Genomic DNA, 144179 nt, shown 5'->3' with positions numbered 1-144179 from the left:
ATGCTTAAAGGGTTCTTTGCATGGTAAAATGGTTCTTCAGATGGATGAAGAATGTGCCGCAGATGGTTCTATATTTAGAAACTTTTTGAAAATGGTTCTATATAGCACCAAAAAGGGTTCTTCTGTAACAAGCTTGACATCGTAACAATAGAAGAACATTTTTGGGTGTTATATAGAACCCATTTCAAAAGGTTCTATATAGAATCATCTCCATCTGATGCAAAGAAAACTTAGTCATGCAAAGGGTTCTTTTAGTGTTTATGGTTCTATATAGAACCATTTTCTTTATTAAAGAACCCTTGAAGAACCACCTTTATGTGTTTTTTCTTTTCAAAAAAGGTTCTATATAGAACCGTATACAACACATTGTCTATCAATCTGAAGAATCCTTTTACCATGCAAAGAATCCTTTAATCATGCAAATGATTCTTTGGGTGTTCATAATTCTATATAGAACCTTTTTCTTTACTAAAGAACCCTTGAAGAACCATCATTTGAAGTGAATAGGGCAAGTCAAGACCATGAAGTTGTCATATATTCGTATCTTCTCTGTGAAGTGTAGGAGAGAGAGGTTAAATTGGTTCTATAGCTGTGTGGGTTTGGGTGGTGATGATACTTGTAGGTTCGTTTGCTCCCACGATTCACTTTCATAGTGATCTCTCATCAGAGCACTTTCACTGCTCAAAGATGGAAATTTTCCATAATAATAGAACGAAATAGGCCAACACAACTTTAAACAGTACTGCGCCAAAGTCAGAGACCACCTTTCATTTATTTAATTTCCAAAACAATCAAAACAGACTTTAAACCCTTAAAATCTCAGGCTTATTACACACTAAGGCTTATTATTCAGTAACTACAGGAACTTTGATGCAAACTGGCTGAGCTATTCTTAGATTACAGAAGTGTGTAGTAAAACATCGGGCCAGCTGGCTGGCTCGGGCCATATGAGAGGTTAAAGTTATTCTCTTTCAAAGTCAGAAAAAAGTGGAGAAGAAAATTACGCACAAGCTTCAACAACTAAATATGATATTAAGTGACTGAGTGAGTCACTCTTCCCTTTATTCCAGCTTCCATTCCTTTCAGGAGACTCACTTTCAGTTCCTCAAAGAATCTGCAGACACACCTCCAAAGTTCAGTCTTAGAAGCTGGTTGATGATTTTCTGAAGTAATCAAACACATTCAGTGGTGTTGAGGTCTGGACTCTGGGGTGGTCAGTCCATCGTTCAGCTTCTTTGTTTGATGTGTCCGTCTCCTTTTCTCAGTGAGGTTCTTCTTGATCAGCTACACATCCTTTCAGACCCACAGCGCTGAGTCGTCTTCTCACAGTGGAAGGATGGACAGAAACACCTGTGGATGTTTTCAGATCTGAAGCAGCTTGATTTTCTCCTCTCTCTCAGAGATGAAAGCTTTAAGTGCTGTTTATCTGATGGGGGCAGTTTTGGGGTCGACCAGCTCTTCCAGGTGGTTGTTAGGAGCCACATTTTCTCTGTAGCTTTTTATCACTTTTTTGAACTCCAGTTTTGGAAACCCTTGGCCCATCTTCCTGAAATCTGCTGTATTTAAGGAGTTTACTGTAGAGTTTCCACTGTAAATCGTTGTCAGTTTTTGACAGTGAAGGTTAACCGAGACACTCAAGGGAAAAACAGAAACTGTTCAGACTGGCCAGTACAGACTCCCTCTCTTTTAAAGTTGATAGTAAAGATGGCAGCGGTAGATTAGTAAGACTCCAGCTTCATTGGGCTGCGAGACAGTGAGTGTGTTTACATGCACTCAAAAATCCGATCATAATCAGATTTCTGCAGTTATCTGATTATTCAAATGGTCATGTAAACAGCACACTCTGATTTCTTAGATCAGAGTAAGGTCTAGAAATCTGATAAAGAGGCTGGATTTGAGCTCAGTAATCAGATTTCTCAGTGCATGTGCACTCTTACTCTGATTTCTTTCGGATTCCTCAGTCTGAGCATGTGTGAAAACAGACGGCGTTACCGGAAATAAGCGAGCAGCGTCGCCACGAGACGCAGCAAAACACTTTTGTAGCAACACTGAAACCAAATACATGCTTGACGAAATAAAGGATTTATATGTTTTTTAAAAAGAAAACCGCGGCATGAAGTTTGAGTTTTACGTTACGTTTACGTCGCGTCTTCTTCTGTGAGTTTATTGGCTGGTTGTAAAGCAGAAATCTGATTACTGTCCGACTCCTGTAGACCCAGAGTTTCTCATTATCTGATTACTCAAGTGCATGTAAACATGTTGATCAGATTACTGACAAAATCTGATTTTCTGCAGTTATCAGATTATTAAGTGCATGTAAACACACTCAATGTCTAAAAACACGCCACCAAGCCTGCCTGACCTGTGGAAAATGTTCTGGATTTGCCTCGTCAGTCTCCTGCTTCAAATCCCATCACGCCGGCATTCCAGCCTCTGAAAAGGAGACGAAAGTGAGGAGCCCTTCCGTGCAGGAACCACGAATGGTTCCTGAAATGGGCAAAACAAGACAGTTGGGAAGATGGTGACAGCACACAGAAGCTTCAGCGCTAACTTTTCTTGCACTGAGCTAATTCATCCCGAGCCTTGTGCTAACCCAACGACGAAGAAAGATAAATTGGACTGTCCATAATAAGTTTCCATTCTGGCTTTCTGTTAATCCAAGCTGCTCGAGGGTACAACAAGAAATGTGGAATTAATTTCGGAGGCCACTCTACCTGCCCAGCACCGTCGTGTGTCGGAGTAAAAATAAAAATTCTAAGGACGTCGTTAGCTCGGCTCCAATTACAGGCTGTCTCGCTGGAGTTTTTTTAAACCCGCAGCCCACAGAGTCAAATCAAATGGTGAAGAAGCGAAGAGTCTCATAAAGGACAGAACAGGGGGTCACGGGGTGCCGAGATATCTGTCTCAGAGAGAGCTGAAATTGGCTTTTCAGCGGTTACAACCGCCTTAACTGATCATTAAGTCCTGTCCACCGTGACCTTCGGTCTGGTGGGAGGGTCATTATTCGAGAGGCCGAGCTGACGTAAAGCCGTGGTCCGAGCGATGATGCATTTTGGCCTTTCAGCAGAAATACGACGTAAAGGATTTATTTATAAAGCACATTTAAAGCAATATAGGTTGACCAAAGTGCCCTGCAGAACCAGCATACGTTGTGTTTTGGATGCTGTTGTGCTGGTCAGCAGCAATGGAAGTTATTAGGCTGTTCAACTGAATCCTGAAATGAGCTGGCAACCAAAAAAGTGAAGCCAAGGCTGGTGGAATATAATCTGGGTGGTACAATAATGAATGTTTAAAACCAACGGATATTGACTGACAGTAATCAATGCTTGAATGATTTTCTCCAGTTTAAGCAACATGTTGTGTTTTTTTATTTGTTTATCAAATCTGATATCTGAATCAAAATTGATGCCAGATTTCATATCCTAACACATGAGGATAATTGACCAAGATCATTGGATACGAGGTGGAAGGCTAAATAAATTAAAATAAAATGATTTCTGACGTGGTCTTGTTTAATTGGAGGCCATCCATCATTAGGTTTCATGGGCAGATATCAGTGTAAGTCATCCATATAACATTAAATGCTAACATCATGCTTCCAAATTGTTTGCCTAAGCCAATACATTGAGAACAGAATGGGCCCTAACAAAGAACCCTGGGGAACACCATAAGTTATGGGAGCAGAGGAGGAAAAAAAGTAACCGCTATTCACTGAGAATGTCCTGTGCTTAAGGTATAAACCAAAAACAAGCCCCTCAGGCTCTTCTACCAAAATATTAGACTGCCTTGGTGTTTCCTGTGAAGGTCTTAAGGCTGTATACTAAAAATGACACAAACCATTGGCTGTTTAAAAAAGAAAAGTGAGCTTATTTCTCCATATCCTTTGGGTTACTAAGTATTCCCCAATCACTGTAAGCTGACTCATGTCTAACGTTCAGTCTGATCACTTTGGTTACTGCACAGTTGGATCAGGAGCCGTATAAAAGTAAAGCTATTCACAGAAAGTACCCATCTTCAGCTGTAACACCCACAGGAGCCCGTTTACCAGGACTTATCAGCTGGATGCTGGCATCACCGCAGGATTAAATCCTTGACACGGTCTGAGTTAATCCAATCAACAACAAATCCAGCTGAGAAAAAATGGCAGTGAGTGATCAGTTCAGTGGGAAACCGCTCTTCTGATTAGCTGACGGAGCTCCACACTTCGCGCTGGAGGTTCATGCGGGTTCAGATTTCTTTTTTATGATTGACATTTTTTATTGATTTATATCTTAGATTAATACAAAACCACATATATTTGTATTTTGCAACAACATGACACCCTGTACCCTCCCCCTTCCCACCCCAACTGTGTCGGTACTACATTTATGACCTGACTTAATCCAGTGCAGTACAAGGCTCTGTATCATTAAAAGAATAATACTAAAAATAAATAAATATATAAAATAAATGAGCAAGCACCAGTACACTCCAGTACATATTTCAACATATAGATAACCACAGATACACAAATATAAATAAATAAAATATAAATAAAAAATAAAAATGACAACAACAACAAAGGGGGTCACACCACGGCACTCATCTTTAAGAATTCTCTACAAATCTTAAATATTTGTCCCATTTACGTCTGTACACTTCTAAACGCCCGAACAATTTACATGATAGTTTTTCATATGCAGCCGCTTTGCCCACCTCAGCAACCCATCCTTGAAATGATGGAGGACCCACTTCCTTCCACCAATGGAGGTTCAGATTTCTAAGACCAGACTGTGTTTCCTGAAAGCATCATTGAGCAACCACAGTGGTAACCATGGAGAGAGAGTGTTCAAAATGACAGTCTCTCTATCATTTAACTATGGTAGCTGTTTAACGATGATTTTGAGGAAGGCGCCCCAGACTGGCAAAAACTGTCAGAAACCCGAGGCCTGAAGTGAAGCCTGTTTCAAATCAGGCCACATCTACAGGAAGTGGACAAAATAACAAAAACACCACATGAAGTACTCATAGTAATTGGCCATTTTATTAGAAACACCTACCTCATTGGTCCACTTCGTCATCAGTGGTGATCTGTGACTTCAGTTTAGACCATGAGTGCCAATTACCTCTACAGTGCCGCTCATTTCGAAGGTGGGGCGACGTAATCATTTGTGTTTCTCAGGGATTTTAATCCCGTCCGAACTTTCCATGTCAGTCATTTTTATGGATTGCACGTTCCCACACCAGGAAAGATTCTGCCGCCTTTTACCTACACTCTTAAAAAGGTTCTTTGAGTGTTCTTCAGTAAAAAAAATGGTTCTATATAGAACCATGAACACTCAAAGAACCCTTTGCATGATTAAAGTGCTTTTGGGCTTTTCAAATTGATGGAGAATCTGTTGTAGACGGTTCGATATAGCACCAAAAAGGGTTCTTCTACTGTTACGATGTCAAGCTTGTAACAAAAGAAGAACCCTTTTTGGTGCTATATAGAACCCTTTTCAAAAAGGTTCTATATAGAACCATCTTAAGCACATTATCCCTCAATCTGAAGAAAGATTTCACCATGCAAAGAACCTTTGAATCATGCAAAGGGTTCTTTCTATATAGAACCATTTTCTTTACTAAAGAACCCTTGAAGAACCATCTTTTTTAAGTGTGAACTACTGGAGAACACCAGCTTGCTACATTTTACTACAGATTTACTTTAGCTTGTTCTGGAAGGGGCGGCCAGTTTAGCAGCTTATCTACTAAGAGCGTCCATGCAGATGGACACAGCCGCAACTTAGTATTTATCATATGACCAGAGCAACATGACCATGTGTCATATTAGCACTAGACAATGTATCTAATAGTTCTCGTTATAAGATTGTTGTAAGAATATTATCAGATTATTTAACCTATTTTAAGTCTTTTACTTGTTTCACATCATGTGTTATGTAGTATAATTATATAGTGTAATTATATAGTGTAATTATGTAGTACAGTTGTTTCACTTGTTGGAAGATTCATTTCACCTGTTTCAAGAAATAAAGGTGATAATTGTGCAATAGAGGGAGACGAATTCACGAGTTACAATGACTTAAAACAATGAAAAAAATCTAGAAATAGGTTGAATATTCAATCAATTAATCAATCAACCTTTATTTAACCTCAGAGAACATTAAGGGTGACCCTCAGTCACAATGTTGCTGAGTTGATACAGGAAAAGGGATTGATAACGTGTAAGAACATAAAAAAAGTAAATTTAATAATGACTCAAATTAGGCAAGAATAAAAAACATTAATTATAATAGTAGAAAATATAAAACAATAATTAAAGTGTAACTAAAGTGTAAAAGTTAATAAAATCGAAAAAAGGAGAATAAGATCAAACAAGGAAACTAAAATGAATTAAAATGACTGAAATAGTAATAAAATAATCATTTTTAAAACAAGAATAAGAAGATGAATAATAAGAAATAAACAATTAAATAAATGGGAAAATATAAAATAAATAAAATAAGAAAATAAAATAAATACAATAATTTCATATAAAATTATCTTATAATATTGTTCTAACAATCTCATTGTGAGAAATATTAGATATGTTGGCTGGATTTAAGGTAATTTCACTCACTAAGGTATCATTTTTTGCAGTGTTTTCTGATGCTGGTTCAAATTTGACAAAATTTTCATTTATTTTTGTGAGATTTTGACTTAGGAAGTTGAAAAAATTTATTTTGCAGCAAGAAAGTAGGAGGTCATTTCAAAATAAGTTCAAATAGCAGAAAAATAAGATTTTAGTTTAGTACATAGTGAAAGTCACTTTTTATCCCCAAAATGAGGTTTGCAGCTCAGAACATTGGTAAATCTGCCCCACAGTGTCAAATCTCTAGCATGTCTATCCTCAGTCGACTCCCTCTCGAGGAAGCTCCTCTCAGAGGTGCCTGTTCCTCCTCGGCCTCCTGAATAATAACTCCCGGAAGCGAAAGGCCACTGTGTCACAGCGAGACCCGGCTGATTGATCAGCGCAGGCTTAACCGGACGTGCCTTGGCCTAATGTTGATGCTAGACGCACTCGAAAGCGGTCGCTCAGCGTGAGGGGCTTTATCGACTGGCACCTTTGGGCTTGAGAGGTCGCCCGAGAGAAGGTGCGATCTTCCTGAAGGCTGCGTGTGCAGCTGAGCGGACCACCGTATCCATTTCACTATTGATCACCGGGATTCTCGTCCACTTAATGAGGCCGGCGCCCTCTCATCCTAGCCAGAGGAGTTCAAAGAGGAAACCGTCAATCACCGCCGGGCAGAGAGGTGGAACAGAAGCAAACGGAGAAAAACAAATCTCAGACAGGCCTTAACAGATCACTCCAACATCTTTCAGACCAACCTGCATCTGCCACATCTGTGCCACACAACAGAGAACCAGCCGTTCAGTACAAGCTCTTCATCTTCAGGACATGTTTGTGAGCAGATTAGATATAAGAGAAGCCGTTCGCATCAGTCAAAGGAAAAGAAATGAGTTCAAAAATGGGCCTCCTAACAACCACCTGGAAGAGCTGGTCGACACCAAAACTGCCCCCATCAGATAAACAGCACTTAAAGCTTTCATCTCTGAGAGAGAGGAGAAAATCAAGCTGATCAGATCTGAAAACATCCACAGGTGTTTCTGTCCATCCTTCCACTGTGAGAAGACGACTCAGCGCTGTGGGTCTGAAAGGATGTGTAGCTGATCAAGAAGAACCTCACTGAGAAAAGGAGACGGACACATCAAACAAAGAAGCTGAACGATGGACTGACCACCCCAGAGTCCAGACCTCAACACCACTGAATGTGTTTGATTACTTCAGAAAATGATCAACCAGCTTCTAAGACTGAACTTTGGAGGTGTGTCTGCAGATTCTTTGAGGAGCTGAAAGTGAGTCTCCTGAAAGGAATGGAAGCTGGAATGAAGGGAAAGTGCGACTCACTCAGTCACTTAATATCATATTTAGTTGTTGAAGCTTGTGTATAATTTTTTCAACATTATTTTTCTACATTTGAACACGGCGGCTGTGGTTAAAAATCACGTAGAATAAAATCTGTTTACATCATACATACATCATCTAAACCGCTTATCCTTCTGGGTCGCAGTGGGGTGCTGGAGCCTATCCCAGCTATCATTGGGCGGAAGGCAGGATACACCCTGGACAGGTCGCCAGTCCATCGCAGGGCAGACAGACAGACATACACATTCACACCTAGGGGCAATTCAGCATTTCCAATTGGCCTGACTGCTTGTCTTTGGACTGTGGGAGGAAACCGGAGTACCTGGAGGAAACCCACGCAGACACGGGGAGAACAGGCAAACTCCACACAGAAATGACCCTGGTCGACCGGCTGGGAATCGAACCCAGGCCCTTCTTGCTGTGAGGCAACAACGCTACCCACTGCGCCACCGTGCCGCCCCTGTTTACATCAACTTACCTTAAAATATTTTTTGGCTTCTTCTGTAAAGTTAGCGTTTTGGAGAGTCTTGACTTTTTGGGCAGTGGTGATAAGTTTTCTGCTTTATTCCAGATGCTGAAAAATGAAGAACTTATACTTAATTGCTTGTTTTGACTGGAAATGTAAAAAATGAAGGATCGTCTCTGACTTTTACGCAGTGAACTCGAAACTCCAGCTGTTCCACTCTTACACAGAGTGTGTTTACATGCACTTAATAATCCAGTAACTGCAGAAAATCAGATTTTGTCAGTAATCCGATCAACACGTTTACATGCACTTGAGTAATCAGATAATGGGGAAACTCCGGGTCTACAGGAGTCAGACAGTAACATATAAAAATGACATATAAAATCATGTGACTCATGTAGGTTTTGGATAGTAAAGAAATCACTGCAAAGAAGATGCTGGATGACTGTGTTTACATCTCAACCACTCATTTCTACCAAAATGTATATGAAATTTGAAGATTTGGTGTAATTCCCCTACAAAATACAGGTCAAACTGGAGAATCTGACCTGTTCATAGAGCCAATTTCTCAGTTTCAGTGTTTAATCAAGAGAATCAAGTGATTGCAGAGCTGTGACAAGGCAGGATTTACTGCCTTGGTCTTTTTGTGGATAACCTGCTTCACCAGTCAGAGATTGTTCTGCTTGGTTCCACTCTGAAGTGAAGACATCATTGCAGAACATCTGGGACCTGTCCAGATTAATTATTCCCAAAGGTATCGCTGTGGTTTGAGCTAATACGATCTAATATATAATAACTTCTACATCTTATTTCCTGCAATCATCGCTCTAATCTAGTAACATCTCAGTTATTTTAAAAAGCGCCTTTCGGCTCTTTGGAAGGCGCTGAAATGATTTTATCAGACGTTCTAAAGCTGTGTAGGTTGATGCTTCGTGCGTTCAGCAGTTTTAAGTCTAAATGCATGAGTGCCTTTACTTTTTGCACACGGGAAATGATATCACCCCCCTGGGACGCTGCACCATTGACTAATTGTAATTGTCCTATAGCCCAAGTGACTCGCTACAATGTCCAGTCAATAGCAACTGGTCAGCAAATGACCCTGCTTGCTTCTCCAATATTTTTCCCATTATTCACCCTTTTATTAACGTGAACTATTGGTTTTGTGCTTTGGACGGGTGTGTTTGCCCTTCCATCAAAAAGTCATAGCATAAATACGTCAACAGGTCAAACTAATACTGTATAAAAATTACGAAAGGCTGGTGATGGAACTCGTAAACAGATCCTAAAGTTCCTCATGAGTACTCCGACACGGCTCGGCATTTAAATAGAACAGATCACTTGATGGACACGTCTACTGAGACAACTCTGCCCTCAAGAAAAGTGGATCTGATGCATAGACTGACCAACCAGTCTCCAATTCCTCCTCGTCCAGACCTTCAGCAAATCCAGAGAGGAGCATTTCGTCACTTCTATTGGTCCATTCGTCAGCTGGTGTTGTCAGGTTGTGTAAATCCATAAAATCTTTCAACAATAACGAATTTTGCTGCATCTGAGATACAAAGTTGTCTTACAAGAGCGGCAAAATGCTCCTCACTGGGTCTGCAGAAGGTCTGGACAGGGTGGAAATGGACACTTTTCAGGGTGGAAATGGAGAAATGGAGACCTTCTGCAGATACAGCAGACAACTTTGAATCTCAGAGGTGGCAACTTTAGCTCAATTTTGGAGCATTTCCATTATCAGTTTGTGTATCAGTCTCAAATTGTGTAAAAATGGTTTTGGTAACACTTCATTTTGAGTGGTTCTTTGTAGATGATTAATAAACTCTTATCAGTAAAACATCAACAACATATCAGTGAAGTAGCAGTAGTGAAGCATCTGAACACACTGGAGTAAATATCTTGTAGATGTTCTGTTGATACATTACTTACATTAAGTAGATGTTGTTAATATGTGACTTCATTATGCAAAACCCAAACTTACCTACCTTACCCAACACCTAACCCTCACCCTGGCCCTAATCCTAACCCTCACCCTGGCCCTAATCCTAACCTTAACCTCAACCCAAAACCTAATCCTAACCCTCACCCTGGCCCTAATCCTAATCTTAACCTCAACCTCAACCTCCACCCAAAACCTAATCCTAACCCTCACCCTGGCCCTAATCCTAACCTTAACCTCAACCCAAAACCTAATCCTAACCCTCACCCTGGCCCTAATCCTAACCTTAACCTCAACCTCAACCTCCACCCAAAACCTAATCCTAACCCTCACCCTGGCCCTAATCCTAACCTTAACCTCAACCCAAAACCTAATCCTAACCCTCACCCTGGCCCTAATCCTAACCTCAACCTCAACCCAAACTTAATTCATTCTCCCAAATATAAGCTTTTTTTGTGTCTTCAATCAAACGGTCACTCCAGATGAAGTCCATTACACTGGACAATGAAAATGATGATAGTGGAGGCTAATTAGTGACGCGGTGGGCCTTGCTTGTGACAATTTGATGAAATGTGCAAAGAATATCGGCGCACATTCTGTTCCAGGATTACTAACCACTCTCTTACGCCTCTGTGCCAAACAAGCTGTTCAGGGTCAGCTGTTGTTTTTGGCTTCGATCGTGCGGCGGCTATCAGCAGGCCGCCTGCGCGGGGGTCCGGAGCCAAACGTAGGCCAGTCTCTCCTCCAGCTGTGCCTCGGTCACGCCGGAGCTGCTGTCAGGTTTAATGCGGGCTCCTGATGAGCCATCAGTCCGTTCGCCTCGGCCACGTTCACGTAGCCTGTCGACACACAGGCTGGGGGGCCAGGAGGGGGCATGTTGTCACATACATTAATGAGACATGGCAAGACCGGATTGATCAGAGTATTTTTTCCTCATTTGAGAGCTTCACACTTGCGAGACTCAGTCATCCACCATCGTTCACACTAATGGCTCGCAGGGCCGGCGTGTCGTGGGGGGATATTGGAAAGCGCCGCAGATTGCACGCCTGTCAGCTGAGTTTTTCCAAGCCAGACTGAGCGAGGAGGAGGCTTTCCCTGTGGGCCGCGCCGGAGGGTGATGCAACTGATCGTTACATGCATTACAGCCTGTCAGACGACGAGGGAAAGCACCTCCCTGGTACCTTCCAGCTGAGGGTTTCGGAGGTAGGACCTCCACAGCTGGTCTTGGAAGGGAACTGTTATCTCAGCAGAGCTGGGAAAGAACAGCAGCGCTAAGCAAATCAGTGGTGAAAAGAAGCTTTTGGTATAATTGATTAGAAGGCCAAGCCCGGACGCGTTCACATAGACAGCTATGACAGCCGCCTTTTAGGCCTATAAGGCTTAAAACGCTATTTTTACACCCTATAAATAAGCAATGCGATCAGGCCTATAGTGCCTTCTGCAGCAACTGAAGCATGGGCTAAAAATGAAAAAGCAAATATATATATATATTTTTTTAGAAGACACATAAAATAATATGATCAATTATTAAGCAAAGTACACTGCAGCATGACCGCATGCAGAGCTTCCTCCGATTTTTCAAAATTCTTGCATAATTCAGTGGTTGAAAGTAAACAGAGTGATTCAGAGGGGTTAGTCGTGAAACGGTTTATTGTACTGACTCACTGTGCGGTGGAGGTGATAGGAACCAGGGGTCACCATATATATATATGTATATTGGTGTTGTCGGAACAAAACCTCATATCTCCAAAATGGTAACTTTACAGGAGAAGCAAAAAACATACTATACTTTTAATGTAAGTCAATGGAACCAGTAATTTTGGGCGATTACTTTTGGTCCATTCATCATGACATGTACACACGATGTAAAAGACAACAGGTATTTTCAAACTCAAAAATGACAAAAATGGAGATACATGGTTTTGTTCCAACAGCAGTGATGCTGACGATGGTAAAATAGTGGTAAATCTGAAAACTGCTTTCCAATGTCCTGCATGTATGTTTCAAACCAAAACAGTCTCAAAACTATCATTGATCAATGTCTCAGACATTCAGGCAGTTCATAACCGTTTCATAACTATAACCATTACATTCATAATCATTTCATGTGATAACTTTCTGTGAGTGAGCTTTTAGGGGTGGACGTCTGGTTTAGTGGGAAAATCAGTAGGAATTCCCCTTAGCTCACCCTCAAAATGCTAACATGGCTAAAAAAGAATAAAAGAAAAAAATGATACCAAAAACCTTTACTGTACTGTTAACTTCTGCTAGCATCCCTATGGGATTTGGGATTAGGGCTGAGCTGATGGCAACATGAAAGTCTTTTGGCTGTATAGACTAAAAACGGACACTTGAAGCTTTAAAAGATATTACACACGTTTTACTTGAAGCTTGTAACAACCATTAATATATATCTGAGCTTGTATGTTTCAGTTCTACAGTGACTCTTTCAGTTAAGAGTTCTGACATAGAGCTGCTGCCACAGATTTACATTCCTAACAACTAACCCAAACCTGGTTAGACTACGACGCGTATTCAAAGCCAGTTTTATATCTAGAACTTCCAGAATGACATTTTTCTCATGAAATTGGTCCTGTTGTAAATCAGAACATGATTGGTTGACTCCTCTGGCGCTTCATAGTTTGGTAGTTATTCTAATGTGTAAGGTCTTCGGTCCAGCTCCTGAAGTCCTGGCCAATGGGAGAGCAGCTTGGCTGTATCTACCTAGATACCACAGAGAAAACAGTCTTGAATGGGCAATTTAAATTGGATAATAGTTTTGAGAATTTAACTCATATGTTTCCAAAAAAACAGTAGCCACGTTTACATGCAGCCTAATAATTTGTTTATAAACCGACTAATAGCTAAATCAGAATAGAATACGTCCATGTAAACACCTCAGTCGGAATAGTCTAGTCCGATTGAAGCCATTGGGAATACAATTTCTATCCGACTGATCGAGGTGGGTAATCCTGTAAATAATCCGTTAAATAGAAGAATAATATCCGTGTAAACACCTGTATCTGATTACATTCCCTATCTGAAAGTTTAAGTCCGTTCTGATCATGTTCGTCGCGTCATAGTTAAAGTTTATACCGTTCAACATGGTGGAGCAGAAACTGGTCTGCAGAGGAGACGAAGTTTATGCTCTGATCTTTAAAAGACGGCGGTGGGACGGACGTCCAGCTTATGTGTCTCAGAACACGACGTCTTCCTCTCGGCCTTCTTTAATAAGGACATGTGAAGGACGTTTTCCTGAGTCTGACATCATTTTAAAGCAATTAAAAACACAAGCACTGCTCACTGCTGCTCATCTCACTCTGACTGGACTCACGTGATGCTGGTTGTCATGGTAACGTCTACACTAAGTGGTTCTCTACACATGCGTGTAATTGTGGATCTGATTACTTGTAGTGAGCATGTAAACGGAGATTTTCATCAGACTGTTGAGTAGAGTGAGAATAAACACCTCAGTCTGAATCTTTAATCTGAATGTGTTCAGTCGGATTGGAGAAAATCTTTGCATGTAAACACAGACAGTGAAATAACAGTATCAATACAATACTTACGGAGTCTAAACACAACAAGCATGATGGTTATATTAAATACAAATTAACTGAAAATTACAGACGTGTTTTTACTTCACAGAATCATTAGATCTTCTCTGAACACTTAATAGGCCCTGAGGGTTCCTCACTGAACACCCCCGACTTTACATATCTGTTAACTGTAAAGTGGTTTATGAGCAGCATGCTGTAACAACAAAAGCATGCTAATGCGCTGTGCATGTGGTCTGTCTGCTTTAAATTTATGTTTGTTATAAACCTCAGCCAGGCATCCGAATCCTCTCGGGGCTGATAGATAGGACTGATGTGCTGTCAGTTTTCCAGCCGAGGCCGATGGCGCTCGCCCCACAGGGTCTGCGATGACATTAGCTGAGGAAGCTCCTGCCACAAAAGCCTGTCAGTTACTGTCGTCCCGCGCTGAGGCTAACGCACGCCGAACAAAGAACGGCCAGCTTTATACAACCTGACACATGATTGATCCTCCACTCACTGCGCTGTGTTCGGAAGATAAGTGCACACATCGCTAATACCATCGCTGCTCAGGAGAGAGAATTAATACAGCGGCAGACCTGAAGAGCGCAGAGCAGTGGGGTTTCGATGGTCAGGTGTTTTTAATGCTCCATCACAGGAAACATCAGGTAGCAAAGGAGCCTCATTACAGAAAGAACATCTGTTTAACCTGGTTTGGTCAAAGTGCTTTATATTTGACTGAGTGCAGAGGTCACTGAGGGCACATTGAGAACGACCTTTATTAGGTACATTTCTCCATCACCAAATTATTAATCACTGGAAAAAGTTCTGGGATTAATGTTTTCAACGATATAAAGCCAATCTAGTTCCAGATAAACGTATAAAATGCTTGTAATCTGCTCATCCTGAAGAACTTCACAGGTTTCAGATGATCAGTAGAACACTGAATGAAAACGAAGTAGTGTGAACTGAGCTGTAGTGATTGTGGAAGCTGTAAAATATGAATAATGCAATGTAAAGTTCTCATGAAACAATATTCTGAATTCATCATATTTCAAAAATGATCAAATCTCAAGTCAGACAGTATATTGTTTATCATTTTATTCACGTATTGTTCTTCTTGAAATAGTGAGTGAATTTTGGTGAACTGTTTGTAAAATCCACAATGTATAAGTTGTTATTATATATAAAATAACAAAAAACTGATAAACTGAAACTTTATATTGTACCAAAATTTCATGGTGTATGGAGCAAAAGAAACGGCACAAAATTACTTTAAAAAAATTCTGGTTCCATTGATTTACATTAAAAGTAAAGTATGTTTTTTCCTTCTCCTGTAAAGTTACCATTTTGGACATACGAGTGAGAAAAACATGAAATCACTACTTATTAACATTAACATTATTTGTGTTTATTCTAATATTAGTCTTTCTCTGAGCAAATAAACAATCACTGCTCAGATAAACAGCTTATTAACAATTGAATCTAGTTTTGCCAAGATACTCTGTACTGGATCTATAATGGAAGTCACTGTAGAAACAGTCTAGATCATATTCTGATGACATAAATTGTTAAATCGATCAATATTTGTCACCTGGTTTGGCCAAGACACATCATATTAGACAAATCAATATGAATGCAGTGTTACTGAATGCCTTTTTCCCTTGTTTGTTTCTCTTTTGTCATAATTATTCACCCAAAGTGCACAGCTGCTTTTTTGTGTAAAAAACAGTATTACACCGAGAGCTACGAATTAAAAGTGTTTGATTTGCCTCCGCAGACGAGTTTTATCACTCTCCTGGCTCTAATTTATTCGGCGTTCATTTTGTGTTTATACGTGAATAATATCTCAGTCAATTAAGGCTGTCACAGTTCAGGCCTGCAATTACATTGCGATACCTGCTGCGACTTTTTGTTTGTTATTGCAGCAATAATAATTTTAATTGCGACGTCGCCGCTCTAGATAGTGGTTATTGGGGGGGTGGAGGGGGTGCCTTTATTTCTCTTCCTCACTTTAACGATCCATTATCTTCATTGCTCCTCATTGTGTTGAGTGTAAATCACAGTAATGAGTGGAAACTCTCCCACAGTCAGCATAATGAGAAAATTATGACTGGAGCAAAGAGACACAGACAAAAAAACAAAAGAGAGAAAAATGGAATCCGAGCTCACTTACCTAGGCCGAGAGGGTCCGGGTGGGATTTAAATTATTAAAAAAAGTGTGAACATGCATTAGAAATGGGCATATATCGATTGCAAATGGGGGAATATGGAATAAAACATGAAAATATGTGAAGAAACTCAGCGACGTTGATCAATATTAATCATCATTCCCGATGTTCGTTCAATATGCTGAACGTTGAGTCCGTATTCTAATGGTTTCTATATGTAACCCGTTACGCAAGAACATGTATGGGAATAATGAAGAATTTATGCGCTCTGATGTTTTCATATTTAATCCAGAATTGAGGAAAGTGAGCTGGGATGTTGAAGAACATCATGACATCTGGAACACCAGCAGAACTGGAACTTCAGTGCGTTTCTCTGCAGTTAGAGCCACGAAGAACTTGGTGGAGCATGCTTAGAGTACAGCTACCTAACCTTGCATACAGATATAAGTATATGTATACAGATATTTAATTTCCACTCAATATGGCCATTTCAGTTTATTACAGCTTCCATTCTCTTCAGGAGACTCACTTTCAGTTCCTCAAAGAATCTGCAGACACACCTCCAAAGTTCAGTCTTAGAAGCTGGTCGATCATTTTCTGAAGTAATCAAACACATTCAGTGGTGTTGAGGTCTGGACTCTGGGGTGGTCAGTCCATTGTCCAGCTTCTTTGTTTGATGTGTCCGTCTCCTTTTCTCAGTGAGGTTCTTCTCGACAGCTACACATCCTTTCAGACCCACAGCGCTGAGTCGTCTTCTCACAGTGGAAGGATGGACAGAAACACCTGTGGATGTTTTCAGATCTGAAGCAGCTTGATTTTCTCCTCTCTCTCAGAGATGAGAGCTGTAAAGGTGCAGTGTGTAAGACTTAGTGGCAGCTAGTGATGAGGCTGCAGATTGTTTTCTGCTGTCGTCTGTCCCGATTTCGTTTTGCTTATTCATGTTTTCTCTTCTTTGACGGTGAGGATTCACTCTCTCTCGCCTTTTCTTCTGTTAAATAATAAGTCTGATCCTCCATTTGTCAATTTGGGTCCTCAAACTTCTCACAACACATAATGGTCAGCAGCACCGGCAACAACCACTGATCCTTCTTCTTTGTACATCTTCCAACAGGAGCTACAGCACCACCAAATTCAAGCTGCCACTTCAACATAAAAACACAAAAGGCGCCCTCTAGAGCCAGTGTTTGGTTTGTCCGCTCTGGGCTACTGTAGAAACATGTCGGCACAAGCAAGGTGCAAAATACAGGGGGTCCTGTGGGGTCCATGAACTTCTTGGACCCCTTAAATGCCTCAAAAACATTCTGGAGGGGGGTCTCTTAAAAAAAAAACATATTATGATGTTATGCTGTCATTGTTTATCTGCTTCACCCACAATCAGCTTCTGTCTTCAGTGTTCCTAACTAACTGGAGCTGCAGCACTGCTCTGCCTCAGGGTGGCGCTGTAGCAGACTGGTTCACCCAGTTGGTCCTTCATAGCTTAGCAACTGAAACGTGAGATACCTCTGAAAAACTTTGCAATGTGCTGCCTCACATTTCTAAATATGAAAACTTCTCCGTTTCCCAAGAGATTAGTGGAAAGAGTGAACAATTTTCAGAAGAAGAATTGTTAAACTAAACATTTTGTTGCTATTGAAGTCAGCATCAGCACCACTTTGGAGAGTGTGCAGCCAGCTGGATTAGCGGCCAACAAGGAACCCCCGAATACCAGTATCACACAGTGGGTGCAACATGGCAGCCCCCTGTCAGAAGAAGAGCCACTACCTATGTAGATATGAAGGGCTCATGCACTCTCAGAAATAAAGGTGCTAGACTGTCACTGGGTCAGTTCCCCTCTTGTCACTGGGCTGGAACCCTCAGTGGTACATCTCAGTACCTTCAGTCAGGGAACATAACTGAACCATAATCCACTGAAATGATATGTTCTAAGCTGTACTGACTCCACACACCCCGTCTCGTCTCCAGGCTTTTATTTTACTGTTCTGTTTAAAACATTCGGTTATGAAAAGGAACAAATACGAACTTTTCACCTGGAAACACTGATTTAAGGTTCACAATCAGACCTTAAAACCACTGTTGGAGCTTTGAGGGAACATTTACACTGTTTGTACCTTGATGGATGAAAAATGTACCTGAACAGAACCTTTATTTCCAACAGTGTACTAAGCTAACGAAATACAAAGATTCATAGGTGCAGATGATTATACATTAATGGAAACATGGATTTTTATATAATATTACATTTCTCCTATTAGAACCACCTAAATCATACACACTGCACCTTTAAGCATTGTTTGTTGTCTGATGGGGGCAGTTTTGGTATCGACCAGGTCTTCCAGGTGGTTGTTAGGAGCCTCATTTTCTCTGTAGCTTTTAATCAGTATTTGAACTCCAGCTTTGGAAACTCCACTCTTTTTCCTTATGTAAGTGGATTATATTATATCTAATATCCTCGGAGATATCGTCTGATAAATCAGTCACTTGTACTTAATGGCTGTTTTAACTGGAAATTAAGCAAATGAAGTGCCTCTGATTTTAAATACAGTTTTTAAACGGTGAGTGTCTTTGATGGATCTCTTGATTAAAGTCAATTTAAATTTCCAGTTATTTCCATGAAGTGTCATATTCAAGCAAAACACAGCCTCCTTGAACTTGTGCTAAGCTCCACCCTCTGTCAAACAGCTGTACTCCAGGGGGCGCTCTCTTCCCCACTGTGTCTGGTAGGGTTTTAATTTGTTTTTCCGGTCAAATACTGGTATTTACAGGCTAACAGAAACACTGGCGTGTGTTTGCGGCTGTATATGTGAGTGTGTGTTTATAATCCCCTTCCTCCTCTCTGGGGTCCTTCAGATTTGTTTCATTTCCTCTCCCTCTCGTTGCCGTGGCAACCCGCGGCTCCTTCCAGCCCGAACACTCACACACTCACTCCTGGATTACTCCACACCACACACTCCTGATTTACTGTGAGTGTGAGTATTCCTTTGTGTCGGATGGTCAGTGGGTCTCTGACCCCTGAGGCCTCCGCTCACCGCGTTTACAATAAATAATTAACATGACACAAGCTCCCTGCAGTCTGGAACAGATTTAGTGCTTCACTTCAGATCAGACTGAACGGAACCTGCACAGAACCGAACAGCTTTCCAGGCTCGTCTGCGTACAAATCGAACACTAATGCTGCGTTCACAGGGTGGGAGCAGACGGACAACGGCAAACCGGACATTCTATTGCTTTCAGTGGAACTGCGACGGAAACTTCCGCCACTGCCACCAGTAAGGGTCTCCGGAACGTTCCGTCAAGAGTTCAATTTTCCCAAATTTGCTGTCGAATGTTTCATTTTTTTGGGAGCCAAGCATGCCAAACATCTTGTTGTTAAACTGTCAATATTATAAATATTATAAATGAAAGGGTACAGAGCGCCCCCTGCCTTTGTCCTCCTTAAATAAACAGTCTACGCTGATAAACGATCCTCTGATTATCATCCATTTTCACTCGTAACGCTGTAACCATGGCAATGTTTGCATGGCTTCTAGCTGCCATCAGTCACGAACTGCTATAAGGCGCATAATGATGCAGCATAACGGGGTCAACTTTTGTTGACAAAGCCAACTTACTGTCCTTCATTTTATTATTCTGTGCGGTTTTGGTAACGTTTTCACAGGTTGCAGTTTTTTCGAGCTATGAAACTTTGCACATTCGTAGATCAGCGGGATCAGCCTTCGTTTAAACACATTTTTCTCCCAAAGAAAATGGATGGAAATTTCAATATTAACTGCCATAAATGATGTTACAAAGAACATCTCTCACACTCCCCTCATAGACATTACATACAGACTCACATACATACTAACACACATACATGCATATTAGCAACCACCTGGGATACCTTAGCAATGGCTAAGCAACACCTTAGCAACCACTTGGGACACCATATCATTGGCCTAGCAACACCTTAGCAACCACCTGGGATACCTTAGCAATGGCCAAGCAACACCTTAGCAACCACTTGGGATACCATACCATTGGCCTAGCATCACCTTAGTAACCATCTGAGATGTCTTAGCAACCACCTGGGATGCCATAGCATTGGGCTAGTGACACCATAGTAACCACCTGGGATACAATAGCAGTGGCCTAGTAAAACCATAGCAACCACCTGTGATGCAATAGCAACAGCCTATCAACACCTCAGCAACCACCTAGGATACCACGGCAATGGCCTAGCAACACCTTGGCAACCATCTGGGATATCTTAGCAACCACCCGGGATACCATAGCAGTGGCCTAGTAACACCATACCAACCACCTGGGATACAATAGCAGTGGCCTAGTAACACCATACCAACCACCTGGGATACAATAGCAGTGGCCTTGTAAAACCTTAGCAACCACCTGTGATGCAATAGCAACAGCCTATCAACACCTCAGCAACCACCTAGGATACCACGGCAATGGCCTAGCAACACCTTGGCAACCATCTGGGATATCTTAGCAACCACCCGGGATACCATAGCAGTGGCCTAGTAACACCATACCAACCACCTGGGATACAATAGCAGTGGCCTAGTAACACCATAGAAACCACCTGGATACCATACAACTGGCCTAGCAACACTTCAGCAACCACCTGGGATAATATAGAGAAGGCCTAGCAATACCTTATCAACTACCTGCAACTACACAGAAACTGCCACATTTGCCAAACTAGCAACATTTTAGCAATCACCTGGGATTCCTTAGCAATGTCCAAGCAACACCTTAGCAACCACTTAGGATACTATACCATTGGCCAAGCAACACCTTAGCAACCACCTGCAACAGCACAGAAACTGCCTAGCAACATTTTAGCAATCACCTGGGATACCTTAACAATGGCCAAGCAACACCTTAGCAACTACTTGAGATACTATACCATTGGCCTAGCAACACCTTAGCAACCACCTGGGATACCTTAACAACGGCCAAGCACCACCTTAGCAACTACTTGAGATACTATACCATTGGCCTAGCAACATTTTAGCAATCACCTGGGATACCTTAACAATGGCCAAGCAACACCTTAGCAACCATCTGGGATACCTTAGCAACAGCCTAGAAACACCATAGCAACCACCTGGGATAAACCAGTTATAAAGGGCTCATAATCCTGTTTTCTTGTATTTTATTTTTCCCCCTTGAGGTTGACTTGTAACATTTATATGGTTTTACATATAAAAAAACTGAGCTGAAAATGTGTTTTTGTGAAATCACAAAACTTAAAATTCAGTTTAGTTTCTATATATGAACAGTACAGAATGGGGGGTGAACAGTATGGTTTGAAATTTTAAGAATGTTTACACACATCAAACTCTCTTATCGTAAAAACGATGAGGAGCATCAGCTTTTCATATTTCTTTAACAACTGAACATGATTTGAAGCAGTTTAAGCCTGCAGTTAGCTACATGCTAATTGGTGGGTTATAAGCTTCCAGCATTTGTTAGCAGAGTTTAGCCTCCAGTCCTAAAACTAAAGAAGCGAACACCAAACATGTCTTCACTGATCAGCTACTTTTGGGAGAGGGATGAATGTGACTTTTTGCCAAATTATCGCTTTAAATGTGAAATTCCAAGAAACGCCTCAACGTCAAAGGAGTCAAAGACGCGCGCCATTGAGCCATCAGCTGTCTCTGGCTGTGCGTTCCATGCACTGGACTCCACAATCATCAAAATCATCATCCACGATCCATTTTTAGCAGCCGCCAGGCTGTAAACACTGTTTCCATGGCGACGTTGCCGAGGGCCTCGTCGATAAGCGGATTGGAGAGCCAGCGCCTCGGCTGCTGATGGCCGGATCCTTCAGAGATCCTTTAGAGTGTCTGGGAATGAGAGGTGCCATTAAAACGTGGAACTATGTCCACTCTGAAAGAGGTGCAGGGTTTCATTCTCCTGTAAACTGAACTACAATCAGTCAACAGCGACCCTGCGGTAAGAAACTGACCAATGACAAGTGGGTACAGGGGGGCTGATAAACTGTGCAGATGGACCACAGTCTGTAACTGTACACCTGTACAGTGGACCTATAAGGTAGGTGTTTCTAATAAAGTGGCCATTGAGCAGAAGCACAATGTAGGTGTTTCCAATAAAGTAGCCAGTGAGTAGAAGAATAAAGCAGGTGTTTCTAATAAAGTGGCCAGGAAGTGGAAGAGTAAAGTAGGTGTTTCTAATAAAGTGGCCAGGAAGTGGAAGAGTAAAGTAGGTGTTTCTAATAAAGTGGCCAGGAAGTGGAAGTGTAAAGTAGGTGCCTTTAATAAAGTGGCCAGTGAGCGGAAGCACAATGTAGGTGTTTCCTATGTGTTTCCAATAAAGTGGCCAGTGAACGGAAGCACAAGGTAGGTGTATCCTAGGTGTTTCCAATAAAGTGGCCAGTGAGCGGAAGCACAAGGTAGGTGTTTCCTTGGTGTTTCCAATAAAGTGACCAGTGAGTGGAAGCACAAAGTAGGTGTTTCCTATGTGTTTCCTATAAGGTGGCCAGTGAACGGAAGCACAAGGTAGGTGTTTCCTTGGTGTTTCCAATAAAGTGACCAGTGCTGGTTTAAAATGGTCATAACAAACAAAATTAGTTCTTGCTCTTTACACATCAGAATAAATGCAAATGCAGTGACAGCCTTTAGAAACCATGTTATTAAAGGAGAAAAGCAGATTAAAGAGCAGAAATAGCACAGACCTTTAAAGGGTTAGAGAGCGCAGCAGAGCTGAGGATGAAGTAAAACAGAGAGATTCACTGTGGAAGAGAAACAAACACCGTTTAGAACGTTTGGCTGATAATATAAACAACAACAAACAAACACACACAATCATAATGCACACTGTTTGTTGACCTAGTATGTGTGTAATTACCAAAACCAAAGTTCAAAGAGAAGCATGACGGAGAGAGAGAGAGAGAGAGAGAGAGAGGGAGAGAGAGGGAGAGAGAGAGAGGGAGAGAGAGAGAAAGAGAGAGAGAGAGAGGGGGAGAGAGAGAGAGAGCACAATGGACGCTCCTGGGATTATTTTTGCTAAGAAATTTTCCATATAAAAGAATATTCTTCCTCCTTCTCTTCTTTTCCATCCTTACAGTGCTCTGCCTCTGTTCCTCCACCTCCTGTGTTCTTCTTACTTTTATCTCCTCTGCTTTGTGATTGGCAGGTCCTATATGACCTACATATATATATGTGAGACTACGTTTGTCTTTTTATTTTCAAACTGGTGTAACGTGATGAAGGCTGTTTTGCAGTGCTGAATACTGTAGTACAGTGCTGAATACTGTATTACAGTGCTGAATGATGAATCTTGTTTTGCAGTTGTGACTGCTGCCTTGCACTGCTGAATCCTGAATACTGTACTGCAGTGCTGAATGTTCTATTGCAGTGCAGAATGCTCTATTGTAATGCTGAAGGCTGAGTACTGTATTGTGGCACTGAATGTCAAATGCTGTACTGCAGTGCTGAATGCTTTTTTGCTGTATTGAATGCCGTATTGTATTGCTAGATGCTGAATATTGCATCAGAGTGCTGAACGCTGAACACTGTATTGTGGTGCTGAATGCTTATTTGCAGTACTGAATGCTGAATGCTGTATGGTAATGCTGAAGGCTGAATATTATATTGCAGTGTTGAATGCTGAACACTGTTTTGCAGTGCTGATGCTGTCTTGCAGTGCTGAATGCTGAACACTATTGCAGTGCTGAATGCTGTTTTGCAGTGCTGAATGCTGAACACTATTGCAGTGCTGAATGCAGCCTTGCAGTGCTGAATGCTGCCTTGCAGTGCTGAACGCTGAACACTGTATTGCAGTGCTGAATGCTGCCTTGCAGTGCTGAATGCTGTCTTGCTGTGCTGAATGCTGTATTGCAGTGCTGAACGCTGAACACTGTATTGCAGTGCTGAATGCTGTCTTGCAGTGCTGAATGCTGAACACTGTATTGCAGTGCTGAATGCTGTCTTGCAGTGCTGAATTCTTAATTTCAGGGTTATTATAGCCTAATGAACACCATACTGACATCTGCCGAAGATTCCCAGTAACCTGCACAGGGGAAAATGAGCGCATTATCTATGAGACTGATGGAGAGAAGGAAACTGTGTTAATCAGCATGTGTGGTCGAACAAAATCAAGGTCTTTTATGTTAAAGACATTCATTTTCATTCAGTCAGTAGACTTGAATGAATCCTGTACTAATGGAACGTTTGTGTTATATTCCCATATTTTACATTCTTGTTAGAATATAAATTTTTCATTAGAGAAATTTCGATCATTTAACAGTAGTGCTTGTGGGTTTCTTTACACTTTCAGAGGCTATTTTTGTTTATTTTATCCACAACGGATGGTCTTGATCATTTCTTCTGTTGTGTTTTCAGACAAAGCCGCTGCTGAGAGCGTTTATGCAGGGTGTCAGATGCATGTCAGCTCTGAGGTTTAGTCTAATGCTTCAGGCTTGGCTTTATTCCAGAGATTGTCCACTGGGTATTCAGACACTGACCCGAGGCTAAATGTGCTTATTTGAGCTCATTTGAGACAGAAAGCACAGAGCACTACAGAGAAACACTGTAAGAACTAGAATATGGATGATATCAGCACATTAGAGTGAGTAGAAGTCCAGACATCTGAGAGTTTCCACTGTCTCCAAGTGGAGATGTCTCATTTTTCTGCTTTCATTGAAGATCCTGTCTGTGGGACGTTGTCCCGTCATGTGTTTGATCAATTATTGTTTCCTTATTTTGTTCATTACACATTCCTACGCAGCCTGGACCTAATTAGGACAGCGCACTGACCACATTCTGGCCCTAGATGGCAGCAGATCTTCATGCAATTGTTTTTAATGCAATGACTCACTTTCGCCTGGTGTAAGAATAACACAATGGTCTAAGTTTCTTAAAATGCCACTCAGTTTGATGTTTCCTTTAAAGTTGATAAGATTTATTGTCTTGAAACACTGAAATCTGACGCAGTGTTCATTTGTTTTTGGATCATCTCATATATGAAACTGTTGTGTGTCCATATCTAAGTAGGCCACCTGCATTTTGCAGCTGACATGAAATGAGATGCGTTGGAGTAATAAAGCTCCTTTATGAAGCTGCATTGAACACCTTTCAGATGATGTGAAGCGATGGAGATCCAGTGAACAACTTTGGGATGGAGTGAAGTGGTGAAGCTCCACAGACATGAGCTGAAATGACGAAGATCCATTGGCATTAGTTGGAGTGATGAAGCTCCATTGGGATGAGTTGCAGTGATGAAGCTCCACTGGGAAAAGCTGAAGTGATGAAGCTCCTTTGGGATGAGTTGGAGTGATGAAGCTCTATTGGGAGGAGATGGAGAGATGAAGCTCCACTGGGATGAGTTGGAGTGATAAAGCTCCATTGGGATGAGTTGGAGTGATGAAGCTCCATTGGGAGGAGATGGAGAGATGAAGCTCCACTGGGATGAGTTGGAGTGATGAAGCTCTATTGGGAGGAGATGGAGAGATGAAGCTCCACTGGCATGAGTTAGAGTGATGAAGCTCCACTGGGATGAGTTGGAGTGATGATGTTCCACTGGGATGAGCTGGAGTGATGAAGCTCCATTGGGATAAGCTGAAGTGATGAAGCTCCTTTGGGATGTGTTGGAGTGATGAAGCTCTATTGGGATGGAGTTGGAGTGATGAAGCTCCATTGGGATGAGTTGGAGTGATGAAGCTCTATTGGGATGAAGTTGGAGTGATGAAGCTCCATTGGGATGAGTTGGAGTGATGAAGCTCCATTGGGATGAGTTGGAGTGATGAAGTTCCACTGGGATGGAGTTGGAGTGATGAAGATCCATTGACCTGAGCTGAAGAGATGAAGTTCCATTGGGATGAGTCAGAGTGATAAAACTACTTTGGGATGAGTTACAGTGATAAAGCTCCTTTTAGATGAGCTACAGTGATAAAGCTCCTTTTAGATGAGTTGGAGTGATGAAGCTCCATTGGGATGAATTAGAGTGATGAAGCTCCATTGGGATGAATTAGAGTGATGAAGCTCCTTTGGGATGGAGTTGGAGTGATGAAGCATCACTGGCATGCCTTGTAGTGGTGAAGCTCCTCTGGGTTGAGTAGGAGTGAAGACGTTTTTTAGCTCACAGTAGGTTTGTGTTCTAAACCAGATTGAAAAGTTCGGGTGACTGTTGACTTCTAGTGTTTCATAGCAAAATTATCCTGGTGGCACCAGCGCTAAACTAAGGAGGCAAAACCCCAAACATTCCTTGGCTGATCATCTGCCTCTGGAGTAAGTTGAAAATTGTGTACATTTTAATACCATTTTAAAGCCAAGATTGTTAAATTCTATATGCATTAAATGCTATGAGGGATCTCCTGTTGAAGTTTTGCCGAAGAAGCCAGTGTATCAGACCTGCAGACTGGACTCAGTTTGTCCAAGTTTGGGCTAAAATCCTTTCAACTTTGCAGCAGTGATATATATAATGAGTGCTGACTGCAGTGCCCACCTCATGTTGCCCCCTGACGACACCAGTGTTCAAGAAATATCTACAGATATTACTTCCTTCCAAACTCCCTCCAAATGAGAGGCCACTCTGAGTGCATTCTGTCCCTGGGCACTTCTCCTGACCCTTTATGAGTCCGTCTGCCTTGGTCATTATTGGAAAGTCAAGCACAATGTGTTATTTCTTTCTATCTTTCTTTCTTTTTCCTCGCTGTGCTCTCTCTCTCTCTCTCTCTCTCTCTCTCTCTTTCTCTCACTCTCTCTCTCTCTCTCTCTCTCTCTCTCTCTCTCTCTCTCTTTCTCTCACTCTCTCTCTTGCTCGCTCTCTCTCTCTCTCTCTCTCTTTCTCTCACTCTCTCTCTCTCTCTCTTTCTCTCACTCTCTCTCTCTCTCTCTCTCTCACTCTCTCTCTCTCTCTCTCTCTCTCTCTCTCTTTCTCTCACTCTCTCTCTCACTCTCTCTCTCTTTCTCTCACTCTCTCTCTTGCTCTCTCTCTCTCTCTCTCTCTCTCTCTCTCTCTCTCTTTCTCTCACTCTCTCTCTCTCTCTCTCTCTTTCTCTCACTCTCTCTCTCTCTCTCTCTCTCTCTCTCTCTCTCTCTCTCTCTCGCTAGCTCTCTTCTGTAGAATCTATTATTAAGAACTATGCCCCAAAAATGTGTGGAATTTTATTTTGCTCCCCTCGCCTCCCTCAAACACACACAGAGCTTCACAGTTGCGCCATCATTTCATGTGGTAACATATCTCCACTCTTTAAAGCGATAGTTCAAATTCCTCCATGTTTTAGTTAGCTGCACTGCTAACGTAGCTAATGGTAGCTTATAACCCACTTATAAGCCTTGTGCCTTATTACTAAGTCATCACACACTCACCTCACACTGTGTGGAGGTGTTTAGTATCTCTAATATTCTTCATTATGTGGTTTCTGTCACTGTATTACTCACTGTTATCTATCAACCTGGACTAAAGTACATTAGCATCACTAATGGCATCCATTTTTACAGTTAACATAGTTTGCATTGGTACAAATTCCCACAGACACACTCCAAAATGTTGTAGGGAGTGTTCCCAGAAAGTGGACGCTGCTATAATGAATTACGTAGTTAACTAGAAAAGTGCATTTACTGAAAAAAATGCAGTGATTGTGCAGCTTAAGAAATTCCCTGGTATTGTTCCAGGTAGTTGCTAGGGTGTCAGTAAGAGGTTGCTGCAGTATTCCAGGTGGCTGCTAGGGTGTTAGTAAGAGTTTGCTGTTGTATTCCAGGTGGAAAGAGAAAAACATTCTCCTCTACCTGGTGGTGATGGACTTTCATAAATGACAGAAATGTTAAGATTTTTTTTCTTTTTGCAAAACAAGACTGTACACACAACAACAACTTTTCATCAAATTCAAATCATAATAGTCTTCTCTTCTAGAAATCTCTTCTACAACCCCATTTCCAAAAAAAGACGCTGTGCAAAATGTAAATAAAAACAAAATGTAATGATATACAAATTACTTAAACCCTATATTTCATTGTAAATAGTACAAAGACAACATATCAAATGTTGAAACTGAGAAATGTTATTGTTGTTTTTTTAATATATGCCTATTTTGAATTTGATGGCAACGACATGTTCCAAAAAAGTTGGGACGGGGGCAACAAAAGGCTGGTAAAGTTGTGTCATGCTAAAAAGAAACACCTGGTGGTTGATTGGCAACAGGTCAGTAACATGATTGGGTATAAAAAAGCATCTCAGAGAGGCGGAGTCTTTCAGAAGTAAAGGTGAGGAGGGGTTCACCACTCTGTGAAAGACTGCACGATCAAATAGTGCAACAATTCAAGAATAATGCTTCTCAACGTAAAACAGCAAAGAACTTGGGGATTTCTTCATCTATGGTACATAATAACATTAAAAGATTCACAGAATCAAGAGGTATTTTTGTACGCAAGGGACAAGGCCAAAGAACAATATTGGCTGGCTGTGATCTTTGGGCCCTCAGGCAGCACTGCATTAAAAACGGACATGATTCTGTAGTGGAAATCACTGCATGGGCTCAGAAACACTTCTGAAAACCACTGTCTGTGAAAACAGTTCGTCACTACATCCACAAATGCAAGTTAAAACTCCAAAATGCAAAGAAGAAACCAAATATAAACAAGATCCAGAAACGCTGCCACCTTCTCTGGGCCCGAGCTCATTTAAAATGGACTGAGGGGCAAAGTGGAAAAGTGTCCTGTGGTCTGACGAATCAACATTTGAAATTCTTTTTGGAAATCATGGACACTGTGTCCTCCGGGCTAAAGACCACTCAGCTTGTTATCAGTGCACAGTTCAAAAGCCAGTATTCATGATGGTGTAGGGGGGCATTAGTGCACATGGCATGGGTGACGTGCACATCTATGAAGGCACCATTAATGCTGAACGATATATACTTTTGGCAACATATGCTGCCATCCAGACGACGTCTTTTACAGGGAAGGCCTTGATTATTTCAGCAAGACAGTGTAAAACCACATTCTGCAGCATTGCTCTGTATTAAAAGAGTCTGGGTGCTAAATTGACCTGCCTGCAGTCCAGACCTGTCACCACTGATAACATTTGGCTCTTTATGAAATAAAAAATACGACAAAGGAGACCCTGAACTGTTGAGCAGCTGAAATCCTGTATCAAACAAGAACAGGGAAACATTTCACTTTCTAAAATCTACAGCAGTGTCTCCTCAGTTCCCAAACGCTTACAGAGTGTTGTTAAAAGGAGAGCTGATGAAACTCAGTGGTAAACAGGCCCCCGTCTCAACTTTTTTGAAACTTTTTTGGCATCAAATTCAAAATGGGCAGATATTTTTCAAAAAACAATAAAATTTCTTAGTTTCAACATTTGATATGTTGTCTTTGTACTATTTTCATTTAAAAATATGGTTGACGTGATCTGTATATTATTGCATTCTATTTTTATTTACATTCTACACAGTGTCCCAACTTTTTTGGAAATGGGGTTGTACTTACAAATGTGGTATAGATAGAAAGTTAAGGATCTGCACTTACAATTACAGCCTGTTTTTGTTATGGCTGGACTGCGAGGGCTGCAACCTTGAATTTGTTCTGTGAACAGTTTATCTGTAAACAGAAACATTTTACAGCAGTTTATTGACCGTCCACTGATAGCGTTCTTTCTTATGGGGTTGATATGTTACCTCTGCTGCTCTGGGCTGAAGGAAGAAAGACGTGTTTGTGTCTGTCTGTGTTTCATTCACCCCCCCAACCCCTCACCCCACCCCCCTCCAGGAAATGGCAATAACAGATGGTTTTGTCATAAAGCTGCCCGAACTTCATAAAGAAACACTGTAACCTTCGCTGAAGTGGGTCAAAGCTCCAGCGTTTTCTGTCCTGGTGGATCTTTGAGCAATTACCGAAAGCTTCAGACGGAGAAGATTTATGTTTATAAATGCTTTGAACGCCTCCTTTGTTTTCTCAATCAGATGTGGTGCTGTTACTATGGAAAAAGCAGCATCAGAGAGGCAGACAAACTACTGCCAACCAGATAAACCCAAAGAACTGTGATAAACAGAACCGAGCGGACTCTGATAAAAGTCATTTCTTTGTAATATTACTGTGAATGGGAAGCAGCTCAGATCTAATTATAGATGACAGGTTGGCTTGGTGTTCCACACTTAACCCCTTAACAGCCGATGCCCTTTGCCCATAAGTACCAATATTCCACATTTCTTATGTTTCATTTGTTCCCTGAGGTTCACTTACAGCATTATGTTGCTTTATGTACCAAAAACAATCATAAATCATGACCATTTTCCAGCCACTCTTAAACTGATTTTGTTACTGTACCTTTAAAGGGGAATTCCACCCACTTCTGCATAGTTCAATCACTGAGGATGTAATCAGAGATATTCAGAGTGGTTTGGTGTGAAATGGTTCAGATGTCTTTACAGTGGTGGTGATAGGAACCAGGGGTCGCCATGACTACAACACAAATATAGACATTTTATTTACTATCCAGAACCATCAGTGAACCTACACGAGTCTTCTGAGTCTATATGGAACGTTGGAAAAAGGTATCAATCTCTTCAAATGTTCGGTTCCTATCACCACTGTGAAGTATTCTTGGTAAATTTCTTCAAGGGTTTGCTAAGATTAAGAGACCGTTATTAGTCCCACAACAGGGAAATTTCACCCCCACGTTTAACCCATCCGTGCAGTGAAACACCACACACACTAGGGGGCAGTGAGCACACTTGCCCTGAGAGGTGGGCAGCCTCATCCACAGCGCCCGGGGAGCAGTTGGGGGTTAGGTGCCTTGCTCAGTTACGTACTGTCGGCTCAGGGGATCAAACCAGCGACTTTCCGGTCACAGGGCTGGTTCCTTAACCTCCAGCTCACGACTGCCCCCAAAGCGCTGCATTGGCCAGGAATCGGACCCGGGTCTCCCACGTGGCAGGCGAGAATTCTACCACTGAACCACCAATGCAAGGACAAACAGATGCTTCGTGCACCAGCCGGGAATCAAACCCAGGTCACAGGAATGGGAATCTTGTAAGTTGACAATAACCGTGTTCTCTTCATAACGTTGTTGAAAGATCACAAACATTCATGGTTTTATCTGCTGTAATTTTGAGGTGATCAATAATTTACTATCAGACCACAAAAGGTAACGATAAAGAAAACTGTTCTATATAGAACCATAAACACTCATAGAACCCTTTGCACGATTAAAGTGTTCTTTGCATGGAGAATTTGCTGTATATGGTTCTATATAGAACCTTTTTGAAAAGGGTTCTATACAGCACCAAAAAGGGTCCTGCTATTGTTACACTCTTGTTATAGTATCAAAAAACGGGTTCTTTGGCTTGTAACAATAGGTTCTATATAGAACCATGTACAATGATGCAAAAAACGATTTAATCATGCAAAGGGTTCTTTGCGTGTTCATGGTTCTGTATAGAACCACTTTCTTTATTTTTACCATTTTTGGTCTTTGATCTGATTGTAGCAAATTATTGATCACCTCAAAAGTACAGCAGATAAAATCCTTATATATAGAACCTTTTTCTTTACTAAAGAACCCTTGAAGAACCGTCTATTTTAAGAGTGTACGCTTGATGTCAAGCTTGTAACAACAGAAGAACCCTTTTCGGTGCTATAGAGAGCTTTTCAAAAAGGTTCTATTTCATGTAGTAACTTTCTGTGAGGGAGCTTTTAGAGACGGACGTCTGGTTCCTATCACCACCACTGTGAACAGGTCTGACTCATTTCAAACCAAACCACTCTGAACGACTCTTGTTTACATCTTAACCATTTAATTGTGCAAAGATTTTGAAAAATTGGTGGAGTTCCCCTTTAATTCAGAACATTTGTTCCATTATTCTGTGATTCCATTGACATATGGAGGTAGGAGGTATTGGAGATTATCTGATTCATCAGAATGCTCATGTCTCCAGGCTCCATGAGGACACAGGAACCACAGATCATAGTTTTTGCTGTATAATGCAGCAGTTTGGATTCTATATGGAAAAATGATGAATTTAAGCACCAACTGCCAAGTTTTATTTCCTGGCCTTTCTGGGCGCCTAATTCAGTCAGTATAAAACACACTTAATAAACCTAATAAGAACTTGTTTTGCACATGATCATCTGGGTTTTGCACCTGGCCCATCAAACCAGACTGATAAGAAAGAGAGAAGTGTTTGTGAATAGATTCATTTTCACTGTGTTTATTGAATGCAGTGCTTCTGCTCAGCCTGTTATACAGTGAACCGGTTGAATGCGCGGATTTCTTCTCCCTGAAGGAGGTCGGATTCTGTTCCACCCAGCTGGGTCATTTCATGCTGCCATTTGGCGTCTTCTGAAAGGGATGGCGATGAGGGGAACGTGCTCGTTGGTCCACGGCGCATGGAGCCGTACAGCTGAATGTGGCCACAGTGTACAAGGAACAGAAGTAGTTTAGAAATGTTTTAGATGGTTCTACATAGAACCTTTTTGAAAAGGGTTGTATATAGCACCCAAAAGGGTTCTGCTGTTGTTACAGGCTTGACTTCGTAACAATAGCAGAACCCTTTGTGGTGCTACATAGAACCATATACAGCATATTCTTTATCAATGTGAAGAATCCTTTTATGATGCAAAGAACCGTTTAATCATGCAAAGGGTTCTTTGAGTGTTCATGGCTCTATATAGAACTACTTTCTGTACTAAAGAACCCTTGAAGAACCATACTTTTTGAGAGTGTAGGGAGTAGGGAACCATTTGAGCTACAGCTGATGATTATTGCAGTAAAAGTATCTTTCCAAAAAGCAGCTTGAGTACAAATACAAAAGGAGGAGCCAAAAAAACCTAAATAATAATAATAATAATAATAATAATAATAATTGAATAAAAAGGATAAATAAAACAATAAGCAGTGAACAGGGACCCCACCGCAACCCAGAAGGATAAGCGGTTTAGATGATGTATGTATCACATGAAAAAAATCAAAAGAAATTTTTAAAATAGGCTGAATCACAAATGTTATTAATTAGGCATATTATACTCTATTCAGGTGCAGGATCCACTCATTTAAGGCCTACCTAGTGCACTATGTAGGCAGTAAGGAGCCATTTGAGCTTCAGCCGATGATTATTGCAGTAAAAGTATGTTTCCAAAAAACAACTCAAGTGGAAATACAAAAGTAGCAGCTAAGGAACAGTTTTGAAATGATAATGTGGTGTCGGCAGAGAATAAGACACAGGAAACACTGAGCTCCAAAGGCCAATGCTCTTTTATTGAACAGGCAGTGAGAAAGACCTGCCGCCCAGCGCTGTTTAAGAGGACGGGTCACTTCCAGCCACACACTTCACCTGACGGCAGGCACTAACTCTGCATCAACTGCCCCACAGCCCAGCACGGAATAGCACAAACAACATCTGCACTCCATTAGGCTAACAACAACAACTTATTCCCAATAAAAGTCTCTCCTACAGCGCGTGCGGCGCCTCACGAGAGCCACTCAGCATGGCCACACCTCCTGCTCCCCCACTGCAGTGCGAGCCAGTTGCAAGGCGTAATAATAATAGTAAGTTTATTTATATAGCACCTTTCATACATACCCAAAAATGATGGTTCTTCAAGGGTTCTTTAGTCAATTTTGCATCATCAAGCATTCTTCAGATTGATGAAGAATGTGCTGTAGATGGTCCTATATAGAACCTTTTTGAAAAGGTTGACATTTTAACAATAGCAGAACCCTTTTTGGTGCTGTACAGAACCCTTTTCAAAAATGTGCTATACAGGACCATCTACAGCGCATTGTCCATCAGTCTGAAGAACCCTGACACCATGCAAAGAATCCTTTAATCATGCAAAGGGTTCTCTAAGTGTTCATGGTTCAACATAGAACTATTTTCTTTTAATAAAGAACCCTTGAAGAACCATCATTTTTAAGAGTGTATAATCAAATAAAACAGTAAAATAGTGTAAATAAAACAATAAGCAGTGAACAACAACATAAAATCAAAAGAAAGTATCCATCTAGTAAAAGTAAACAGAATTCAAATAGAAAGAAAATAAAATTAATAACAATAATTATTAAGTAACTCGCAGAACTGCAGTGGAGGTTCTTCCAGCATCCTTTAGAACAGCAAGTGATGTTTATGGGATTTCTATTGTGTCACAGAATAGCAAAGCAGTTATTAAGTGCTTATGATTAAAATGTAATCAAAGAGTAGAAAGTGGATTCTTTCCTCATTAATACGCTTGAATAGAAATAAAAGTACTATAATTTTATTTTTAATTTCTTTTATTATCGATCATCTATCCTGCACAAACATGGGAAACCACCAGACTGAACAACAAAACAGAATATGTAGAAGATAGAATATGAAATAAAAAATATGAAATGAAAATATGTCATACTGTATATACAAAATAAAAAATAAATGAAAAATAAAGTAAAATAGTTTGTGAAGATCCTCTTTGAGCTTATTTTTATAAAATAAATAAATATATTTTTGTCCCAAACTCAACATAATTTGGAAACACTGGAAAATCAATCAAAATGCTGCTTAAAATACACAAAGCTGAGTAAATGGCAGTTGTGGACTCATCTAGCCAATTAGAGCCGAGAGGCGGGCCGCTCTTAGCCAATCGTAGTCCAAGGGGCGTGGCTTACCGTAGTGCAGCGTTCGCTCCGTGTTCCCACGCGCCACATCCGCGCGCAGCTGAGCCCGCAGAGACTGAGGAGCTGAAATCTGGGAGAGCAGAGCGATGGGTATGTACCTAGAACCGGGGAACCGGGGAACTGGGGGAACCTTACAGATCTAAAGGCCAGGCGCCTCTATGTTTCATATGCACTGAGCTTTTCTCCCTCGCCTGACCAGCTGGAGCAGGAAGGCGATTAGGGATCAAACTAAAAGGATTGAAGGGGAGAATTTATCACCCTGAGCTTCTTCAGCCTCCACAGGAGGAGAAACAGCCTCCCTCAGCTCCTCCAGTGAGGCTGAAGATCCTGCTCGACAGCTTCCGATTCGAATTTTCCGTTCCACCTTAAATGGTTGAATTGGGCGGCACTTCTGCGGCGCCAGAGTGGAGCTGATGCACCATTTAAGGTGGAACGGAAAATTCGATTTTTGTTTGTAGTTTTTTTCTTCTTTTTTCTTTTTCTTCTGGCTGCTTTGCACTTCTAGAAGTTCTCTTGTGCATCTGTGAGGACCAGCTTTCTCTGAGATCTTGAAGGCATCATGATCATACAAAGTTCTCCTTGATAAAGTTGACGTCTGGTTCTACATGAGAGTTCCTCAGTTGTGGTCCTGGAGGCTCACTGTTAAATAGTGAAGACAATGGTTCTATATAGGACCACGAACATTCAAAGAACCCTTTGCATTATTAAATGGTTCTTTGCACAGTGAAAGCTTTCATCAGATTGATGGAGAGTGTCTTTTATATGGTTCTGTATAGAACCTTTTTGAGAAGGGTTCTATGTAGCACCAAAAAGCGTTCTTCTGTTGTTCAGGCTTGACGTCATAATAATAACAGCGCTTTTAGTGATATGTAGAACCATATACAGCACATTCTTCGTTCTTTGCACGATTTAAGGGTCTTTTGCATTGTGAAATGGTTCTTAATATTGATGGACAGTGTTTTAGATGGTTCTACATAAAACCTTTTTGAAAAGGGTTCTGCTATTGTTACAGGCTTGACATCACAATAATAGAAGAACCCTTTTGGTGCCATATAGAACCATATACTGCAAATTTTTCATTCTTTGCACGATTAAAGGGTTCTTTGCATCGCTAAATGGTTCTGTAGAATGTGAGAATATACTGTAGAGTAGAAGGTTCTCTCCAGCACCAAAAAACGTTTTTTTCCATTCTTTTGATGTCAAGCCTGTGACAGCCTTTTCAGAAAAGGTTCTATATAGAAGTACATAAAACACATTCTCCATCATGAAGAGCACTTTTACGATGTAAAGAACCCTTTAATGATGCAGAGGGTTCTTTGAGTGTTCATGGTTCTATCTAGAACCATTTTCTTTACTAAAGAACCCTTGAAGAACCATCTTTTTTAAGTGTGTACATGAGCAACCTTGCTGCATGCTTATGAAGACGTTGTCCAGTATCTTCTCAGAGCAGGTAGGGCCTGGCGGTAGGGATTACTCCAGCTTCGGGCCGGAGTGATACCTCTTAATTCCCGTGGAAAGTTTTGTGGGAAATGTCCCGGGAACACGGTTAATCAGGCATGTGTGAACTGGGCCATCTGCTTCACAGGCCTGTAGGTCAGGCAGAGGCGCCGTGCCACTGACATTCAGCACCTCTTAAAGACTTCCAGCAGACGGAGAGGGTTTAGGAGGTTAAGAGGACTTCGGGCCAGATGGGCATCTCTTTCTCTTTCTTTCTTTATCTGCCCCCCACCCCCCTTTCTTTTGCTGTCTTTCCATTCTCCCGCTGTCGCGCAGTCTTTCAGAGTTTTACTTCCACTACTAATACCACAGTCAGCCTTAAAGGAATGGTCGTCAGTATTGCTGGTGGTGCTAATAACGAATAGTAAACAAAGCATACTTATCATGTGTGTTTAAGCCGTGCCTGTAATCCAGCCTTGGGACAGACCTACAGAGGATAGCGAACATCTTGTATTCATTTGTTTGCCAAACATTACAAGCGTTCTCTTGCCCCGTCGGCTTAGCCATCGGCCCAAGGGGCTCCGCAGCTGCCTGAGCTGAGCCATGTGTCCTGTTTGGGATGAACTGTGCCCGAATTCGCCCAAAGAGCTGAACTGACTGTGTGCAAAGTTGCAAAGAACGGAGTGCAGTCCAAGTTAAGTTGCGAAGTAATCTCAAATAGACTGGCTTATGCAGCTTCTGACACTCTATTAAGCACAAGTTATGCATTTTCAGATGTTTCTGAGAAAATAAGACGTAAGTTAAGCATAAGGAAGAAGATTGAAGCCCAGTCCAGTTTCACCCCTCGCCACTACCACTCAGCCCTACCCCTCCGTTTTGCGCTTTCATCTCTAGGGGTAGGGTGTCCCGATTCTTGTTGAGATAGAGGGGTAGGGTGAAGTGTTTGGGCTAAGTGACCCTCCAAACTGAGGTTTTTCAGAGACTCCAAACAGAGAGTTATGAGAAGAAAAAAAATCTGGCGAGACGGCTGAGCAGGAGACCAGAGAAACACACAAATGTGAGAATTTTCTCTGTTAAAAATTACAGTAAGTATCGGATTATCTTAGTTTAATGTAGTTTCGGTGTATTATGGTTATTTTCTTTATAACAAGCATAAAAATCGCTATTAGTGCTGACGTCTCAGTCGCTAAATTCCCTGTTCCACCTTAAATGGTGCAGCAGTTATATTCTGGCGCCTCAGGCATCAGAACTGCTGCACCGTTTAAGGTGGAACGGGAACATTCAAACAAGAATCTGGTGAATATCTGATTTCAGCTTCATATCACTGAAGAATTCGGGGTGGGTGATAATAAATAATTGCCCCCTCATTGAAGGCATATGACTCTCTAAATGTAACTAAAGCCCAGCAGTGAGGAGCTGAACTTTACCCTCCTCTGCTATCACTGCAGACTGGTAGGGTCACAGAGCAGCGCAAGGGGCAAGATGACCCTCGAAAACGGGGGTAGGGGTAAAAATAAGAAATGGGACTGGGTCTAAGCCTCGCAGGCTCCTGCAGGGCTGTCTTTGTGTGCTTTAATTCGGGCGACCGTGGTGGCTGTTGTGGTGGAGAAGTGAGATGTCCTGAGAAAACCAGCTTGTTTTTGGGGGTTCTCTGATTCTTCTGTCTCTGCTCAGAGGATGTTGGTCTACTTTAGTGACTAAGCGTCGAGCTCTATATGAGCGCTGGGATGCAGCTGAGCGCTAACTTCTACTATAAAGGCTCTTTTTGCAGCTGTTTGAATGGCTGTGAATGACTTGCTTGTGTATAGATTTTGTCAGGGGAGGGCTATTGTGCAATTTCTGGTAGATTTTTGTGCATTGACAAGGCCAGACAAGCGGGGGGGTGAGGTGGGGGTGGGGTTGTTGTTTGGTGTTTGGTGAACTTTGTTTGAAGGCCTTTTGCTTATCAGAGAGAATACAGGTTGTGAAATAGTGAGCAGGTTTAGTTAAACTGGCTTCTGTAATTTATATCCATGTCAAGCTGGCAGCAAAACAGGCAGCCTGTCATATTGACATCAGCATCAACGCAAGCAGTGGCCCATTTTTATCTCATGTCCCGAGTTCTGTAGCTGTAACTGGATTATGTGATGTCAAGGGCTAATGATCAACGATTGGCTGGAGATAAATGTTGAGATATTATCTTTTTCGTGAAAACTATGTCAGAATATGCCCTTCTAAGGATGATGGATGTGGTCAGTGCTTATAAACAACAACAATCCGAATATAGTCTATAAACTGCATCGTAACAAGTTGCAGATGGGACGGCGGTCCATTATGACCTCATTTATGTTTATATTTATAGAATTGCATAAATTTTTTTTACATAATTCAGTGCTTGTGATGTAAACAAAGTCTGGTTTGGTTCATTGTAGAGAAGCTTACTGACTCTGATGTCTTTACAGTGGTGCTGATAGGAACCAGGGGTCGCCATGACTGCAACACAAATATAGACATTTTATTTACTATCCAGAACCACCAGTGAACCTACACGAGTCTTCTGAGTTTATATGGAATGTTATTGATGGGAAAATCATTTTTTCAGATCATAAATCTGAAAAAAAAACATTTTAGGGGACTATTTTGCAGTATCCCTCTACCAGGAGTGGATTTTAAGGCCAAAACCTTCTTAAAACTGTCATAAAGCAATCAGGCCTCAGGTGCCAGAATGTACCTGTTGCACCATTTAAGGTGGAATAGGAAAATTGGAACCAGAAGCTGGCAAATAAGTAGCTGACTTCAGCTTTGTACCATTTTTAGGCTTTACACACACTCGCCTTTATCTCATTAGGGTTAGAAGGCAACATCAACATCTGCACTCTTAAAAACTGCACTCTTCGTAGGTTCTTTGGTAAAGAAAATGGTTCTATATAGAGCCATGAATCCTCAATAAAGGGTTCTTTAGTAAATTTTGCATGATTAAAGGGTTCTTTGCATCATGAAAGAGTTCTTCAGATTGATGGAGAATGTGTTGTAGATGGTTCTGTATAGAAGAATATATTTTAAAAGGGTTCTATATAGCACCAAAAATGGTTCCACTATTGTTAAAATGTCAAGCTTGGTGCTATATAGAACCCTTTTCAAAAAGGTTCTATATAGGACCATCTACAGCACATACTCCATCAATCTGAAGAACCCTTTCATGATGCAAAGAACCCTTTAATCATGCAAAATTTACTAAAGAACCCTTTATTGGTACTATATAGAACCCTTTTTGCCAAGAGTGTGTGTATATATTATTTGTCTCTGTTTTTACTATTTTGCCCAATAAAAATATTTTAAATTTACTTCAGTTGTTAAATATGGTTCTTAATAAGAGTGAAGGCACATCTAGAATAATATGCTGTTGTTAATCTAGGTTTACTTAAGCGTCCAAAATGGTTTAATTAAAAATATATATATATAATTATACAGTAATGTGATAGATACCGAGACAGTAATCTTAATCATACTGTGATATGAATTTTTACACATATTGCCCACTACTAATGACTGTGACGCACTGGGCTTTGAGTGTGAAAGCTCCAGTAGTTCTTCAGTTGTTTTGCTGGTTCCAGTTTCTTGGCAAAGCTGAGAAAAACTAAATATTGCAACATCATCAAAATGCTCTTAAGTACTGTGATGTAACTCTGTACAAACTGTACTGGCCAGGATGAACCCGAGTCTTTAGAAGCTCCAGCTTCACACCTGATGTTGATCACCTGATGGATGTTCATCACTGTTGTGCATCTGGAAGGAAGTTCCACTCCGGTTCTGTTCCATATTATCTGCACTGCTGTGTTTTTGGAGCTGTGGGTCCAAGTATAGTCAGGATGCCTCGAAGTGGTCCTGTGAGTTACTGCTGATGCCGTGTTGTTGTTGCGGAGTGACTCATGAGGAAACCATCCAGTTTCTTTAATCATCGCAGCTCCTGGCTCCACTTACGAGCTCACAATCTAATAAGATCTGTTCTCTGTGCTGAGGTGAAGAGACACAAGCTTGAATTTTGTCTTTGTTTATAGATTTTAGTATGTAATGCGGGGTCAGAAACCACATAAACAAGTCTGTTAGAAATAACTTAAAGGGCAATTTCACATATTTCTGCTTAATTCAGCGGTTGAGATGCAAACAGAGTCATTCAGAGTGGTTTGGTGTGAAACGCCTAGAGAAGTTCTAGAGAAACTTAAGAGTCAGAGCTGTTTACAGTGGTGCTGATAGGAACCAGACGTCCACCTCTAAAAGCTCCCACACAGAAAGTTCCTACATGAAATGGTTATGAATTCACTGCCTGATGACTGAGACACTGTTTTATGATAGTTTTGAGAAGATTTTGGCTTTAAAATCTATTCATGGTGGAGGGATACATAATATGCAGGGCGCTGTGAGGCAAAATAGTCCCCAAAGAAAACTTATTATTTCAGATTTTCCACTATTTTCCATCATCAACATTCCATATAAACTCAGAAGACTCGTGTAGGTTCACTGGTGGTTCTGGATAGTAAGTAAAATGTCTATATTTGTGTTGTAGTCATGGCGACCCCTGGTTCCTATCAGCACCACTGTATAGACATCTGAACCATTTCACACCAAACCACTCTGAATGACTTTGTTTACATCCCAACCACCAAATTATGAAGATAATAACTAAATATAAAAATCATTTTTCCCCACTAATCGTGCTAAAACTGCAAAAAGAAGAAAACTTCAGACAACAAAACATGTCTTGGCTGGTTGACTATGTTTGGGAAAAGATGGGGGCCTTTGGCTAAATTTGATTCACCTTTTGGAGAAGAAATTTAGATGTTTCTTTTCGTTTCTCTGCAATGAACTATTTCACATCAAACCACTCTGAAATATGAAGATAACTCTAAAAAAAAATATTTTTTTACAACTAAACATGATGCAACTGTGTGATGATTCAGACATGTGGTTAGCACTATGCTATTTGCTGGGGTGTAAGCTTCCATTGTTTGTTAGTTGCATTAGCCTTGTAGCTAAACTAAAGAAGAAAACAGACACCAAACCTTGGCCGGTTGACTATGTTTGTACTACCTTTACAAAAAAACATTTCACAAATCACTCTGAATGACTTTGTTTACATCCCAACCACCAAATTATGAAAACAAGACTCTTAAAAATATTTTTTTGCCCACTAAACGTGGTTTGATGCAGCTGTGTGATGATTTAGTCATGCAGTTAGCACCATGCTAATATGTGAGGTGTAAGCTTCCAGTACTTGTTAGCTACATTAGCCTTGTGGCTTTAGTGCTAAAACTAAAGAAGAAAACTTCAGACACCAAAACACGTCTTGGCTGGGTGACTGCGTTTAGGAAAACGTGTGGGGGTCTTTGGCTAAATTTGCTTCCCCTTTTTGAGAAGAATTTCAGATGTTTGTTGGTCTCCTGAGGCTTCCCCAGGGTAGAGCTGTCTGTGGGCCAGCAAACCTCTCTTTCACTGGAAAATGAAATTCAAATGCTGAAAGTTTAGTGTGGTCTTGTGACCGCTGCAGCAATCAAACACAGCAGATTACGGGCTTATCTGTGGACAGCTCTTCTCTGTTTTCTCTTCTTTAGTCCTGATAAGCTCTGCAAGTGTTTCTTCATGGAATCTCCCGAAGTCCTTGTGCTGTTTGTGCTAATAACTCCAGTTTGGCCTGAGTTCTCTTTAAAACACAGGCTCGGAAAGTCTTACTCACTGTTGGCTCGGAGAGTCCAGCGAGTCCACGTGCTGCTCTGTTGTTTATGAGTAATACAAGACTCTGAAAGTTGACACGTCGTTTGTTTCGCAGAGTGAGTTTTCGGAGGGGTTTGAGGGACGTATTGAGGGTGCGGCTGTTTTGGTAGAGCTCAGTTTGCTTATTGTAATGACCCGTATTTTATGAGGTAAATCTGACATCAGGCGAGTTACTGTATGTACTCAAAGCTGGATGTCAGACGTTTAGGTTTATTTTACAAGAAGCAACAAGTCAAGCTGTTCAGATGAGTCTCAAACAACAGATGTTAAAGGGTTGGACAGATAAACAAAAAAAAAACAAAAAAATGATATCAGGCTAATTATGATATGCAATAAGGGGATTATTACAGTTATTTTTAAGAGTAAATTCATTTTCAAACTGTAAGTTTATTTCCAAATATTAATATTATTTTAATGGTATGTTCTTTTTAGTAGTCAGTTTAGTTTATAGTAAGTTCATTTAAACACTGAGCTCTTTTTCAAACAGTAAGTTTATTTAAACAGTTCATTAAAAAAAATCTTTTTAATGGCAAATTAATTTTAACAGTGCATTTTTGTTTCCTAACAGCAAGTTCGTCTGAACTGTAGTTCACAATATCAGTAAGTTTATAAGTGGTCATTTTAACAGTAAATTCAGTTTAATTTTGTTATTTTTCAAGTTATTTTTAACAAATTAATGAGTGAATTTTAATAGTATGTTTTTTTTAGCAGTAAGTTATTTTTAATAGCAATTTTTTAACAGTTGGTTCAGTTTAAGATTCATTTTAAGTAATAATTTTAGCCATAAATTCATTTTAACTTCATTTTAAGTTCTTTTTTTAAGTTAAATTGATTTTTTTAAGTTAAATTGATTTTATCAGTGAGTCAATTTTAATGTTTTTTTGTGGTAAGTTGTTTTTAATAGTCAATTCATTGTAACAGGAAGTGCTTTTTTTAGAGCTGTTATTTGGAGTCTTACTCCAAGTAAAAGTTTGCTTTGCCAGATGGAGACAAAACCAGAAGCTTTTCACTGTTTATCAGTTTTAATCAAATGCAGAGATTAAATTCCTGCAGTTTGTTGGCATAGCGCCCCCTGGGCTTTAAATGGAGCAAAGTCAGGTCAGAACGTCTCATGTTTTCTCTTCCACTTTTCCATCCGATCTGCTGGTCTGGAGAATCTCGGACTTGTTTTTTGGCTTTAAGCTCTGCGTCCAAAACGTGTGACTACAGATACACAGAGCCGCAGGCTGCCATCTATCTGGACAGGAAAACAGGGGCATTGTGGGAAAGGTGTCGTGCCCAGGGAGAGTGATACCGTCTCAGGAATAACAGGAAGTGACACAATGATATGGTTTCTGTGAAGCATTGAAGTTTATTTTATGATAGGCAACAAGTCAAGCTGTTATTCAGTTATACTGTTATTCTCTAATAGCAGGTATACGTTAAAAACTAATCAATAAACCCACATCAGGCTAATAACTGTAAACAGTAAGTGGATTTAACATTTTAACAATGAGTCCATTTTAACAGCAAGTTAGTTTTAGCTGTAAATTCATTTGAACAGTGTGTTCATTTTAGCTGGACGTTAATTATAACAGTGAGTTCATTTTAACGATGACATTTTAGATGAAAATTCATTTTAGCTGGAAGTTAATTATAACGATAAGTTCGTTTAAGCAGTAAATTTTGTTTTGTTCTAACAGGAAGTTCATTGTAGCTGTAAATTAATTTTAACATTAAGTTTATTTTAACAGAAAGTTAATTTTGACAGAAAGCTCATTTTGACAGTAAGTTCATTTTAACAGGAAGTTAATTTTAACAAGAAGTTTATTGTAACAAGAAGTTAATTTTATCAGTAAGTTCATTTTAGCTGTAAACTCATTTTAACAGTAAGTTTATTTAAATGGTAAGTCAATTTTAACAGGAAATAAATTTTAAAAGTAAGTTAATTTTAACAGAAAGTTCTTTTTAACAAAAGTTCATTTTACCAGTAAGTTAATTTTAGCTGTAAATTCATTTTAACAGTAAGTTTATTTAAATGGTAAGTTCATTTTAACAGGAAATTAATTTTACCAATGAGTTTATTTTAACAGGAAGTTAATTTTAGCAGTAAAATAATTTTAATAGAAAAATTATTTTAGTATTGGGCTCATTTTATGTTCCTCTGCCCCTCTGTTGCTTGTGGCCTTGTGGAAAATGCATACATTAGTGTTAGATCTATACTATAGTCTTTTCCTTTAGCACTGATATCAGCATTAGTACTTCTGTATCTGAACTGAATTAATACTTTATGCAGCAAATTAATAGCCTCAAATAAAATCTGCATTAATTAAACCAACAGCAGTTGGAGTGAAAGTAGTTTTAATATTATCACAGTCCATTCATGCATTATATAACTGCATTCACATATGAGGTTTAATACTTAATACAATTGTTTCCCGCCAACAATCCGATTGGCTCTTTTTAGTAGAACTTTTTCCTGTGAACAGATGACATGTTGAATGTTACGAGTATATCGAGCTTTATTATACTGCAGGCTTCAATATTTATAGCGTGGTATCTCCACTGTGGTGTGTCAGCATCTCCAGACGGGTAAATTAATGAAAACTTTTGTGTAATAAAAAGAAGCATCCGTTACCCAAAAACTGCAGGATGCGCTGTATTTTTAGTTATCAAAGCCAGAGCCACCTAAAGCTGTTTTCACAACTGGCTGCTCTCTGGGCCTCCTTCCATCTGGCGTGAGGACCAGATTCAAGCGTTTGCGGCTTGGCAAGATGCTCTTGGAAATGTAAAGGCTACAATGGTTTCCACCACTAATGATAGATGAGTCTTATATTAATATTTTTTTTATTTTTAAAGGCCTCGTTTTACTCTTTTGCATCTCTAGCTCTTCTCTTTTCTTCCTCCGCAGCTCAGCTGTTTGGTGTAAATCGGTTCATTTTAGATTTGAGACATTCAGGACCAACAAAGGGAGTCACTGTTAATTGTGAGATGAAATGATAGAGAAAATCAGCCCCCCACCCCCAGACTAAAGGCCTATTCATTGGGCCTGGGTTGGGGGCTAAATCTGTGGTTGGCCCCCGAGGTCACCCACGGTTACAGAGCTGTCCCACTGTCACATGGCTGAGGACGGTCTGTGAAGTTCAGCCTTAAAGCGATAGTTCAGTCAAAAATTAGTTACCCAGTAACTAGTGGCTAAACATAATGCCCCACCACTTATAGTGGTGCTAACTTCACACGGGAAAACGTTTCTACATAATTCAGTGGCTGAGATGTAAACAAAGTCATTGAGTGGTTTAATATGATTTCAGATTTCAGGTGTGGAGTTAACACTGCATGACACACTGTCTGTGTTTACATGCAAAGATTTTCTCCAATCTGATTGAATTCAGTCCGATTACAGATTCAGACTGAGGTGTTTATTCTCACTCTGCTCAACAATCTGATGGAAAATCTCTATTTACATGATCACTACAAGTAATCTAATCCACAATTACACGCATGCGTAGAGAACCACTTAGTGTAGACGTTACCATGACAACCAGCATCACGTGAGTCCAGTCAGAGTGAGACGAGCAGCAGTGAGCAGTGCTTGTGTTTTTAACTGCTTTAAAATGATGTCAGACTCAGGAAAATGTCCTTCACATGTCCTTATTAAAGAAGGCCGAGAGGAAGACGTCGTGTTCTGAGACACATAAGCTGGACGTCCGTCCCACCGCCGTCTTTTAAAGATCAGAGCATAAACTTCGTCTCCTCTGCAGACCAGTTTCTGCTCCGCCATGTTGAACGGTATAAACTCTCACTATGACGAGACGAACATGATCAGAACGGACTTAAACTTTCCGATAGGGAATGTAATCAGATACAGGCATTTACACAGATATTATTCTTCTATTTAACTGATTATTTACAGGATTACCCACCTCGATCAGTCGGATAGAAACTGTATTCCGAATGGCCTCAATCAGACTAGACTATTCTGATTGAGGTGTTTACATGGACGTAATCTGTTCCGACTGAGCTATTAGTCGGATTATTAACGGATTATTGGGCTGCATGTAAATGTTGTAATCTATAAACATGAACTAAAATGCATACAGTACGTTGCGGCTGAGCTTCAGGTTGCAACTACAGATAGTTTCAGAGTCAAACTAGGAAATTGCGCAAAAAAGTGGTGTTAATAATTTATCGTATTAACTTCCTAACACCTCTACAAAATGTGCATAAAAATATGTACATAGGAATCTAGCTACCATCAGTAAAAGCACCGAGCACTGTCCTCTCCACCAGCGCTCACTCTTTACACTTCTGTGTAATTTAATGGTTAAGATGTAAACAGAGAGACTCAGAGTGGTTTGGTGTGAAATGGTTCAGATGTCTTTACAGTGGTGGTGATGGGAACCAGGGGTCGCCATGACTACAACACAGATATAGACATTTTATTTACTATCCAGAACCACCAGTGAACCTACACGAGTCTTCTGAGTTTATATGGAATGTTGATGATGGAAAATAGTGGAAAATCTGAAATAATACGTTTTCTTTGGGGACTATTTTGCCTCACAGCGCCCTGCATATTATGTATCCCTCCACCATGAATGGAGTTTAAGGCTAAAACCTTCTCAAAACTATCGTAAAACAACGTCTCAGACATCAGGCAGTGAATTCATAAACAAATAATGTAATAACTTTGTTATGCAGCTTATGGAGGCAAATCTGTTGACAAATTCCCCTTTACAGACAAAACTACAGAGCTAAGGGCGTCCTTGGTTTAAGAAAGAGAGAATGTGACTGTATTATTTAATTACTGAAGGGAGGGTTTGTTTATCAGATGCTGTGTGAAATCAGTTCATGGTGGTGTTGTGGGGGCGCGAGGCTGAGCGTCTGAGCTGGAGAGCTGTTTTATGTCTTTCTTTGAAAAAAGCAGTGAGCGTCAAATGTTTTGTTTTTGTTCCACTCACACATTTCCAGAACGTCCTGGTGAAATGACGCTCCACACACGCTGGTGGAGGCACGCTTCACTGCAGATTAAACCACGTAAATCAGACACGCACATTCCCATCAGCACACACACACACACACACACACACACACACACACACACACACACACTCATAAGCTTAAACACTCCCCCAGTGTCTGTGTGGACAGTATCGATGAGGCAGTGAGGGAAACAAAATCAATTCTGTTTTCCGAATTGCCCTACTTACATCTGCCAGCTGGTAAAAAGGTCATTAATGTAGCACACAGCCATAACAGCAGGGTTCTCTATTAGAGAGGGAATTAATTCAAAACTTCTGGTGTATAAATATTAAAATATTATTATATAAATATTAAGGCCCAGTCCCATTTCACCCCTCGCCCCTACCACTGAGCCCTTAGCCCTCTGTTTTGCACTTTCATGTCTAGGGGTAGGGTGTCCCAATTCTTGTTGAGATAGAGGGGTGGAAGTGTTAGGGCTACATGACCCTCCAAATAGAGGTTTTTCAGAGACTCCAAACAGAGAGTTATGAGAAATAAAGAAAAACCAGCAAGATGGAGAACAAGAGACCAAAGAAACACACAAATGTGAGAATTTTCTCTGTTAAAAATTACAATAACCATCATATTATCTTAGTTTAATGTCGTTTCAGTGTATTTTGGTCGTTTTCTTCATAACAAGCATAAAAAATCGCTAATAGTGCTAATGTCTCGGTAGCTAGCTAGCTAACTTTCCCGTTCCACCTTAAATAGTCCAGCAGTTCTGACACCTGAAGCGCCAGAATATAACTGCTGCACCATTTAAGGTGGAACGGGAAAATTCGAACAAGAATCTGGTGAATATCTGACTTCAGCTTCATATCACTGAAGAATTAGGGGTGGGTGATAATAAATAATTGCCCCCCTCTTTGAAGGCATATGATGCCCTAAATGTAACTAAAGCCCAGCAGTGAGGAGCTGAACTTTACCCTCCTCTGCTGTCACACGGGTGTTGATAGGCTCTTGCTATTGCATCACAGGTGGTTGCTAAGGTGTTGCTAGGCCATTGCCATGGTATCCCAGGTGGTTGTTATAATATTGCTAGGGTGTACCAGTTGGTTGTGAAGGTGTTCGTAGGCTGTTGCTATTGCTCACATTGATTGCTATGGTTATGGTATTGATGTTACTAGACCATTGCCATGGTATCCCACGTGGTTACTAAAATGTTGCTAGGCCATTGCAGTGGTATCCCAGGTGGTTGCTTAGGTGTTGCTAGGCCAATGCAATGGTATCCGAGGTGGTTGCTAAAATGTTGCTAGGGTGAACCAGGTGGTTGCTAAGGTGTTACTAGACCATTGCAATGGTATCCCAGGTGGTTGCTGAGGTGTTGATAGGCTGTTGCTATTGCATCACAGGTGGTTGCTAAGGTGTTGCTAGGGTGTACCAGTTGGTTGCTAAGGTGTTACTAGACCATTGCAATGGTATCCCAGGTGGTTGCTAAGATGTTACTAGGCCATTGCCATGGTATCCCATGTGGTTGCTAAATGTTGCTAGGGTGTACCAGTTGGTTACTAAGGTGTTACCAGGCCATTGCAGTGGTATCCCAGGTGGTTGCAGAGGTGTTGATAGGCTGTTGCTATTGCATCACAGGTGGTTGCTAAGGTGTTGCTAGGCCATTGCAATGGTATCCCAGATGGTTGCTAAAATGTTGCTAGGCTGTTCCATTTGGTTGCTAACATGTTCCTTGGCCATTGCTATGGTATCCCAGGTGGTTGCTAAGGGGTTACCAGACTGTTGCCATGGTATCTCAAATGGGTGCTAAAATGTTGCTAGGGTGTACCAGTTGGTTGCTAAGGTGTTACTAGACCATTGCTATTGTATCCCAGGTGGTTGCTAAGCATACATATACATTTATATTTATACTAAACACCTTAAAATCCCAGGCTTATTACACACAAGGCTTATTACTCAGTAACTACAGGGACTTCACTGCAAACTGGCTGAGCTATTCTTAGGTTATAGAAGTGTGTAATAAAACTTTGGGCCTGTCGGTGAGCCCTGACCATTTAAGGGATTAAATATTGCTGGAGATTTGTTTGAAAACCTGAAAGAAAGTCTTCTGAAAAGAACAACATTGGCCATTTTGAGTGGAAATCAAATAAATGAAGGGTGGTCTCTGACTTAGTACACATAAACTGAAGCATGTGAGCAGCTCCTCGCCCAGAGAACTGACTTCACTAGTCTTCACCATCAGTGTTGGCCTGTGGAGCCCTCATTCTCTTACCTCTTAGCATCTCTTAGCATCAAGCTCCATTTGCTTTGATGCTAAATTATTGAGTTTATTATACTGTACATTTCCCACCAAGAGACTAGTAGAGTATTTGAATGGAACAGAAAAGAACCTCACACATTCGCAAGGCCTTCAGGTTCAGCATCTGCTCTAGAGTGAAGAGAATGCCTTTACCCAGTGTCCATTGCGGCTGTTTTGAATCGTATGGGTGAAAGTGTTCGTTAAAGTGGCTTGAAAGCGGTTTGAAGGTTTGGCACCGCGCCCACGGAGCACATTCAGTCCCCACAGACGGCTCTTTGTGCCGGATTCATTCACGCTGCTACTGAACTAAGACAAAAGCCCCTGCGAGCCCCCTGACGGGAGCCTTCACCACACTAATCACCTCCCAGACTTCATTTGCATCTCCAATGGGGGGAAAACTCAAACTTGTATGGAGTTTTAAACTTTAAATACCAGCCGAACTTTGCGGACTGAATCCTAAACAGCCTTAAGTCGAACGAAGCCTTTCAGCAGGGCGTTCTTGACCTTTATCTAGCAGGAATTAGCATGATTAGAAACATATGACTACTTTGCGGGGGAATGCTTAAGTGTGCTTTAAATCTTGTCAGCTCGTAAGATGAAGGTAGTTCACTGTGCTTTGAAAGTCTTGGGTCCTTGTCTGTGCTTTCCGTGAGAAGTTCCTCGGCCTGCTTTACGAGAAGGCCGTGCTGTCCTCATCTCGGTTTTTAAGCGGGGCCTTAAGGACGTTACGTAAGCCATCTGTGATTCACCCTCATCTGGCTCTCCTGTGATTCCGACAGCATGTGATCGGGTCGCGCTGCTGCGCTCCGTTCCAGAAGGATTGGTTTCAGCTCGTGTTTGATGCTAATTCCCCAGCTGAAAGCTCCGCCGCCTCTCCTGTCCGGCAGTAAATTAGGTTGTGCTGTGCGTGGAGGGCACGCTGAACCGGCACATGAGAATTTCCCAAATAGTTGGAGCTTCGCTCCGGATGGATCGACAGCTGTGCGAAACTCAATAGCGCGGTCCAGGGAGGGCAGCCGCTGCATTGGCTGGCCACTTGGGGTCTGAGAAAGTGAATTAAAGCTGAAATGCTAGTTTGGGACACATGTTGAGGATCCTTTAAATCTTGCTAATTGCTGAGTGTCGGCCTGGAGAAAAACTGCTGGGTTCTAATTAAATATTCCTGGGAATTCCGATTAGTCATGTCTCCAGTGATCCCAACATGTGGCTAAGTGGACAATTATTTACACAACGCTCTGTTCTACACTCTTAAAGATGGTTCCTCAAGGATTCTTCATTAAAGAAAATGGTTCCATATAGAACCATGAGTATTTAAAGAACCCTTTGCATGATTACAGGGTTATTTGCATCGTGAACGGGTGCTTCAGATTGATGGAGAATGTGCTGTATATGTATATTCTATATAGAACCATCTACAGCACTTTCTAGATCAATCTGAGGAACGCTTTCACCATGCAAAGGGTTATTTGAGTCTTCATGGTTCTATATAGAATAATTTTCTTTACGAAAGAACCTCTGAAGAACCATCTTTTTAAGAGTGTAGAGAAACTTAAGAGTCAGAACTGTTCACAGTGGTGGTGATAGGAACCAGACGTCTGCCTCTAAAAGCTCCCTCACAGAAAGTTCCTACATGAAATGGTTATGAATTCACTGAGACACTGTTACATGATAGTTTTGAGAAGGTTTTGGCCTTAAACTCCATTCATGGTGGAGGGATACATGCAGGGCGCTGTGAGGCAAAATAGTCCCCAAAGAAAACCTATTATTTCAGACTTTCCACTATTTTCCATCATCAACATTCCATATAAACTCAGAAGACTCGTGTAGGTTCACTGGTGGTTCTGGATAGTAAATAAAATGTCTATATTTGTGTTGTAGCCATGGCGACCCCTGGGGCTGTATTACAGAAACTTCTTAACTCCTAATTCCTGACAGTAGCTGTTCCAGAATAACAGTTCCTACCTTCATAATCTCATCATGAACTCCAGATCAGAAAACAGCATCACACAAACATCCTAACTAGACTGAACCTCCTAAATCCTGTCCTAACTTTAGGATGAACCCCAACAGGGTCCTCACTTCTGTTTAAGGTCCGTTTCTATGGTTTTTAGGCAGCTGAGTCAGCAGCATAGTTCACTACCAGCATAATGAGCTCCATTTATCTCTACTGTAAAACGCTGCTTTCACTGTGAGATGATTTTCTTTTCTAACTCTGCGTTTTAAAGATCTCAGACGCTGCAGACTCGATCTCCACCGCCCCTCTGATCACCTTCGTGTGTTAATGTTGATGATGAAATATTACAGTGATGGTGGTGAATAATGAGGAGACGGAGCTGAACGTGTGTCTGTTTATTAGGAGGAGTAACGTTAGCGCGCTCGGCTAAAGCGTTTGGGAAATGGAGACTGAGACTGTGGCGCAGCGGCACTCTGATGAACAGCAGGGGGCGCTCTCATAGCATTCATTACTTACAGTTCATCACACTTTTGTTTGACCTTTTTACATCAGCTGTCTCACTAACTAAATTGATTATTTTGATTACGTGTTTACGTTTCAGCTGTGCGCGTATGGTTGGTTGCTAAGCAACAGACATGACAGTTGATTGCCGACTTTGATCGAGTAGATTAAGATTGCCTAACTGGAGATAAGAGATAAGAGAAGATAAAATTCCTAAATTAAGATCAGATTTGCTTCTGTAATACGAATTTGTGAAAAATCTTATCTTGACCCGTCAGATCTTCAGACAAAGCTTGAGCTTTGGTTCAATATGAGAAATTATGGTGAACAATATGTCAGTAGTCTTTATGGTTTTTGCTGATAAATGTGAAAATTACAATATTATTATTATTGGTCTGATATTGGAATTATGGCCTGTATTTACAACCTAAAATTAACTTTTGTATTTTAGCTGTTTTACCAGTCTTTGGTGAGAAATCTTCCAGTGTTATGTTCATCAGTTGTGAGCGACTCTAGTTAAGAGTGCTTGCTAAATAATTTAAAATATCTACATCAAGTAATGAAAAAGTTTACAATTATTCTCCAAAGAATGTCTGATTTTAGCTGTCATGGCTGCGTAAAATAGTGTGAACTTGTTTTATAAAAGGTAGGATTATGAGTTGTTGTTATCAGCATCAGCCACAATAAGGTTCCGTATCGTTGAGTGATCTGGTAACTGCTGAACTCGGGTAATGACTGTGTCATTAGTGTGAATGTAAAGGCACTCAGTGAGAATAAAGGCCCTGCAGCTCAGAGAGAGACGGGGTTCTGCTTGGAGCCCAATTAGAGGAGCTGTGTTGAAAAGCTTCAGTATGATTCAGGCACTCTGTTGGTTGGAGCTGCCAAAACGAGTGATTCACAGTTTCCCTCTCAGAGTTTGGAGCTGGAGCTCTTCATGCTCCACAGATTCATGTTGATGGCATCGTTTTTGACTCTGTCTGTTTTCCTGGACTTGTGGTCACTTTCATATGTTTGGATCGTCACATTTTTCCTTAAGGTTATTGATGAACTGGGCTCTGCAGTGGCGTTTCAGTCGTCTGTGTCAGACCTTGAAAGCACTTATTCCAGTTGGTATTCCACGTCGTTGCCAGGTGGTTGCTGTGGTGTTCCATTTAGTTGCTTTGGTGTTGCTAGGTGGTTGCTATGGTGTTCCCTTTGGTTGCTGGGGTGTTGCTAGGTGGTTGCTATGGTCTTCCCTTTGGTTGCTCGGGTGTTGCTAGGTGGTTGCTATGGTGTTCCCTTTGGTTGTTGGGGTGTTGCTAGGTGGTTGCTGTTTTGTTCCCTTTGGTTATTGGGGTGTTGCCAGGTGGTTGCTATGGTGTTCCATTTGGTTGCTGGGGTGTTGCTAGGTGGTTGCTGTGGTGATCCATTTAGTTGCTGGGGTGTTGCTAGGTGGTTGCTACGGAGATCCATTTAGTTGCTGGGGTGTTGCCAGGTGGCTGCGGTGGTGTTCCATTTAGTTGCTGGGGTGTTGCTAGGTGGTTGCTATGGTGTTCCCTTTGGTTGTTGGGGTGTTGCTAGGTATTTGCCATGGTGTTTCCTTTGGTGGTGGGGTGTTGCTAGGTGGTTGCTATGGTGTTCCCTTTGGTTGTTGGGGTGTTGCTAGGTGGTTGCTATAGTGTTCCATTTAGTTGCTGGGGTGTTGCTATGTGGTTGCTGGGGTGTTGCTAGGTGGTTGCTTCAGTGTTCCATTTGGTTGCTAGGCTGTTGCTAGTGTAGCATAAGAGGGGTGTACAGACTTGTGGCAACAAAGTTTCTCCATTCATTTCTATGAGAAAAAATCCATCTTTAAATGGAGGCTAAGCGGAAACTGTACATGCAGTTAAGACGTTGTATATTGAAAGAAGCGGGACGAGTTAACAAACAAAAATCCAGCAGACAAGAAAGAAAATAAATCGTAAAACAATAATGTTGCACTTTTCACAATTGCTAATAATATAATACTGAGTAACTCAACATCTTTCTTTTTTTTCTTTTTTATTGCTCTCGAACTGAGCTACAGATGCCTGTGGAGACCATGAACCAATATATTTTCATAATTTTACTGAAAATGCTGATGTCGCACTCTGGAAACCTCCAGCAGAGACAAAGAGGAATTTCCTCTGTAGACTAACGGCTTATTAATGCTGTAATAAGCTCTTGTTTTGATAGTAAAGGGGAATAAACCATTACATGCCCATATTAGGGAATAAAGCATTAGCAGTCTAAATGAATGCTCTATATTTCTCTATCAGTTTTCTTTTCCAGATCATCACCTTTGATGCTTCGTCATCAACTTACTTCTCAGTCTTCACCAGTATCCGGTTTCTCTCTGGCTGAGCGTGAGCATTTTTGCTCGGGGAGTCAGGAGTCGAAGTAGAGGGCGAGGGGTTTGAGGAACGTTCAAACATTCGAGCCCATGGATTATTCCATTCCACTCCTTTCCATTAAAAATGAATGCTTTGGCTCGGGATGCTGTAGCAGCTTCTTCTTCAGGAATCTCAGAAATTTCCTTCAGCAGTGACGCTCCTCTTGGCTCGCAGGGCCCATGTCCGCAGCGTGGAAGTCATTACGTCGAGGCGTCCAGCCCAGAATAAGCAGGGTGTCTGCTCTTTGGTTGCCATGGTGCCGGTGGTGAATAGTCCCACACGGTTGGATGTCCAGCCTGTGGAGCGTGTGGAGCTCACCTACAGTCTGTGGTATTGTTACTGGTTCACACACTTCAGCTCTGTGGTATTGTTAGATTATGGCTTGGAGAGAGCAAAGACGAACTGGGGTCAAAGGTCAGGCCTGGGCTAAAAGGTGCAGCTGATGTGGGTGTTTGACCTCCTGAAGAGTGGTCAGCTGGTGGCTTTAGTCTGAGACCTGCTCCCAAAGCAGACTAGTGGACCAAACGGGGCTGTTGATACTACTTTCACAGCTTTTGGTAGAAGAGAACAGCTTAGATGAGCACAAGCTGAGAGTGTTTAGTCCTTAAAGTGTTGTTATTCTTGATGGTATGAGGAACATCTTATCAGTGCTGTTCTTTAGAGATAAAGCTTGTACAGTCAGTTATAGCTATAGCTATGCAAATTTTCATTAATTATGAGAGAAATAGAGAAACTAATTATTTAATTATTATTTAATTAATAATTATTTTAATTATCATTAGAGAAAACTAGCACATTAGCAAACATATTAACTAGCTATTCTGGTTTTCCTTCATTTTATATCATTAGCTATGGAGTTTGTAGTGAAATTGAAAACGAGCTGGTGTCACATTAGCAAACTGTCCACTCTGATGTTCATTCATTCTTAGTGAAATTGAAAACTAGCTAGTGTTATTCACAAAGTTTATGTTTAGCTGTTCAGATTTTCATTCATTTTTAGTGCAATTGAAAACTTGCTAGTGAAATTTTAGTGCAATTTTAAAAATAGCTACTGAGTTCAAGCAAAGTTAATAACTAGCTGTGAAATTGATGCTAGCTATTTAGACCTTTATTCAAATTTAGTGCAGTTGAAAACTAGATAGTGATATGTTAGTGAAATTGATACTATCCATTCAGATTTATGTTCATTTTAGTGAAATTGAAAACTAGCGAGTGAAATTTTAGTGCAATATTAAAAATAGCTAGTAAGATATTAGTGAAATTGATAAGTAGCTGGACTGATTTTCATTCATTTTAAGTGAAATTGAAAACTATAGCTAGTGTCACATTAGCAGACTAGCTGTTCTGATTCTTATTTATTTTTAGTGCAGCTGAAAACTTGCTAGTGAAATCTTAGTGCAATTTAAAAATAGCTAGTGAGATGTAAGCAAAATTGATAAGCTGTGCTGATTTTCACTGGCTAGTCACAGTAGCAGACTTATTAACTAGCTATTCTGATTTGCATTCATTTTTAGTGCAACTGAAAACTAACTTGTGAAATTTTAGTGTGATTAAAAACTAAGCGTGACTGAGCTGGTGACAGTTAAAGTTCATAACCATACAGATTTACATTGGTTTTTATAATATTAAAAAGTAGCTAGTGAAATGTTGCTGAATTTGAAAACTAGTGACATATTAGAGAAATTGACATCCAGCCACACTGTTTTTCATTCATTTTAAGTTGTTAGCTACAGAGTTTGTAGAAATTGAAAATGAGCTAGCGTCACATGAGCAAACTATCTGTTCTGATGTTCGTTCATTTTTTACGCAATTGAAAACCAGCCAGTGAAATTTTAGTGCAGTAGAAAACTGGCTAGAGGCATGTTAGCAAAATTGATAACTAGCTAGTCAGACTTTTATTCATTTCAGTGCAGTTGAAAACTAGATAGTGATATATTAGTGAAATCGATACTATCCATTCAGATTTATGTTCATTTTTAGTGGAACTAAAAACTAGCAAGTGAAATTTTAGTGCAATTTTAAAAATAGCTAGTAAGATAATAGTGAAATTGATAACTGACAGGACTGATTTTCATTCATTTTAAGTGAAATTGAAAACTATAGCTAGTGTCACATTAGCAGACTAGCTGTTCTGATTCTCATTTGTTTTTAGTGCAGTTGAAAACCTGCTAGTGACCGCAAAATTGATAACTGGCTACGCTGATTTACTGGTTGAAATTGATTGGAGCATCTCTTTAATCAGTTTTAACAATTAAAAGTTCACTGTTCGGAATGATTTGAACGGATTCAGTCACGGGCCTCAGCTGCCGCGACTCGACTCAGAATAAAACATTAATATCAGCCTCGACGCATAGCGAGGAGTTGTCAGGCATTCGTGTAAGAAAGCGTGAATCTGGCCTGGCTCTGTTCACACGTTCAGAGAGGATAAAGACTCTGTCCTTTCTCAGTTCACTCTTGTTCTGCTCAGTTTTGTTCTGAATGGGCTCAATAGGGCAGCTGTTTGCCCTCATGAATATTCAGCAGGCTGTGACACAGGCGTCCTCTCAGGTTCAATGCTACTGCCAGAGGAGGACAAATCACAGACAGGCCTGGACGTCTATGGAGAAAGAAACCGCCTCAGTACTGCTTTAATACTGGGAGACAAGCTCAGTTACACTGGATAGTGAAGACATTTTCACGTTAAACAATTTCCCTGATAACAAGAGGATAGTGGACCACTGACGGCCCGCTGATGGCAGATCTGGTGGTCCACTGGTGTTTTGCTCAGCGTTTTCTGGGCGGCCCACCGGTGGTTAAGCAGAGTGTTAGACAAAATTCCACTTATCATCACTCATTTTACATTTTCAGTCCAGTTTACTGATTTTTCTTCCTTCCTTTCTTTAGTTAAATTAGTTTAGTAAATAATTTTAGTGTCGGCAACAACATTATATATAAAACCATTTTATTTTAGGCCTAGTCATTTTATTTTCTCTCAGTTGTTTGTAATATGTACTAAGTTTATTTTCTAAAATAAAAGTCTCTTTGCATTTAAAATCTTTTTTAAAACAGATTTTAAACAGATAAAAAACTAGTTAGAGCTTGTATGCAGGACAGTAATCTGGGTGGTCCGAGGGTGGACCAGCAGTGGCAAACAGTCAGCGTCTTGCCGACCTTATCAAGCCAGTGGACCGATATATGGTGCTCTCTGGGTTGTATCATGATATTTTGAGGTTTTAAAGAAGTAGTGCTGCGTTTAAAACGGGCTATAACAGTGAGCTCTTCTGAGATGTAGGCTATATTTAGTATTTAATCTCAGGCAACGTTAGCATAATGCCATATTTCTATCATCTATATCCGAATAATGAAGAAAGGCGATAGCCTTAAAAAACAGCCTACCTCATTACTATAAAGAGAAGTAATAACAATACCTGGCAACCAACTAAAACTTTAAGTGAACTTAAACTTCTGTGGGCATCCTTTGTGTTGATGGGTGGCAGAGAATTTCTTCAAAATTCTGCATAATGATTAAACATTCAGAGTGGTTTCCATTCTTCAGAGTCAGAACTGTTCACAGTGGTGGTGATAGGAACCAGACGTCCACCTCTAAAAGCTCCCTCACAGAAAGTTCCTACATGAAATGGTTATGAATTCACTGCCTGATGACTGAGACGCTGTTTTATGATAGTTTGGAGAAGATTTTGGCCATTCATGTTGGAGGGATACATTATATGCAGGGTGTGTTGAGGCAAAATAGTCCTTAAAAAAGATTTTCCACTATTTTCCATCATCAACATTCCATATAAACTCAGAAGACTCGTGTAGGTTCACTGGTGGTTCTGGATAGTAAATAAAATGTCTATATTTGTGTTGTAGTCATGGCGACCCCTGGTTCCCATCACCACCACTGTAAAGAGACCCGAGTCGGTAAGTGAAGCATTTCAGATCAAGCCACTCTGAAATGTAGAAAAATTGGTTGGTTTCCCATTTAAAACAAACCTCAGTCGCCACATGAAGTATGTGAGCTGTGCTGCCCACCGTTTATCACACCATCGGTCACTCTTATTACATGGCTAATATGATTTGAGGACCCTTTTGGCAAATCTTCTCCAGGGAAAATATTTTCCGCATGAGGAGAAACTGATCGTAGTGTTGTTGAAAAACGGGGGAACACAGAGTGGAAAACTTTCTCCAAGCGTTGTTTCTGAGACGCTGTTATGTTTGAAAGGTGTGCTGTGATCAGCCACATGGTCTGTTTCAGAGACGTCTACACGGCGTTCGGAGAAAGTGAGTTCGGAGTTGTTAGCAGTCTAGAAAAATGCCAAGAATGCCGAGCGGATTTGGACATAATGGATCTGCTCAGCTTGGAGAGCAGCTGTTAGCTTCTGGATCAGGATGTGAACTGAACCGGCTTTGTGCTTTGACCTCGGAATTGAGGTGCATAATTATCCGTTTGTTTCCAGTTAGTGTGGAACTGTTGGAGCTTGTTGCAGATTTTGGGTGATATGAGATCTGAACGTTGAATGTATGTTAGTTAATAGTTTATAGTACTCATATACCGAATCACAGAAGGCTGCAATATGCAGATGAGCCCTCTAACCAGACACTGATACAAAGAATTTGGCCAATCCGATTAAATACATTCCGATTATAGATTAAGACTGAGGTGTTTATTCTCACACTACTCAACACTCTGATGAAAATCTCCATTTACATGCTCACTACAAGTAATCAGATCCAAAATGATGCGCATGTGTAGAGAACCGCTTAGTATAGACGTTACCATGGCAACCAGCATCACGTGAGTCCAGTCAGAGTGGGATGAGCAGCAGTGAGCAGTGCTTGTGTTTAAACTCCAGCAGCGCTGCTGTGTCTGATTCACTCAGACCAGCGCAACACACGCTAACACACCACCACCACGTCAGTGTTACTGCAGTGCTGAGAATGATCCACCACCCAAATAGTACCTGCTCTGTGAGGGTCCATGGGGGTCCTGACCACTGAAGAACAGGGTAAAAGGGGGCTAACAAAGTATCAGAGAAACAGATGGACTACAGTCTGTAACTGTAGGACTACAAAGTGCACCTATATAGTAAGTGGAGCTGATAAAATGGACAATGAGCGTAGAAACAGGGAGGTGGTCAGAATGTTATGCCTGATCGTTGTATAGCTATTAGCTGTGATCTCAGCGGTTATGTTGTTTAGTATACAGCTATATTGTGTTACATGAGTACGTGTTCTGTGTTTAGCTAGCCACATTTCAGCCTAGCTAACGTTAGCTAGCAGGCAGTGCACCAGGGACTGCTTGCTAGTTAGATTGAAATACGACTGGCTACATTCCTCGAACGTACACGCTTCAACGAAGTGACTCAGTCAGTCAATCAGGCAATGGGCAAAAAAAGGAAAATAAGTATAGTTATTATTTATATTATTATTATTATTATTATTATTAGTCCTTATTTGGCCAGTGTAAATATGATGATTAATTATTGTGATCCAAATAAACATTTAGGTTAGCGTTAGATGAAGTGGACTTCTTTAAATTGAACGTTTTTTGTATGGGGGCCCATTAGAGGTGGGCAATATAAAAATATTTTATCATATTGTGATAATACGTCCAAATACACCTTTCAGAGAATACTTAAATAACACTGACCAGCTGCATGTTTCATCAAAGAGTGCATAATTAGCCCTGTTTGGTTAGATTAAGTGCAGTGCAGTGGGTGAAATGTTGAATAAAAGTCATTATAATCATAGTTTTTGATTATATTTTTTGAATGTGGTACTTTATTCTTTTGCACTGCGGCCCATAAGATCCTGGTTACACCACTAATGCAGCCCTCAGATCTTTGCATTGTGTGCAGCTGCATAATAAAACTTCATGAATACTATTTACGGTTGCTGGCAGTGAGACCTCTGGCACGTCTTCCCATCTGTCAGACTGCAAATGAGCATCCCGCAGCAGATCTGGATGCTTTTTTGGATTTTGGCTGAGAATTCCGGTCCTCTGCCTGGAACGTTTGGTCTTGGGTTACCATCAGCTCTGTTTCTTCTCGCCACAGACCATCCCAGGGTGCCAGCCAAAGGGGGGCGTGGAGTTACATGAGAGGGCAACCAGTGGTCGCCAGGAACCTCAAAGACCAGAGTTTCTTCCAAACCTGAAAAACCCAGCAGCACAAACATGCAATTACAGACGTGCTGATTCAGGGCTCCTCGTTAGTGTTTATGTGGGTGGGGAATTCCATGCCTACGAGTAAAATCGGAGCAGGATGTGTAAAAATGGGACGATGTGTGGACCACACCGGAACCGTGATACCACGTAACTCAGCGACAACTGCTGAACCTCCGTAGATAAACACCTCAGGAACCAGGAGGGTGTATGGTTCTACCCTTAAATGCAGCACAATACTTAAATTTCCCTTCAAGGCGCAACAATGACTATATATTAAGCATGACACAATAAGAGTCCTTGGGCAAGACTGTGTTTTATTCGTTAACTGTTGTGTACAGGTCTAGGTAAGAGTCCCTGGTAACAATATTCATATTTTTACATAATTAGAGATAATATTTCGCTGTTGTCTGATCAAAACCTCATATCTCCAAAATGGTAACTTTACAGTAGAAAGAAAAAACAAACTTTACTTTTAATGTAAGTCAATGGAACCAGAGTTTTTTCCAAGACATGTTGGGTCATTTCTTTTAGTCCAATCATCATAAAATGTACATACAATGTAAAGGACAACAGGTATTTTCAAATGATGTCAAAAATGGAAAAATGACAAAAATGGAGTTACAAGGTTTTCTTCCGACAGCAGCGATATATAATATTATTATTATTATAAAAATTATTCGCATAAAGTAAAACTTGCACATTAATTAAAGTTATGGGTTATCATACCGGTCCAGAAATTACAAATCTTTGCACCTCGATTAAGAACTATTTTTCCTTCCGCTCCTCAAACACTATAGTAGTAATGTAAAAGCAAGTTCTACTAGTTTTCACTGTAAATATGGTGAATTTTCTCATTTTATCTGCTCAAGAAGACGTTTAACAGTATCTCTGTTGGTGTCTGTATCAGAAAACTGGCCTTGGTATTCTCTGGTATCGCACTGAAGAGAAAATCAGTGGTATCGTCCATCCCAACTGGCATATTCCTCATCTTCCATTCCCAAAAAGAAGCTTTTCCAAGTCCATTTTTGGGAAATCTTCCTTGTTTTGCTCATCACTTTTGAGGAGAACAGTTTGTGATGATACTATCATCCAACAAAACCAAAACACACCGTATTTTTTCAAATATCTGACACAAAAGATATTTTCCGTCTTGCGTAGCATCCAAAAGTGTAAAAAACCATATGATTTTTTCAGTACCTACAGCTGAGCCAGCACAGATTAGAACAAGTCAGGAAAACATTTGTCTGCTCAGATAGATTCATCGTCCAAAGACTAAAGACCCGTTCTGAATCAAAGTCTCCCTAAGGGTCACTAAAGTTCACGGTCAGCTCTCAGGGGAGCTCATCAGGTTAGTCATTTTCTATCTTCTCATCAGCTCCGATTTGCCTTAAATTGGGATAATAATGGGCTTTCGGAGAGTAATTGTGTTTTGTTTTGGTCAGCCAAGGCTTGCATTCCCCACAGTCTTATTATTTTTTCAAAAGCTGAGTGCTACTGGAAGTGCTTTCGGATTCGTTCTGAGAATATTTCACTTTAATGGCTGCGGGACAGTTTTAATGATTTGGGTTTAGATAAGAGCTCTTTGGGCCAGTTTTCCCATCTGGGATTACAGGGAGTGTTTTTAGAGTCAATTTTTGGAAGTTTAGTTGGTCTGTTTGTCTATATTAGTCATCTTGAACGGATTAGCCTCATAAATAGTGATGCACCTATTTTGGAATTCTTGGGCTGATAACATTATTATAACGTATTACGGATGAAACCAACATCAAATAACCAGCTTTTACTTTTTTTTGCATTTTAAAACACAATACAATCCATATGTGAAGTGAGTGTAAACATAACATCATTTTGCAGTTATTATAAACTTTTACATTATTTAGTGTAAACATTTTTCATTTATTTAGCAAGCAGTCATCTAAAACCATCCACTGCAGTAAGTAAATGTAACATTTAGAGTGCATTGGTATTTGGTGTATCAGTAGAGTGATTCATATTTCAGTCATTGTTATGGTTGTTTGGAAGTATTTGTATTGCCAATTTCATAAATTGGGACAAATAAAGTTACTAAAACTTATCAGAATTCAGAAGCTCTTTTAATGAAATATGCGTAGTTTAGTGTTGTTCTAAGTTCTAACGATGTCCAATTTATGCCTGGAAAAGCTGCTACATGTTGATATTGAAGTATCCTCATATTGGCCACCTCTACATACATCATCTCTCTATGCTACATAGACAGAAACCTCCAGCAGCTTCAGGGCAGCACTATAACGAATATAATGCAACTCCAGCCAACTCCAGTTCAGCCCACTGAGTATTGTTAGTGAAGCTGTGGATGTTGTTGATTTATTTCCTTTAATAGGTCAGTCAGTGTGGGAGCTGTTTGGCGTAATAGAGCGTACAGCCTTGTACTGTAGGTTAAATCGATAGCAGGGGCCAAATATAGCTACAGTAGAAATATGGAGCCTGTGCTTTTAGCATAACAAAGTGGGTCAGTGTTGGAACAGACAGATATCTTGGATTGAAAAACGTGGTAGAAATACTGTGAACATGTCAGTAGTGAAGTTTTTATGATGATTTGCCTGTTTGACTTGAATTGCATTGATCGTTTGATCTGAATTGAAACGTAATTAAACTTTGCCTTCTTGACAAACCTGGCAGTTTTTTTAATAAACACCAAGTATTTTGGTGTCTCTGAAAGGCTATATATGGTTTGTTATGGTTAAGTGATTTCCGTTTTTTCAGCTTTTTAAAAACGGATTACTCCATTAGTCGTCAAAATAATTAATTACTAATATAATTAATAAAGATAATTCTTGTCGTTAGTGTGTTTATTATAATTTAGAGGTTTTTCTTAGTTTGCATTTATTTATTTGTTTATCTGTTTATTTAATTTTGGCCTTTGTTTGAGTGGGTGCAGTTTTAGTTTTGGTTTTATTTAGTTTCAGTTTTAGTTTTAGTTTTTGTAATATGATGAAATATAGTCTGTATTTACACACTGTATTTATACACACACACATACATATATATATGTATATATATATATATATATATATGTATATATATATACATATATATATATATACAAATTGCCTTATTTACCTTTTGTTGTATTTATGTTATGCTTATTACTGTTATTATTATAATAGTGGTAAAATACTGTATTGCAGAATAAATAGTTGAACTAGTGAAGTTGTTGTTATACAGTAAAAAGTTGTTGTTATACAGTAAAATGCAGTTCTTAAGAAATGAAATCACTGTAATCTTACAGATATTTACCGTAATTTAGAAAACACTACTTTTGCTGTTAATTAACGGGTTTTGGACTTTTTACCATTTTTTATACATAAACCTCAAAACGCTGTGCACTGTTAGAGACATTTGTTCCGACTTCAAAACACAATTCTTATACACTGTGTACACACAGTAATTCGTTCTGGCTGCAGTGGACATTATAGTTTTTGTTTAGTTTTCTTTGTTTTTGAAAATTTTTACTTAGTAATTTTTTCACTGCTTCTTTTTGTTGTAATAAAAGGTTTGCGAACGGTAATAAATCTGGTCTGTACATGCACAGTGTTGTCTACAAGTGACTTTTCCAATCAGAAGCTCATGAACAGAACAAATAATACGTCATTCGTAAACATCTAACGAAGGTATGAAAGCAAGCAATCAAACTGCATTTGTCATTTGAGTCCATCCAGAAGGTATTAAAGCTTGGCAGAACCGTTTTGACTGTATCTTCAAAAGCTCTTAGTCTGCTTTCAGCGTTCCTCCTTTCTTCAGGCCATGTTCTCACAGATGCACCGGCCTCCCCTCTTTCGGTACCATGTGGGAGTCTTTCTCCGTCACGAACAGCTGAAGGAGGTGACGGAGGGTGAATGCGAGGACTTGAAGCCCTCTCAGTTCATGAGAACGTTCCTGGTTTGTATGCCGAGCTGTCTTCCAGTCTTCCGGGTGAGTGAGCGCTAGCAAGCTATTGAGCCTTGGCCTCAGCCCACAATGGCTGGTGCACAATACACTGCCCCCCCATGCACCCTCCCACCCCACCACGTCCCCCACCCTCCATCATCAGCAGCTGTCTTCAGACGGCAACACTTGGGCAGCCACTCCAAACTTCATGGGAAACACTTTTGAAGGGCTCTTGGAAGGTTCTACGTGAGAACTGACCCAGGGTCAGCTTCTGGGGTGGATCCTGAGGCCAGACACTTTGGCTTATTCAGTATATGGGTGCAAGCTTTAAAAATTGGATACAATTTTAGGAGATATTTATGAGAAGATCAGAAATAAAATAATTCAATTGCATGAGGAAAGGAAAGCCAAAAAGAGTGATTAAACAGGAGCTTCCAAAACTGGAGTTCAAAAAATGATTAGAAGATACAGAGAAAATGTGTCTCCTAACAACCACCTGGAAGAGCTGGTCGACCCCAAAACTGCCCCCATCAGATAAACAGCACTTAAAGCTTTCATCTCTGAGAGAGAGGAGAAAAACAAGCTGATCAGATCTGAAAACATCCACAGGTGTTTCTGTCCATCCTTCCACTGTGAGAAGACGACTCAGCACTGTGGGTCTGAAAGGATGTGTAGCTGATCAAGAAGAACCTCACTGAGAAAAGGAGACGGACACATCAAACAAAGAAGCTGAACGATGGACTGACCACCCCAGAGTCCAGACCTCAACACCACTGAATGTGTTTGGTAACTTCAGAAAATGATCAACCAGCTTCTAAGACTGAACTTTGGAGGTGTGTCTGCAGATTCTTTGAGGAACTGAAAGTGAGTCTCCTGAAGAGAATGGAAGCTGTATCGTAGCCCTTCGCTCTCGTTTATACAGCTCGTGGATTCTTGTTACAGTGGAGGCTGTGTCTCCACTTTGCTGTTGCTTTTGTTAGTTTGCTGCTCATTGATTTATCTGTAGTTCTCCTTTGAGCAGTGCTGAGCGGAGTCTGCTAAAGGTGTTGAAGATCTGTTTAAAAGCTGTTTAATCATTCTGTGAATGATTGTGTTTCTGGCTGTGGTTCATCGACTGTCTTTTTGTTGTTGCTGTCCATGCAGGTATCATAGCAAAGTAATGAGCTTAAATCAGCAGATTGAGTAGTTTGCTGCCTAAATCCCAGTCTGGACACAGCAAAACGAATGTTATAGTTTTGAAAAAGGGATGTAAGAAAATATTGATACACTTGAGTATTGCAATATTATATTTTTATGATGCTGTATCGATCCTCAAAAACACAGTATCGATTTTTAATTAACAGTTTACATTCAAAGATTTGTGGCAGACGGTGGTTCATTTTGTGTTGTGTTTAAAACCCTGACCGGTAGATAGCAGTGTTGTATCTTCAGCCACTAGACTTTTTCTTTTACTTTTTCTTCTTTCTTTTTCTTTTATTTTAAGCATGTAGTGGTGTGTTTTTACGCTGTGAGAGTTTCCCTAAAATTAGATTTTTAAAAATTGCAGTATATCACCTTACTTACAGTATCGCAATATATTGAAATATACTGAATCGCAATCCCTGTATCAGGGCTGAAAGATGAATTGTTATTATATTGAAGTCACAGTTTAAGAGAGTGCAATTTTCGAACCGCAAAAGCTGAAATTTTTGAAAAATTTATCCAAAAACATCTTAAGTTTCAAGTGGGGAAATTAAACCTAATAACACAGAGCTTGTGAACTGCCTGTAGATGATTTAGACCAATCAGAGGCAAGCAAACCTCCATGTGTTGTGACAATTAGATATTTTTCCCAAATCGTTTAGCCCTCCTGTATCGTGAAACGTATGGTATCGTCAGATTCTTGTCCATACACAGCCCTGGTTTGACATGCAGTGTTGTAAAGTACTTTAAAGCTGTGACATATATAAACAGCATTGCCCATGTTTAAAAAGGTGTTTGCATCAGATTTCTGAATTAGTTCTGCTGCTAAAGTTAATACAGTAATGGAACGACCCTTAAAACGGTGTCTCTCATTTCAGGACGCTGGTTCGTTCACATTAATAACAGATTTGAATCACTTACCTAAATGAGTCTGAACCATCCTGTGAGAGAAACCGGATTTGAGCAAGAAATCAGATTTGAGCAACAAGGCTTACAATGTGAACATAGACTTTAATGGAAATTCAACTCAAAACAGCTGCAGCACACAGGCAGCTCAGGCTCTACTGTTTTCCTGCTGGCCAGCTGGGCTATAGCTACACACAACTTTAACTTAATACAGCCTGGCGTGTCTGACGCCACAGTATTTAATAACAAAACAAAAAATGGAATGAAACAAGAATATGTATTTGTTCTTGTGTGCCTGTATAAAAATAAATATACATTTATTCTGTTTTGTAGCCTTTATAGAAAAAGCTGTTGAGGTAATGCTGACTACTTTTCAGCCCTTCAGTGCACAGAAATGTGCTCTCAGTTCTGATGTTAGTAGTTGTTAATATTTCATTTCTTTTTATTTTGCAGAATAGTAAATAGTGCTTTTGTAATTTTGTATTTTGTTATTTGTTTATAGAAGGGTTTGAGAGGTTAAAATGTCTGCACTTGCATTTCATCTACCTAGAGACACATTATTTTAATAGTAATTTATCACCTCTCATATTGTCATTGTGATATCAAACAGCTTTATTGAGCATTGCATATTATCAATATCGTGCAGCCCTAATGAGGACAACTGAGACTGATGGACAGTGTGGCTTCATGGCGTTTAAACCACAGCCGCATTGGACTTAAGGTGAAGTTTTGATTAAAAACCACTCAAAAAGTCCTGCTTCTGTAATTACCCGACAGCTTCCATTTCCTTTTTCAGAGCCATACATTGAGTCTTAACTTACGGCGGGATTTGAAACGTACCCCGAGGGCGAGTGAGGACGGAGGGAAATGGGATCTAATGAGCCGAAAGGTCACTCTGGCTGGGAATTCCGTCTCGTGCCTCCATGTTTCAGCTCGATTAATTCGGTAATGAACGAGGTTCAGCCTCAACATCCATCACCTTCATCCAGCGAAGGTTGACGTGCTCTGAGCTCTGCTAAGCGTCGCCTCTGAAATCGTGCGGTTACTAGCTGTAGCTTTCCGACTCGCTGTTTGTCTCAGTGTCTGTGGAAGTTCTGGAATTCTTCAGCTCGGTTTTACTGTGCCTTTGTGATTTTGTGGTCGAGTTAAAAGCTTGCAGATTTGCTAAAGTGGTTTTGTGTGGGCAAATGAGGAGCCCCGCCCCCCATCCCAACCCCCCCATCCTAACGGGCCTCTTCATCTGTGGTCTCCTGATTCCGTGAGAACCCCCACTAGAGCAAAGCATCACCATCACGTACAAGTCGAGGTACTCATTCACTTTGCATTTCATAATTATTTGTGTAATTACAGAATTATGTAATTATGTACATATATAATTACATAATGAGTAACATTTAAATTTGATTTACATTCTGTGTGGACAGATTTGCACTTCTGACCTTCTTTGCGTGTTTGGATGTCAGAAAATGACAGCAACAGCAAAATGTAAAACGTTTTTCTTTCCAGCCAGAAATAATTTAGATTAAATGTAGGAGGCAGTTCAGAGTGTGTGTGTGTAGAGAGAGAGAGACCTTCAAGGGTTAAGGTGTCTTCAGTCTCTCTCTCTCTCTCTCTCTTTCTCTCTCTCCCTCTCTCTTTCTCTCTCTTTCTTCCCCCTCTCTCCCTTTCTCTCCTTTCCCCTCTCTTCTATCTTTGTCTTACTTTCCACCCTCTCTCTCTCTCGCTTTTTCTCCCTCCCTCTTTCTCTTCCTCTCCCTCTCTTTCTCTTCCTCTCCCTCTTTCTCTCTCTTTCTCTTCCTCTCCCTCTCTCTTTCTCTTCCTCTCCCTCTTTCTCTCTCTCTTTCTCTTCCTCTCCCTGTCTCTATCGCTATTTCTCTCTCTCTCTCTGACCTCCTCTCTCTCTCCCCCTCCCTCTCTCTCTCTCTCACCTCCTCTCTCTCTTTCTGTCTTCCTTCCCTCTCTCTCAGTCTCTTCCTCTCTTTCTTCCCCCTCTGTTTATTTCTTTCTCCCTCTCTTCTTCTCTCTCTGTCTCACGGTGGAGTATATTATGGTCTGTTGTGTTTAGCCGTAATACATGCGGTGGAGACATATGGCGCCCCTCAGGGCAAGGGGGGGGTGGGGTGGGGGTAGGGGTGGGGGCGAAGGGGGGTGGTCTCTGTGTATTGTGTTGGGGGGGAACGTGAACCTGCTGCTCTCTCACTCTCTGAAGGACCGTCTGATTATCATTCACACAGCAACTCTGAGCGAACGAGGAGTGAAACAGAGAGAGAGAGAGGGAAGAGGGAGACAGTCGGGGAAAAAACAGTTCTGTGGGAGACGGAGAGAGAGAAAGGAGAAGGGAAGAGAGAGCGCAAGAAACAGAGAGTTGTGCAGAAAAAGGAGAGAGAGAGAGAGAGAGAGAGAGAGAGATTGCAGGAGGGAGAAGTGAAGGAATTTTTGGTGGATGTGTTTTTCGCGCCATGGAAACTCAGTCGGAGGAGAGCCGTGAGCTGAGCCAGGAGAAAAGAGGTACATCCAAAAAAAGCTTCTTCACACCATCACAGCACAGTGATAGGCGGTCTCACTCAGGTCCTGGAGGCAGTCGTGGGCGATATATCATCGATGTGATTAAATTCATCAGGTCATTACTTTGGGGGGTAAAAACTCCATTAGCCAAAATTTCATAACTCACATGGTGCACTGTGTAGTGAATAAGGGGCCACTGAGATTCAGTCATTACTTCACTGCAGTAACAAGACAGGAATACGCTACCCACAGGACCCCCACAGGACCCCCACAGGACCCTCGCAGAGCAGGTATTATTTGGATGGAGGGTCATTCTCAGCACTGCAGTAACACTGACATGGTGGTGGTGTGTTAATGTGTGTTGTGCTGGTCTGAGTGGATCAGACACAGCAGCGCTGCTGGAGTTTTTAAACACTGTGTCCACTCAATGTCCACTCTATTAGACACTCCTACCTTGTCAGTCCACCTTGTAGATGTAAAGTCAGAGACGATAGCTCATCTGCTGCTGCACAGACTGTGTTGGTCATCCTCTAGCCATCATCAGTGGTCACAGGACGCTGTTGGTTGGATGTTTTTGGTTCTCAGTCCAGCAGCGACGCTGAGGGGTTTTAAAAAAAGTGTCACTGCAGTGCTGAGAATGACCCACCACCCAAATAATACTTGCTCTGTGGGGGTCCTGTGGGGGTCCTGACCACTGAAGAACAGGGTAACAAAGTATGCAGAAAAACAGATGGACTACAGTCTGTAACTGTAGAACTACAGAGTGAATCTATACGGTCAGTGGAGCTGATAAAATGGACAATGAGTGTAGAAACAAGGAGGTGCTTGGATGATGCTTGTGAGCCACAGTTTACAAATAATGCCATTAACCTGTCCGTTGTTGTGTTGCTTTGGTCTTGTGCTTGAGATCACTGTCCTGCTGAAACGTGAAGTTTCTCCCAGGTCCTCTTCTGCCTGTATTTGGCACCATCCCTCCTTCCTTCATCTTTAAGATGCCCAGTCCCAGGTGTGAAAAAGCACCCCTGACAACATGAAGCTGCCACCGCCATGCTTCACTGCTGGGATGGTGCTTGTTGAGGAAAGAGCAGTGTTAGTTTTGTGCCATTTTTGTCTCATCTGACCACAAAACCTTCTCCCACATTTTAGCTGTGTCACTCTGACGCTTTCTGGCAAACTCCAGATGTGCTTTGATGTGTTTTTCTTCAGAAATGGCTTCTTTCTTGCCACCCTCCCACACAGGCCAGTTGTACACAGAGCTCTTTATGTGGTTGACTGGTGCACCTTCAGTCCAGTCTAAGCCTCTGAACTCTGAGCACTTTCAGAGTGACAAGCGTTATTACAGTAACAACCATAATTAGTAGTAGATTTAGTCTTCTGTCTGTTTTGGCTGTTCTGTCTTCCCATTTTCACAGCAGTTTAAGTAGATGTTGATGTTACCATGTTGGAGATGGCCATGGAAAAAACAGGGCTCCCTCATCTCTGAAATCCCAATGTGTGTGTGTGTGTGTGTGTGTGTGTGTGTGTGTGTCTGCTGATGGCAGCAGAGAAACACTGACAGTAATAAATGAGTCTCGCTTGCATCTGCACCCCCCCCCACACACACAGGTGTATTCTGGATGTGCGACTGAGAGTGTACTGATTTTCCCTCCTTTGTTCTCTCCTCTGAGAGGGGGTGAGCTTTCTTTGTTTCCCCTGCTTATTATTATTATTAGTAGTATTATTAAGATAATAACTTACTTTTCTTATTAAGTTTGCCCAGCAAGCTAACTTGGTCTTCTTATTCTCCATCTTTTTATTCTATGATCAAAATAAAAAGTTAGAACCACCAAAATATGAAGGATTGTAGAACCTCCACCTGAAAGGTAGTCCCATATGAACGAATGGCGGAACGTTAAGGTTCTGAAACGGAATCCTTCTTAGATAAACCTCTCATTCCACCACATTTTACAGTATATGACCTAAAGTTTGCACGCTCCTCTTATGTCACCATGATGCAAGTACACTAGCAACACCATAGCAACCACTTGGGACACCATAGCAACCCTCTACCCACCATGACAGATAACATAGCAACCACCTGTCAATACCATGGTAGTGGTCAAGACCTATCAACCACACAACAACTACCTAGCGATACCCTGGCAAACAGCTGGAAGACCGTAAAAACCGCATTGCAATACTCAAGCAACCACCTAACAACATCATAGCAACCACCTAGCAACGCCTGTAGCAACCACCTGAAACACTACGGTAATCATCTAGTAACACCCTCATATAAATTACTTTAGCAACCACCCTAGCAACACCCATAGCAACCACCTGAAATCATCTACCAACACCCTCGTATGAATTCCCTTAGCAACCACCTAGCACCACCACAGCAACCACACAGCGACACCTGTAGCAACCATGTGAAACACTACTGTAATCATCTAGTAACACCCTTACACCTTTATATGAATTACCTTAGCAACCACTTAGCAACACACTAGCAGCCACTTAGGAGCTTCTGAGGTACCATAGCAACCACCTGGAATGCCATAAAAACTGCTTAGCAGTAACCTAGCAACCACACGACATAACATACTTTAACACTGATATATGAAATCATTTTCTGATTGTTTACCCTGAATTGTTGCCTCGTTCAGAAGCAGCCTGTGCTGAAACACTCCTTATAACTTCAGTGTGAATGGGGCGAAAGTGCTGCAGGCTGAGTAGGCAGATATATAAACGTGTTAGACTTTAGATCATCATGAAAACACTTACTTTAAGTTGTGTTTTTGTTCAGGCAGTGGTGATAGAGCAGAGGAATGTATGCGCTCACAGCTGAGTGTATGAACCAGTGTCTGTGTGCATCCTCATATCGGAAGCTGGACCGGTCAGCAGGCCAGCAGGAACTTGGCTGAGGACGTAGCTGATGCCGCCTCTTCTATGCCTGAGTTGCATTGTGGGCCGGAAGCCGCTCTGTGGTGAGCCGCGTCTTCTGGAGGACTTTCAGGAAGCGCGAGGCCTCTAGCCGACCCCTTCGGATTCAATAGCCGTCTCCGTGGAGACCAAGAATTGCTGGTGGTCTTTGAGCTTTGAGTGTCCTAAGGCTGGACGTTACGGTGAAAATAAAATGTTGTTGTTGTTGTTGTTGTTCTTGTTGTTGTTGTTTACAAGCTCTCAATAATTGGTGTAAGTCTGTCTTTATGATTCTTGCAGTTGTTCAGTGAAGTACTGGCCACGCCCATCATACTCAGAGTACAGTATTGTGATGGAATTCATCACTAAACGATAACATCTCTTCATTTTGTCCACCCCTGCTCGGCCCCTTTTACTGCCCTGGTTTTAAAGCCGGCGAGTTTTGGGGCAAACTGCATGACTCACATTGGCACTTCACTGAGGCAGCTGGTCAGCCTTATTCCCTCCCTCACTCCTTCTTTCTCTCTCTCCTCTCCCTCTCAGTGTTTACTTCAGCTATCTGTCACTGCCTGAGAGCATGTGAAAGTCATCAGGCAGAGGGGAAAAATAACCCGTGTTCTGTGACTGTGCTCTGCTTGAACTGTTCTTTGGAAACTCTTGATTTGAATTAGTCATCGAATTATACTTAATTAAATTTATACCGTGACATTTTGGAGTTTCGATTCTGTAGAGGACTGTAGACTGCTGGGTCACTGTCACTGCTAAGAGGGCTCCACCACCCAAATGTCTGGCCCCCTTTGTGGGCTGAAATTTTGCAGTGAAAGTTGGACTATAGCCTGTGACAAAGTACGAGATGATGTGTTTCTAATAAAGTGGCCAGTGAGAGGAAGCACACGGTAGGTGTTTCTAATAAAGTGGCCATAGAGACGCAGTGCAAGGTAGGTGTTTCTAATAAAGTGGCCAGTGAGTGGAAGTACTAGGTAGGTGTTTCTAATAAAGTGGCCAGCAAGTGGAAGCACAAGGTAGGTGTTTCCAATAAAGTGGCCAGTGAGAGGAAGTACAAGGTAGGTGTTTCTAATAAAGCGGCCAGTGAGAGAAAGTACTAGGTAGGTGTTTCTAATGGAGTGGCCAGTGAGAGAAAGTACAAGGTAGGTGTTTCTAATAAAGTGGCCAGTGAGAGAAAGTACTAGGTAGGTGTTTCTAATAAAGTGGCCAGTGAGAGGAAGTACAAGGTAGGTGTTTCTAATAAAGCGGCCATTGAGAGGAAGTACAAAGGAGGTGTTTCTAATAAAGTGGCCATTGAGAGGAAGTACAAGGTAGTTGTTTCTAATAAAGTGGCCAGTATGTGTATAGTCCTCCACATTGATAGGCAAATATCTTGCGTACAGTGGATTAATTGAGGCTGGAAATGGCTCAGTCATCAGGAAAAGGACCACAGAGGAGCTGATATTTGGATTAAATGACCAGCAGGACCAGTGAGATATGACTGGCTCAGCTGGGGGAGGAGGGAGTAAACTGGACAGAATGAATAATGTTGCATTATGGCTACTGCCCGTGTCTGTATAGCAGCATTTTAACGGTCCGAGCAGTTCCCAGTTACGAGTTTGCTGCTGTTGTTACACTCACACTAAAAGCTCCAAATCCTGAAGCAGCTCCTGAACCTCAGCACCAGCTGAGAAAACAAATGGGGTGATTTAAGGTGCTGTTAAACTCAGCAGCAGGCAGGTGGTGCAGAATGAGGGTCTTTGTTTGTAGTCTGAGTGCATCAGAATGTTTTACAGGAGTGTGGATGCAGAACACTGTACGGTTCTCTGGTAGACTGGGACCATATGGGGTTAGAAAAGTACTCTGGGCCACTGAAATGTCTTGTTGGTTGAAGAATAAAAAATGTGCCTTTGTAATATTTGTAAACCAGGTCATCCCGGCTGGGGGGACAATGGAACTGACTACCCAGGACCCCTAAATGCACAGTGACATTTGGTATCTTAAAAAGCCTTTCAGTGGATGGTTCCCTGATCATCCTGTACTGTTTGCAATGCTAGTAATATTCTGTCCAGTGAAGACCACAAAACCAGGTTAAAATCAGAGATGGTGTTGGTAAATGAGCTGAGCACTTCTAGTAAAAAGGTTCAGTAACAGTGGCATAAGAAATAAATGTTTGGGTAGGCCTGTGAAAAAGTGGGTAGGCCAACTATATAGGTCTAATTTCCATACATGCTGCGTACAGCAATGTCACATCTATTCCAGCACTTCTTCTCTATGGTGATACAAAAAACAGCCAGACTGTGTATCATCAACAGGAATACTGGGTTCACATAAATACAACCAACACTACACATCACTAAAGCATGTGTCCGATCACCACTGGTAAGACTTGTTCCCAATGAAGACGAGATGTACAAGACAAACCTATACATCCTAGACCAGAGGTCCAAGTCGGGACCCAGGCGCTGTCCTATGCGGACCTGGACCTTTAACCGATAAACTATGGAGAATTATTTAATTTCGGTGGGGTGGTCCCATTTTAATGGGTGTAACTTTTTATAGCATTTATGGTAGCTTTAGTGGCCCGGGAGACTCACAGACCAATTGCATGCGTTGTAAATATCATACGTACGTGAGTGAGTCACACACAGGGGAGGGACGAGGCGAGACACAGCAGTCAGAGAAGAAAGTGAGTCAGAGGGAGGTTATTTTACATGCCGTTCTCTAAAAAGAGAAAGACTGACAAATATTGTTGAAATATCACTGAATTGTACTTTATTTGATTTGACATTCAGTTGTTGACTGTATAAGATGTTGATATTCCTACTAGGCTACTTCAGTAAACAGTATATGGCACTGAGTCATGATGCAAGTCAGACATTATGATCTTCTGGACCTTTGCTTGAGGAAATCTTCTCTAACTGGACCTTATTGAATTTTAATTAAAGACCCCTGATCTAGGCTAAAGCATACTGCCATAGCAAGCATGTAAAACATTAATGGACACTGTTATACTCAGTGATGACTCACATTGAAGTAATGTTAGAGTCCATTTCAGCTTTTGTAGTAAAGATCATAGACCCTCATTCACCAACCGTTCTTAAGAAGAATTTCCATTCTTAAAACCCACAGTTTTCGCAAAGACTCTGTCATTCACCAGTGTTCTCTTATGTGGGATTTGTTCTTAGGTAAGAACAGAATCTACACACACTCAAGAGCACGAAGGTGAGAACGGTTCTGCGCTTTAAGAACACGTCATGAATCTGATGTAGACTTTTTCTCAGGATCTTTCTCAAGAACACACTTAAGAACAAACTTGGGAGGATATTGGAGAATGAGGCCCAAAGTAAGTGCCAAATTCACAGACCACCAACAACAATGTTTTTGGCTTTGGATGTAGAAAACAACGTACTCTACCCTATCGGGGACAGAACGTCTTCTGACTACAGCTGGAGCTTTAAATACGCTGATGAAGAACCGAAGGCTTGAGGCAGTGGTGGATAGCATTGGTTGGGAAGCAGTGCTTGGAGGGCTGAGAAGATAAGGCCGAGCTTGGCTGAGAGTATAATAAATGTGATTGTGTTTGGCTCTAATACAATGAAAGCACTTATAGAAAACAAATTGTGTGTTATTGCTTTAAAAAAATGAAGCTTCATAAATATTCTCTGTCCATTTCATTGGACTTTGAATAGTCTGGGTACACCCAGGGTTACCTGTGGCTACACCTGTTCAATAGTACCAAAAACATGTAACATCACTTATAACGACAGTGAAACCTTTTTGGTTCTGGAAGAACCCTTAAATAGGAACCTTTACATTATAAGGTTCTTCACACTCGTACTCACACTTCTTTTCAGACGTGGTTCTTTCAGTAACAAAAAGTGGTTATTCTATGAAGTCGCTCAAAGAACCTTTTGTGGCACTTTTTTGCGCAAACATGGAAAGCAAATGAATTAGGAAGTACAGTTTAAAGCTTACATTATGCTCCAAAGGGGTCCACGCCCACTGCATGGTCCAGGAATCCGTGGAACCTGTTTGCAAAATCAACTCAGTAGATGAAACTGCAAGAAGAAGCTCTCAGAGCAATCCTTTCAGATTTAGAAGGAATGAAACATCTAAACCAAGAACCATTGAGGAACCTTCATTATCAAAACTGTACATATCTGATGGTGCACAGATGATCAGCCCCGTTCATCGCTGGTCAGTTTCTAACCAAAGGGCAGCTGATGGCCAGGTACTATTTGGGTGGCGGACCATTCTTAGCACAGTAGTGACCCTGACTTGGGATCTGTGAGGTGATGGTCCAACAGTGCTGCTGTGCTTGTGCTTGTGCTTGTCATGCAGGTTCTTGAGGAGGAGAAAGTGGATAATTGTGTTGAGAACGCATCAGCGTTTCAGCAAACACTACAAGTCCAAAGTGCTCCATTATTGTAGCGCTTCCAGAACTCATTACCTCAACTCCTGGAGGCAGCCAGCAGATCTCCCTGGAGATCATAACACAACACTGGACCGTAATGGAACTGCTACAACAGCACTGATTTCCAGCCAGTGAGAGAGAGAGAGACTCCACTGCGGGTCCAGGCACTGGGTTGTGGTGGAACCCGTTGCCGTGGTAACGGCTATTCACCAGCCACTGGACGGCGGACAGCGCTGGCCAGACAAAAGCGGTCTGAAAAGGCCTCTCTCACGTTTCTGTTTTCATTTCCTTTGTCTCTGGAGTGAAAGGCAGCAGCACGGCCGAACTTTCAGGATTACGGCCGAGCTCGAGGCGTTCAGTTGGATCAGCAACTCGCTGCTTTATACCGAAACCATGACTGATCGGATTGCGTACCGCTGATGACCCAAACGGTGTCCAGTCTCGAGCTTGTCCACGTCCTACAAGCTACAACCTTTTTTCTAAAGTTTTTATTGGTTTGGATTATCAAGAACACCTCCACGTTCTTCTGTTACGGCCTGTGATCACATGATTAAAGTAGTTCTTCCTTTCCTGAGTGTGTATACAGTCCCGCGCTGTCGCCCTTCCAGCTGTAGAGATACTTGGAGTTATCTGGGCCGACATGAATTGCCATCGATTTCCATGACACTCACAGTAGAGCAGGTCATTAGTGTGAAAAAGCAGGCTGATAGATGACCAACAGTGACCGCAGCTACCCCACAGCTGCTGGTCAGATTACAATAGAAACAATAGTTGTGATAGTTCTGATGATGCTGCAACTCAAATGAATAGAAAAATGACCAAATAAATATAAAAAAGTGAAAAAACATATGTAATAATATGTATATACTGTATTACTGTTTTTTTTTTTTAAAAATAGGCATTTTTATGTATAATTATTATGTAATATATGTATTAAAAAAATAAATATAATTTAAATGTATATGTAACAATTACTGTTTTTATATTATATATATTTATTTACATTTTATGTGACCTTTTTATAAAAACTATTATTTCAATTATGTATTAATAACTTTATTAAATTAATATGTAAAAATTGTCTGTATATATAAAATTATATATATATAAATTGAAATGATATATAAAATGTTTATATTATATGTTTTATAATTTTTAGAGACTTTTGAACCACAGTTCAGGATTGTATGTAAGAGTGTAGGATTTTTTATGAAATTATAATTTGTTTGTATTTTTCTCTCTGAGACTGGTGTCCTCATTCCATTTCCTCTCTCTCTTAACAGCATATAATAATATAACTGGAGTTTATTACCTTTACGCCTGCGGCACTAACTCAGTACGCTGAAATGGTGTTTGCAGTGACCGTTTAAAGGACGTTGTTTGAGATGTGCTGAATGTTTGTTTTTTTCCTGCAGGTTGTCTGGACTGCTGCATTAAGTGTCTGGGGGGCGTTCCCTATGCCTCTCTGGTGGCCACCATCCTGTGCTTCTCCGGAGTGGCTCTGTTCTGTGGCTGTGGTCATGTGGCCCTGACCGGAACCCTCACCATCCTGGAGACGCACTTCTCAAAGATCACCACTGACCATGCCATGCTCACCGACATGTAAGTGAGACCCCTTAGTGTCATCATGTATTTGAGTATCTCAGAAACAGTGGTTTCCTTTAATCTAATTCTTTTAAGCGAAAAATTAGGCAAAAATCGTATTTCCCCCAGTATCCTCACTTAACCCAGAGGTAATTAATCATCCCAGACATTGCGAGCCTGAGCCGCGACTTGAGTTCACAACTCAGAGACTATAGATGCAACTTGGGCTCGTACCCCAGAGACTCTAGACGCAACTTGGACTCGTGCTCCAGGGCCTCAAGACGCACCTCAGGCTCGTACCCCAGAGACTCTAGACGCGACTTGAGCTCATACCCCGGAGACTCTAGACACGACTTGGGCTCATACCCCGGAGACTCTAGACACGACTTGGGCTCATACCCCAGAGACTCTAGACACGACTTGGGCTCATACCCCGGAGACTCTAGACACGACTTGGGCTCATACCCCAGAGACTCTATACACGACTTGAGCTCATACCCCGGAGACTCTATACACGACTTGAGCTCATACCCCGGAGACTCTATACACGACTTGAGCTCATACCCCGGAGACTCTATACACGACTTGGGCTCATACCCCGGAGACTCTAGACGCGACTTGAGCTCATACCCCGGAGACTCTAGACACGACTTGGGCTCATACCCCGGAGACTCTAGATGCGACTTGGGCTCGTACCCCGGAGACTCTAGACACGACTTGGGCTCATACCCCGGAGACTCTAGACACGACTTGAGCTCACATCTCAGAGACCCAAGACTTGACTCAGACTCACATGAAATGACTTGTGAACCTTTGATTATTGCGAACTGGTAGCCTAATGTAAACGTGAAGGGTTAGCGTTAGATGGTAGCAGGTGGAGTAGTCTGCATTGAGAGCATCAACTTGTTTGAGACATAACTATAGTGAATTAACAAGCAAATTACACTCACATTTGGGCAGCCTATTCATGTTTTTTGCACTGGGGCCCAGTAAGATCTGAATTACACCACACTAGACTCATCCTTCATTATTGTTATGTTATAACGCACTGCAAAACATAAACGTAGGATCACACTAAGGTTTGCCTGAAGAGAACCCTAGACCATTGTTTTCAGTAGGACCAGGGATCAGTTCTGTGGATCACTCCCAGGATCAAAAAACAGTTTTCACACCAGAACTTACCGAACTCTCAGGGCAAATGGGGCTGGATCTGGAAAAAAGCACGAAAAGAAAAAGTGTGAAAATGCTCTGTAGATACCTTTAAACGCCCATTAAGCTACAAAATTTCCAACCATTTTCTCTGTCATCACCCCATGGTGAAGAAAAAGCCACTAATTAATCTCTCCAGCAAATATTAAACTCACTGTTTTCTGAAAGGGGTTTATTCCACCAAACTCCCCACCATCTTTCTGAAAAGAGTTCGTTAAATGCTGCAAAACACCCATTAAAAAGCAATACTTTCTCCAGCTATCTTCTCTCACTCATCACCCTTGGGAGATAACAGAAGCCTCCAGGAATAAATCCCTCCAGCAAATATTAAACCCGCCGTCTTCTAGTGTGCTTGGTTTAAACTGCGAAGGCAGACTTCAGCGAAAGGTCAAGGTGCTGATGGCTTTGTTGTAATTCTTATTTTGTGAGGTAAGACCTAAACGCCCTAATATGGAAATCTTTCATTTGACACCACGACTCCAGAGGCCGCTCACTCACGCCTCAGGGCCCTGATTTGTCCCTCTGCTGCAGAAATAGATTATCTCAGACAGGAATCACCTGCTATCAGTTCAGACGTTAAGCCCCAGCTTTAGGGTTCTGTTTGTTTGGGTTCAGAGCTGGGGTCACTCGGTTCTTTCACATCTGCTTGCCATTTATCACCGTAATATTTACAGTTTCAGTCACACGGGCGTATCATCTCAGAGGTGCCAGGTTTTTAGACTAGTTGTGCCACATGGTGTTCGTGGGGGCTCACTGTCTACCTTATTGGAAACCCTTCCCTCATTATTAGCTCCACCTCCCTTATAGCTCCCCTGTATAGATGTACAGTTACACACTGAAAATTACAGTAACAGTCACTGTCACTGCTTGGTTCAGAGTACCACCACACAGTAATATCCAGCCAAAAGTGGCTCTGCGGTCAGAAACTGACCATTAATGAAGGGCTAAAGGATGGCTAACATTTCACCCCTCGCCCCTACCACTTAGCCCTACCCCTCCGTTTTGCATGTTCACATCTAGGTGTAGGGTGTCGGGATTCTTGTTGAGATAGAGGAGGAGGGTGAAGTGTTGGGGCTACATGACCCTCCAAACTGAGGTTTTTCAGAGACTCCAAACAGAGAGATATGAGAAAAAAAGAAAAACCGGCAAGATGGAGAACAAGAGACCAAAGAAACCCACAAATGTGAGAATTTTCTCTGTTAAAAATTACAATAATCATCATATTATCGTAGTTTAATGTTGTTTCAGTGTATTTTGGTGCTTTTCTTCATACCAAGCATAAAAAATGTAGCCAGCTAGCTAAATTTCCCGTTCCACCTTAAATGGTAGTTACATTCTGTGCCTCAGGCATCAGAACTGCTGCTCCATTTAAGGTGGAACAGGAAAATTTGAACAAGAATCTGGAGAATATCTGACTTCAGCTTCATATCACTGAAGAATTCGGGGTGGGTGATAATAAATAATTGCCCCCCTCTTTGAAGTCATATGATGCCCTAAATGTAACTAAAGCCCAGCAGTGAGGAGCTGAACTTTACCCTCCTCTGCTGTCACTGCAGACTGGCAGGGTCGCCTACAGAGCAACGCTGGTAGCTGTTAATGAAGTGATGCTCTTTTTATTTGAGGGTCCCATTTCAGAGGGAAGATTTCAACCACTCAGTTCAAAGGGGGGATCCTTGACAACAAGGAGTAGGGGTAGAATAAGAAATGGGATTGGGCCCAAGTGTGCATCAACAAATGAGCAACAGTCTCTCACTACATCAGCAAGGTGGAGCTTCAAGAGAGGATTTCTGATAAAGTGGCCGGGGAGCGTACAGCAGTGGAGGACTATGGTGACCGTCTTCTTTTCAGTCTGTTTGTATATGACCAAGTATGGATGACAGTGGAAAAGCAAGAACAGCAGTGAAGCACATTTAATAAACACTCATGTCCCTGAACACATCATGCACTTACACAGCGTCTCTCTCTGTGTCTCTGCAGAATCCAGCTGATGCAGTACGTGATCTACGGAATCGCTTCTTTCTTCTTCCTGTACGGGATCATTCTGCTGGCCGAGGGTTTCTACACCACCAGCGCTGTCAAAGAGCTGCACAGCGAGTTCAAGACCACCATCTGCGGCCGTTGTATCAGCGCAATGGTAAGGCAGGGACCTCCTGACTGATCCTGTCCAGTCCTGACCAATCCTCACTAACCATGACCAACCTTGACTACTCCTGACCAATGTTGAAAAACACTGATGAACCCTAACTAATCCTTATCCTTAACTTATCCTCACCAATTCAAATCTTGACTGACCCTAATAATAATAATAAACCTGAAACCTTAATGTTTTACAGCAATAACAAAATACAAAATACCCTGACTAGTCCTGACCAACCTTGACCAATCCTGACCAACAATAATATTAGTAATAATAAGTTTAATTTAACATCATTAGGTTTGAGCGCCTATTTCTTTCTAATGACGTGTTACAGTAGTAACAAAATACTCAATTTCCTGACTGATTCTGACCAATTCTGACCAACCCTGACCAATCTTGACTAGCCCTGACCAATCTTGACCAATCCTGACAAATCTAATAATAATAGTAATATAATAATAATAATAACAATAAGTTTAATGTTTTGTAGTGTCTTTCTCAAACCTAGATGCTTTAGAATAGTAACAAAAAAAAACACAAAATACCCTGACTAATCCTGACCAGCCTTGACCAATACTGACCAATCCTGACCAATCCTGACCAACCATAATAATAGAAATATGTTTAATTTAATGTCATTAGGTTTGAGTGCCTTTTCTTTCGACTTTCTCTTTATCATGACCCGTTACAGTGGTAACAACACAATATCCTGACCGATCCTGACCAATTCTGACTAACCCTGATCAACCCTGACCAACCCTGACCACCCCTGACCAATCTTGTCCAACCTGAATTTCCGTTTTCTGTTCTTCTTTTTAGTTCGTGTTCCTGACATACATCCTGGGCGTTGCCTGGCTGGGGGTGTTTGGATTTTCGGCCGTGCCGGTGTTCCTCTTCTACAACATGTGGTCAACGTGTGCGGCCATGCGGGCTCCTGTCACCTCTCTGCCCTCCAACGAGTCCATCTGCGTGGACATGCGGCAGTACGGTACGATCACCGCCGCCCCCTAACAGCTGTATGGGGAACTTTGTGAGCTTGGTACACTAACCTTACAGCCAGACACACTTTTAAAGGGGAATTTCATCAGGTGTTCATAACTTTAGAGGCTTAGCGCCCCTACAGGCCTCTGACTGTTACTGCTACATCATTTAAGGTGGAACAGGAAATGAGAATGAGAAGCTAACTTCAGCTTCCTCTAATCTCTGTCCGCTGTATGAGATTCAGCTAACCCACAGAGACTACTGCTCATTACCTTCTCTGGCATCAGGCGTGCTTGTTGGTCCACAGAGGTCCGAGAAGCAGCATGGTTAATTAAATAACTCTTCACCTGTAATGTCTGCTTTACTCCACTGGTATTTAAACCTGTAACACTTGTAAAACATGCAGAAGAAAATCTTATTAATAATGGATTTACATTGAAGTTAAATAACCCAGCCAACCATTTTGCTGTTAAAGTCTAGAGCTGTTATTGGTTTGTTTACTACATTTGCGTCTACATTTAGACGCTCGCTCGGTGTTAGAACAAGATGTTATTATTTCCCAGACAAATACAACAGTTGGGAATATTGGCTAAAACTTGAGCTTGTATAAGAACGGTGAGCATAAACGCACTGTTTTCACTGACTCAAAGAGAAACTGTCGTGGTGCATCTGGTGGTTCTTGCATTGTAAGAAGGAACACACATTTGGGAATCCAACCCCACTGGGAAATATTCTCCTATTACAGATTCCTCTGCAAATATAACAGCTGTGTTGAACATCTGTGTAGCAGGGAGCAGGTCAGAAGTGCTGACAGACACCATTTTCGTGCATCTGCTAACGCATAACTTTTCCTGCAGGAATTATCCCCTGGAATGCCACACCAGGCGTTGCTTGCGGGTCGGCGCTGCTTGAAATTTGTAGCTCCAGTGAGGTAAACCACACTTTCTGCCTGTATTTCTTATTATTTAAGGATTTGATGATAAAAAATTGATTGTTTCAGAATAAATCTCTGCTATAATAAACTCAAAGGCCACAGGGGGCGCTGCATTTCTTTAATCACGACAAACTGAATTTACCTCACTTACCTTCTATAGGTAAAAGAGTTTGATGTAGTGTGTAAACACTTTTAAGGTTTCAAAGTGGCCGGCCCTGTCTACAGCTGTTTAGCTCCGCCCTTCCAGCCTACAGCTGTTTATCTCTGCCCAGGCAGCCTATAGCAATTTAGCCCCACCCATTCAGCCTACAGCAGTGTAGCCCCGCCCATTCAGCCTACAGCAGTTTAGCCCCACCCATTCGGCCTAAACAGATTAGCCTCACCCATTCAGCCTACATCAGTTTAGCCCCACCCATTCAGCCTACAGCAGTTCAGCCCCACCCTTTAAGCCTACAGCAGTTTAGCCCCGCCCATTCTTGTTGTGGTGATGCAGAGTGTTGTTCCTGCAGACAGCCTGAAGAATTCAGTTCCAACAAGAGGCACAGTACAGGGCAGCCAATCAGAACAGAGCTCATTTACATATATTAGTCTTAAGGCACTGTAACAAAAACAGCCTGTATAATTCAAAGGATAAAGAGAGGCTGGAAAACGGTTGTAAATATAAATGACAGCAAGTGAAAAACGACAAAGAATTTCTGGGAAAAATCACGTGAGAAAAATGTAGACGGTATCAGTAAATATGGGTCCCTAAAGGTGAATTACGAGTACCTGATCAGTGCAACATCTGTGGCTAAAACACTGAGTAGAAAGGTAAACTCGTTTGTCCACTCTCTCTCTTTCAGTTCTACCTGTCCTACCACCTGTACATCGTAGCGTGTGCTGGAGCCGGAGCCACCGTCATTGCTCTGGTAAGCGTAGGGAGCTTTACACCATCACTAATCCACACTTTCGGGAGTGTATCTGGTTGTGTGTCATTTGCAGTGTTCTGCATCTCTCTCTCTCTCTTTTCCTTTGAAAGCCACTGACTTTCCCTCATTCCTCTCACCATCCACTGCGAATCCATCTGCTTCACTGTCCTGTTCCCCAGCGGCAGCTTAGCGAGTCAGACGCCCTCTCTGCAGCGTAGCCCGTCTTTCTTTTTGTCCAAATACTCAACACGAATGGACAACATGACTCAGTAGCTCATTAGAACTGTCCCTGGTGAGATCTGAACAAAACTAGTGAGATTTTGATGCCACAGACTCAGACTGATCTAATCTTTAGATTAAGAGACCCTTATTTGTCCCACAGTGGGAGAATTTCACCTCCGCATTTAACCCATCCGTGCAGTGAAACACCGCATACACACTAGTGAAGACACACACACAAAAGGGGGCAGTGAGCACACTTGCCCGGAGTGGTGGGCAGCCCTATCCATAGCGCCCAGGGACCAGTTGGGGGTTAGGAGTCTTGCTCAAGGGCACTTCAGTCACGTACTGTCGGCTCAGGGGATCAAACCGGCGACCTTCTGGTCGCAAGGCTGGTTCCGTGACCTCCAGCCCACAACTGCCCCCTTAATCTCATGAAGCTCGTGTATCTCAGAACCAACAGCATCCAGTAGACAATTTCTCCATACCTCAAAGGTAGTCAGTCAGCCAGGGCTCGCGAGTGGTGCACCCGTCTGAGCGATGGTCCTGTTTTAGATATGTTAGAATTCTGTTAGATATAACTGAATTAGCAGTTAGCATTCTCCTCCAAGCGTGTTGAGCCCCAATGATGTTGCATTAGCAGGAGTTTGAAAAGATATAAGATAATCCTTTTTTAGTCCCACAGCAGGGAAATTCACAGGGCTACAGGAGCAAAGGGAGAGCAAGGCACCCTAGAAAAGAAGTAATAAGAAGAAAATTAACAAAGTAATAAACCTCCAAAATGGTAACTTAACAGGAGAAGGAAAAAACCTACTTTACTTTTAATGTAAGTCAATGGAACCAGACATCTTTCTGTCATTCTGTGCCGTTTCTTTTGGTCCATTCATCATGAAATTTACATACAATGTAAAGGGAAACAGGTATTTTCAAATTGTCAAAAACTGAAAAAGGACAAAAATGGAAATACAAGATTTTCTTCCTACAACAGTGATACACACACACACACACACACACACACACATATATATATATATATACATACATATGTATGTATATATATAAATACTAAAGATAAAAAATATAAACTCTATCCTTCACATAAACTCTGAACAAAAAAAAACAATTTACTACATTTATAATGTTGTTTATTATATATATGTGAAGGAGCCTCATGGGTCTCAGAGGAAGCTCATGCTCCCCAATTTAGTCGTGTTCAGTTCCACCAGTTAGCTAGATCTCCTTCCATCACACCAGGCTACCAAGCTGAGAGGGTGAAGCTTAGCGCGAGCTTCCTCCGAGACACGTGAACCTCCACCACATCTTTTCAAACTGTCGCTAATGCAACATCATTGAAAATGAAAGGACGAATTTTTTATACTCTATATGTCAAATTTAACACTTATTTTTATTTCTAATTAAAAAAGAACAGCCTGCCCTTCTTCATTTGTATATTGTGTTGCCTTTTTGGCCCTCGGCCCACCACAAGCGTCGCACTTTGGCCCCCTAAGACAAAACATTGAACCCTCTGATTTAAAGTGTCAGGTGGACGTTGAGGAGCGTCCAGCCTACTTTAGTGAACTGCAGCCACAGCGCTGGTGTTTTGGTGGGTTTGGTTTAGTCTTCTGTTTTCTCACCTCCCGTTTCCTCTTCTGTTCTTTCCCCCCAGCTCATCTACATGATGGCTACCACTTATAACTTTGCTCTCCTGAAGTTTAAGAGCAGAGAAGACTGTTGCACTAAGTTTTAACTCGAGTTCCAGCAGACGCTGATGATGCGGACTGAGAGACTCGCATAGAAACCAGAAACAACTTGTGCCACAACATGTAAATAGTGAACTGTAAACAGATGTAGCGTTTTAGACACGGGGGCCGGCCGGGCGGTCTCACGCGGCTTCGGCTTCGGTCCTCTTTAAAGAGCACTAGAGAGATTCTTTACCTAGAATAAACTTAGAACAGAGTCGAGAGTTTCTTAAAGAGACTTACTGGACTTGCGTAGATCAATCAGTAGTTGTATTGGAACTTTAGTATTGGGAGAAAAAAGTTGTGCCAACTATAAAATTGCCATAAACACGTTTACAGCTGGAATCATCTCTGTTCGTCTGTAATCTTTTTATTTACTATATTTTTTCGTTGCAAGTCACGTCTCGAATCGTATTTTTCCTCCTCAAGTCTCGAGTCAGGGACATGATGTCATCACATGTCGTTGACATATTGACGTGGTGCTAATGTGTGACATCATCTTACTGAACGTCCCTGCTGAAGGTCCTGCATGTTTCCCAACAGGGCTGGAAATCAAGATTCAATACTTTTATGATGCCGACAAAATTAATATTGAAAAAGTACCAAATTTGAAATGTTCAGTGAGCCAATAGGCACGCTTGCTCCATAATCTGGCTGATTGGTCGTCTAAATTACATTTATTTGCATGTTTTTAACTCGTAGTCTGTAAATAGACCCACTTTCCATTGATTAACCACACCCACTTTTGGTTTGTTATTTAAAAGTATCGATAAATTTCGAAAAATTTCGTACCTGTTTCCCGATATTGAACATAACCTTATGACCTGATTACGCAAAACAGTTATTAGCGAACGCGCTTGGTTGTAAATCCGACATCAGTAGCGCCGTTTTTTGACATTTTTCAAATTATTTCCATCCTTTTCTTGGGATGCGATATGTTAACGTTAATGTTTAACCCGTTTATGTTTTACTATTTAGTTTCTCACAGATATTAACACCAAACGACTGCATGCATATTTTTTCTTTAATGTTTATTTTTACTCAGTATTACACACTTCATGAATATTTAATTCCCTTTTTGGAAAATGTAGCTTTTTTCCTCCTTTTCCGTACGAAATAAAAAAGACTTTGTTTACAAACCTGTCCCAAGGTGGTCTTTCTCATTTGACAGAGACTTTTATTTTGTATATTCATGCATTCATTTTGGCTCACTAACACCTAAAGCTAGCGTGCACCGCTTAACCTGCTGTCATCACGTTCCTGCTGCTTTTGAAATCCCATTCTGTCCTAATGTGTCCTGTTCTAATATTAGTAATAACGGTCAGCGTCTCTCAGTTCAGACGGTTTGCTGGGCCGTGGACGTTGTGTTATCTGTGCGTTTGTGTTGTGTGTGTCTGGTGCAGGACGTAGCTGTAGCTGTAGCTGTGGCTCGCTTTGCCATCGTGATCATGCTCACGGGTCACCTCGCTCGGCCTCTCTCTTGCAGATCCACTACCTCATGATCCTCTCGGCGAATTGGGCCTACCTAAAGGACGCGAGTCATATGCACGCGTACCAAGACATCAAATCGAAGGAGGAGCGGGAGCTGCAAGACATCCAGTCGCGCTCCAAAGAATGCCTCAATTCCTACTCGTAAGGACTCAGGGTGTCCGGCCGGGAGAACATCAGCTCCGACGAAACGAAAAACCTGCCAACAGCACTAACTAACCCTGCTCTTAACACACTAACCCTGTAACGCACCACGGCGCTTCTGTCTGCACTAACATCCACGCAGTTTGCAGGGACTTACTTTTTCTATCGATTACACCATTTTCATAAAAATGTCAATTTTTTGAATGCTCTTTTTTACTGTAGCCCTTTTTTATGATCCAGAATTGCTGGTGAAACGTTGCACTATTCAAAACACGAAGGAAGGCAGCTTGTTGATGGGGAAAAATCTTGGTTCACGAATTTTAATTTAAAAAATTTTTTAATTAAAACAAAAAAAAAAGTTCATCAGATCAACCTAAAAAATTACTTTGTGGTACCAAGTAAATTTGCTAGTTTTATTCAAACTTAATAAATACTTTGAATTAATTATTCTTTCATCGTTATTTTTTGAGTTGAATAAAATTTAATTGCTTGTTACTGCATGAAGTAATTTTTTACAGTGTACTTCTGTTTTCACATTTCCCCCAAAAAACTTTTCCATTAAATAAAAAAAAGTCAGCTCCAATGCAATGGAATTTTGTTTTTCATGCTGATTTAATTTTTGATTTTATTTTTTTTCCCCTTCAAAATTATTTTTAGCTTTACAGCTCCTCACTTTGTGTCCTCACATGGTTTGGTAAATACTGTGTGTGTTTGGTCCACCAGTTTTTAGCTGTTTGCATTGTAGGTTCCCACCAACCTTCAGGCCTGTTCTTATAGGACCTTGTTTCAAACCACCCCCCCATTAAGATCTCCAAACGTCTACCTCAGAAGTACCACAGTGACTGTAGAGAACCGTTTAGAGTTTTTAAGCTACGGAACATTTGGTCTTCCAAGTGATCTGTGAACAAAGTTAACTGATCATCACCACGAATTCCAAACAAAAATTAGTTTGTCAAGTGAAATTATCTTAAATCTAGTCGACACATCAGATATTTCTTGTTTTGATGTTGCTGTGAGAAAATTATTTGTAACTGGCAGATAATTTTAGTTTGAAAGCTGTGAAATTATTTGAAAATGAGATAAAATCACAAGTTAAAAAGTCTACAAATAAGTTACTCTTATTTGATAAGAAATATTAGATATGTTGACACAAGTTAAGATGATCTCATTTACTGGAATCATGGAACATTCTTCACTAGTAGAACCGAAAAGAACCCTATAAATTCTCTATTAATTCCAAAAATTTTCCAAAGTTTCCAAAAACGATCCTCGATATTTTTGAGGTTTCTAAATGTGAAGGTTTTTGAAGATGCAGTGATGAAGGGATGAGATAAAGAACAAATAGCATTTTTCCACTGAAACTTTTTACAAACTTTTTCTGAACAAAGTTTCTGATATTTTTTTCTTATCTTTGGACCTCCTGATCCAGCAAATCCGTCCAGAGTGCGAATATAAACCCTTTCTTTATCCAAACGAGGGTGAAAAACGTGTTCCAGAAGGCTGAACTCTTAGCTGGTAGACGGTGTGTACAGGGATATTTTGATGTGTATTCGTTTTTGCGCGAGAGACACAGTTCTGACAGCGATGCAGGCGACATGTAGTCATTTATTCTGACATTTACAGTAGGCAGCGTTTGCCTGGTTCCCTTTTTTAAACAATGTTATATACTTTTTTTAAATAAAGCACTAGTTTACGTAGAACTTTCTGAACTCTGTATAAAACCACTTTTGTAACCTGATAGTATCCTCTTGGACTTCGAGGGATTATGATAGTTTGTACTTTTGATCACTATTTGATGTGTTATTGATTTAAACATTGATTTTACGATGGCATCCATTGGGTACTTTTATTCTGGAGCTGGACACAGAAAATCTGACGCTCTCTGCAGGTTTAGACAGTGATTTGAAAAGCCTGACCAAAATGTTTTTGTATCTCTTTGAAAATATGGAGCTTAGATGTGGAAACATCACAGACTTTAAACGGCTCTCCAAATGTAAATACATCTGGTTATTAAAAATAAAATTAATTTGCAACCTGGAGATGTACAGCTGTGTTTACAGTTCCAATGTTACACTTAATGATGTTATTAATTTTTCTTATACCAGATACAAAAATAAATAAATAAATAAATAAAGCTACCTATACAGCCAATGGAGCCTGTTTCAACTGTGGATTCCTTAAAAATTCATTAACAAGCTGTTAAATGTTTTTATGGAAAAATAAAGGAAAAATTTTGCAAATTCTGATGTGTTTCTGTTTCATTTTTGTTTTCTGGGGAATAAAAATCCACATTTATTCAGATTTCTAAAGCAAACACACACACACACACACACACACACAGACACACACCTACACACACACACACACACACACACACACAGACACACACCTACACACCTACACACACACACACACACACACACACATACACACCTACACACACACACACACACACACACACAGCTTGAGATTCTGATACTGAATTTAATAAATATAAAACTGCACACAAACTCAAATTCCATTGAATATAAAATACAGAAAAAGAATCTGTAAAAATGAAGAGCGCAGCAGGTGAAGCAGCGACGGCTCCTCATCATCACCAAAAGTCATCATCTGCATCATCATGGGAGAAAGCAGCGACGCTACGGGACCAAGAGAGCCGTTACTCAGAAACACAGGCAACATTATATACACAACATATACAATATGAACAGTATACAACATCTACACATGCTGTACAAATTACACATATACATGACATCCAATGTCATCCAATATATAAAATGAATATGCAACCTGGAGATTAACAGAGTTCTAATGTTACATTTAATGATGTTATTACTTTGTCTTTTACCAGATACAAAAATAAATAAATAAATATTTATTTATATTAAAAAAAATTTTTTATACAATAAATGTATTTTTAAACATATATATCGCTGCTGTTGGAACAAAACTTTGTATCTCCAAAATTTCAGTGTAAGTTAATGGAACCAGACCTTTTCCCAAGTCATTCTGGGTCGTTTCTTTTGGTCCATTCATCATGAAATTTATAGACAATGTAAAGGGAAATATTTTCAAATGATGTCAAAAACTGAAAAGCGACAAAAATGGAGATGGGAGGGTTTGCTCTGACAGCAGAGACAATATTATATATATATATATATACACATATATATATATATATACACATATATATATATATATATATATATATATATATATACTGTAGACCTTTTAAAACAATCATTTAAAAAGAAAAAAAAGCTCTATTTCTATAAAATAAAGTCAAATTAATGACCACAAATGTGTCTATTTTCACATTTCTATATTGTGGCTCTATATTTCTTCCTCCCAGTAACAGTGATACAGTTACTCCTCACCTGTCGTCCCTGTCAGACAGAGCTGCAGCCTCGTGACTCTGATTGTCTGGCTCATCTCTCCCAGAACTCTAAAATAAATAAATAAATAAATAAATATTCACCACTGCACTCCAACTGATGACCGCAAACAATGTGCTCTGGATGAGATGGAGCACATGGCCAATCAAATTTTGGGGAAACCCCCCTCTTCTTCTGAAACGTTCTGTGTGTCACTGTTTTCTGTTGCTCTTCATGGAGTTTCTTTTCAATGAAGTATGAAGAAAATGCTATGAAGAGCAAGTTTGGCCTAAATAAGGTTTTGACAATTTTACAAACTAGTGTGATCAGGCGTGGCCTTATTCAATATACCACCCTCACGGTGATGTGGAGATCACAGCAGCCCTGCATGTCTGTACGTACCGGCTCCCTCTGCTCCCTCTGCTCCCTCTGTTCTCTCTCTCTGCTCTGCATGACCATCATCATGTATTTATGGAGCGAGTCGGTGGGGTTTGGGTTTAAACTCTCGCCCCGTACAGACGACACCTTCGACTCGTCCGCCTCCATAACTCCTCCCGTCTCCATCCTCCTCTGTTTCCACATGTTCTCTTTCAGAAACAGCCAGCTGCAGCTAGTGAGAGAGAGAGAGAGAGAGAGAGAGTGTGAGAGAGAGAGAGAGAGAGAGAGTGAGAGAGAGAGAGAGAGAGAGAGTGTGAGAGAGAGAGAGAGGAGATGAAAGTTTCCAGTATATGGGCCATAAGCCTGTTTTAAAACTGACTGTGCTACTTGTGCCTGACAGACAGACCGATCAGGCAGAACATCATGACCACCTCCTTGTTTCTACGCTCACTGTCCATTTTATCAGCTCCACTTACTGTATAGGTGCACTTTGTAGTTCTACAGTTACAGACTGTAGTCCATCTGTTTCTCTGATACTTTGTTAGCCCCCTTTTACCCTGTTCTTCAGTGGTCAGGACCCCCATGGACCCTCACAGAGCAGGTACTATTTGGGTGGTGGGTCATTCTCAGCACTGCAGTAACACTGACGTGGTGGTGGTGTGTTAGTCTGTAACTGTAGAACTACAAAGTGCACCTATATAGTAAGTGGAGCTGATAAAATGGACAATGAGTGTAGAAACAAGGAGGTGGTCAGAATGTTATGCCTGATCGGTGTAGATAGACAGATAGACAGACAGACAGACAGATAGAGATAGTTAGACAGACAGACAGACCGACAGACAGACCGACAGATAGACAGCTATTCACCAGCTCCTGCTCCAGTTCTCTCCTCTCTCGCTCCTGATCCTCCTCTCTCTCCCTTCGTCTCCTCTCCTCCTCTTCCTCCTCTCTCTTCTGCCGTTTTCTCTCCTCCTCTTCCTCCCTCCGTCTCCTCTCTCGCTCCTGATATTCCTCTTTTTCCCTCCTTCTCCTCTCCTCCTCTTCCTCCTCTTTTTCCCTCCTTCTCCTCTGTTCTTCTTCCTTCTCTCTCTCAATCTGTCTTCTCTCCTCCTCTGCCTTCTCTCTCTCCCTCCATCTCCTGTCCTCCTCTTTTTCTCCAACAGCGTCCATGTTTGATGGAGACACACCTGAAAAAAACAAACAAACATTCGGCTACCTCAGTGGTCACCAAACCCCCTCCTGAAGATCTACTTTCCTGGAGAGTTCAGTTCCAACCTGCATCTAATCCTCTGCCCCGCCCCCTTATCTAACACTAATGCAGCTGATTCAGCCAATCAGGGACTTCTGAAGGAGTTAATTAGCTGGAGCAGAGTGTGGTTCGAACTACAGTCCGCAGGAAGGCAGATCTCCAGGACCAGCGTCAGTGACCACTGAGCTACAGCATATCGGGATACCAGAGAAACCCCACTCAGTTATCAGACACTAGAGGGCACTCACGAGAGTCTGCACTCGGCAATGGTAACCAGCATTCAATAGCAGCAATGATAACCAATCAGCGCTCAGTAATGGTAATGCTAACCAATCAGCACTCAGTAGCGGTAATGCTAACCAATCAGCGCTTAGTAGCAGTAATGCTAACCAATCAGCGCTCAGTAGCGGTAATGCTAACCAATCAGCTCTCAGTAGCAGTAATGCTAACCAATCAGCTTTCAGTAGCAGTAATGCTAACCAATCAGCGCTCAGTAGTGGTAATGCTAACCAATCAGCACTCAGTAGCGGTAATGCTAACCAATCAGCGCTCAGTAGCAGTAATGCTAACCAATCAGCGCTCAGTAGCGGTAATGCTAACCAATCAGCTCTCAGTAGCAGTAATGCTAACCAATCAGCTTTCAGTAGCAGTAATGCTAACCAATCAGCGCTCACTAGTGGTAATGCTAACCAATCAGCACTCAGTAGCAGTAATGCTAACCAATCAGCGCTCACTAGTGGTAATGCTAACCAATCAGCACTCAGTAGCAGTAATGCTAACCAATCAGCTTTCAGTAGCAGTAATGCTAACCAATCAGTGCTCAGTAGCAGTAATGCTAACCAATCATACATTATTTAATAGACTAAAGAGATGTGAATGTACGTTGCTGCTAGCTTGGCGCTTACATAACATGGCAAATCAGATTGGGGTGCTGGTAGAAACTGGTATCTTAGCAATGATAATCAAATAAACCAAACAATAATTTATATCAGGGTGTTAAAACAGCATTAGCATTATTGTGTTAGCATGTCTAAGGTCGGACCTGTGAGCCTCATTAGTCGATCTGAAGGCTTCAGCAGATCATGTGTTTTTGGGAAAGCTGCCAGGTTGTTGTGCCACTTGTGTGTTTACTGGGCTGCCTATATATTATCAAAGTGATACAAGAATTGAGCTGATAAATCACGAATTAAAGGATTTTATTTATACATGTAGTTCACTCACAGTCCTCGCTCAGGTGGCTCTGTGGAGGACTGTCTCTGTTCGGCTGGCTGGCTGTAGAGGAGACCACACGTCCGTCCTGGAGCTGCTCCAAACTGCAGTGGAGGTCTGCAGACAGAACTGAACACAGATCTCCTCCATTAGCCCACAACTGATTACAGCTACATCAGTAAATACATACACTGATCAGGCATAACATTCTGACCACCTCCTCGTTTCTGTGCTCCACTTTGTAGTTCTACAGTTACAGACTGTAGTCCATCTGTTTCTCTGATACTTTGTTACCCTGTTCTTCAGTGGTCAGGACCCCCATGGACCCTCACAGAGCAGGTACTATTTGGGTGGTGGATCATTCTCAGCACTGCAGTAACACTGACGTGGTGGTGGTGTGTTAGTGTGTGTTGTGCTGGTCTGAGTGGATCAGACACAGCAGTGCTGCTGGAGTTTTTAAACACCTCAGGGTCACTGCTGGACTGAGAATAGTCCACCAACCAAAAATATCCAGCCAACAGCGTCCTGTGGGCAGCGTCCTGTGGGCAGCGTCCTGTGACCACTGATGAAGAACTAGAGGATGACCAACACAAACTGTGCAGCAGCAGATGAGCTATCGTCTCTGACTTTACATCTACAAGGTGGACTGACAAGGTAGGAGTGTCTAATAGAGTGGACAGTGTGTGTGCTGTACTGCGTGCGCTGTACTGCGTGCGCTGTACTGCGTGTGCTGCAGTGCGTGTGCTGCAGTGTACCTGTTACAGGTTCAGTCAGGTCCTGAATGCTGATCTTCTCAGGTTTGGGTGAAGACTCCTGAGATGAAGTGATGACCTCCTGCAGTTTTGGGGGACTGGAGGAAAAGAACCAGCAGAAACTCATAACACGGATCATGTTTAAGAACTGAGAGCTGATGTAAGTGTGTATTGTGGCCCAACCAATACGTCAAAACACTGTCTGTCCAAATGTATCCAGACAGTCCTTCTAATTGGTGAATTCAGCTACTTCAAGGTGCCCCCAGTCCTGACAAAGAACCCACACAGCCTGTATAATCTCCCTAGAAAAGCAACACAAACTGTGGGGCAGCTGCACGAGGCTAATGCTGAGTTTACGTTCCTATTAAAGAACATATGTTCTTCTGTGTCTTATAGCGGAACACAACCAATGGCGGCATGGAGCCAGGAAAGGGGATGATTATCAGAGGGGAGCTTTCGCAGTACTGACTGTTTATTTCAAAGTTGGCAAAACTGAACTCTTGATGGAACGTTCCGTTAACCTTCGCTGCCGGATTTCAGAACAATGGAATACTCGTCACCTTTTGACCACACATCAGTGTTTTCGGTCACGGAAAACGGAGGTTCTTGAAAATGCTTTCCATGGTGGAGATCTTTAAGTAATAATGTGAAAAAAATATTTTTTTTATATTTGTATTCTATTTTCTTAAACATAGTGCCAAGATAATAAATCAGAGTATTCAGATCAGTTGATAAAACTGTAATATATCACCAACCTAAAGTAAAAAATATAAAGTTATGCTCAGCCAGCTATTCTTAGACTCAGATTGTAAAGGACTGAGATTGTGAGTTTATTTAAATTTTGGAAAAATGACAACTGAGAACTAATTTAGTCAGAAATACTAAAATTAACTAGAACCATTGGAGTTTATGTTTAATATAAAATGATCTATCGATATTATTCGTTATCGTAATTTTAACACCTTAAAATCGGTATCAGTCATTGTTTCCGTATCGATCCGGTCCTGGCGCGTACCTGCAGTGGTTGCGGGTCGTGCTCTTCATCTGGGGGCTGCTGGGCGGGGTGATGTTTGTGTATTCAGTAGAGGAGACGGCGGCGGCAGCAGGGATCGGAGAGACGTCCCTGTCTGGACTCAAACCTGTGAACGTTACTGCTGACCCGTCCACTCCAGGGGCATCCACGCTGACCTCTGCACATGGACACAAGAACATGACCAGCATAAGCTTATATTTTACAGATTACTCATTCTAAAGATTACACTTTTGATTAGGCAACATCGATACAAATATTAATTATTAATTTACTGAGCACAAAAACATGTTTTTAGGTTGTTCTGGCTTTTCTGCCTGCAGCTTAACCAACAAGCTGACTGGGTCATTTTACTGAAGGGTGGGTCAGACACTGTTGAGCCTTACGAACCCATTCATTCTTCAAAACGCTTAGAGGAGAACACTAACCGCTAATTCTGTTAACTCTGTCTATGTCAGCCAACACACATCCGCGCTACCTAGCATCATGCTAAGAGATCAGAGGAGAGGAAGGCCATCCTGCCCACCCAGAGAGAGAAAACAATCATAAACTCTTGGACGCCTGAAGAAACATGGATGGCTGTGTCAAAACAGGTGATCAATTTGCTAATCCTGACAAGGCAAGCGCTTAGACCAGAGGTCACTAATAGGCGGACCGCGGTCCGAGTCCGGACCCAGACGCTGTCCTATGCGGACCTGAACCTATAACTGATAAACTATTGAGAATTATTTAATTTTGATGGGGTGGTCCTGTTTTAATCAGCGTAACTTTTCTAGCCTTTATGGTAGCTTTAGCGGCCCGGGAGACTCACAGACCAATCGCACGTGTTGTAAATATCACACATGACGCTACTCAGCCAATCAGATCTGTGCATTACGATGAGCACTGGGACTCGAGTGAGTGACGCACACACAGGGGAGGGACGAGGCGAGACACAGCAGTCGGAGAAGAAAGTGAGTCAGAGGGAGGTTTTTTCACATGACGTGCTCTAAAAAGAGAAACTGACCATAAATGTTGTTGAAATATGACTAAACTGTACTTTATCTGATTTGACATTCAGTTGTTGACTGTATAAGATGTTGATATACCTACTAGGCTACTTCAGCAAACAGTATATGGCACTGAGTCATAATACAAGTTAGACATTATGATGTTCTGGACCTTTGCTTGAGGAAATCTTCTCTAACTGGACCTTACTGAATTTTAATTAAAGACCCCTGGCTTAGACAGTATCTTAAAAATGTTAATCAAATTAATTTTCAATTTTAACTCTGTTTTGAAGAGTCTTGCCAACTGAATACTATCTACATGAATACTAAGACTAGTGTTGGAAAGCAACAGCGACGTCCCTCAGCTCCAACTGTCTTCTGTGTTCTCCTCGCTCATTACATATCGTTGATGATGTAATCGCAGAAAAACATTTCACAGTCATAACATCAGCTAACACAGCATTAACGTTGGGCAAATTACTAATATCATGTTAGAAATAACAGCTAGCTGGCTAGCTAAGCTACCGGGTGCATTACTCTGACGTGGGAATGTGTTGCGGCAAAAAGTTGAGCTCCAGCTGAACTTTACGCAAAAGAATTCGGCCAACCTGACGTGTCTAACCAATCAGGAGACAAGTGGTGTTTCCGGTCTGCAGCTCAAGGTGTGAAACATTAGTTCTGCTTTTCAACAATAACGCGCAACCTAGAAGACCAGAGGCGAAAGCTGATATATCTAAACACGACTGTTTACCTCCAAAACTGAAAATCTGAGCGGGAAAACGATCGGTTGGATGGTAATAAACCGAAATGACAGATGTTGATTGCATGTGGTAAATCCTAATCTTTGAGTTTAACCTCATTAATGCTTTGGAAAATATTATTTTAACGACCCATACTACGTTAACTTTCTGATTATTAAAAAAAACAAACATTACTTACAGAAATACTGACTTAGCAAGACTACATTACAACTGGATTTCGCAGTGAACCCTCCATCGTAACACCCACATGCGGCCAACTGAAGGCGGAGGATGCATTTACGTCCACTGATGTGCCGGGGCAGCGTAAAGGCACCGTTAATTAGAGAACACAATCGGCACCTGAGCAGCAGTGGCCTGTTAGCTAACACTACTTAACGAAAACATGCTAGCGGTTTTGAGCCATTTGTCTAGTTCATAACAAATTCACTTAAAATGTAACGTTAAAATTCCGGCACCCTCGACTCTTTAACTCCTTGGAATCACCGGTGGTTCCAAAACGCACTTCGTCATATTCTTTACTTCATAACTTTCATATTTCATAAGCTACATTCTAAAGGTGGGGGTCGTATGAGAGCTGTAACTGTCTTCTTTCCAGTCAAATAGATGGGTGATGTCATTTTAAACCCTTATAATAAAAGAAGCTGAACTTTTTCCAACAAATCTGAGCTGTAAACTGGATCTCAGATGGCGTCTCTTCAGTGATCTGCTCTGTAAAAATTTTATTCTTTTATAAAAAAATACAAAGAGCATCTAAGATTTTTGGCTTTCAGCAGTAAATTGTAAGCATATAACATTATGATCTGATCATAAAACACATTTTCTGTTAATTTAAGGGGAACTAAAAAATAAATTACAGTCATTTCACGCAGTTACTGAATAATTTGCCTTATGATTTGGGCATATACATTCAGATGGAAAAACTGAAATATACCTAAGTGGTTAAAATGTCCCTGAGGCGTCTGGAGTGTAAACCTAACTCAAAAATACAATTCAGACATTTTTCAAAGCTGGTTAAAAAAACATTATTCATGTCTAATCAAACCATCATAAGAACATAAAAAGACTGTAAAGCACCAAAACTGCGGTTTGTTTTACAGTGTCATGTTGGTAAACATGCCGCAATTATGGTACTTCATTTCTTGTTTAAGTGGACATTGAATGTGTGCTCACCCTGGTCAGTGTGCGTTCTGGGTCGGGTTTTGGTGGAGACGGGGGTGGAGGACAGGCGTCTGGGTGTAGGAGAGTGGGCTCTAGGGGGCGCTTGGTTGCTGGACAGTGGAATGTCGATTATCTCTCGATGGCTGAGCTCTCTGCCCATGAAAACAGGGCCCAGAGCTGGCCCGTCCAGGTCAAAGGTTACTCTGTGCCGGGCTGCAGCTGTGGGCCGGACATATGCGGCGGTGGTTCGTTCAGGAGGAATGTGACTGACCGGTGCTCGCACTGCCCTCTGCTGGTAGCTCCTGTAAGCCTCCTCCAGCGTCTCGGCCTCCTTCTCCAGCTCACGGATACGGGCCAGGGCTTCAGCTACCAGCTCCGTGCCCAGCTCGGGAGAACCACTGCGGGGCCACGGCGGACGCTGGCGCCCCCTGGTGTTCAGCCCTGGGTCACACACAACCTCGTCATCATAACCCACAGTGGCCTTAAGTAGAGCGCCCTCCATGTAAAGGTCAGGGGGCACCACTTTATCAGGGTTCAAATCAAGAACGGAACGGTCTACCAGCGAAGGTTTTGGGTTCCGCAGAACCTCGTTCTCCAGAGCTGCGGTCCAATCACGGAACACCGCAGGAAAGAACACACAGAAGAGAGGAAAGGAAAGAGGGAAACGGAAGAATCAGTAACAAGAACAGGCAAAAAGACCAGCCACCAAAATAGAACAGGTATATTTGCAAGTGCTAGCTTGCAAACTGGTTTAGAAGATTCACACACTAAAACTACTACTACTATCTATTCATGGTGGAGGGATACATGCAGGGCGCTGTGAGACAAAATAGTCCCCAAAGAAAAATTATTTCAGATTTTTCACTATTTTCCATCATCAACGTTCCATATAAACTCAGAAGACTCGTGTTGGATAGTAAATAAAATGACTATATTTGCGTTGTAGTGATCACAACCACCACTGTAAAGAAAAGTACGTTTCTCTACGATTAACCCTTTCAAATCCAGCCACTCTGAATGACTTTGTTTACATCTCAACCACCGAATTATGCAGAAATGTAGGGAAAAAATGATGTAATTCCCCTTCAGAATAGTACATCAAGTATTACTTAAAAACATTCCTACAATCTTTCTTTCCTTAGAGAATCCTCTTAGAGTACGGTGCTTTGGGGGAACAGTGTACAGAGCAGATCTTGCTGCTTGGTAAAAGCTCAGTATTTCCCTGAATTCCCTGAGTATTTGGTAAATCCAGCCCAGGAGAGGAAACTGATTGGAGGAAAGAGACTCTACAGTAGAGCTTACAGCACCTTGCTGGGTGAGTCGAAGCTGCTGTTTGATCTCCTCGGCGTTAGCGGACATCCACTTGGTCCTCTCCTCACACTCCAGCAGCTGGGCCTTCAGCTGGGCGCAGTGTTCCACCTGCGTACATCCCAACACGTTAAAAAAACAGGAATGAGGACATTTAACATAATGAGGATATTATGATTACAGTACGGCACTGAAAACTAGGCAAGTTCATTTACAAAGCACATTTCACACCTGCGGTCGTTCAAAATGCTTTACAAATGAAAATGTATCATATTATACTAACATATAGTAACAGGGAATGGAAATTAAAACATGATTAAAACAATATATTTTAAAAGAGAAGAAATCTTTAAAATCATTAAATTAAATATAAAATAAAAAATTAAATTAAGATAATAGTAGAGATTAATATGTATAAAACAGTATATGTAAAACTGCAAGGCTGTTTGTTCATCACTCTCTTCAGAGCATCTCTTATTTACTGTCTTTCACAGAAACCGCTGTCAGTGATCAAAACTAGGCATCTGGGTGCAGCCAGAGAACTTGTGGAGAGGAGGATTTCCACTCTGTAATGTCTTCCGGGTTTCTCAAACGCTAGAGGGCGCTCCTGAGTGAGTCCAAAATGAATGGGTTGATATGGAGCATTTGAGCAAAATCATAGTTTATAAATACTTAAACATTTTTAATGTAAAAGAATTCAATCATTTCCTGAACACAGAACAGCATAAAACATTTTAACACCGCTGTTATATTTTTAAGAGCTTTTAAACTCAAGTTATAGGAGTTTAAAACGGCGCCTCATGTACATTCATGATGTCTGTGAGCGCGAACAGCCAATGAGCTGCTCCGCTCGCCAACCAATCAGCACTCACTAACAGTAATGTTAACCAACAGCCGATTTGGTCAGACTCTGAAGATGAGACGACACTAAATTCCCAAACTGTCATCACCACTGAGCAGCTTTTCAGTCGGCAGCTGAGACAGAAGAACAGCTGAACAACCTGGAATCAGCCAGAAATGAACCCAACACCATTCGCCAAACTAAATGGGCTGTAAGATGCTTTACAGACTGGCTGGAACAAAACAACATTAATACTGATCTGGCAAAAACTGACAAAACTGAGCTGAACTTGATATTGCGGCAGTTTTATGGCTCAGTCTGATTTGGTCAGACTCTGAAGATCAGACTACACGTTTGGCGAATGGTGTTGGGTTCATTTCTGGCTGATTCCAGGTTGTTCAGCTGTTCTTCTGTCACAGCTGCCGACTGAAAAGCTGCTCAGTGGTGATGACAGTTTGGGAATTTAGTGTAAGGAGCTGGAGAACGAACTGCTGGCTGAGCAGCGAGTGGGCGGAGCTCGTTACTCTGACGTAGCAACAAGCTGCTCGTTAAGGAACTATAATTTGGTGAAGGAACTGCGAACATTAAAACATATTAAACGCTGCGTTCACGGCCCAGTTTATTAATTTATTACTTCATTTATTTAACTGTTGTATTAAAGCAGTAGAACACTCGAGGAGTGTGTTATCGCCAATAACATCACGGCTGTGATGATCTACGGCGACCAAATCACAGCCGTGATGTTATTTCGCGATAACACACTCCCTCTCGGGTTCACAACACTACTTTGCCAACTTGGTGAACAAGCAAGCTAGCTTGCAAATTACGTCAAGTTAGGCTAACGTTATTAACGTTAAGTATTCTCCCGAGGTCAGCAGGTCTGAATTAATAACTCAATTCACATTTCAACTTTCCACATCCAGTCCAGCCCATTTACCAATGCAAAGGAGTTCAAAGCACCGTCCACCCCATGTGGAACCAGCCAGACGGAGTGAGGAGGCGAACGAGAGCGATAAAAAAAACATTTCGTGCTGCTGTCGATTTGCAGTCTCTTGAAATGACTGACATTGCATGCCCAGGGAACAAACCCTGCGCTATGATTGGTCGAACTCTTCTTGTTCTTTGGTTCTTCTGAAGGCTGGATGCTGCTTGATTATCACAGCATCACCAGCTTTTTGTGTAGTTTAGAGTGACGAATCTTATCAGCGTACTCTGACATCTAAACGTCACCTTGCCATGCAAGTTGCATAAAGGCTGGCAGGTCTGCTGCTGTGCGCTGAAGGTGCTGATAGCATCTGGTAAAAGTTACAGCTCATGTTGTAACTCAGTGAATGTGTTTGTGTTATTTGGGGGCTGCAGGACTGTCAGTTGCACTTCGCCTCACCTCCTGCGTAAGCTGGGTGTGGAACATTTCTTTCTGGTTTTGGAACTCTTCCTGGTCGAGCTTGCGGGCCGTCTCCAGCCTCCTGACCTCCGCCTGCAGGGACAGCTGCTCCTGAGAGGGTCCACTCAGCTCTGAAGGAGGAGAACATCACAAACCTGGGCTGTTTATTTATCTCACAATAGCTGAGTGTTTAACGGTGTTCCCAACGGTACCAATCTTAGGGTTCTGGGCTGTGGAGAAAGACGTACACTGTCTAATGATCAATCAGAGGATGCAGCAAAAGTGTAAATCATGCTGTCTTACATGCTGTAATGATTAGAGGAGTTGTTGGTTAAAGCAATTCTTTGGCCAAACATCAAATTTCCCCAGTTTCCACCCTAAATGTACTCGGTCAGCCAACACAAACGAGTCTAAAGTTTGCTTCTTTAGTTTTACCACTGGAGCTACAATGTTTACATCATATAACAAATAATGGAAGCTTATGCAAACCTATTGGCATGACTGCAAACAGCAGGGGTTTTTGCTGAAGGATGGTTCTGTCTCAATGAAGTATTTGATGTATTTGTCTCTTGTAAATGTAACTCAAATAAGATCCGTTTGATTGATTTTCATGGAGAACCACAATGCACTAAGGAAGAAAGGGAGATTCTTTGCTGGAAAGACTGCTAAAGGAGTCGATGTTTATTATTTATTCATACAGCACTTTTTACAACAGGCGTTATCGCAAAGCAGCTTTACTAAAAAATCCATGTCCGAGCCCCCATGAGCGTCACCAATGGCGACAGAGGCCAGGAAAAACTCCCTAAGAGCAAGAAGAAGAAACGCTGAGAGGAACCAAGACTCTACAGGGGAACCCATCCTCCTCTGGTCGACACCGGAAAACAAAACAGTAACACAAGAGCAAAATGAATAAGGTTTTAACGTTACTATAAAATATTAAAATACAGAAGAGGAGAGTCAGATGAGGCAATGGCTCTGACTGAATAGTTTGAGGACACTCAATTAGGGCAAAAATCTCTATTTCTAAAATGCTCCGTGGACTTAATGGTGTTTATGTATGAGCGTTTGCCCACAGATGAAAAGAAGCCATGACTAATATTGAAATTAGTCCTAAATAGGCTCAGAATCTCCTCTTGCCATAAACCGAGTGCAAACCTTATGTAGTGCACAGTAAACTCTAAACCAACAGAGTTACTATGGAAAAGGGAGTTTTTGGGAGTGAAAATTTGAAGCTCTCTATATTTGGGAGCAAACAGTAAACACACATATCCAGACTTTGCCAGTGTACACTCTGCATGGTGTCACTGGAGGCAGGACAGTACAGGGTTCTAGACTAAAGGCTCCTCCTGGCTGTCACTGAGCAGAATGCAGCAGATGGAAGAGTCTGACTGATATAAAAATTTGCAACCAATACTGATTTCTTTTTTTAAGAGAATGTCCACCTTAACCCCAAAAGATGGACAGTAGGAAGTGACTGATACAAAAACTGTCATCAATACCAAATGAGTTAAAAATCCAATAACTGATAATATCAGCTGAAAAAGCCTTCGGCTGGTGATGCGCCCAAATCACAGCCGTGATGTTATTGGCGATAACACACTCCTCGAGTGTTCTATTGCTTTAATACAACAGTTAAATAAATAAAGTAATAAATTAATAAACTGGGCCGTGAACGCGGCGTTTAATATGTTTTAATGTTCGCAGTTCCTTCACCAAATTATAGTTCCTTAACGAGCAGCTTGTTGCTGCGTCAGAGTAACGAGCTCCGCCCACTCGCTGCTCAGCCGGCAGTTCGTTCTCCAGCTTCTTACACTAAATTCCCAAACTGTCATCACCACTGAGCAGCTTTTCAGTCGGCAGCTGTGACAGAAGAACAGCTGAACAACCTGAAATCAGCCAGAAATGAACCCAACACCATTTGCCAAACTAAATGGGCTGTAAGATGCTTTACAGACCGGCTGGAACAAAACAACATTAATACTGATCTGGCAAAAACTGACAAAACTGAGCTGAACCTGATATTGCGGCAGTTTTATGGCTCAGTCTGATTTGGTCAGACTCTGAAGATCAGACTACACGTTTGGCGAATGGTGTTGGGTTCATTTCTGGCTGATTCCAGGTTGTTCAGCTGTTCTTCTGTCTCAGCTGCCGACTGAAAAGCTGCTCAGTGGTGATGACAGTTTGGGAATTTAGTGTCGTCTCATCTTCAGAGTCTGACCAAATCGGCTGTCGGTTAAATGTGATCTTAAAAGTGTCCATTTTCTGTTTGTGGCAAAGTAAGAAGTAAAAACTTTCAAATGGCTTGAGCGTCTCCTACAGCTGTCAAAGTTGTTGCTTAGCAACGGCGTCTCAGCAGAGTGAAAAAAACGTGACGTCATGATGAAATAACCGCACAGTTAGAGCACTTCTCAACTAATCATTCTCAAGCCCGAACTAACTGTTATATAATTGGCAACAACAACGAGCTGCTCGCAGATAAATATTTGCTGTAATTATCTATTTATAGGAAATTTTGGTCAAATTATCTGCCTTTTGAGATACATTCAATGGCAAAAATCATTCTGGAAGTTAACTGTGTTTTAATTTGAAGTAGTTAGTCTGAATCATCTACAGCGCTGTATTTATCTTTTTATTTTATATTTTATATATTTATATTTATCTGCCACCATGCTGCTTTTATATTATTGAAAATGGTCATTCTAAAATTTTGAATGGTGAAAAATGAAAAGGAATCCAGTTATTTAAGCGAAATGTGCTTTACTGACTGATACGATTGTGGGTTGTCACATTTCTTAAACTCAAACAGCAGAAAGTCTTAAATAATATAAATATTGCAGAAAGGGGGCAGCGTGCCAGCAATCTTAGCAACTTTGTTTGTTTTTGTTAATTGACTCATATTTTACTTTTTTTTTTTATCAGTTTTCCCCACATACTGATCTTTTTTGTCCGGATATAAATTATTCTCATGCTAAAAGTAACGTTTGGGGGCATTTTAGATGTTTTTTCTGTAACTACGATGGTGTTTTGTGTTTCCGCTTACTAGCTCAGCCTGTACTGCTGTGATAGCAGTGAGCAGGTGGTGACTGTAAGCTATAAAAGACTCACATTCAAGCATGAAACCATTAACATTTTCACATTTGTCCATTTATTACATTATAAAACGGGTCACTTAATATCACTGATCCATCAGCGATATCAATAACTCTGCAGAGCCTCAGCATTGGCTGACCGCAGTGACCGTGTGAAGCAACAGTGTGCTGTTGTCCCGGGAGAGTTAGCATGGGTGTTTGGGACGGAGCCGCCACTCTGTCCCGCTGCCTGACCCTTTTCAGCTCTTTCCCAGCAATCACACCATCTCAGCCAAGAGAGTCAAATTGACAAGCAGAGCACATCCCGCGAGGCCTCCTCCAGCTCGTCCCCGTTTACCCTTCGCAAAAACACCCAACACCTCCGGACCACAAGCTACCACTGAGGAAAAACGCCCCGTGTGCGTTTCAGCAGATTCAGTCTGGCCTCTTTTCCCTTAAAATAGATCCACAAACAAAGCGGTTCTCAAAACTGCCTGAACTTGCTGGACTTTTCTGCAGTTAAATGGACAAACTAGGCTGTTTACTACACTATCAATGTTTGACTTTGAGCTCCAGTGTGAAATTCTTTCTTTCACTAAACTTTATTTATTTATTTACTGCTTTAATACGTATCTCTTATGTGAGTATGACCACTGACCATCACTACTACCGTCATTAATATTACTACTTTGGCATCTAATAGTAATTATTAACTCTATACTATATCTATTGTGAAGAACCCTATGGGCATATTTTTTGATCAAGGTTTTTTATCAAAGATTTCACAATATACACAAGACAAACAGTCCCATACATCCAAACCTACCCATCCCACCCTCCCTCCAGACCTACATCAATAAGACAAAGCTGTATAAATTCCAACACTATATAAAAACTGAGATATTGTAACCTGTACTATATAAAAACTGCAGTTTTGGAGCCACATTTTCAGGTCCATTTTATCCACATATGTCAGGAAGGGCTGCCAAATCCTATAAAATCTCTGTACAGATCCTTGAAGAGAGCATCTCATCTTCTCCAGCTTGAGATATTGCATAACCTCTTTGATACACTGAGGATAATTAGGGGGAAAGCAGTGTTAATCGCCTGGCCAGCAAAGTGCAAAAGGCCAATATGTTGCATTCATAATTATTTAATTGGGTATCTGGCGGTGCAACACCGAATAATGCAACATAAGGAGAGTAGCTCATTGGTTCTTCCAGAATTTTAGAGAGTATAAAAGATGGATTTCCAAATGAGATGATGTAATCTTGGGCCTGTCCAAAACATATGTAGTAAACTTGCAGTGTCTCGCATGTAGAGTCCAAATTAGGTCTAATTCTGGACAGTCTAGCTTTCACACCAATGAAGTCGATGTACTACCTTTGAATTGCATAACAAAATATATCTTGGGCTTTTTGAACATAGTTCTTATGTTCTATGTGTTTACTTGTTAATAAAATATTGATCACAAAAAAATCACTAAATGTTAAATTCAGTTAGCAAATTAGTAAATTTGAGTTAGTAATTATTTCATTTAATAGCAACTCATAGTATTTGATCTTGTTATTAAGGAAACAGCCATGCTGGTAGGTGAGGTGTGACTCTGACTGAGCTCTGATGGAGCTCGTCTCATCACCGTTACTGCAGATACAGCCCTGCAGGAGGATAAACACCAACAACACTGACCAGAATGACCACGAAAACACATGAACAGATATGTGGACGCTTTAGATGCGCCTCCAGAAACACTACGAGGAGAAGATCAGCTAAACTAGTGGACTGGATTGGTATAACCTGCATTTCTCCAGAGTTCAGAACATTCCGATCAGGATTCTGAGGAAGATTTAACAAAAACTAATAAAAATGGCTACAAAAGCTGCCAAAGCTCTTTAATAATAATAAACACAATTGAGGTGGAGTTGGCTTCTTATTTGCCAGTGTCTTATTCTAAATTTCTGTTCCACCTTAAATGTTGCAGCACTTACATTTAGGAGCCTTATACGTAGAATGAATTTCAGAAAACAACCTGGCGAATAAGAAGTCAACAACAATCACGCAACAAAAAAATCACACCAATAAATGCATCTTTGATCAGGAAATACCTTAAAATTCCACATGGAAATGTTTTATGAGCAGCTCTGATCAGGTACTGGAGCTGCTGAACGCGTCTCAGAGGCTGATCTAATGCCGCGTCCCAAACCACACACTTCTGTACTTCACCTACTACACTAATGAGTGCACTTCTAATGGTACTGCCTCATTTTTACATACTATCTGTGCTAGGAGATCAAGCACAACCGCAATGGCTACTTGAATTCTCAAAGGCTTAACATACACAGAACAGCAGTGACAGCTGGAAGAACTGCAGTAAGACGATGAATTATTTTATAGTGTGAACAATATGTCGTGTTAAAATACGAGCTGCTAATGTGGCTAGTAACTTAGTGGAGTAACTGAACATGCTGCATGCAAATTTGATTGTTTTTGAATTGATTCGTGTTACTGTTGTTGCACAGAAATTGCACTATATGGTCAAAAGTATGTGGACACCTATATGAGCCAGTTGGACATCCCATTCCAAAACCACGGGCATTAATATGGAGTTGCACCGCTTTGTGGCTGTAACAGCCTCCACTCTTCTGGGAAGCTTTCCACAAGATTTTGGAGTGTCTGTGGGAATTTTTGCCCATTCAGTCAAAAGAGCGTTTGTGAGGCTCTTCCCCAAACTGCTGACACAAAGCTGGAAGCAGATGACCGTGTAAAATGTCTTTGTGCTGCAGCATCAACATCACCCTTCACTGGAACTGAGGAGCCCAAACCCTGATAAACAGCCCAGCCCATCATCCCTCCTCCACCAAACTGTACTGTTGGCTCTGCGTTCCGGTAGGTAACGTTCTCCTGACCTCCACCAAACCCAGATTCATCATCAGACTGACAGATAGAGAAGCTGATTCATCACTCCAGAGAACACGTTTTACACTGATCCAGAGTCCAGTGGCGGCGCTTTACACCACTCCAGCCGACACTTGGCATTGCGCATAGTGACCTTAGGCCTGTGTGCAGCTGCTCAGCCCTGCAAACCCATTTCATGAAGCTCTCAATGCACAGTTCTTGTGCTGATGTCGCTTCCAGAGGCAGTCTGGAGCTCTGTAGTGAGCGACGCAACACAGGATAGACAACTTTTACACGCTAAGTGATTTAGCACTGTGAGTCTGGTTGGTCTAACAGTTGAGCTACTGCTTCTCCTACACTGTTAGAAATAAAGGTTCAGTTCAGGTACATTTTTCATCCATCAAGGTACAAACAGTGTAAATGTTCCCTCAAAGCTCCAACAGTGGTTTTAAGGTCTGATTGTGAACCTTAAATAAGTTTTTCCAGGTGAAAAGTTCGTATTTGTACCTTTTCATAACCGAATGTTTTAAACAGAACAGTAAAATAAAAGCCTGGAGACGAGACGGGGTGTGTGGAGTCAGTACAGCTTAGAACATATCATTCAGTGGATTATGGTTCAGTTATGTTCCCTGACTAAAGGTACTGAGATGGAGCCTTGAGGGTCCCACCCCAGGGACAAGAGGGGAACTGACCCAGTGACAGTTTCATACCTATATTTCTGAGAGTATAGACGCTTGTATTTCAGAATAGTAGCACTTACAGTTGGCCGGGGCAGACCTAGCAGGGCAGAAATTTCACAAACTGACAAAGGCAGCATCCTATAATAGTGCCATGTTTATAGTCACTGAGCCCTTCAGTACGACCCATTCTACTGCCAGCGTTTGTGTATGGAGATTACAAGGCTATTTACTTAATTTATACACCTGTTTTATTACACCGAGACTGTCAATCAATCTACATAAACAGACAAATGATAATCGTCTGTTACCTCAGTTAAATGTTATTAGCTACTCCTCCTCTGTGCTACAGCTGAGCTCTGTACTATCTGCTGCGCGGTGTGGAGCGTCTCGTCTGGTGTGCGGTGGCCTTTAGACGGCTGCAGTAGTCTTTCTGTTTCCTTCACTGGACTCAACAGATTAAAAAACGTCTGAACAAAACATAGACGCAGCTCTGCACTGCCCTCTGGTGGAGTACAGAGTTCAGACAGCTGAGGGTGCTTCAAAATGAGAACATAAGATGTTAGAGATAAACTAATTTGCTGACCAAAAACCCTAAATTTTTTCACACTTTTCGACTTTTCGAAAATTCTGTCTCATCACTACATACTAACACGCACTTGATGACATTGCTGTAAAGGCCAAAAATGCTCAAACTACATATCATGTAGGTTTCCTGACCTTTGCGGAGTCTCTGGTTCTCCTGCTGTTTCTTCTCCAGCTGTTCCTTCAGCAGATGAACCTCAGCCTGTAGCTCCAGCCGCTCGCTTCGCAGAGCCGTGTAATCGCTCATGGCCTCCAGGCGCTCCCGCAGCAAGGCGTTCTGCCGGGTTAGAGCGCCACCCTGCTCCCGCAATGAGTCCAACTCCACCTGCAACATGTTATCCAGACTACCCTCGCAAACAGGAATACTTCTAGGATTGTTTTTATCCTTAAGATACCCAAGATTTAAAAGATGGTTTAAAAGAAGACTTAAGCAAAAAAATGATTTCTACTCGGTCACATGACACCCATAATGGCTATAGATACCCAGAATGATGTGATATTTGTCATATTCTTTAACTGCTAGCATTATGCTAATAGCACTAGCATTAGTTTTCAAGGTAGCTGATGTGACACTGGTAAACAAACATGGCTTACTTAAGCAATAGAACCTGAGAGGGAGTGTGTTATCGCCAAATAACATCACGGCTGTGATTTGGTCGCCGTAGATCATCACAGCCGTGATGTTATTGGCGATAACACACTCCTCGAGTGTTCTATTGCTTTAATACAACAGTTAAATAAATAAAGTAATAAATTAATAAACTGCCCTGCGATGGACTGGCGACCTGTCCAGGGTGTATCCTGCCTTCCGCCCAATGACAGCTGGGATAGGCTCCAGCACCCCACCGCGACCCAGAAGGATAAGCGGTTTAGATGATGTATGTATGTATGTAATTAATAAACTGGGCCGTGAACGCGGCGTTTAATATGTTTTAATGTTCGCAGTTCCTTCACCAAATTATAGTTCCTTAACGAGCAGCTTGTTGCTACGTCAGAGTAACGAGCTCCGCCCACTCGCTGCACAGCCGGCAGTTCGTTCTCCAGCTCCTTACACTAAACTCCCAAACTGTCATCACCACTGAGCAGCTTTTCTGTTTCTTATTGCGTCAGTTTTATGGCTCAGTCTGATTTGGTCAGACTCTGAAGATCAGACTACACGTTTGGCGAATGGTATTGGGTTCATTTCTGGCTGATTCCAGGTTGTTTAGTTGTTCTTCTGTCACAGCTGCCGACTGAAAAGCTGCTCAGTGGTGATGACAGTTTGAGAATTTAGTGTCGTCTCATCTTCAGAGTCTGACTAAATCGGCTGTCGGTCAAATGTGATCTTAAAAGTGTCCATTTTCTGTTTGTGGCAAAGTAGGAAGTAAAAACGTTCAAACGGCTTGAGCGTCTCCTACAGCTGTCAAAGTCGTTGCTTAGCAACGGCGTCTTAGCAGAGTGATACAGTGTTTGTGAAAAACCCATGATGTTATGGTGAAATAACAGCACAGTTAGAACGCTTCTCAACCAATCAGCTTGCATGGCTGGACCTAACTGTTGTATAAATAGTGATGATTCTAAAAACTGATCGATACGATGTCATAACGTTATTCCAGTTTATATTGTGGTGCACTTATTGGTCACGTGCTAGTGCTTGGTGACTGTATCCTCACTTGGAACAGTTAAAATAACTAAATAAGGCTGATTATAAGCAAGATAAAGGAAAAATTCCAGAGCTCAAATACAAATGTTCACTGTGTATTCTGTGATTATTAAGTCATTCTTATCGTAAGATGATGCAGATCTGCTTTCTTCTGTTATTTGTTAGCCTTATATTGGTAGTGTTGGGAGGGTTGGAGAGCAGCACTTAATGGTGTATCGTGCCACCTGCTGCTTGTCACATTTGCACTTGTTAGTTTCAACCATGGATTTCAAAACCAGTAGCTGCCTGAATTTTGTCCATACTTCAGTCCATTTTGTGTAAGGAGTGCATCAGTGTTTGTTTTTCTGTGATTCGTGTGTGTGATAGGAAACACACCTGCATTCGCCTTAGTTCAGTTACGGTTCGTTCATGCTCTTCCGCCTTCACGTCGAGGATGGCGGCTTCTTTCTGGAGCCTCGCTGTCTCCTCTGAGATCAAGAGAGAGAGAGCACAAGAGAGTCAGACCTTCAGACGCCTCATAGGAATTTGATAGGAATTGGTAGGAACCAGTGATTGACTGCTGTATGAAGAATGACCAACATATATCACATCTATGGTCATGACTTTTTCTGTTTTTCAGGTTATGGTGGTAGATGGACGATGGCAAACCAGAAATTCCGTGTTTTTTACAAATTTCAGACACCAGCAGTGGCGATGGCAGCGGTTAATGGAGTGTTCCAGTAAGAGCTGAGAATTTTCTCAACTTTTCAGTCGGTCGCGGTCGGGGAACATGACGGCCAGGCATAACTGTTAGGCCCAATCCCATTTCTTCTTTTTACCCCTACCCCTTGTTTTCGAGTGTCACCCTAACCCCTTGGAACTGAGTTACAGGGTAGTGGTTGAAATCTTCCTCTGAAATGGGACCCTCAAATAAAAAGAGCATCACTTCATTAACAGCTACCAGCGCTGCTCTGTAGGCGACCCTGCCAGTCTGCAGTGACAGCAGAGGAGGGTAAAGTTCAGCTCCTCACTGCTGGGCTTTAGTTACATTTAGGGCATCATATGCCTTCAAAGAGGGGGGCAATTATTTATTATCACCCACCCCTAATTCTTCAGTGATATGAAGCTGAAGTCAGATATTCTCCAGATTCTCGTTCGAATTTTCCCGTTCCACCTTAAATGGTGCAGCAGTTACATTCTGGCGCTTCAGGAGTCAGAACTGCTGGACTATTTAAGGTGGAACGGGAAAGTTAGTAGCTAGCTACCGAGATATTAGCATGCTATTAGTGATTTTTTATGCTTGTTATGAAGAAAACGACCAAAATACACTGAAACGACATTAAACTAAGACAATACAGTGGTTATTGTAATTTTTAACAGAGAAAATTCTCACATTTGTGGGTTTCTTTGGTCTCTTGTTCTCCATCTTGCCGGTTTTTCTTTTTTTCTCGTATCACTCTGTTTCGAGTCTCTGAAAACCCTCCGTTGGGAGGGTCATGTAGCTCTAATACTTCACCCTCCCCCTCTATCTCAACAAAGATTGGGACACCCTACCCCTAGACGTGAACACGCAAAACACAGGGCTAAGTGGTAGGGGCGAGGGGTGAAATGGGCCTTAATGTACAAAAAAATGTACAAATTTAGATATTTGATTATTCGTGTGAATTAATCGACTAATACTCGATTCATCGGCTTAAATGTGGCCTGCAAATGTGACAGACTAGCTAATGTATGTAATGCTGTGACAGGGTGAGCTGTCAACAGCTTCTTGAAGTTGCTGCACAGCATAAAACATTCCAGTGACTAACGTTGGTATATTAACGAAACACAAAGAGCTTTAGTGACGTTTGGAGAAAGTCACCTCATTCTGACTTACAGTGTGAACTAAACATCCACAGGCAGCAGTTTGGAGTGTCAGAACACCAGCTTGGAGGCAAAGCTACCGTTTACTGATCGTTCTGCTGCGTTGTGCTTCCAGATGTGCATATGCTGTATATGACTACTTTATCTTATATTGTAATAAAATGCTCCCAGACTTCAGTTCTTTTTTAACTTTCAGCCATAATAGTTCTGTTTCTTTTGCTTTCTGCTCACAGAGCTACAACACTACACGTTAATTGAGGCCTTCTTTAAATTAAATCACTGTAGGTTGGACGTCACATTGACAATATAAATGAAAAACTGATAACGTATATCTGTCAACGATTTCTTAGTGTCGACATTATTGATAATGTTGAATAATTTTTTTAGCCCTTGTTCAAAACACTTTTTAGGATAAAATTGTGGCTTACATCATCGTCCGGCACGCGGGCATGAATGCCACTCGATCGAATGTCGATCAAATGGTAAAGAACCCACACACCTTTATTTCTCCTCTCGTTCTCGGTCAGTTGTTCCGTCCTCGTGGCGTAGTCCTCCTTCAGCTCCAGCTGCTGTCTGGAGAAAGAAAACATTCATTTGAGCAGGGATGCTCTATAATATGGGTGCTGTATCAACCACAATTACAGTATGACCAGGACTGATGTTCCTCATGAGCAGACAAGCTTGTGAAAACTGATATATTGAAAATATACAAGTTTACACCGGTCAGGCATAACATTCTGACCACCTCCTTGTTTCTACGCTCATTGTCCATTTTATCAGCTCCACTTACTATATAGGTGCACTTTGTAGTTCTACAGTTACAGACTGTAGTCCATCTGTTTCTCTGATACTTTGTTAGCCCCCTTTTACCCTGTTCTTCAGTGGTCAGGACCCCCATGGACCCTCACAGAGCAGGTACTATTTGGGTGGTGGATCATTCTCAGCACTGCAGTAACACTGACGTGGTGGTGGTGTGTTAGTGTGTGTTGCGCTGGTCTGAGTGGATCAGACACAGCAGTGCTGCTGGAGTTTTTAAAACACCTCAGTGTCACTGCTGGACTGAGAATAGTCCACCAACCAAAAATATCCAGCCAACAGCGTCCTGTGACCACTGATGAAGGACTAGAGGATGACCAACACAAACTGTGCAGTAGCAGATGAGCTATCGTCTCTGACTTTACATCTACAAGGTGGACTGACAAGGTAGGAGTGTCTAATAGAGTGGACAGTGAGTGGACACAGTGTTTAAACACTCCAGCAGCACTGCTGTGTCTGATCCACTCAGACCAGCGCAACACACACTAACACACCACCACCACGTCAGTGTTACTGCAGTGCTGAGAATGATCCACCACCCAATAGTACCTGCTCTGTGAGGGTCCATGGGGGTCCTGATCACTGAAGAACAGGGTAAAAGGGGGCTAACAAAGTATCAGAGAAACAGATGGACTACAGTCTGTAACTGTAGAACTACAAAGTGCACCTATATAGTAAGTGGAGCTGATAAAGTGGACAATGAGCGTAGAAACAAGGAGGTGGTCAGAATGTTATGCCTGACCGGTGCATACACTCATTGGTTGGAACATGCAGCCACTGTTGCTCTCACTGGATGTCGGTGATCCAGAAACTGTGTTCACTCTGTGGAAACTGTGGAGTTGAGTTCAGATTCTACATTCAATATAATGTTACTGTATTTGTTACATTAAACATAATAAACACATTCTGATTAAGCCTATTTTGTCCATTCAGACAGCTGTAACAAAATACACTGCAGTTTAAGTCTGTTATGTTACGTATTCCTTTGAGCAGCCAGTACATCTTAAGTGGCTGACCCAGACTGTGTTGTGGGTCAAAGGTCACTGCCGAGCGTCAGTTTGGCTGACCCTCCACTACCTCACCCTAATGCCCACCGACAGCAGGATACACAAGGCGGCTTTAGCCGCTATAAATACACACATATGCTCAGGCTGAGGTGGGAGGATTATGGGATATCTACACTGATTTAATTCAAAGGAAATAAAACAAGTAAAGTCAGTCTTCTATTCTAACGCAGCTCCAACATCACCTGTCCTGCTTCCTTTATACCGGTAAACATTATTGATTACTCTGGAGTGAGTTACTGGCTTTATTTATTTATGATCTATTGTTGGAGCTGATGAATACTCAGCTACGCTGAATCATTACTTTGACATAAATCATTTTAGGCGCATTAGAAACAGTGTGAAACCGTTTTTTTACCTTTTTTTGTGTATTATTTATCAGAAAGGCTTCAGCCTAAATACAGCACTGCTATATCATCATAATAAGTGTAGCAAAGCTTCACTGAGAGGTGCAAATGAAATCATAACTAGAGCTCCCTCTGCTGGACACACGAGGAACAGTCACAACTGAGGTGAGGAAAGAGTTGCGCAGTTCACTACTGTTTCTATAGTGCAGTTTGGCAAACAATCAAATTCCCTAATTTTTCAATACTTTCAATTTTAGTAAAAATAAGCTAGCACAGTATTTTACCTACATTCTTAAAAATAATGGTGCCAAAAACATCTGCTTCCCAAAAGAACTTTCCGATGGGTGGTTCTTTAAAGAGGAATTCCACTGATTTTTTTTTATTTCTGCATGATTAAACGGTTATGATGTAAACAGGGTCATTCAGAGTGGTTTGGTGTGAAACGCTGCGTTCTAGAGAAACTCATCAATGAGAACTGTTCACAGTGGTGGTGATAGGAACCAGACGTCCACCTCTAAAAGCTTCTTCACAGAAAGTTACTACATGAAATGGTTATGAATTCACTGCCTGATGACTGAGACACTGTTTTATGATAGTTTTGGCCTTACACATCATGCACAGTGAAGGGAAAAAAAGGTATTTTTTTAGATTGATTACTATTTTCACCATCATTCATATTATATATAGAAACTCAAAAGACATGCATAGGTTCACTGGTGGTTCTGGATAGTAAATAAAATGTCTATATTAGTGTTGTAGTCATGGCGACCCCTGGTTCCCATCACCACCACTGTAAAGATATCTAGATTATTACTATTACTAACATGTACTACTACTTATTAATACAATTCATGTATTGGGTTTAAATAGATCATAACAATCACTGTAAATATCTAAAGTTTGAATTCTTTTTTTAAATATCTTTTTTTACTGTAGCATTGCAGTTTGAGTATTCAGTAGAATGGCCTATAACTGTACCTGGGAAGTTTCCTAATAGTGCAGTAGGGAAAAAACTGCTCCAGCTTACTATTCAACCAAAATATATACAACTTTGAGCTCAAAATAGGAAAAAAGTGTTTCTTTTGCACTGAACATAAAAGCTTACACAGAGTAAAATGTTTCATTTCTGTTTTCTGATGGCTGATTTCACATTAAAATGTATGTTTTGATTCTCCCAGTCACGAAAACATGAGACAGATGAATAATGACCAGAATAAAAAACTGATGACAGGTTGACTGAGCTGTGTTTAGATCTGAATAACTGTAGCTACTCTAATTATCTTATGATATTTGTTGTGCTTGGCTACTTTCAAACCTTTCAAACCTAAAAACCTGCTAGCTGGATGAAGCAGACAGAACCCAGAAGGCCTCACTTCTTGAGCTCGTTGTTGAGCTTCTGTTCGTATGTGTCCTCCATGGTCTTCACGGTCAGCTCCCTCCGCCTCAGCAGCTCCTCCACGCTCTTCACCTTCTCCTCATGAAGCTTACAGGTCCTACAGACACCAGAGATGCGTGACACATCGGTTACGAAACGCTTATCAACGAGGGCAGAAAAGGCGACCTCGTCACACTTCATTCAGTACGAAGTTAGCAGCTGTTCTTCGCCAGCCGTGTCTATTTATCTACTCACTTCTCGAAGGCCTCCATCCTGTGCCTCAGTTCAGTCTCTCTGTTGCGCACTGACTCGATCTCCTTTAGTAAAGCCTGTCGCTGGCTGTAGATTTCCTTTTCCTCAATCTAAACAGGACAGATGCTGTCAGTTTTCTAGATCGCATCTACACTCAAAGTCAAAGGATGGGTTTCTCAGAAACACAGTAAGCCTAAATGGAGACTAAACCATTGTACCTTCTGTCAAGGACTACACTAAGGTCCAGTCCCATTTCTTCTTTTCACCCTACCCCTTGAGTGTCACTCTAACCCCTTGGAACTGAGTTACAGGGTAGTGGTTGAAATCTTCCTCTGAAATGGGACCCTCAAATAAAAAGAGCATCACTTCATTAACAGCTACCAGCGCTGCTCTGTAGGAGACCCTGCCAGTCTGCAGTGACAGCAGAGGAGGGTAAAGTTCAGCTCCTCACTGCTGGGCTTTAGTTACATTTAGGGGGGCAATTATTTATTATTGCCCACCGCTAATTCTTCAGTGATATGAAGCTGAAGTCAGATATTCTCCAGCTTCTTGTTTGAATTTTCCCGTTCCACCTTAAATGGTGCAGCGGCAAACGGCCTGCTGGTTAAGGTGCAAGTGGGAAAAGCTCCCCATCGTTATGGAGATAAGCGGAGTGACCAGAACAAGTTGAATAATTGCGTTTTTTCACTGTTTTTTGAGCCAAATGCTACAAGTTCCTTATGCCATTTTTTGTTAGGTTATTAGTGATTTTAAATCTGTTTTTGAAATGTTAATGAGGCTTATTGTTAATGAGTTCTATAAAGATTTCTGATATAAGTTATATTTTGTTTACTTTTTTTAGTACCAAAATACAGTATGATGCTATAAAATACCATTTTAAAAACTCAGTCTGAAACCGGCTGACAGGAAGTGTAGGGGGCGATATGGCTTCTACTGTTTCATTTAAAAAGCTCTATAATGTTCATATGATCCACACAGTCACTCTGACAGACTGTAATACACTACAGGAAGTGTAGGGGGCGATATGGCTTCTACTGTTTCATTTAAAAAGCCTCTATAATGTTCATATGATCCACACAGTCACTCTGACAGACTGTAATACACTACAGGAAGTGTAGGGGGCGATATGGCTTCTACTGTTTCATTTAAAAAGCCTCTATAATGTTCATATGATCCACACAGTCACTCTGACAGACTGTAATACACTACAGGAAGTGTAGGGGGCGATATGGCTTCTACTGTTTCATTTAAAAAGCCTCTATAATGTTCATATGATCCACACAGTCACTCTGACAGACTGTAATACACTACAGGAAGTGTAGGGGGCGATATGGCTTCTACTGTTTCATTTAAAAAGCTCTGTAATGTTCATATGATCCACACAGTCACTCTGACAGACTGTAATACACTACAGGAAGTGTAGGGGGTGATCAAGTGCATTAACATGACCTCCTGCTGTTTCTGTAGTCGCTCAATGGCGTTTTTCTCGCGGCTCATCAGAGCTTCAGCCTTCAGCTCGTAGGTTTTCTCCAGACGGTGTCGGAGCTCCTGGATTTCTCTGCGATTCTTCTCCTGCTCCTCCATTCGGACCCGGGACACCTCAACCTCCTGAAAATGCTGCAACTGGACAGAAATAACAGAGTCTGGCTTTAGCATCATGAAGACAGCAGCAATCTACTTTGCACAACATTATACTACACTGCACTACATTTCACTACACTGATTTACTGTGTATGTAGTCATGCATGACGTCATCCATTCAAATACTGCAGTGTAGTGAGTCTAAAACTTTGCAATTACAAGTGTTTTCATAAAATGTGTTGTATTTTTTCTAAATTGTCTGAAAACAGATTTTGATCCAATCGTTTCAAAATTGGTTTTGAATCTGCAGGTAAATAATTATCAAAAAAGTTTTTTTCCACATATTAATTAATCATAAAAATTTTAAAATTGTTTGTCTCATTATCTTAAAGTGTAAACCAGTTGATTGAGATTCAGGTGAGGCACGCAAAATCTCACCCGTACTGGCCTTCAGAAGACCCTACAGCACACAACGAGACTTAATTAGAATCTAACTGCTGTTATTTTCTTTGTCCTACAGATAAATAACAGGTCTAATGTGATTCGAGTTTTTTTTTAGGTAAGCAACTTTTCAATTACAATTTACATCAGAAATTGGAAAGCTTGTCTGGCATTTTGACTTATTTGTTCAATGTCTGCAACTTTAGTATACCAATGTCAAAAGTTCAATCTGTACTAAACTTGATCAATAATCATAACATATGAAGGTCTTCTGATAAAGTCTGACTCTTGTCTTTGCAAAAAGGCCCCAGTTTGACATACCAGACCTCACTGAGCTGATCTGTGCTTGGAGCCCGCAGATTGCCGCTCACTAAAATATTTTGGTATTTTGGAAATAAAGTCTGCCCTTATTTTTTGACCCAATTAAAATTCTCAGGCTAAAATTCTGAGTGTATTTTCACAGCTTTATCCATATTCAAGATGCAACCTCTAGCTAACTGCCTCACAGTTATGAAGCCTTAGCTAGGCTAACAAACGTGACATCTGCGTGGCGTTTTGACGCACAACACGCCTCTTGCAGTTCTGTTAGAAAGCGGAACATTAGTACAAAGCGTTGATCAAAATGTAGTTGTAATTTCAGCTTAAATGTTTAAATAAGATCCATCCAGGCCTTTTTATTAAATATTTAAGCTTTGGTTTGCTTAGTTTCTGACATGTATTTACTGAGATGACAGTCCAAGCCCAGTGCTTGTTAGCAACATTAGCGTAGCATCTCTCGTGATAAACTAAAGAAGCACACGCCAGATATTAAACATATCTTGACTGATTGACTGTATCTGGGGTAAGAGATAAGGACCACTTTGTTTTTGAGTTTGATTCCTTTAAGGTCACTGTCAGGCACGTAGATTACCAAAATGCATTTCTGTCTTAATCCACAAGATAGTGCTGTTTCTTTCTGGTGAGAACAGGGTTTCAACCAGTGGAGTCATTATTAGGGACAGTTAGACAGTGTAGTGGACAACACGCCTGCAGACAGTCCTCCTGCTCAGACAGGAATCAGCAACACCACTATAATATGTTTATGAAAGTGAGGTTTGCTTTCACCTGCCAATGTAAATTGCTCTAATATAATGCAAATATATAATGTTAATTATGCAAATATAAGGCCATTTTTTGAAAGTCATTATCCTATTTTATAATTATGTTTTAACAAAACATGATGTGAAATAAATAAAACTTCTTTAGACAAAATAAATCACAATATATCACAATATCTATTATCCCACAAACTTTAAACATTATGATTATTGCAATTTTTGGCTCAAGTATGGTTATAATATTGCATTGTGGGGCCTGTAGTGATTCCCACTCCTACTATTACTGTATCTAATAAACCACACAGCACACAACTGTTGTTATCAATAACAGACACTTCAGCCGATCAGAATGTGTTTTGATCATAAGGTTGAAAGGTAAATGCAGTACCTTTGCTCTTAACTCAGCCTGAGCATGCTCCTCCATCTCCTTCCTGTATTCAGCCAGCTTCGCTTCCACCGACGCCCACCGATTTCCCTTCTGCCTCAGAGCTTCGTACTCCTCGTCGATCATCTGCAGCTTGTCCACTTCAAGATAATCAACACACAGTGTTTCGTCATATTTGCACTCAAAACACTGCCCAGCTGAATAGTGTGATATGACAACAATTAGACACAATTTAGCTAAAAATCCAATTTTCCTCTCTTAGCCTGAATGTAGCTGATCAGTCAAGACATGTTTGGTGTCGAAAGTTTGCTTGTTTTGCTTTAGTGCTGGAACTGCAAGGCTAATGTCACAAATAAATACACAGAAAACAGCTAACTTACCAAAACCTTCAACTCATCAGACCTTTCTTTTGAGAAACGGCTTCGCCGTGCCCTTCTGAGACAACTCGTTTAGGTTTAACCTCAGAAAAATACTGCTATTTTAAGCGTGCAGACATTTTATATTTCCTGTATATAAAACTACTGTTCAGATTAAAAGGCCAGCATTTCATATCATTTAAATACCAGGCAGAGTTTTTCACAATTCAAGCTCAAAAGCATGAAAATAACACCTGCTAGAGGAAATACTATTTACATACATCTGTGTTAAAAAGGCTCTTTTACTGCCCTGTTGTGGCTCCACAGCTGAATCAGATTAGTAGGTAAAAATAAAATAATCCTCCTTTACAGTAAAATAAAGCTCTGCTGATCGTTCAACACAGTTTAACAATAAATGGTCATAAACTCTGGAGTTAATGTAGAACTGCTAATTCACCCTTTAACCCTGAAGATCAGCGCAGACTGCTGGTCACCATAGTAACACAGACAACAGTCTCGCCTAGCTAGTAGCTAACAAAACGGCAAAGAGAGAGATTTAAGATGAACATCGATAATTTGGAGACGAATGGACTTATTAGTGTTTATAATCACTCCAGCTGGTTTCCTGATACGTTTAATCTGCAACGAAAAACTGACAAACACTAAAGTCATGAGGCTGAATTCAGCTTCTCACCAGCTTCTCATTCGAATTCTCCCGTTCCACCTTAAATGGTGCTGCAGTTACATTCTGCCACCTCAGGCACCATTTAAGGTGGAACGGGAGAATTCGAAACAAGAAGCTGGGCGAACGAGAAGCGACTTCAGCCTCGTCAAAAGTCGAACGCTGAGAGACATTTTACAAGAAACTGTTCCACTTTTGAGGAAAAGTTTCCTGCTGGAGATGTGAGAAAAGCAGCTGTAGCTGAGCTAAAGCTTAAAGCAGAGCAAAGTAAGTCTGCGCCTTCGTTTATATTATATTTTTAGTCTATACTAGAACATTAACACATACTGAGACATATTCACAGCCAAGACGGTAAAATGGACATAAAGTGTTGTGGCTCCCAAGGTGGTTTAATTTTTGTTGAAGGGACAAAATGGCTCTTTTTAACATTTGGGTTGCAGACATACATACTTGATTTTTTTTTTTTTTAGCAGAATGGGCTGTTATGTAGTGTCTGCGTCTTTGAGGGACACTTCCTAAATCAAAAATGATAACTACTCCTCTGCGTCTTCCTCCTGATTTCTCAGCATTAAATAAAAAAGTGCATCGGACTTGATATGAAACTTTCAATTCATTAAATCTGTAAAAAACAACTCAATTCTAAAAGACCTCACAACGACTAAACGTTAATTATTTAACTTAAACATTGCTTTTTATGCTGTTCTCCCTGTGTGGCAACATTGCTGTATGTGTAAATGAAGTAAAACCAGGACTGGAGTTTCGTATAATGGACTGGGAGCGCAGAACACACAGGCATACAAAACTGATAAATGATTCTGATTTTGTTAGCTACATCAGTCTCATAGTTCCAGAGTTAAAACTAAAGAAGCAAATTTCAGACACCAAAGATGTTTTGGTTGATCAACTATATCGATATTTCAGATAATTCGATTTAAGATGGAGGTTAACGGAGTATACCGAGCGACTGTCTGTAATCCGGCGGTGTGGTGGAGGTCTGAGTATCAGCATCACGGAGCTCCGGGTGAACATGGTGGTCGATTAACTCTGAGAGGAGATTTATTAACAAACCTGCAGAGGAAGTGTTTATTATTTAAGATACAGCCACTATAATTCTGTATAATCCTGTAATGAACAGAGCAAAATCTCTGACCTCCTAACTACAACTCTTTAGGAGACTATCAACTCCACCTCCTTGTTTCTACACTCACTGTCCACTTTATCAGCTCCACTGACCACACAGCTTGTCTCTGTAGCTCTACAGTTACAGACTGTAGTCCATCTGTTTCTCTGCATACTTTGTTACCCTGTTCTTCAGTGGTCAGGACCCCCATGGACCCTCACAGAGCAGGTACTATTTGGGTGGTGGATCATTCTCAGCACTGCAGTAACACTGACGTGGTGGTGGTGTGTTAGTGTGTGTTGCGCTGGTGCGAGTGGATCAGACACAGCAGTGCTGCTGGAGTTTTTAAACACTGTGTCCACTCACTGTCCACTCTATTAGACACTCCTACCTTGTCGGCCCACCTTGTAGATGTAAAGTCAGAGACGATAGCTCATCTGCTGCACAGTTTGTGTTGGTCATCCTCTAGTCCTTCATCAGTGGTCACAGGACGCTGCCCACAGGACGCTGCCCACAGGACGCTGTTGTCTGGATGTTTTTGGTTGGTGGGCTATTCTCAGTCCAGCAGTGACACTGAGGTGTTTAAAAACTCCAGCAGCACTGCTGTGTCTGATCCACTCAGACCAGCGCAACACACACTAACACACCACCACCACGTCAGTGTTACTGCAGTGCTGAGAATGATCCACCACCCAAATAGTACCTGCTCTGTGAGGGTCCATGGGGGTCCTGACCACTGAAGAACAGGGTAAAAGGGGGCTAACAAAGTATCAGAGAAACAGATGGACTACAGTCTGTAACTGTAGAACTACAAAGTGCACCTATATAGTAAGTGGAGCTGATAAAATGGACAATGAGTGTAGAAACAAGGAGATGAAATGTGTGTGTGGTGTGTGTGTGTGTGTGTGTGTGTGTGTGTGTATAGGAAGTAAAAATATTACACAGCCTACCTTTCTGTCCCCTCTGAACATTTGACACCTGTATAAAGTTTAACAAATCAAAATACAAGATTAATTTTAAAAATCAGCTTCAACGTATAAATTACTGTGTGCTTAATGAGAAACTCATATTCACCACAGATTTATAAACAGGTGAATGTGGACTGATCCTCATCAGCTGGAGAAGATCTTTCATCGAAAACACCTGTAATAAAATATAATAAAACAATAATAAAATATAATTAAAAAACAACTGAAAACTCACGATAAACATGAAATTGTAGTTTTTTATTTTTATTTCTACTAATGCAAAGATTTTAACAGCATTACCGTTATAGCTAATTCACAGAGAGCTGTTTTCAAATTACTGTATAAAATATTGAACTTAAATTATTGAACATAGATTCAATACAGATTTTGACAGTTTGGATAAACTGTAAATTTAAAATTTGGAAATATGAATGTTGTGTTTTGTTACTATAGGTTGTTTAACTTCATCAATAAGTATCACAATACGTACATTTAGAGTCGGTTATTCATTCAGCCTAATGAGAAACTGTAGAACAGACTCGGTTTATATCACAATACCTACATTTAGAGTCGGTTATTCATTCAGCCTAATGAGAAACTGTAGAACAGACTCGGTTTATATCACAATACCTACATTTAGAGTCGGTTATTCATTCAGCCTAATGAGAAACTGTAGAACAGACTCGGTTTATATCACAATACCTACATTTAGAGTCGGTTATTCATTCAGCCTAATGAGAAACTGTAGAACAGACTCAGTTTATATCACAATACCTACATTTAGAGTCGGTTATTCATTCAGCCTAATGAGAAACTGTAGAACAGACTCAGTTTATATCACAATACCTACATTTAGAGTCAGTTATTCATTCAGCCTAATGAGAAACTGTAGAACAGACTCAGTTAAAGCTGTGTTGGTACCTTGTCTTTGCTCATCCCGCACTCTGGGTGGAACACAGATAACGTGTATTCATAACCAGACGTCTGTAGATGATCTATGACGAGACTGTTGGACGCCAGCAGCGAGACGGAATCCACTTTAGCCGAAAGCGGCCTGGGAACCGGTTCACTCGTGAGTGGACTCTGCAGCTCCTGGATCAGCTGGTTCCGCAGTTGAGTCTGGACCAAAGAGAAAAACACTGTTACACTTTTATAATAACTATTATAATAACAGGCTCTAATAAATAAAAATGTTGTTATTTAATTCTCATATTATTCAAGGAAAACAAATACACACACACACACACACACACACACACACACACACACACACACACACACACACACACACACACCACCGAATTAGTGCTTTTGGCCAGCATTGATAAAATTCAGTATCATGCTAATCATATTTTTCAAATATATCTCTGTATCACATTTAAATTACACATTAATAAAGCCAATAAGTCAGCATTAACAAACTTCATATTAATAAATCTAATAAGTTAATATTAATATAAGTAGTTAATTCGCAATAAAACGTAATAAGGTTGCATTAGTAAAGTTAATAAAGTATTATTAACCTCTTAATTATTTCCACTCGGTTTGGAGCTTTTTTTTCAAGGGAATATATTTCAGTATGAAATGTTTATGATTTACTAAACCGGAACTGAACTGGATTTTCCTCTTTGTAGGTGAGAGAGCAAGTCAACATTTATAAAGGTGTTATTACTGTGTTTACATGCTGTTTTACTGTCCCAGCTGTGCAGGACTGTCTGATATGAAGAAAGCTGCTCCATTTAATCTCAGCACAGCCGTCTGTGTGGAGGGGTGTGAAGTGCTTTCACGTGAGTGAGAGTGAGAGAAAGAGGGAGAGTGAGTGAGAATGAAAGTGAGAGTGAGAGTTAGTGAGAAAGTAAGTGACAGCAAGCGAGACAGAGTGAACAAGAGAGTGAGTGTGAGAGAGACAGTAAAAGACGGTGAGTGAGAGAGAAAGAGAAAGAAGACTTAGAGTGAGAGAGTGAGAATGAGTGAGAGTGAGAATGAAAACGTGAGAGTGAGAGAAAGAGTAAGTGACAGCGAGTGAGAGAGTGAATAAGAGAGTAAGTGTGAGAGAGACAAAGACAGTGAGTGAGAGAAAGAACAATGTGAGAGTGAGCAAGAGTGAGAGAGAGTGAGAACGAGTGATGTGAGAGTAAGCGAGAGAGTGTCAGAGAGACAGAGTAAGAGACAGTAAGTGAGACAGGAAGAGAGAAAGAGTGACTTAGAGAGTGAGAGAAACAGAGAGAGAGCGTTTGAGAACGAAGGTGAGAAAGTGAGTGAGAGTGAAATAGTGAGAGTAAGTGACAGCGAGGGAGAGAGAGTGAACAAGAGAGTGAGTGTGAGTGAGACAGAGTAAGAGAGAGTGAGAATGAGTGAGAATGAGTAAGAAAGTGAGAATGAAAGTGCGAGTGAGTGAGAGAGTAAGTGACAGAGAGTGACAGCGAGTGACAGAGAGTGACAGAGAGTGAATGAGAGTGAGTGTGAGAAAGAACAATGTGAGAGTGAGTGAGAGTGAGTGTGAGAGACAGTGTGAATGAGAGTGAGAAAGTGAGTGAGAGTGAAAGAGTGAGAGTGAGTGAGAGAGTGAACAAGAGAGTGAGTGTGAGAGAGACAGGGTGAGAGAGAGTGAAAGAAAAAGTGATGAGAGTGTGTGTGAGAGAGAGAGAGAGAGAGAGAGAGTGAAAGAAAGAGTGATGAGAGTGTGTGAGAGAGAGAGAGAGAGAGAGAGAGAGAGAAAGAAAAAGTGATGAGAGTGTGTGTGAGAGAGAGAGAGAGAGAGAGAGAGAGAGAGTGAAAGAAAGAGTGATGAGAGTGTGTGTGTGAGAGAGAGAGAGAGAGAGAGAGAGAGAGAGTGAAAGAAAGAGTGATGAGAGTGTGTGTGTGTGAGAGAGAGAGTGACTTTTAGCATTGTGACTCTTTCTGACTCTCAGATCTGCTGGACGAAATATCAGAAACAGTTCAATGACTCATATAAACAGATTTATTTTTGAATCAGAATCGGACCAACTGATTCATTCTGCTCGAACATTTGAATGATTCAGAACGAGCATCACTAAACAAACCGCTCGGAAACGGCGACAGCGCTAATTTATGGGCACCACATCATCAATACAGCGCTCAGTATCGATCAGATATCTCACTAAAATATCTCTGCAACTGAAGCACAGCGATTCACTAACGTTATATCAGTGTCACGGTCGGACTTGTTGAATGTGTGTGTAAACTGTGTCAGAGACCTTCAGAGTGTCCAGAAGTCCTCGGCTCTTGAAGGTCTGGTAGAGCCTCTTCCTCAGCTCGTCCGGAGATAAAGTCTCTTCTTTATGCGCGGACATTTCTGAGAGCAGATCAGATGACCGTGTCCAGAAAACTCACAATCCCAGAATCCCCGCTCTGTGTCAGTCTGGAGCTTTAATTGCGGTTATAAAGCAGCATTTTTAGGAGCGAAGAGTTACAGAGTTCATAAACACAGCCACTGTGCTCTCATTCTGCCCTTAAAGAGTCCCAGAGGAGCCGTGAACGACGAGCAAAACGACCAAACAACACAAATCATCAAAACAAAAACAGTAACTATGGTCGTTCCCGCCGCTGTGTTTGGTTACCACCGGCTGTATCTCAAACCGACGCCAGCTCCCTGCGTCCTAAACGCCGTTTTAACCGCGTTCACTCGTTCACTTTTCACTACATGGCGTTTGCTGTTCAGTCAACTGACTGGTGAACCGACAGATTTATCGTTGAGAATTAACACTGTAATGCGACAATTCTATGCCAGTTACAGAGGTGCTACACTTTATAGTGTGAATATAGGGCACTAGGACTCATTCCACTACGTAGGGGACGAGAACTCGATTTGGGACGCTGCCAAGGCAACTGTCAGAGACGTTACAGACGTTATTTCCGGTATCATATTTTTAACTGCCCGAGATTATTTTTATTTTATTTTATTTTATTTTATTTTATTTTATCTTATTTTTATTTTATTTTATTTTAGGCTTCATTTTTGATCACTGTGGTTCGTGTGTTTGATTTTTACTGTTTGTTTATTGAATAATCACGATCCTTTCGTGTGAGAATGTCATAAGAATTGTGATTAAAAGATGTTCTTGACTCGATTTAAAAAAAATATTAAAAATAACACGAAATAACCGCATTTAATTTAATTTTTAAAACCGCATTGAAATTAATTTTCAGATTAATTGTTTTTTGTTCTGTTATTTATTCTTTTTTTAAAAAAACATTTTTTAATTGAGCTTTATTTAAGAAATTAAAATGCACATTAATTACATTATCCGACGTGTTCTTCTTTTTTATTTTTATTGATTGTTTTGTTGCATTACAAGCAGGGCCTTCTCTTTCATTTTATTTTTTTATTGCTGCGTTTCTCGCCCACATTCTTTTATTTTCAGATTAATAATTTTGCTTGTGTGACTTTTTTAAAAGCTTTTCAAAACGTTAAAAAATCAAAAACATATCACATTATCCAACAATCAAAATTTTTTTATTTATTTTTATTGCAGTATTCGACAATAGTGTCCATATTTTTTATTTTATTTTATTTTATTTGATTTGATTTTATTGTATTTTATTTTATTTTATTTTATTTCTGCGTTTCTCGGTCACATCATGCTTCACACTCTGAGGTCAGAGGAACTCGCCCAATCCTGCTCTCCCATTGGCTCCGTCGGCCACATGACCACACTGGCTCCGACGGAGACACAGACAAATTAAAAACATTCAAAATAAGAATATTAATTAACAAAAACAGTTAATTATTCCCGCACAGATTAACGCTGCAGCCTCGTTCTTCTGGATGTGAGAGCAGTGGAGCGAGGTTCTCCTTTAAAGCGGATTCAGCGGAGCTTCGGTTCGTAAAGGTTGGATTATTAACTGACTGAATTCATGTTTACATTATTATTACATTAATATCGCTGTTTATGTTCACTGGGCGCTCTCAGATATGTGCGCTCTGAACCTAAAGGCTTTATTGGCAGCGTTTTCCGCTCATTTGGTGTCGGAGCAGTGCAGAGGAACCTCATCCTGAAGCAAAACTCTCAGTAAAATAATCCAAACCAAACCCAAAACCCAGCCTGAGTGCAGAAAAGGCTGAGGTCCTGAACTCTCGGAGCTCTGAGTTCTCCTGTAGAACTGCAGTGGAACCTCTTGGTGCGTCCAGCAAATGTCAGCACAGAAACTACGAGGCTGAAATTGGCTTCTTATTCGGAATTTCCCTTCAACCCTAAATGCAGGAGGTGGAACTGAAAATTTGGGTAGGAAGTCGTTTAGAAACTGGTTTGTTAGACTCGGTTCTTCTGCTTTTGAGTCTTTGGGCCTGAAACAAAACCCCAAAGCTCTGAAATGAGACATGAGGACAGCAGTAAAGTGAACAGAATGAAATGAAACCCCAAAAAAGAGAGTAAGGTACTTTGCATACCTGAAAAATATGGTTCTTCGAAGGTTCTTTAGTATAGACATTGGTTCTGTTTAGAACTATTAATTCTATACAGGACTATTTCATGCTTAAATGGTTCTTTGCATGGCGACATGGTTCTTCAGGTTTGTGGAGAACGTGTTGTATGTGGTTCTGTGTAGAATCATTTGAAAATGCTTCTATATAGCACCAAAAAGGTTCTGCTATTGTAACGAGCTTGACGTCATCACAGTAGAAGAATCCTTTTTGGTGCTATACAGAACCATATACAACATTCTCCATCAATCTGAAGAACCATTTCGCCATACGGAGAACCACTTAAGCATGAAAATAGTCCTATATAGAATTCATGGTTCTAAATAGAAATGAACCCTTGAAGAACCATATTTCTAAGTGTGTTCATATTAATGACTGAAATGGAATCGAGGAAAAAGTAGATTATTCACTAATATACTGGAGTAGAAAGTATCAAATCAGAAAAGTGGGAATTGAACATTTCCCTGTGATTGTTTGTCTGATGTATGTTATTATCTGACATTTCTGAACTTCTGGTTTCCACGTTCACAGCGTGATTACGGACGATAGACGATGTCGGGCAGTTTCTACTTCGTCATGGTGGGTCATCATGACAACCCTGTGTTTGAGATGGAGTTCCTTCCAGCTGGGAAAGCAGAATCGAAGGTACGGAGATCCGTCCACGTGGCCCGTATTCATCGAACTGAATTGAATCTCAAATGCTGGGTTTTATGGAAGCGAATAAAGAAATGAATGAATGTGATTCAATCCTGTAACAGATCTATTCTGATCGCTCACACTGTTTGATGTGATGTGGTAATGAGTGTAGCATAGCAAAAAGGAGATGGGTCTAGTGTTACCATGGAAATGGGTGTAGTTCCACAGTGGAAATGGGTGTAGTGTAACCATGGGAATGAGTGTAGTGTAACCATTTAAATGAATGTAGTGTAACAGTGGAAATGAGTGTGGTGCAACCATGGGAATAGTTATAGCGTAACCATGGAAATTGATGTAGCGTAACTATGGAAACTGGTCCAGCTAGAGGTCTGCGCAGGACTGTTTTTTCAGTCCCGCTCCCGCCTGCAACCGAAACAATTTGTCCCACCCACATCCAATATCTGACGTAGTCTACTCACAAATACAAATACTCCCGCCTGAAGGGATCTGATTTCCATCCGCTCCACTGGAATGCAGACCTTTAGGTCCAGCCCAACCATAGAAGCGCGTGCACTGTAATGATGGTAACAGGTGTAGCCTAGCGATGGAAACGGACGGTGTGTAACAGCAGAGATTGATGTAGTGAAACTTCAGAAATGGAAATTCTACTTCTGTCATCTACACTCTTAAAAAAGACGGTTCTTTAAGGGTTCTTTATCAGAACATTCGGCCATGTTCTCCATTATCATCCTCAGTTTTTTATTTAGTGTGTTCTTGAGAAAGGCCTGAGAAAAAGTCTCCGTCAGATTCATGACGGGTTCTTAAAGCGCAGAACTGAGAGAACATTGGTGAAAACTGTGTAAGTGGGTTAAAGAAGAACTTTCTTCTTAAGAACGGAGAGAGATGGAGAACGAGGCCCACTATTCTTCATCACAATTCTTGAAAAAACTTAAGAAAAAAGTAAGAAAATCGTAATTATTTCCTGAATATTTTCTTAAGAAAATCATTGTTTTCTTGTGTCGGCTGTGTTGCAGTTTACAGCTTCCCTTTAATGACACAAGATACATTTAGAATTTGTTTTAACTGTTATTTGCATTATTCAGTTTAATCGACTCAGAGGAGCGAAATGGGAAAAATGATCCTCAGAAAATATGATAATTGTGGGGTGACGGAGGAAAGCGAGAGGCGAGGATGAGGAGCAGCAGAGGCAGCGCTGAGTTTGATGAATTTAGATACTGACCTTGTCACTCACAGCCTGAGACGACTAAGAGTCTGTCGTAAGATTGAGAACATGTTTCGGAACGTAACACTCATTATTAGGATTATTCTGAAGAACATAGGAAAGAAATAAGAGAATTCTTAAGAGGTTATTTGAAGAATTGTTCATAACTTTTCTTCTTGAGAACGAACTTCAGAAAAGACGATTTTCTTTCTTAAGACGCTTTCGTGAGTCTGGTCCCTTGTTCATCAGTCCTCATTCACTGTCTGGTGGTTCCTTTCTTTGCCGTGTCTGTAGAAATGTATATTTTTGATGCTTTAACTTTCTTCTATTATTATTTTTATTGTTTCTTTAAGGATGACCACCGACATCTGAACCAGTTCATTGCTCATGCAGCGCTTGACCTGGTAGATGAGAACATGTGGCTGTCCAACAGCATGTACCTGAAGACTGTGGACAAGTTTAACGAGTGGTTCGTCTCTGCGTTCGTCACTGCAGGTCATATCCTTTCAAAATAGACACGTGAAGCACGTCTGTTATAGGTGGAATGGAGACATTCAGCCTAATGAGAACAGACTCAGTTTATATCACAATACCTACATTTAGAGTCAGTTATTCATTCAGCCTAATGAGAAACTGTAGAACAGACTCAGTTTATATCACAATACCTACATTTAGAGTCAGTTATTCATTCAGCCTTATGAAAAACTGTAGAACAGACTCGGTTTATATCACAATACCTACATTTAGAGTCGGTTATTCATTCAGCCTAACGAGAAACTGTAGAACAAACTCAGTTTATATATGTAATATTTAAATCCACATATTATACTATATGCTATGGTACATAACATAATATAAAAGTTGTTGTTATGGCAGGTGATTCCAGACTTTTCAGTGGTGCTGTATAACAGTTCTGCATTAACTCTCTTCCTTAACGATGTCACATATGAGGTTCATCATGCTTCACGACGTGCGGCAGGAGGACGGAATCAAAAACTTCTTCAATGATGTTTACGATTTATACATCAAGGTAAGCCTTTGGGACTCCATAGTAAGTGTGTTTACATGCATTCAGTAATCCGATCATTATCAGATTTCTGCAGTTATCTGATTATTCGAATTTTCATGTAAACAGCACACTCTGATTTCTTACATCGGAGTAAGGTCTACAAATCTGATGAAGAGGCTGGATTTTAGCTCAGTAATCAGATTTCTCAGTGCATGTAAACTCTTACTCTGATTTCTTTCGGAATTCTCAGTCTGAGCATGTGCGGAAACAGACTGAAGCACCGGAAATAAGTGAGCAGCGTCGCCGCGAGACACAGCAAAACACTTTTTAGCGGCACTGAAACCAAAAACATGCTTGACGAAATCAAGGATTTAAATATTCTTCATCTTCTAGATGATGTTTGTTCATATTTTCAGGTAAAGCGGCGCGATGTTTAAAAAAAGCAGCAGCATTAAGTTTAAGTTTTATGTTACGTTTATGTCTCGTCTTCTTATGTGAGTTTCTTGGCTGGTTGTAAAGCAGAAATCCGATTACTGTCTGACTCATGTAGACCTGGAGTTTGATTACCGACAAAATCTGATTTTCTGCAGTTATCGGATTATTGAGCGCATGTAAACTTGTTGATTGGTTACTGACAAAATCTGATTTTCTGCAGTTATCGGATTATTGAGCGCATGGAAACTTGTTGATCGGATTACTGACAAAATCTGATTTTCTGCAGTTATCGGATTATTGAGCGCACGTGAACGTGTTCATCTGATTACCGACAAAATCTGATTTTCTGCAGTTATTGGATTGTTGAGCGCATGTAAACTTGTTGATCGGATTACTGACAAAATCTGATTTTCTGCAGTTATCGGATTATTGAGCGCATATAAACTTGTTGATCGGATTACTGACAAAATCTGATTTTCTGCAGGTATCGGATTATTGAGTGCATGTAAACACGCTCACTGTTTTTATTGTGAAGTAACCTCGCCGTTTAACCTGCGCACTGCTCTGTCTTTTCCAGTTCGCTATGAACCCTTTCTACGAGGTAAACACGCCCATCCGCTCCACGGCCTTTGACAGGAAAGTGCAGTTTCTGGGGAAGAAACACCTCCTGAGCTGATTCCCGACCGACGTCTGTGGTTTTCTGACTTATCGATTGTTTTTGCGTTATAAATGTCAGATGTACAAATTTGATTTCACATTAAATGTTTATGCACCCTGACTAGGAATTCCTCCCTCCGCCAGCTGTGAGAGTGAAAGTACGCGTCTCTTCAGAATTTCAGCTTGTGTAGTTTGTTTCATATGCACACTTAAAAATGATCTTCAAGGGCTCTTTAGTAAAGAAAATGGTTCTAGATAGCCCATGAACACTCAAAGAACCTTTTGCATGATTAAGGGGTTCTTTGCACAGTGAAAGTGTGCTTCAGATTGACAGAGCATGTGCTATAGATGGTTCTATATAGAACCTTGTTGAAAAGGTTCTATATAGCACCAAAAGGGTTCTGCTATTGTAACGAGCCTGACATTGTAACATAAGCAGGCCCTTTTCTGAAAGAACCATTTACAGCACATTCTCCATCAATGTGAAGAACACTTTCACCATGCATACAAAGAGTTATGTGAGTGTTCATGGTTATATTTAGAACCATTCTTTATTAAAGAACCCTTGAAGAACCGTCTTCTTTAGAATGGGCTTTATTTGGAAATATTAACACAGAAGTATCTTGAAATTTGACTTAGTATCTCAAACAAACGGCTTTTTCTCTTGAGATTTTGAGCCTTTTGAGATTTCTTAAGACAAAATTGACTCACTGTGTTGAACTAACGAGCTGTTAAATTGCAGCAAAGTAGTTGTTTCAGGATACTAAGTAATTTTTTTGAAAACCTGGCTTCAGAAACAGTACCTGGTGGGAATGGGCCTCTGTTGTTTCCTCAGCGGCTGAGTTTGTTTGTTTGTAATATGCATGTATCTTCTGTCTATATCTATTAAAGAATCAACAAACATACTACTTGAGTGTTTGCACAGTCAGCTATTAGAAAACTGCCTGAACGCTGAAACGGTGAACGTTGGGAATTCTTTAACATTCCATTAAATTTATCCCATTTTGGTGGAAGTACACAGAGTCCTCACTCGGATGTATTCACGTGAAAACATTTTAGTAAAAGCTGGAAGACATCGCCTGTCATCTGTTGCATCACTCATTATAAAGTTCCAAACCGTCTCTGGAAGCAACATCAGCACAAGACCTGAACATCAGGAGCTTCATGAAATGGGTCTCCATGGCTGAGCAGCTGCACACAAGCCTAAGATCACTATGCGCAATGCCAAGAGTCGGCTGGAGTGGTGTAAAGCGCCGCCACTGGACTCTGGAGCAGTGGAAACGTGTTCTCTGGAGTGATGAATCAGCTTCTCTATCTGTCAGTCTGATGGTGAATCTGGGTTTGGTGGATGTCAGGAGAACGTTACCTACCGGAATCCACAGAGCCAACAGTAGAGTTTGGTGGAGGAGGGATGATGGGCTGGGCTGTTTTTCAGGGTTTGGGCTCTCAGTTCCAGTGAAGGATGATGTTAAAGCTACAGCACAGACATTTTACACAGTTATTAGCTTTCCAGCACTTCACTCACAGTCAGAATGACAATTTCAAAATAAGAGTCTGGAATGATTCTACTGTTAATTGTTTACATAATTGAACTTAATATTTAAAGTACTATTTATACTAATAAAAATTATTATTACTATTAAGTAGTAGTATTTAGTTGCAGTGGTGGCAGGAGAATTACAGAGATGCAAACTAGAAACTAGATGAAAACTTTATATATTTAAAATTCACACTTTTTTCAACTTTCCACCCTTGGAAAAGACCACCTGCCTAGTGGCTCCCAAGTAATTTGAGTTCGAGACCCCTGGATTAGATCCAGAGTTCCTGATACGGGCTACTGAACGGACACACAAGTTCAGAGGTCTGTCTAGGTGACATCATAGCACACTGTTTTGGAAATCTTGAGGAAAATGTTAAAGGTGAATTCCACCAATTTTTAAATATTTCTGCATGATCCCATTTTTGAGATGTAAACAGAGTCATTCAGAGTAGTTTGATGTGCATTGTAAAGAATCAGACTCTGGTGGTGGTGATAGGAACCGGGGGGGTATTTCACAAAGCAGGATTAGCCAGATAACTTAAGCCCAAAGATGAGGACTGTCCAATAGGATTGTCCCTTCAGGTCTCATTCTGTTGGACAGGCTTGACTTTGGGCTTAAGACATCTGGCTAAATTGAGAAATCCTGCTTTGTGAAACACCTCCCAGGGGTCGCCATGACTACAACACAAATATAGACATTTTATTTTATTATTAACATTCTGACCACCTCCTCGTTTCTACACTCATTGTCCATTTTATCAGCTCCACTTACTATATAGGTGCACTTTGTAGTTCTACAGTTACAGACTGTAGTCCATCTGTTTCTCTGATACTTTGTTAGCCCCCTTTTACCCTGTTCTTCAGTGGTCAGGACCCCCATGGACCCCCACAGAGCAGGTACTATTTGGGTGGTGGATCATTCTCAGCACTGCAGTAACACTGACGTGGTGGTGGTGTGTTAGTGTGTGTTGCGCTGGTCTGAGTGGATCAGACACAGCAGACCTGCTGGAGTTTTTAAACACCTCAGTGTCGCTGCTGGACTGAGAATAGTCCACCAACCAAAAATATCCAGCCAACAGCGTCCTGTGGGCAGCGTCCTGTGACCACTGATGAAGGACTAGAGGATGACCAACACAAACTGTGCAGCAGCAGATGAGCTATCGTCTCTGACTTTACATCTACAAGGTGGACCGACAAGGTAGGAGTGTCTAATAGAGTGGACAGTGAGTGGACACAGTGTTTAAAAACTCCAGCAGCACTGCTGTGTCTGATCCACTCGCACCAGCACAACACACAATAAAATAATTAATCATTAGCTAAGATTTAATGATTGTGACAGCCCTACGCATAAATAAGATGGTTCTTCAAGGGTTCTAGCATTATGAACAATCAAAAGACTCCTTTGCATGATTAAAGGGTTCTTTGCATCATGAAAGTGTTCTTCAGATTGACGTAGAATGTGCTGGAGATGGTTCTATATAGAACTTTCTTGAAAAGGGTTCTTCTATTGTAACAAGCTTGACATTGTAACAACAGTAGGACCCTTTCTTTTTCGCTATATAGAACCCTTTTTCAAAAAAGAAGAACCATTTCACAAAGCAAAGAACCTTTTCATCATACAAAGGGTTCTTTGAGTGTTCATAGTTCTATATAGAACCATTTCCTTTACTAAAGAACGCTTGAAGAACCACAATTTTTAAGTGTGTTGGTAAATCTGGAAAAACGCATTTTCACTGGGGACTATTTTGTCTAACAACACCCTGCATGTCTTTGTGAGGTAGCTGTAAGAAACAAACACTCCAGACGTCTGGTTCTATCGCCACCACTCTAGAACGGAGCACTTCACTCCAAACCACTCTGAGTGACTCTTGTTTACATTTCAATCTCTTTTAGCATATCAAAAACATCAGGAACTGCCCGTCCCACAAAGATATGATTCAGGGGCCGTATTACAAAAATGTCTTAACTCTGAAATCTGATGTTTGGTCTCCATGACAACTTCAGTAAGGACCAGATTTCGGATAGCAGCTTTTCCAGAGTAACAGTTCCTGACTTCATAATCTCATCATTAACTCCAGATAAGAAAACAGCATCACACAAACATCCTAACTAGACTGAACCTCCTAAATCCTGTCCTAACTTTAGGATGAACCCCAACAGGGTCCTCACTTCTGTTTAAGGTCCGTTTCTATGGTTTTCAGGCAGCTGAGTCAGCAGCATAGTTCACTACCAGCATAATGAGCTCCATTTATCTCTACTGTAAAACGCTGCTTTCACTGTGAGATGATTTTCTTTTCTAACTCTGCGTTTTAAAGATCTCAGACGCTGCAGACTCGATCTCCACCGCCCCTCTGATCACCTTCGTGTGTTAATGTTGATGATGAAATATTACAGTGATGGTGGTGAATAATGAGGAGACGGAGCTGAACGTGTGTCTGTTTATTAGGAGGAGTAACGTTAGCGCGCTCGGCTAAAGCGTTTGGGAAATGGAGACTGAAACTGGGGAGCGGCAACGCTCTGATAAACAGCAGGGGGCGCTCTCACAGTATTCACAGCTTACAGTTTATCACACTTCAGTTTTTTCAGACCTTTTTACATCAGTAACGGTATCTAGCATTAGCTGCCTGGCTAACTAGCCTGATTATTTTGATATATGTTTACGTTTCAGCTGTGCGCGTATGGTCGGTTGCTAGGTAACAGACATGGCAGTTGATTGTTGACTTCGATCGAGTAGGTTAAGATTTCCTAACTGGAGATAAGATGCTGTAAGATAAGATTCCTAAATTAAGATCAGATTTGCTTCTGTAATACAAATTTGTGAAAAATCTGATTGTCAGATCTTAACTTAAAACAAAAAGACAGGAAGTTTCTGTAATACGGCCCCTGATCTCAATGAATGCTGGTGTATCTTCACATAAATTCATAAATATGTTGTCATGTGCACCTGAGCAAAACCACAGACCATCCATAAAAAGTAAACATCACAACGTCATCAGGAGAGCGATCAAAAAACAAGAGGTCAACACTGCTTGTTATTTCTACTTTAATCTTCCCCTCTCAGCCCATGCAGCATCCACAGCTTACTGTTAAATAATGTTAATTCCTTTCAGATTAAAACACTTAATTTAGCTCTGAAAAGTCCCGAATAACTACTACTGATGCCTTTTAAATCACAAAAATCAAAGATAAACAATATCCATTAATTCTGCTTCAATTTAATTATTTATGTAACTCAATAAGATTTTAGTGCTTTTGATTAAGATTCAGAATCAAGTGCTCTACCTTTTTATAAACATTTCAATTCAACAGTGGTGATACAGATAATTATGAATCTCAACATTTGGCACACTCTACACGCTTCTATAATGTTAATAGGTTAGAAACAACTCTCTCCAAGACAGCGCCTGCGTTAAGTTAATCATCGTTATAGGAAGCTACACTCTCATAAAACAAATTTATTGCATCACTCTCAGTCTCAATATTAGAATATAGTGCTTAATATATCAAAGTTTGCACAGGAGAAAATGTCTGTTTTCCACGACCTGGAGCTTCACGAACTCAGCCAGGCGTCTACAGTGGTACGAACCCAGTGTTTAAGAGTTAAGTGCATGTCTAGAGTTTATACAGCCTCAAAGACAACTGAGACTCGTCCTGTTCAACGGCCGTTGTGATTAGTTTGTTACGCTGTGTTTTACGTCAACAGCAGGGGGCGCTGTTTATTTATTTATCTTTTTCTTTTCCGTCAACGTTTCGGTGCCGTTTTCCGTCAACAGCAGGGGGCACCGGTGCGCGGTTTCCTGTGCAGGTCGACCGTGTCCGTGGGGATGAGGTGATCAGCCCGCTCCTCGGTCGCCAGCACCCTCCGCACGGCCTCCTCGAAGGCGACGCTGACGTTGGTGGCGTCTTTAGCGCTGGTCTCGTAGTAGGCGTAGTCGCCGTTGTCGCGGCACCACTGCTGCGCCTCGTCCCGCGAAACCTGCCGCTCGCTCACGTCCACTTTGTTGCCCAGCACCACGAACGGGAAGGCCTCCGGGTCCTTCACGTCAGCGTAGTACACAAACTCCTTCTTCCAGTTGTTGAGGTTACGGAAGCTCTGGCCGTCGTCGACGCTGTACGTGAGCAGGCAGCAGTCGGAGCCGCGGTAGAACGGCGTCCGCAGGCTCCGGAACCGCTCCTGCCCCGCCGTGTCCCAAATCTGCAGAGTCACCGTGCGCCCGTCCACTTCCAGGTCCTTGTTGAGGAACTCCACACCGATGGTGTGGAACAGGTGGCTGTCAAACTTGTTGGTGACGTAGCGGTTCATAAGCGAACTCTTTCCCACACCGCCGTCCCCCAGCAGGATCACCTTCAGCAGGGACGACTTGGCAGACATGGTGGTGGTTCTCCGCTGGTTCTGAGACACCTAAGAACTGGGAATTAAAGCGACAGTTCAGGAAACAGTTCATATGTACACTATTTAGTTGATCATATAAGTCATACTTGGGTGTCTGAAGTTTTAGCACTGGAGCTACAAGGCTAATGTAGCTAACGAAAAAGCTTCCAACCCACCAAATAGCATGGTGCCTAAATCATCTCATGTTCGCCTCAAGCTGTATGGAGTTGTTAAGAAACATTTAATAGACTTGCTAATATCTGACATTGTATGATATATTCTTTTTATGTTCTTTAGTCCATGATTAGAAACCTGCCAATTAGATTTTTCACTAAACTACCTTCTAAAGGGTTTGAAGCTCAGAATCAGAGTAAATGTGAGGTCACAAAACATTTAAGAGGTAATAAGTCACAAACGTGATAAGTAACCAAATTCATTTGACTCAGTCGCCACTATTAATAATCAATGATCACATATTTTGTCATCATTTTCATTGCCAAGAGATCTGTACCAAGCAGTGCAGGATACCAAGCATACCAAATTGGTACATATGGTTGGTATGGTTGGTATAGTGTAGTGGGTAACACCTCTGCCTTCTACACTGTAGACTGGGGTTCAATCCCTATATCCCCTTACACTATACCAACAAGAGTCCTTGGGAAGACTCCTAACACTTCCTTCGCCTACCTGTGTAAAATGATCAAACTGTAAGTCGCTTTGGATAAGAGCGTCTGCCAGATGCCGTAAATGTAAATGTGGGTGGTGCTAGAATTATTATAGACCACTGATTAGTCACAGAAAAAATATTAATTTAATGCCTCTAAAAGCTCTTTTACAGAACGTTAGCACATGGAATGGTTATGAATACACTGAATAACGTCCCAGACATTGTTTTACAGTTGTTTGAGATCATATTTAAGCCTAAAACTTTTTTTTAAATCCATTTATGGTAGAAAGGTATATGCAACGCACATACATTCCATATAAACTCAGAAGACTCGTGTAGGTTCACTGGTGGTTCTGGATAGTAAATAAAATGTCTATATCTGTGTTGTAGTCATGGCGACCCCTGGTTCCTATCACCACCACTGTAAAGACATCTGAGTCTGTTAAATTCCATTTGACCTCAAACCACTCTGAATGACTTTGTTTGCATCTCAACCACTGAATTATGGAGAGATTCTGAAAAATCTGTGGAATTCCCTTTTAGCACTAGCATAGCTGTAACGCTGAAACGGACCCAGGTACTTTAACAGGGTATGTATTATGAACCGCAGCCATACCTGCATTGACTGGGTACTGAATTTCCAGCACTGATCATGAAGAACTACTTTTCATTGCATCGAACACTGTTAGGCCCAGTCCCATTTCTTCTTTTTACCCCTACTCCCTTGTTTACGAGGGTCACCCTAACCCCTTGGAACTGAGTTACAGGGTAGTGGTTGAAATCTTCCCTCTGAAATGGGACCCTCAAATAAAAAGAGCATCACTTCATTAACAGCTACCAGCGCTGCTCTGTAGGCGACCCTGCCAGTCTGCAGTGACAGCAGAGGAGGGTAAAGTTCAGCTCCTCACTGCTGGGCTTTAGTTACATTTAGGGCATCATATGCCTTCAAAGAGGGGGGCAATTATTTATTATCACCCACCCCTAATTCTTCAGTGATATGAAGCTGAAGTCAGATATTCACCAGATTCTTGTTCGAATTTTCCCGTTCCACCTTAAATGGAGCAGCAGTGACGTTCTGGCACTTCAGGCGTCAGAACTGCTGGACTATTTAAGGTGGAACGGGAAAGTTAGCTAGCTAGCTACCGAGATATTAGCATGCTATTAGCCATTTTTTATGCTTTGTATGAAGAAAATGACCAAAATACACTGAAACGCCATTAAACTAAGATAATACAGTCGTTATTGTGATTTTTTATCAGAGAAATTCTCACATTTGTGGGTTTCTTTGGTCTCTTGTTCTCCATCTTTCCTGTTTTTCTTTTTTTCTCAAATCACTCTGTTTGGAGTCTCTGAAAAACCTCAGTTTGGAGGGTCATGTAGCCCTAACACTTCACTCCACCCCTCTATCTCAACACAAATCGGAACACCCTACTCCTAGACATGAACACGTAAAACGGAGGGGTAGGGCTGAGTGGTAGGGGCGAGGGGTGAAATGGGACTGGGCCTTAGATTTGAAGATTTTGAACTTTAAGACAGAATAAAAGTTCAGTCTGGTGTTCTTACCTTCAGCGCCCTGAGCAATTCATCATTCAGAACCTGGAACAGAAAGTTACACATATGAGGTCATTGCTGAATGAGTGTACTAAAGTGACCAATCCTGGACCCAAAAACAGAAACGTTCATCCCCAGAAATCCCACACTCTGAAATGACGGTTCCTCAAGGGTTCTTTAGTTAAGAAAACGGTTCTATATAGAACCATGAGCACTCAAAGAACTCTTTGCATGATTAAAGGGTTCTTGCATGCAAGGGTTCTTGCATCGTTTCTTCAGATTGATGGAGAATGTGCTGTAGAAGGTTCCTTTCTGAAAAGGGTCCTGCTATTGTTAGGCTTGTCACAATAGCGGAACCCTTTTCTGGTGCTATATAGAACCCTTTTCAAACACTCGCACACTCAGTATGCACTCATACACTATGCAATTCTTCTGTCGCCATGACAACCAAATACCGTTTTGAAAAGGGGTTCAACACAGCACCAAAAAGGGTTCTTCTATTGTTACGATATGAGCTTGTAACCATTTTTGGCGCTATACACAACCCTTTTCAAAAAGGTTTTACATAGAACCACCTACAGCACATTCTCCATCAATCTGTAGAACGCTTTAATCATGCACAGGGTACTTTGAGTGTTCATGGTTCTATATAGAGCCATTTTCCTTACTCAAGAACCCCTGAAGAACCATCTGTGCAGGTTTTGTTCCGTTTTCCTCACTGTAGTCGTTAAAGTCCTTCACCATCAGTGGAACCACTGAAATCATTGTCCTCCCTGACCGCAGAACAGCTCCTCAGAGATGCCTGGAACAATCTGATCGTTATGGTTCTAACTGGCCGTTCTTACTCAATTGGCAGAACACAGACCGGCTCTGTGAGGCCGCAGGTCTGCTGAGACACGCGAAGGCAGAAACGCAGCGTTAAACCGCCACTTAACAACGGCCAACTTACCATCATCTTAATGCGGCCAAGAACGTTTAAGATCATAACAGAACAGAGTTGGTGTGACTTAATAAGGAACTACGTTAAAGTCCTGCCTCAGAGGGGCCTGGTCACATGTGCAGACCACATGTGCAGGTTGAGCATCACTGATTAATAAGAGCATTAGGAGTGAGGTCATTATAAAGAGGACAAAAAATATTTAAAAAAGCATTTAGATTGATGGGAAATTATGTCAAAGTATTTTTTTTTTTAGTTTATAACAATATTTACAGTCAACTGCAACGTATGCCATTTGCTGAGTGCTTCAGAATGTTTTGAAAGAACAGTTAAATACAGAAACTGTACGGTTCCTGTCTGTAAATGTGCTTTCTGCCTGGTTAACGTTTACAATACTAGGTAAGCATTTTAATCATAAACTCTGTTCGTGAGACATTCTTTTAGTATAGCGTTTCAGGAAGCTCATTAACTTTATTAATGCTCATTTATCAATGTTGTAAATTGTAAGTATTAACTTTATTAAAGCTGACACATTAACTTCAGTAATACTAATTATTAATGTTGTTAATACAAGTTATATTAAATGTTTGAGTATATTTTACTATATATTTTTTCTTATTCTATTTATGCATGTGTAAATAGCGTACAGCAACACTTTTGATCATGTTTCGCTCTCTAATATCGCTGCTGACGGAAGAAAACCTCGTATCTCCATTTTTGTTGTTTTTCAGTTTGTGACATAATTTGAAAATGCCTATTGTCCTTCACATTGTGTGTTAATTTCATGATGAACGGGCCAAAAGAAACGGCCCAAAATGACTTGGAAAAAATTCTGGTTCCATTGACTTACATTGAAAGTAAAGTATGTTTTTTCCTTCTCCTGTAAAGTTACCATTTTGGAGATACGAGGTTTTCTTCCGACAACAGCGAAATACTTTGTGCTGCTGTAATAGACGGATTAATAAAGTGATCTATCTATCTATCTATCTATGTAAAGCAAATGTTTTAACCTTAAAACTAACTCATTAGATACTACACAATATTTGGAAAATATTGCAAAACTTAATTTTGTCAACATTGGCCAGCTCTGTAATGGAACATGGTGATATATGTGAGCCATCCTTATGGAAAATATCTACAATAACACTACCTGGAGTTCTACAGGATTACTATGTAAGTCTTACAGCAACTTTAGACAATTACAGATGATTGTAAAACAGTCCCAAATAGATGATATACAGAGAATAAAACATTACAGATTATTATAGACAATTACTATTTAGTACAGGGCACCACACAGGTATTACAGACTGCTGTAAGACTACAGGGATGTGAAACAGAGAAGTAAATATCGCAGATTATTATATTTCTATACTTCCTCAGCTGTTTTTACAGGACTGTGTGAACATTTTTCGAGCTAAAACGTGGCCACGCAGAGATATAAGTGGTGATATCTTAATCTGCCCCATGTTGCTCTCTGAGTTCATTTAATATCTCAGCTATAAACTCGTTAAAACTGAGTCTGTGTAAAAGTAAACAGACCCTGACAGCGAGAAGACCGAGCCCACAGTTGGCTGGAGTGGCTAACTTACAGAACAACAAACCAGCCGCAAAACCGCCGACTCGGCGAATTAAAGCTCCGGAAAAAAGACTTTAGAAACAGAGAAAATGCAGAAATGTGTTTTAAACCAGTTTCTCTCCTTCTTTCTCTCAGAAACCGACCGCTCCGGCGCGGCGATGCTAACCGCTACTGTTAGCCGGCTCTCTGTTCAGTTTAACCCAAACGGTGAAACGTTTACCTGCTCGGAGCCTTTAGAGTCCCCCCGGTGAGGGTGTCAGGTCTGAGTGGTGCGGTCCCGGTTCGACAGAGACGGATCAGCTCCACAGAGGCCGGTACACGGAGCTAACGGGCTAACAGCACTGCTAGCACAGCTGCTAATGCTAGCGCCGCCGCGTCACGTGACCGCAATCATGTGACCACCGATCAGAAATGTTTCCACGGAATCAGATTAAACAGGGGAATTCCGCAGATTTTTCATAACGTTTGCATAATTCAGCGGTTTCAAATGTAAAAGAAAAACATTCAGAGGGGTTTGATGTGAAATACTCCGATCGCTATATATATATATATATATATATATATATATATATATATATATATATATATGGGTCATTCTACAGAAACGTCTATTTCAGTGTCCCCAGCGTTTACACATATATTACACTTGTCAGGGTTACAATTTATTTATATTTATTTTAAACTAAAACAATGTTATTTTAACAATTACACCTTCTTGAGCCTCAGTTGATCAATATTGGTTTTTTAAATCAATTATCTAGAACTCCAAGCACCACAGAAGATGTGTAAGTCATGTGTGAAGGCTGAGGCCATATTTTGAGGTAAAACACATTTTTCTGCAATTTTAACTGCAATAATCTCCACATGACTATGAAATACATGATTTAAATGACATAAAGAAAACAAATGGCAAATAAATATTATAAAATATGTAATGAAAGTTGAGGTCCCCAGGAGTCGTCACACTGATGACATCACTCGACTTCCTTTTACCTGTTTTCTGAGGATCTATGAAGAAAAGCTCATGGTGAGTCCACTGTGTCTTTCAGTTATCAGAGATTTTCTCATTTAGCTCATGATTTCATATGAAGCTTTTAGCTGAAGTCACTGGTGTGACCCACTTTATTCTGAGGTAACTGTGAAATAATAGAATACAAATGGATTAAATTCCATATTTTAGTGGATATTCCATGATTGACAACATTTGGTTTGATGTTCTGTAGCAGTTATTTAGCAAAATGTATTTTTCATTAAAAAT

The 144179-nt window shown here is 41.1% G+C and overlaps 4 protein-coding genes and 1 non-coding gene across 8 annotated transcripts; 2 read left to right on the top strand and 3 right to left on the bottom strand.

Annotated features, from left to right (window-relative positions):
* Window positions 1-30914: 30914 nt before the first annotated feature.
* Window positions 30915-30985, bottom strand: trnag-gcc. Its single transcript has one exon. It is a non-coding gene; the product is annotated as a tRNA-Gly (tRNA).
* Window positions 30986-34655: 3670 nt separating this feature from the next.
* On the top strand, window positions 34656-88475 carry gpm6bb (glycoprotein M6Bb). Of its 3 annotated transcripts, none has more exons than XM_036575598.1 (7): window positions 34656-34759; window positions 77314-77500; window positions 80669-80825; window positions 81648-81816; window positions 82667-82740; window positions 83586-83651; window positions 87096-88475. In XM_036575598.1, the coding sequence occupies exons 1-7, from the start codon at window positions 34756-34758 to the stop codon at window positions 87243-87245; spliced, it is 807 nt and encodes a 268-aa protein (XP_036431491.1). In that variant the 5' UTR covers window positions 34656-34755; the 3' UTR covers window positions 87246-88475. The 3 variants fall into 3 exon arrangements, with proteins under 3 accessions (XP_036431491.1, XP_036431482.1, XP_036431499.1); XM_036575589.1 differs by lacking the exon at window positions 34656-34759 and adding an exon at window positions 68292-68595; XM_036575606.1 differs by lacking the exons at window positions 34656-34759; window positions 87096-88475 and adding exons at window positions 68297-68595; window positions 85537-85957.
* A 1230-nt stretch (window positions 88476-89705) lies between these two features.
* ofd1 (OFD1 centriole and centriolar satellite protein) lies at window positions 89706-126454 on the bottom strand. The gene is made up of 23 exons (XM_036572439.1): window positions 126092-126454; window positions 123795-123992; window positions 122980-123048; window positions 122856-122883; window positions 121743-121853; window positions 119751-119887; window positions 117693-117866; window positions 116247-116353; window positions 115990-116109; window positions 112889-112962; window positions 110923-111014; window positions 109041-109230; window positions 101681-101811; window positions 99455-99566; window positions 98160-98747; window positions 95225-95399; window positions 94213-94307; window positions 93470-93586; window positions 91963-92186; window positions 91867-91908; window positions 91097-91231; window positions 90625-90692; window positions 89706-89883 (listed from the first exon to the last, which is right to left on the bottom strand). The coding sequence occupies exons 1-23, from the start codon at window positions 126185-126187 to the stop codon at window positions 89838-89840; spliced, it is 3129 nt and encodes a 1042-aa protein (XP_036428332.1). The 5' UTR covers window positions 126188-126454; the 3' UTR covers window positions 89706-89837.
* Window positions 126455-127499: 1045 nt separating this feature from the next.
* trappc2 (trafficking protein particle complex 2) lies at window positions 127500-132396 on the top strand. Of its 2 annotated transcripts, none has more exons than XM_036575568.1 (5): window positions 127500-127726; window positions 128848-128961; window positions 130528-130672; window positions 131119-131204; window positions 132196-132396. In XM_036575568.1, the coding sequence occupies exons 2-5, from the start codon at window positions 128869-128871 to the stop codon at window positions 132292-132294; spliced, it is 423 nt and encodes a 140-aa protein (XP_036431461.1). In that variant the 5' UTR covers window positions 127500-127726; window positions 128848-128868; the 3' UTR covers window positions 132295-132396. The 2 variants fall into 2 exon arrangements, with proteins under 2 accessions (XP_036431461.1, XP_036431469.1); XM_036575576.1 differs by having other exon boundaries at window positions 127501-127716.
* A 4448-nt stretch (window positions 132397-136844) lies between these two features.
* Window positions 136845-143314, bottom strand: rab9a (RAB9A, member RAS oncogene family). Its single transcript, XM_036575556.1, has 3 exons — window positions 143142-143314; window positions 140418-140450; window positions 136845-138224 (listed from the first exon to the last, which is right to left on the bottom strand). The coding sequence occupies exon 3, from the start codon at window positions 138185-138187 to the stop codon at window positions 137582-137584; it is 606 nt and encodes a 201-aa protein (XP_036431449.1). The 5' UTR covers window positions 138188-138224; window positions 140418-140450; window positions 143142-143314; the 3' UTR covers window positions 136845-137581.
* Window positions 143315-144179: the final 865 nt, after the last annotated feature.

The sequence above is a fragment of the Colossoma macropomum genome, unplaced genomic scaffold, assembly GCF_904425465.1.
Source record: "Colossoma macropomum unplaced genomic scaffold, Colossoma_macropomum, whole genome shotgun sequence".
In the NCBI taxonomy this organism is placed as follows: domain Eukaryota; kingdom Metazoa; phylum Chordata; class Actinopteri; order Characiformes; family Serrasalmidae; genus Colossoma; species Colossoma macropomum.
Note: the sequence above shows the minus strand (reverse complement) of the source record. Positions and strands in the feature narration are given on the sequence as shown.

Excerpts from the sequence above, each read along its gene's own strand:
- gpm6bb (XM_036575589.1), top strand. The coding sequence starts at position 68,547 with ATGGAAACTCAGTCGGAGGAGAGCCGTGAGCTGAGCCAGGAGAAAAGA. Across the intron at positions 68,596-77,313 it reads GCTGAGCCAGGAGAAAAGAG|GTTGTCTGGACTGCTGCATT; the intron begins GTACATCCAAAA and ends TTTTTCCTGCAG. Across the intron at positions 77,501-80,668 it reads CATGCCATGCTCACCGACAT|AATCCAGCTGATGCAGTACG; the intron begins GTAAGTGAGACC and ends GTGTCTCTGCAG.
- ofd1 (XM_036572439.1), bottom strand. The coding sequence starts at position 126,187 with ATGTCCGCGCATAAAGAAGAGACTTTATCTCCGGACGAGCTGAGGAAG. Across the intron at positions 121,854-122,855 it reads TGTTCAGAGGGGACAGAAAG|GTTTGTTAATAAATCTCCTC; the intron begins GTAGGCTGTGTA and ends CTTCCTCTGCAG. Across the intron at positions 95,400-98,159 it reads CAGAACGCACACTGACCAGG|AGGTCAGCGTGGATGCCCCT; the intron begins GTGAGCACACAT and ends GTCCATGTGCAG.
- trappc2 (XM_036575568.1), top strand. The coding sequence starts at position 128,869 with ATGTCGGGCAGTTTCTACTTCGTCATGGTGGGTCATCATGACAACCCT. Across the intron at positions 128,962-130,527 it reads CTGGGAAAGCAGAATCGAAG|GATGACCACCGACATCTGAA; the intron begins GTACGGAGATCC and ends TGTTTCTTTAAG. Across the intron at positions 131,205-132,195 it reads TTTACGATTTATACATCAAG|TTCGCTATGAACCCTTTCTA; the intron begins GTAAGCCTTTGG and ends TGTCTTTTCCAG.
- rab9a (XM_036575556.1), bottom strand. The coding sequence starts at position 138,187 with ATGTCTGCCAAGTCGTCCCTGCTGAAGGTGATCCTGCTGGGGGACGGC.